Source organism: Leopardus geoffroyi, chromosome D1 (genome assembly GCF_018350155.1).
Source record: "Leopardus geoffroyi isolate Oge1 chromosome D1, O.geoffroyi_Oge1_pat1.0, whole genome shotgun sequence".
Taxonomy (NCBI): Eukaryota; Metazoa; Chordata; class Mammalia; order Carnivora; family Felidae; genus Leopardus; species Leopardus geoffroyi.
This window is the reverse complement of record NC_059329.1, coordinates 1,179,694-1,281,369: the sequence shown is the minus strand read 5'-3', so window position 1 is coordinate 1,281,369 and position 101,676 is coordinate 1,179,694. Positions and strand designations below refer to the sequence as shown.

The 101,676-nt window shown below is 46.6% G+C and overlaps 4 protein-coding genes across 4 annotated transcripts; all 4 read left to right on the top strand.

The window, feature by feature from the left end:
- The first annotated feature begins 14,563 nt into the window (after nt 1-14,563).
- Nucleotides 14,564-22,887, top strand: LOC123602244 (stromelysin-1-like). Its single transcript, XM_045486599.1, has 11 exons — nt 14,564-14,834; nt 15,597-15,841; nt 15,933-16,081; nt 16,206-16,331; nt 17,904-18,068; nt 18,254-18,401; nt 19,334-19,467; nt 19,891-20,050; nt 21,131-21,234; nt 22,492-22,646; nt 22,703-22,887. The coding sequence occupies exons 1-10, from the start codon at nt 14,730-14,732 to the stop codon at nt 22,590-22,592; spliced, it is 1,437 nt and encodes a 478-aa protein (XP_045342555.1). The 5' UTR covers nt 14,564-14,729; the 3' UTR covers nt 22,593-22,646; nt 22,703-22,887.
- An 18,182-nt stretch (nt 22,888-41,069) lies between these two features.
- On the top strand, nt 41,070-48,250 carry LOC123602245 (interstitial collagenase-like). The gene is made up of 10 exons (XM_045486600.1): nt 41,070-41,251; nt 41,681-41,925; nt 42,019-42,167; nt 42,396-42,521; nt 42,681-42,836; nt 42,966-43,083; nt 45,110-45,243; nt 46,746-46,908; nt 47,429-47,532; nt 47,713-48,250. Exons 1-10 carry the CDS (start codon nt 41,141-41,143, stop codon nt 47,820-47,822), a joined length of 1,416 nt encoding a protein of 471 aa, XP_045342556.1. The 5' UTR covers nt 41,070-41,140; the 3' UTR covers nt 47,823-48,250.
- Nucleotides 48,251-57,555: 9,305 nt separating this feature from the next.
- On the top strand, nt 57,556-67,658 carry LOC123602246 (stromelysin-1-like). The gene is made up of 10 exons (XM_045486601.1): nt 57,556-57,793; nt 58,421-58,665; nt 58,757-58,905; nt 59,013-59,138; nt 60,587-60,751; nt 60,937-61,084; nt 62,394-62,527; nt 65,326-65,485; nt 66,213-66,316; nt 67,316-67,658. Exons 1-10 carry the CDS (start codon nt 57,689-57,691, stop codon nt 67,414-67,416), a joined length of 1,437 nt encoding a protein of 478 aa, XP_045342557.1. The 5' UTR covers nt 57,556-57,688; the 3' UTR covers nt 67,417-67,658.
- Nucleotides 67,659-82,144: 14,486 nt separating this feature from the next.
- Nucleotides 82,145-85,371, top strand: LOC123602243 (interstitial collagenase-like). Its single transcript, XM_045486598.1, is given in 7 exon segments — nt 82,145-82,243; nt 82,662-82,906; nt 83,000-83,145; nt 83,585-83,683; nt 83,686-83,709; nt 84,707-84,862; nt 85,241-85,371. Coding segments are annotated over 7 exon segments (891 nt in total). The 3' UTR covers nt 85,363-85,371.
- The last annotated feature ends 16,305 nt before the right edge of the window (nt 85,372-101,676 follow it).

The window sequence follows — 101,676 nt, the reverse complement described above, 5'->3', positions numbered from 1 at the left end:
AACAAGATACATGATGAGCACGTCACGCTGGTCGCTTGTTCCGCCTAATGTCGATTTTGTTCGCTGCCTTGACCCGCACTTTCCCTATTTCTGGATTGCATATACACATGTTAAAGTTCCAGTTCGTATGATACGGGGTTTGTGAAATGCTTGTAGCTTTCCATTTATTTGCACACCATCACTGCTGATGGCAAGATCCAAGCAATAGTGAATCCCATTTAAGCTCAGATGATCCCTTTTGATTAGTGGGAGGAACTGAGGTCAGAAAATATGAGGAGCAGATCGATTTTAGACGGGGATGGAGTTCTCTGTCCTTCGGGGCTTAGATCCATTCTCTAGTAAGTGCTTTTTCAGTATAATAATCCTGGCATTGTCTTTGCAAGGCACAGGGTCAAGCCATTCTGAGAAGGAATGTTATTTCCCCACAGCAAACTACACGCTGGACATCCTTCAAAAGAAGAAACTTCCCCACGGGATTAACATCAAAAGAAAACAGTGGTATCTGGGTTGGATTGTCTTTGGCCTTAGGTAATTCAGGGGCAGCCATTTCCCTTAACAGATGAGTGTGTTGGAGTAAAAGCCAAGAGCGTGCCCTTCTCAGTCTCAGCGGCACTCGTGCCAAATGCCTCCACAGATTTACAGGTGGACGCTTCCTCCCTCTACCTGTTTGTGCTGCATCTTTAAATTTTGTTTAACAAATCCTTAGAATGGGAACCGTGTGCCAGGCACTGTTCTAAGTGATGCATGCGCGCGCACGCACGGGCACACACACACACCCCTCACTGCTTTCATCCCAAGCTCCAGGCAAATGCTGTCTTCCTCTTTTGTTTCAAATGAAAAAACCAAGGCACCGAGAGGTAAACCCAACTCGCCCGAGGCTACACAGTCTTGGAGCTGAAATTCAAAGCCAGTCACTTTGACTCCAGAATCTGTGTTATTAACCACCACAAAACCCTGCCTTTTAAAATCACTGCGTGGAGAAAAACCAAAGTACCCACTCTGTACCACTTTGTACCTCCACTTGACCTGTCAGTTACAAGGTCTTTAATACGTCATAAGGATTCTTTGTCCAGTCCACGGAGTATCATTTTGCTTTGGGAAATGTAGTAGTTTTATCTTGCTAATGACAGAGAGCAAATACCCAAGACTTGGAAATGACGATTATCTTTACGATACAGTGACTCACATTGTCTAGCAGATCCTCTGCAGGACAGCTGATCTTACAAGGGTGAGCACCTCTGACTTGGTACCGACCAGGCTATCCATAAATCTGTAAAGATAGAAATAGTATAAAAATGGCAATAATGCAAATTGTTCCTTTCTGTAGCAATGCAAATAAATGTTACCTCTTAGAAATTTAATTGAGGGGCTCCTGGGTGGTTCAGTCAGTTGAGCTTCTGACTCTTGATTTCAGCTCAGGTCATGATTCTGGGGTTGTTGGATCGAGCCCCATGTCAGGAATTCATTCTCTCTCTTTCTCTCTCTCTCTCTCTCCTTCTGCCCCTTCCCTGCTCGTACTCTCTCTCACTTTCTGAAATAAAAAAATAAAAGAAATATAATTGATTTCTGCCTTGTAGAAGAGATAATCCCAAACATTATATTTCATAGCCCTATAAGATAAATTCATTATAGGGTCGTCTGGGGAGCTTAGTCGGTTAAGTGTCTGACTCTTGACTTCGGCTCAAGTCATCATCTCATTGTTAGTGGGTTTGAGCCCTGTGTCAGATTATGCTGACAGCATGGAGCCTGCTTGGGATTCTCTCTCTCCCTTTCTCTCTCTGCCCCTCCCCTGCTCGCTCGCTCGCTCTCTCTCTCTCTCAAAAGTAAACTTTAAGAAAAGAAAATTCATTTCAGCGTATCTTACTGCATACGTATTTTTCAAATCTTTCTTAAAACCAATTCCCTCGCTAGTTAGTGAGTTGGATAATATCTCCAACGTGTTCATCTTTTATGTACACAAAAGACACTTTTAACTTTTTTGAAAATTACGCTTCGGCGCTAGTTAGCCAACAGGAAGGAGCAGAGGCTGCCCACCATTGGGGCCACCAGGTAGAGAAGCCCCCATGCCACTAAAGCAAATCCTCAACCCAGACAGAACCAGAAGCTAGTCTTCCTGATCCTGTCTCCCTCCTGCCCTCTAATGTAGCGAAGGACGTCACCGCTGCAGAAGAGAAGGGAAAAGCGTGCCACTTCTGGGTGGCAGTCACTTTGCCCGTTCACTTGTGTTGCCTTCGTTCATTCACTGAAGAATATTTATCATCTGCTGGATTCTCGACCCTGTGATGGGTATGAGGAGCCCAGAGAGAACTGGGAGAGTCTCTGCCCCCAAAGGCACAAAAGGTGACAGACATGCTAATGACAGATTGCCATGTTGTCAAGTGGGTGGAGTAACTGAAGTTTAAGCACAAGATGGAAAACTCAGTCAGTCTCTGCCCAGAAATTCAGGGACACAGAATGCCCGCTGTGGAAAACAGGATCGGAGCTGTGCTTTGAAATATGAGAGAACGTTGTCAGGCAGCAGAGTGTTCGGCTGAGGGGACTGAGAGCAGCGGCAGAAGCCTCTTCAGAGGCCCCCGATGCACAAAGAGTAGCTTTTACAAAATTGGAGCGTGAGGGGCGCCTGGGTGGCGCAGTCGGTTAAGCGTCCGACTTCAGCCAGGTCACGATCTCGCGGCCCGTGAGTTCGAGCCCCGCGTCGGGCTCTGGGCTGATGGCTCAGAGCCTGGAGCCTGTTTCCGATTCTGTGTCTCCCTCTCTCTCTGCCCCTCCCCTGTTCATGCTCTGTCTCTCTCTGTCCCAAAATAAATAAACGTTGAAAAAAAAAATTAAAAAAAAAAAATTGGAGCGTGAAATATGAAGGAAGGAATGACAAGAGTTGAGACACCAGACCATGAAGGACCTTTCCTGCCATGAGTTTGACCTTTGTCTCGTAAATGACATGGCCTTGTTGGAGGGGTTTAAAATGAAAATGAGCAAATTGCATACAGAAGATCTTTTTTATACATTTTTTAAATGTTTTTTATTTTTATTTTTGAGACGAAGAGAGACAGAGCATGAGCAGGGGAGGGGCAGAGAGAGAGGGAGACACAGAATCCGAAGCAGGCTCCGGGCTCCGAGCCGTCAGCCCAGAGCCCGACGCGGGGCTCGAACTCACGGACTGTGAGATCATGACTGAGCTGAAGTCGGACGCTTAACCGACTGAGCCACCCACGCGCCCCTAGAAGATCTTTTGTGATGGAAGTTTCAAAAGTAGATCCAAAGGAATTAGGGCTAGATGCAAAGGAGAACAACTTCTCTGCTATCACCACTAGACCATGCGAGAGAAGTGAAGTCATGGGGAGGGTGGAAGTGACGTTCAAGAGGGGATATTAGAACAGCTACAAGAGAGAATTAATAGAGTCTGGTGACTGCTTTGCATGTGGGTTATGGCTGAGAAGGACTAATAGAGGATGACCTTTAAGGATCTGGTTTAAGAAATTATCTTGAATAGGGAACAGACCAGGAAAAGCGGGTCACGGAGAGGGTAGTGATGTGGTTGGTGCAGTGGAGATCATTGGATCTGTTGAGTCTGGGAGCCTCAGGACATTCAGAAGAGGATGTCCGATAGACAATGGTATGGCATCCGGGCCCAGTAAAAGGGTCTGGATGTTACGTGTACATAAATATGACTTCCAAGGAGCATTTTTGTTTCTGGCCATATTGGAGTAATTCTTTTTTTTTTTTTTCTTCTTAAGAATAGTGGTTACTGCGTCTATTAGGAAGCAAGAGGAGTTTTCTTGGGTCTCTTTCTAGGATTTGTGGCTGGGGCTTTTAGATGCAGAATCTCTACCTTGCAAATTGCTCAGGATTTAGTACCCTCAAGGTCCTTCTGACATAAGCATTTGACCGTGGAGAATTTCCCTTTTCCCCCCATTTGTTCTGGCTAGCTGCTCACCCGTGCGTCCATCCTTAATTTAGCTTCAGCTCACTGTGTGCATGCATGTGCGTGTGTGTAGCAGGGCTGGGGGAGCCCTAGAGATTTCCGATATCTCCTTCAAGCCCAAGAAAGCATAGAAAAGTAAGCTTTAATGAGTGTGAGGTTGTCTTACAGTGAAAGGACCCTTTGGAGTACATCATCTGCTAGGTTGCAGGAAGTAAAAGTGTGGCTTTTCTCTTGACCAGTTGCGAAAATCTTGGAAAGTAGAGATGTCAGCAGCGAATTGTTGTATAAAGTCCTTAATATTGATAAGTTAGGAAGTTTGCGCTGTGATTCACTGTCTGATCTGAAACAAAGGTTATTGACCTCTTTGAGTCTCCGGGAAGACCGTAGATGTCTCGTAGGTCTGTTCTGAGGGATACTGTAGGCGAAGTTCCTGACACTCTGTAGTTCCTCACCTGAAGCTTGTTTCCTCCCATCTCAACTCCCCCGACCCAGAATCTCCCAGACTTGCTGCTCCCCTCCCCCATGGGCATGTTCACACCCAAGAACCTCTCTTTCAGGAAAGGCAGGGAGCTCACCGGGCCCCTCTTCCATTTTCTCCATGTTTCCTTCATCCCCAGTTACTAAAGACCATTCAAAGTTAGAAAGAGTCCCCTAATTTTGTTGTTATCACTCTAGATCTCCATTTTTTAATGAATAATAATGTTTATTATATGCCTAGAAGTTTATATGTATCTTCTGTCACCTATCAAGCTCATAGGACAGATTTTTATTGCCATTTCTAGAATGAAAATGAAAAGGCATAGAGAAGACAGCAGTCTGTTTGGTGTCACAGAGCTAGTAGGTGCCAGACTAAGACTGGAACGGAGGGCCGTTCAGCCCCAAACTCATGCTCTTTTTAGCTCGGCACTCTCCTTCTCTTGGCTGATAATCTTTCAACTAACAAGGAGCATGATCTGATATTGTTTGGTCCCATTACTGACGGCAAGATAAAATAGTCAATAAGTTGTCATCCAAACCAAAAATTCTAGTCCTCTTTTGTGCTTTTTTGGAGCAGCCAAGTTAGCAATAAAGTATCTTAAGGGAGATGTGAAAATAAGGTTCGAAGAGAAGTTTTTCCACTTAAGCTCTGAATTCATGACTTAGAACAGCATGTTCCCCTCTCGTCGCTGAATAACATACAATTTTGAAAAGAAACAAGGATTGTGAAATGTGTTTTGGGACACAAAGGTATCACACTGGGTGTTTATGCTCTGAACCTTAGAGTTGGATTTTTTGACAAGCACTCAGGAATTCATGGCCAGCAGGATTTTGCTAACTTTTTCAGGAATTGGAACGTTGACTAACCTTGGTGAATAAGGAGGCTTTGTGGATTTCTGAATCTTAGTGATGCATTTTTACTGCTCACAGATATGTGTCCTAACTGGGTCACATCTGGGCAGCATGAGTGAAGGAAACGAGCAGGAAAGGCTGGACTTGAGAAGGGAAGACAGAAGTCAGGGGTCTAAAATCGATGAGAGCTAGCTGCCCCCCAAACTGAAGCCTGATTATCAGACAGACACCAGGTTAAGAAACACATAGAGGATTCAGTTTTCAAGAATGTGAAAGCTCGAGAGATAACATTTGGGGGACAGTTAAGTCCAGGCTCAGAAGGGTTTACTAACAGACGAGAGGCAGAAATTAGTCTGCAGGCACTGCAAACTCGTGTTCCTCTTTGTTTGGGTTTTGATTCGACGACATTTGCATTATCTCTGCCACTTAGCTTGCTTATGGACTTGAGCAAGTGTTTTAACTTTCCTGAGCGTCAGGGTTTTCACCTGTGAAATGAGGGTACTGATCTTGACCTGCAGTGCAGGTGTAATGCCAAGACATACTCCGTGTAACACATGGGATGCATAGTAGGTGATCGATATGCAGTTTCTTCCTTCCTTAAAGAATGGTTCTGAATAGACATCCGTTTGCATTACACGTGCTGGAAGACCCAGAGACATTTATTACCTAAAACTATATAAAATAATGGAAGTTCAGGGCCCTCGATTCCATCTTTGTCGCGGTATAGTTTTAATGGAGAATAAACTGGAACAGTGCCACCAGTGAGGCTGTGAGTCTGCCGTGCCTTGGTAGCTATCCAACCTTCCTTCTAGCTATGACTACAATACAAAACTTCATTTTGTCATTCTTACATAATGTGACCCCTCCAAAGAAGCGTCAACATTAACAACTCATGACTCAGAAGAAAGTGAGGCGTCTCAGAGCTGTGGCGAAGCAGTGCCTGGGACCGCAGGTCCACAGATTTGTCAGGGCAGTGGGCATTACTGGTTTCAGGTATTTGAGAAAAATGTGAAGAGACCTACTCCCCAGAGTAAAGCACTTATGAATTCTAGGGTTCAAGCAAAGATATGTGGATAGCAAAAGAAGAAGCCATTCAGCCAAGGATGCATTCCCAAGACTTTGATCTCTTACAGAGCCACATAAGCCATAGGTTGGAAACAACTTTTCCAGTGAGAGTCTGAATATAATGTAACATGGACAATGGCCAGATCCTATATAAAAATAGAACTTTGACCCACAATCCACAGCAACCTGCCAAGGAAACCCATTCTCTTATCTACAATAAACAACTCAGAAGCCAGCCCACTCATCAAATTTGCAGGAAGCCCAATTGTTATCTCTAGTAATAATCCCAGAATCTAAACAGTCACTTCTGTGACAATCAGTCCACAATGGCCAGGAATTAACTGACAACTGATAGCTTCTCTAATTCTTTCCCTGTTTCCAAGTCCAGACTAGTCAGAAAAAGCCAAATACGAGCTCCAAACAAACAGCATGGGAGCCCGGCTTCTAGTCAGCTCACCTCCAGCCTCCTCATGCCAACAGCTCTGATCAAGGTGTATGTGAAGCCTTTTCTCTTTCCACAATAACATTTCCTACTCTTCTGTGTGCCGTTTCGTGTCTGCCGAAACACAAGTGATGGTGGCTGACTCCCTTGTTACCGCCAGCTCTGAACAAATAACCATTTCTTATTCTCATTTGGTTGGTCTTCATTTATTTCCACACCAGGCAAAAGTGTGCCAAGTCCCAAAGAGAGAACTCACCCTTAACTGCAGACCAGCTGGATTCCATATTTCTCAATTGACAAGACTCAATGCCATGCCCTGCCTTTTCCCTCCTGCCTGTCCTTTCTCTATGTACCATCCCTTTCCTTTCTCAGTTCTTTTCACTTGTGTCTGTAGTCCTTCAAGTGCTGGGATGATTGTAATGGCCCGTAACCCCATCGACCTCACTTTCCTCACATTCTGATCTACCTCAACCACTGCTACCAGATAAATCTTCTAGAACATAGTTCTGGTGCTGTCACATACCTAGCCAGGAACTCTAACTGGGGAAGTGCTCGGTCTAGGAAGACGAGTGATCTGGATCAAAATCCCAGCAAGTTACTGTATAGACATTAACAATTGCATTCTAAAGTCTATATGGAGAGGAAAAAGACCCAGAATAGCCAGCACAATATTTAAGGAGAAAAACAAAGTTGGAGCTGATACTACCTGATTTCAAGACCTACTTGAAAGTAAGTCAGTGTGGTATAAGAGAAAGAGAAGATACATAGATCAATGGAACAGAACAGAAAGCCCAGAATAGACCCACATAAACATGGTCAACTGATCTCTGGGAAAGGAGGGAAGGCAGTGCAATGGGGCAAAGATAACACTTTGAGCAAGTGGCACTGGAACAATGGAGGTCCACACGCAAAAAAAGTGAATCTAGGCACAGGTCTTACACCCTTCACAAAAATAAATGGATCACAGACCTAAGTGGGAAACAAACATAAAGTATAAAACTCCCGAAAGAAATCACAGGAGGACACCCAGATGACCTTGGGTGTAGAATGACATTTTAGATACAACAATCAGAGGCACAATCCATGAAAGAAAGAATTGTTAGGTTCGATTTCGTTGAAACTAAACATTTCTGCTGAGTGCGAGACAGTGTCAACAGAGCAGGAAGGCAAGCCACGGACCGGGAGAGAATATGTGCAAAAGACACACCCGATGAAAGGACTACTATCCAAAAGATATAAAGAACTCTTCAAACTCAACAATAAGAAAACAATCCCGGGGGCGCCTGGGTGGCTCAGTCGGTTAAGCATCCGACATCAGCTCAGGTCACGATCTCGCGGTCCGTGAGTTCGAGCCCCACGTCGGGCTCTGGGCTGATGGCTCAGAGCCTGGAGCCTGCTTCCGATTCTGTGTCTCCCTCTCTCTCTGCCCCTCCCCCGTTCATGCTCTGTCTCTCTCTGTCTCAAAAATAAATAAACGTTAAAAAATAAAAAAAATAAAAATAAAAAAGAAAACAATCCCAATGTAAAAAGCCTTTAAAAAGCCAAAGGCCTTAACAGACATCTTATCAAAGGGAATACAGAGATGACAAGCATACGAGAAGATGTCCCATGTCACGTGACGTCAGGGAGATGCAGATTAAAAATGACGAGACTCCACCACCCACCTATTGGAATTGGCCAAAATCCAGAACACTGCCAACACCAAATGCTGACAACAATGTGGAGCGATAGCAACTCTCATTCATTGCTGGTGGGAATGCAAAAGGGCATCATTTGGAAAACAGGCAGTTTCTAACAAAACTACACATACTCTTACCATATGATCCAGCAATCATGATCCTCGATCCTTACCCAGAGGTGTTGAAAACTTACGTCCCCGCAAAAACCTGCACGTGGATGTTTCTAGCAGCTTTATTCATAACTTTCAAAACTTGGAGGCAACCCAGATGTCTTTCCATAGGCGATGGAACTGTGGTCCATCCAGACAGTGGGTATTATTCAGCACTAAAAAGGAATGAGCTGTGAAAACGTCACAAGACAGAGACTCGCATGCATATTTCTAAGTGAAAGAAGCCAATCTGAAGGCTATATACTGTATGTTCCCAACCACATGACATTCTGGAAAAGGCAAAACTATGGGAACAGTAAAAGGATCAGTGGTTGCCAAGGGGGTGGAAGTGAGGGGAGGAATGAATACAGCACAGAGGACTTTTAGGGCGGTGGAAATGCTCTCTGTATGATACCATAATGACAGATGCATGTTATACGTTTGTCCAAACAGCAAGAGGAACCACATGTAAACTGTGGACTTCAGGCGACCACGACGTGTCAGGGCAGGTTTATCGGTGATGACCAGTGTACCGCTCTGGTGGGAGATGCTTACAACTGGGGAGACTGTGCATGTTTGGAGGCAGGGAGTATGTGGAGAATGTCTGTACCTTCCCTCAATTTTGCTATGAAACCAAAACTTCTCTGAAATAATAAAGTCCTTTTTAAAAAGTTAGTGTGAGTGGGTCCCTGGGGGCTCAGTCGGTTGAGCGTCCGACTTCTGCTCAGGTCATGATCTTACGGTTCGTGGGTTCGAGCCCTGTGTCGGGCTCTGTGCTGACAGCTCAGAGCCTGGAGCCTGCCTCGGATTCTGTGTCTTCCTCTCCCTCTGCCCCTCCCCTGCTCATTCTCTGTCTCTCTCGGTCTTAAAAATAAATAAAACATTAAAAAAAATTTTTTAATAAAAAAAAAGTTAATGTGAGAAAATGAAGTGCTCCTTCTCCTAAAACCCTAATATTCCATGGATAGGATCTATTGAAGGGAAGCAGCCCATATAGATGTTAATTTACTCTCCAAGATAGAAAGAAATTTGAAACTCACTTGTCTATATTTATATCTACCCTTACAAGAAGCATTTCTTACAAAAAAAAAAAAGTGACCCTGGCTAGGAGTCACTGAAGGAACCCTTCCCAGACTTGCACGCAAAATGAAAAGAAACGAAAGCTGTGACATTGAAAACAAAGTTGCCTCTTTAAATGAATTGTTCAGCTGCTTCTAGAGGCTGTGAAGTTATGTTGGAATAAAGGCCCATCTGTGTCTTTGGAAACCTCGGGAACTCTGGTGATTGGAAGGAACTAGAAAGGTATTGTTTGTTCCTCACATGTGCACTCGGGCACAGGACACGTCTATAGCACTGTCTTCTCACTAGACAACATGAAGCTATGTCTCTACTGCATGAGTGTTGACTTGGAAAGAGAGAAAAAATTGTGTCCCATTTCATAACCATCCCAGGCACCTCCTGTAGGAGAGCTTAATGAAAGAGGCTCTCAGACATGGTGGAATCAGCAAATTTCACTCCTGAACCACCCTTGCAAAAAAAATTACATACAGGCATAAATGGGGCCAGTTGGCTCAAAATGAACATTTCCAGAATGTATAGGTCAGGCTCTAGGAAGTGTAACAGAGCTTTCTTTCCACAGTTAGTTTGGCAAAGCCCGTTTTCTTGTCTTCTTTTGTTTAATGTTTATTTATTTTTGAGAGACAGAGCACCAGCAGGGGAATGTCAGAGAGAGAGGGAGACGCAGAATCCAAAGCAGGCTCCAGGCTCTGAGCTGTCAGCACAGAGCCCGACGTGGGGCTCAAACCCACAAACTGTGACATCATGACCTGAGCCGAATTCGGACGGATGCTTAACCAGCTGAGCCACCCAGGCGCCCCAGCAAGTCTGTTTTCTAACAGAAAGATGGCCGTGCCCCCACCGTGCTGTCGCCCCTGTGACCATCACATCAGAAAACGTGCTTCTCAGGCGTCTTTTCCATCGGTCGGAATATGCTGCCTGTCGGAGTACCACTCAAAACTTCAGTTCATGTTACTCTGTTTGCATAACTGGAATATTTATGCCAAGAACATTACAAAACACTCTCCTTCTTTCCATAATATCAGAGTTGCCCGGAGCCACATAAAGGCCGTTGCCACCACCCAGGAATGTCAGTGATGGATTTCGACATTTTTACCACTCACATTGGATGATCTGAGTCATTATGCTCTCAGAAATGAAGAAAGACTGAGCCATCCACGTGCCCATGTTATCTGTTCCTAATTCCGTTTTCTGTTCTGGCTCATCTTCCAACTAAAACGTTTGGAAGTTTCTGGGGCAAATACTTGAGAAAATTAGCATATGTGGTCAGATTTCAACTATGAAAAACATACATTAAAAAAACCCTGTTAGCAACATGCTTTATCCTATAATTCAAAGGAGGCATGTTGCCTTATAGGTACTCCTTTCTGACTGGTGAGATTCACAATTGTGGAAAAAAATGGATACAATTTTCTAAATTCCCCCTGATCATCGCGATGTAAAAAACTAAAACTTAGAAGGAACTACAGTAAAGCGTTCATTGTGTTTTTCTCTTTGTGGTATGACTATTTATGATTTCTTTTCTACTTTTAACTTTTTCTATATCCTGTGTTTTCCTATAACAAAAATATGAAATTTTATTGAAAGACATAAAACTTTATTTTAAACACTTTGTAGAAACGTGGCTTCCCATCACCAGCAGAATAAACTGACGTCTCAGCTGGAGACTAACGGGTTTCCACGAGTGAGCTCCAACCTGCCTGCCCACAACTTCGTTTTTCACTTTTCATTACTACCCTTCACACACTTTTTATTTCAGTCAAAATTAATTCTGTCTTTTCCCAAACAGACGTTCAAATTTCTTGACTCTGCATAGTTGTTTCTTCTGTTTCCGGACTTTCCTCCGTGTCTGCTTTCTTTCAGTGGGCTTTTCCTGGAGGAAACGTCTTCCCTTATGCATAATTCCCACACACCTCCTCTCTTTATTCCGTGCAGAGCTAATTATGCAGGAATCACCTCAGCTAGATGGCACCCTCCCTGTCTTTCTTTCTTCATTCCTTCATTTCATCTCCCCCTTCTTTGTTTCCTCTTTTTAAATAGATAATTCGGTCACGTTTTCGCTCCATTTCTCTTTTGCTTATTACCTCCAAATGTACACTCTTAGTTTGGGAGTCCTGAAACATTCAAGGCGGAGACTCGGACACATGATAAATGAGTTTGGAGCCGAAGGGATGATTGTATCAGCTGGCCGCAGCAAGCCTCATGTATTATCTTGTCTCATTAGTCATGGAGAAGCGTGGTGAGTGGGAAGACAGAAGGGAGAAGTTATCGGGAGGAATGAGGCTTGCACTGGCTGCCAGCTTTTGAACCCAAATTTGGATCAGGTCGAATTTAAGTTTCCTGCCGGGCCCGATCCCTTCAGGATAGCTTTCCGCAACCTGCCGGCGTGTGGCCCTTGTACGTGTTCAGCCCTGTGATAAATGGTCCTCCGGCGAATGGCCGTTCTCACTGCTGTGCTGGAAAAGCCAGTGTTTTTCTGCTAGTGTTCACAGATTCCCCTCTACCTTTGGGGTATTTATTCTCTGTCTCTTCCTTCTTTCTCCCACCCAGTTGCCTCATAACCTACCTGTCTTCCTCATTAACGCATTGCCTTTTAAAATTTAATCTCCAAAATGCAAATTGACTCTCACCCATTGTCAGAAAATCCCTTGGCACTGCTATCTTGAGTATTTTACAAAGGAACGAGGGATATGAGTACACAAGCCTTCGATTTATTCTTTACTAGAGAGACTCAAGATGATTGCCTGATTCTTTTCCAAAGACAGTGAAGCAAAAGAATTCAGTTAATAGGGTATTCGGTAAATATGACACGTAGGTTCTGGGGAGTTAGAAACATCTGCATGATTTGTGAGGTTTTTTTTTAACTTTTCATTCACCTCTTTGTTTTTTCCTGTGAGCCCTTCATTCATAACGAATACATTAATGAATTCTGTCAGCAGTTCTGGGGTATCTGCTTTTCACCAGACACTACGCTCACCCCTAGGAGCTCAGAGATGAACGAAGAGCCCCGGCGATGGAGGGGAGGCAGACGGGTCAACAGTCCAGCAGGAAAAATCCGCAAGAGACGTGGGTGCAAGGCACCACTAAGAAACCAAAAACGAACTCTTCTGGAGGCTCGAGACTTCCCGAGACCTCTCAGACGCCGTTTTATAAGAGGACAAAGTCTGGACGAGCAGACTCTTGCGTTTATTTCAGGAACAACAGCGCGGCCCGTTGTGCCAATCCTGTTTGAACATCTGGGAAAATAAACATGATGTCTGTAAGGTTTCCCCGTAACCTTGAAATGTGTTTTCTGAGTTATGACACCAGAGAAAATTTAGAAAAAAACCCTTGATCCAGAAGGAATTGAGACCTGTGCTTCACGTCCCCCCCCCCCCCGCCACCTCCCCTGCCCACCCACCCGCTTCCCCAGTCCCAGCCCCCTCAGCTATGCTGACGTCAGTGAGGACCAGCGTTCCCCCTGATTTCGGTCAAGACGAGGTCCAAATTCTCTCCTCTGAAGGAATGAGGTGTCTTTCGACAGAATTGAGTCCGAACGCCAGTGTTCACACTCGATGCCCAGCCCCTGCCCGGTGGCCATCGGTCACCTGGGCACCTCCATCCAGGGTCTTACCACATCTCTGATGCACGTTCGATGAGCTACCCCTGGTGTTTATTCAGAAACAGACAAAAGGTAAAGCCAGTAAGGCATCGAGAGCAGCACTTGCCCTTACTGAATGTTCTGGACACGGACAGCACGTGGGTCATTTCACAGGTTCGCACTGGCCGGCCGTCTGTCGCGTGGCCAGCGGATAGGCAAGCAGACAGAGGAAAACCAAAGTGTGGTGACGGATCAAACGTGCCCTCAGCCAACGTTTAGCAACTGTGAATTTTGCCCTCTAGGGTCTGCACGTCTCTCGCTGTTTTATTTTCCTAAGGGTAAGGGAGGTGGGTGGGTGGGGGAGAGGGGGCCGGAGGATTGTAAGACGTTCAACCAGGTCTCCCCCTGGGGATGTCTCCTGTCTTCCAGACGAGCACCTGTCACACAGCCGGCGTGAGCAGCACTCCGCGGGTCACAGAAGAGGAGTGGGAGGAAGGCAGGGGAGGGGAAGGGAGAGAAAGGGAAGAAGAGAGAAAAAACAGGTGAGCACCCTGGGGAGACCATTCAGGGTGGCTTTTGTTTTTAAAGTTCAAACTATCTACGGATTTGAACGGAAGGTGGAGGGAAAGGGATTGGAAGAGAGTAAGAGATGTGTAGGAGATACTGACAGAGAATTCCAGTCCTGCGCAAAGTCAATCATTCGATGCTGCCACTGTTTTTACAGAGCCCCTGTTCCAGGAAGGCCACCTGTCAATAAGCCGGGCACAGACTCTCACAGACCAGAAGAGAAGGATACACTCCCTTCTTCGCGATCTTTGTTCTCTCCTCCCCTTGAGCTTTCTCTCCTCAAAAACTAAGGAACCCAAGGAGATACCCACAGCACGTATTTCAAATCAAAGACTCAAAAACTGAACTCTCCCTTCCAGCTTTATTCTAGATCTTGCTTCTTCCGTTTTGACAGAAACTAATAAGACTCTAGCTACGGATGCCCAGCTTTTCATTTACTCACATCTCCTTACATTTGATTTTAAGTACGTTTTTCTTAAAATAAGACCGCATCTAGAAGTCCTACTCAATTCTGACTTTTTACCGAGTCAGCCTATTTCTCCTCTCAAACACCGCAAACAGAAATTGTCTAGTAAATTCCAGTCACTTTTTCTTTCCAGAATAAAAAAAAAAAAAAGCCCTAGTTTTCATCTTACGAAGACAGGAAGCATTTCCTGGCGCTTAATCACTGTTTTGATTTGCAAAATTGGAAAGGTTGAGAGAAATTAGTAAAGTAGGTTGTATCATCCTACTTTGGATTTGGAATTTTTGGACGGGGTCCTGCTGCCATTCGGATGAAAGCAGTCATGAGTCAGGCTGTGGGTGACCTAAACCAACACTGTCGCCCTATAAAAGTCAGGGCTCCCTTCGGCGGACCCAGGAGAAGGTAGGCAGAGAGGAAAGCACTAAGACGACAAAGAGCCAAGGAGAGCCAGTGGAAATGCAGAATCTTCCGGCTCTCCTGCTGCTCTGTGTGGCCGTGTGCTCAGCCTATCCAGTGGACAGAGCCCCAGAGGACAAGGACAGCAACATGGACCTCCTTCAGGTAATTGATGGACGCATCTCCCACATGCACTGGCAGGGCTGAGTGGGAACACCACCCCTGCTTTCCATTCATAAACAGACGGGATGCTTTGGGCTCACTGTGGAGGAGAAGTTCAGGGACAGGGGGTTAGGAAGTGTGGGATGTGGAGGGGTCTCCCCAGCCTACTGTGGCTCCTTTCATGCAGGAGCAAACAGAGGCCAGAAACCTTAGGTGTTTGCCTAAGATCCTGACCCCCTGGGAGCAGCAGCACTGGGGCTCGAGGGGCAGGAGTGCAAGGGGAGGGTGTAATTAAATGCATCTTGCGATGGAACTTCTTTAGGTATTTTAATCCAGGGGAAGTTAAGCTAGGTATTTACATGGCTAGTGTCGCGTTCGGACCCAGAGATCTGTCCAACTTTCTCTCGTAAGTCAGGTCCCCGGGGGAAGCACAAAGTAGAAAGTTGAAGGGCTTGAATAAGTGTAACTGAAACACAAATATGCCCAAAGAAGCCTTTTTGCTTTGTGTTTCTGCCTTAAGTTCATTAGATATTGGTCTCAGCTTCCACGCCATTGTCATTGCTTGGGGAGTAGACGAAGCCCCAGACGTTAGTTGGTTACAGAGACAAAACAGACGCAAGGAAGAATCTGTAATTGAAGAATGGAATGGAATATGACACTTTTTCTGATTTTAGCCACTGGAGGAATACCGGAACTAGATGAGGGCTGCAGCTGCAATTTAGCACGAAAGGCTAAAAATCATGACTATACTAACCTCCCCACTAGCAATACCTGGAGAACTACTACGACCTCGCGAAGGATGTGAAACAGTTCGTCAGAAGAAGGCACAGCGGACCTGTCGTTAAAAAAATCCGAGAAATGCAGAAGTTCCTCGGGTTGGAGGTGACGGGGAAGCTGGACGCTGACACTCTGGCGATGATACGCAAGCCCCGGTGCGGCGTTCCCGACGTGGGCCAGTTCACCACCTTCCCTGGCCTGCCGAAGTGGAGGAAAACGCACCTCACCTACAGGTAATGGGTCCAAAGAGGTGTTCACATCACACTGTGATTTTACCAAGTACCATCACAGGACAAAATAATGTCTTCAATTTTTTTCTTAAAGGATTGTGAATTATACACTGGATTTGCCAAGAGAGGCCATCGACTCTGCCTTTGAGAAGGCTCTGAAAGCCTGGGAGGAGGTGACACCACTTACTTTCTCCAAGATTTACGAAGGAGAGGCTGACATAATGATCTTTTTTGCAGTTAGAGGTAAAAACCAAAAACAATATGAAATGCATCCATTTATTTAGTGCTGTTGTGGGGGGTGGGGGTAGGAAGACTCCAAAGGTATTTTAATTACCTGTCTTTCAAATAAAAACACTTTCTCCGTCAGATCACGGAGACTTTATCCCTTTTGATGGACCTGGAAATATTTTGGGTCATGCCTACGCGCCGGGGCCCGGCATTAATGGAGACGCTCACTTTGACGATGATGAGCAGTGGACAAAGGATACATCAGGTGAGTCGCACATCTCTCAGAATGATTTGGGTGGGTTATTTTTGTTGTTGTTTTTTTTTTAGATTTAGAAAATTCTGAGAGGCTACAAATCTTCGAGAAGTGGTGTGTTCTAGATTTCCCAAATGGCTCAAGAAATAGAATGTATTTTTGTTTTGATCGTTATTGAAAACACTTTCAGATGTCCAAAAAGTTTATTCTCTGTCTTGGTAAGCACGCTATGGAGGCATCGTTAAAGTACTTCTTTGAGGACGATGGTTCTAGTATGACCTTAGCACCATCCTTAAGAGTATTTTCTCATTGTGTTGAATTGCAGATGTCCAAGGGACCACGTGTTGCCTTGCCTCTGTGCTAACATGGGCCCTAGATAGCGCTTATATCCAAATTGGGGAAATGTCGTCTATACTCTTCAAAATGGAGATGGGAATTAAATTCCAGAAACTGAGGTCCCCGTTTAGGTTTTTCTGGTAAATCAGCCTTTTACTCTCTCTAGGTTAAGAGGAGTTTTTAGGGACTTGTTCTAAAGGGAGACACTAGCCCCCAAATACAATGCCCAATTTTTTTAGGTAGGACGGTATTTCTCAGTTCATAGCTGTATACTTTGAGGACTGACTTCCAACATTTTCAAACAACTGGCTAAAACAAATAATACTAGCCTCTGAAATTTTCTGGGATTTATAATCAAAATGCAAACAGAATATATATAGGGAGTACAAATGTGAGGTTAGTGCCGGATAAATTTCCTTGGTTTGATCGAATTAACAACTTCTTCCTGCAAAGTCACAAATGAGGACTTTAGTAGGATCACAAGTTACACAGATAATGCTCGCAAAAGTAAACTCCGCATGTCAAACGTAATTACCCAACGATTTCCAGTGTCAGCATCCTGGGTTTTTTTTTTAATAATACGCGGAAAAAGAAAATATGAATGCAGCTAGTGTTCGTGTGGTCAAAGTGTCTTTTGTGACAAATGCTGAGCATGATTAGGCATGCTATGTTTTAGACCAATCTTAACAAGCCCTATGACAATTATCATTACTAATATTTCCAGACCCAATGTGTACTTAATAATGATCCTGGGGTTGAAAAATTATGCAGGCAACAGTCTGCATACAAAAGTATGATTGTTTAGGGTTTCAGATTTGAGTTGAATAAATTGTGATTCCTTTAACTGAGACTATAACTGGCAAACATTAATACGTTGAGACAGTGTTTAGCTTTTCATTGACAAATGAAGAGAAATATTTATGAATGTGCTAAACAAGTGGGTTGGTTCCCTTCCGGAGTACAAGAAACAGGACCTTGTTTTCATGAAGTAAATAGGCTTCTGAGGTGGGAGAGGGCAGTAGGTGGACGCACTGGGTATTTTGTCTCGAAGACTGATTTCCAGAATGAGAAGCATTAAAAAACGCTAGGCTTTCCGTTAAGTGTGTTATCAATCGATCAGTCAACCAAAAAACAAGGCAAAGAAGGCCCTCTGTGCTTCCAGTAAGTAAGCCAATAAAATACAGCTGACTTGTGTGATGTACATGTACTTAAGGGATTAGGAACTACTATTTATGATTTCCTAAATAGGGACCAACTTATTCCTCGTTGCTGCTCATGAACTCGGCCATTCCCTGGGTCTCTATCACTCGGCCGACCCCACAGCTTTGATGTATCCCGTCTACAACCCACGCACAGACCTGACCCGCTTCCGCCTTGCCCAAGATGATGTGAACGGCATCCAGTCCCTGTATGGTGAGTGATGCTGGAAAAAGGAGGCATTGGAGCTTTGCAGCCATGGTCTTCGGGAAAGCTTTAAAATGCTGCATCAAGCATTTGCAATTCGTCTCAACGCACTCAGAGAGTGTTTGGAAAGCATAGAAATCGACGGAAGCATCCCATTTCGCCTCGTGTTCAATCCCCACATCTGTTTCCTTTAGGACCTCCCCCTACGTCATCCCCTGATGGCCCCGCGGGGCCCGCGGAATCTGTGCCTCCAGAACCTGGGACACCAGCCACGTGCGATCCTGCTTTGTCCTTCGATGCCGTCAGCTCTCTGAGGGGAGAAATCCTGTTCTTTAAAGACAGGTCAGACCAGAAGATTCTATTTCCCTATCTATTCTTTTGACGTACATTCTTGTCCTCTCCTTGTTGTTCCTCGAAGTCACGCTTGCTTTTCAAAAGTCCAACTTCAGAATCGCAACTTTATCTTTACCTCCTTTAAAAATGGAGTCAGGAGGGTGTTACATTGAATCAATAATTTCCTGTCTGCCGGATACACATGCACTTCAGAGAACATTCAAGCTGCACAAACAGGCAGAAAGTAGAAAGCACGTCTCCCTCACCACACTAATCTGGGTTCCCTAGGGTATCCCCGTACTCAAGGACCCCTGTACATCCTTCCAGAAGGTTTCCATGCATATACCAAAAAATACTTACAGACACAGATACGCACATGCACACACCGGTCTGTCTTTTCAGAAATGTAGACCATGGGGCGCCTGGATGGCTCAGTTGGTTAAGTGTCTGGCTTTGGTTCAGGTCATGATCTTACGGTTCGTGGGTTCGAGCCCCAAGTCAGGCTTTGTGCTGACAGCTCAGAGCCTGGAGCCTGCTTCGGATTCTGTGTCTCCCTCTCTCTCTGCCCCTCCCCTGCTCGTGCTGTGTGTGTCTCTCTCTCTCTCTCAAAAATACATAAACATTAAAAAAAAAAAAGAAAAAAGAAAATGTAAGCCATGTTGTTGCACACACAGCAGTGTGCGTGAATTGTAGGTATTTAGAGGTTACACTTGGCTAACTAATTTCGCCGCAGGATCACTTTTCTTTGCCAGGAGGTCTGGTGCAGGCTTCCCGGGAGAAAGAAAACATATTTTCCCATTGGAAGTACGCCTAATTTCTGCCTGTCATCCAGCCAGAGGATGAGAGAATGCGGGAAGATGGGTGAGGCAGGTCAATGAGAAAAATGTGCTACAGGCGAAGGTCTGGGTTTCAGTTTTCATTTCTTTTTATTCATATTGCAGACATTTTTGGCGCAAATCCCTCAGGACGCCTGAACCTGGGTTTTATTTGATCTCCTCGTTTTGGCCATCTCTACCTTCGGGCTTGGATGCCGCATACGAAGAGACTAGCAAGGATATCGTTTTCACTTTCAAAGGTAATTATTATACGATAATTTCTCTAACTTGTTGAAATAAACCCTTTCACAGGAAAATTGAATAGGACTTTGATTTTCTCTGCTATCACAAATTGTGTCTACGTTGTTGCTCTCAGGTAATGAAGAAGGGAAGGGATGTTATTTTCTTTATGTTTTACAAATGATAGAAATGAACATAGCAACATACATGGCTCAGACTTGTAAATTCCCTTCTTTGGTTTGTGTTCATTCATTCAATCCACACATTGTTGTTCAATGCCCACTTTGAGCCGGGGATTACATTTTTACTATGAAAACCAAAGGCACCAACAAGTATTTCTAAAACTCAAAGGCTTAACTTTTACAAATTAAATGCGTTTATAAGTAATTAGGTAAATAATGTAGAAATAATGAAATAATTCCGTGAGTTATTTTTCTTAACAGGAAATCAGTTCTGGGCCATCAGAGGAACCGAGGTACAAGCAGGTTATCCGAAAGGCATCCACACCCTGGGTTTTCCTCCGAGCGTAACGAAAATAGATGCCGCTGTTTTTGATAAGGAAAAGGAGAAAACGTACTTCTTTGTAGAGGACAAATACTGGCGGTAAGACGCGGTTGGAATGACTCTGTATGGAGCCTGATTAGGGACGTTAGGTTCTTTCCCTGAGGGACCCCCACCTCACTCTCAGCCCTGCTTCCGTCTCACTGAGGAGGACGGATTCACGCCTACTTTCCAACTCAGCAGCGCCTGGTAATCGGCATTTCTTAAGCGCTCCTGCCTTGAGCCCTTGTGCCACAGGCTGGACCTTCCCTCTGCTGTTGCCCCACCTGCCTGGACGGCCTCTTCTCTCCTTCGCCCCTCTCCCCAGCCCACTCACCCTAAAGTCCTGGCTCGAGTCCCCACCCCCCCCCCCCCCCCACAGACCTTCCCTGCTGGACTCCAAACCCAGATGGGTTTGAAAGAAGCCTCAAGAATCCAGGCCACAGTTTAGCATTCCTTTCCTGTGGACTCACTGCCTCCCTGGGTGTTTGTCTCATCTTCCCAAATTTACTCTATGATTGTGAAGGGCTTCCCTTAAGCTCCGCCCCTCATTAGTGCTGCCTGTTTAAGTTTTATGGATAGAACCCAGGACTCACACAGAGGCTGATTCCTGGGCCAACCGCCCACACAACTGGGCAGACCAACCAAGGTCCAGCCCCTGAGTCCAAAACACATGCGCTGTGATTGCCTTCTCGCCACTCTGCCTTTTCCTAACAGGCTGCTGTAGGAAATCCAGATGTGCAGGGTGGGGAGGACATATAGGAGTCAAGCACGGCAGAGAACTTGAGATGTGTATTTGAGATAAATGAGCCAGTTTGCTTTATGTACCTGTCCATACATACCTTCGTGTCTTTGTGGTTGAAAGACGATTAAGGTTCTTTCTGTCCAGGCTTAAGAAATATGGTGACAAACATCTTCCAGATCGGGCTGTCGACTCCGGTCCTGGTGGAGATCCAGCTCTAAGAACTAAGTTCTTAGAGTTCCATTCAAGTCACATATTTCTGTCGTGCTAAACACGTTTGACATTTATTTGCAGTACTTAGAAAGTTTACTAGAATTCCGCATGAAACCAAACATGACCTAAGAATGTGGGTAACGTGGCCTCCGTGCAATGCTGAGCTGTGTTTCTTTGACCGGATGCAGATTTGATGAGAAGATGCGGTCCATGGAGCCAGACTTTCCCAAGAAAATAGCAGACGACTTTCCAGGGGTTGACTCGAAGGTTGACGCTGCCTTTGAAGCATTTGGTAAGAGGGTACTTGCTCCGTTGGCGACGGGCCACTCGGTGTCAGAGGGAAGAGGGCAGCTGGACGGGTTTCCTTTAACCAATTTCCACCTCCCTCCCCTAGATTTCAATTACCAGTTCTGTACCACTTCTATGACGACTTTATATAGTACGTTGATTTGAATCAGAACAATGATCAACACAAATCCCTATAATTTGTCCATGTGGATAAAACCAAAGTGCTTGAGAGTCCCTTCCTCACCTCTAGAGCTGTTGTCTTTCAGATTCCCATGTGGTTATAAAACCCCTCGGGGGTGTGGCCAGGTTTCTTAACTGGCTGGCTTTCTCCTCCCCTCCATCCTGTTGGGAGATTTTCCTGAGTAGTCATCAGCCGTTGCCCACAGGGCTCACTTGCAAATACAGTAAAACCTTGGATTGTGAGTACCTTGTTCTGCGTGTATTCTGCAAGACAAGCAAACATTTCTAATACATTTTAACCTGATACACGAGTGACGTCTTGCAATACGAGTAGTACGTGATGCCGAATGTCATATGATCGCAACTGAGCCAATGGTCCTTGCGGTTTGGTTTGATGTACGACTGCTTTGGATTACAAGCATGATTCTGGAACAAACTATGCTCACAAACCAAGGCATTACTGTCATTGCTTTGGCGTGTGCACAAAGTTTTTAAAAAGATACATTTTTTTCCCCCTAATCAAAGAGAGATGGCTGGTGACTGGTGATCCTTCTCGAAAGGTAACCCAAGCACCATGATGGAAGAGCCGTAAAGGGTCCTGTGGTGTTTGGAAAGAGTTTCTGTGCTTCTCTGGGGCCACACGTGACCCTCAGGCTATGAAGCGAGGAAAGGGGAGGAGGGCTGCCAGGAAAAACAAAAGTAAAGAGATCGCAGTTTCCACAGAAGCAGAGAGTTTTGTCTGATCAGAGCAGAATAACCTGATGGCCTGAACTTGGCTTTACTGCCAGACTGCGCTGGCATGGAGTGCCGTCTCCAACCCGCCCAGGGGTGACCTTGGGCAAGCAGATTGTGAGCCCTCACCTGCTCATCTATAGAATGGACTTAGACATACTTCCCTCATAGGATTGTTGCAGAAATCGATGAAAAAACAATCATCTAAAACGCTTATCATCGTCCCTGACACATACTGAAACTCCATCAACGCTTTGTAATTGTCATCATCTACTATTCTGAGTTCTGCATGTTGCCAACTTCTGTTTTTGAACAGATATCCCCTTATCTCCCTTGTCCGCATTTCCAGGGTTTTACTATTTCTTCAGTGGATCTTCGCAGTTCGAGTTTGACCCCAACGCAAAGAAAGTGACACACGTGTTGAAGACCAACAGCTGGTTGAACTGTTGAGGTGTCTAGAAGCACCACGTGGGCATTTGAAACGAAGCCGATGATTCTTCACCTGAGTCTTTGTGAATCGAAACGGTTCGCTTCCTGCTGCACGTGCACTGACAGAGCACGAGTATAAGTTGCGTGTCTGGCCGGTCAGCCTCACCTGTGACGGGCCCTTCGAGCAGGCTGCTCGGCGCGCACTTGGGTCACACGGAGCAGCTTCCCCAGGAGAAGGGAGAGCACTCGTGTGCGAGACGACTGACTGTATATAGACTGTTTGCTTGTTATTTAATAAAGACGATCAGCCAGTTGCTTTATTGTTTCGTTTGCTTCCAGAATGAGTCGTCCTCACGATCTTGGGTGGGGTAGGGGCGAAACAGAAGGCAGCCTGAGATCCTTGGCCAGTGGTGTCAGTACTAGGGTCTCCGTGGCGGCAGCCTCACCATGAGCCCATCCCGAAGTGAGGACAATGTGCCCCTTGTCCTCCCCTGGTGTCCGACGAAGAGGTGTCCCTATGTCCACCCCCCAGATGTCGTATGTGTTCCTGCTATACCCCAGGAGAAGGATCTAGGGAAGTGATCTTGCAGGGAAGGCTCTAGAGAAAATTGTGAAGCGGGGTCCTACGGTTAGCACAAGTCACCTCGTTCGTGCACTTTGTTTTTCAGGTGGAGAAAATCCAACACACCCGCTCTTCATCTTTTCCTTTTACGTATCTGTTCCCTCCGTGGAGCCCCTTTGCCTGACCTCGTGGTCTGCTCATGTCCACCCACACATGAAAGTATCCTCTTGTACTCATTTTGTGGCTGTCTGTGCGAGAAGTCCACGGGCAAATGCTTATCCTGAGGTAGATTTATTGCCCCTAAGTGGCACGTCTGGGCAACCACACAGTAAGAGCGTACTCACACTTTCACTTGCTCATTGGGGAATAATTTGTCGATCATATTCCGTGTGCCAGGCACTGTGCTGGGTTGTAGGCATCGGAATCTCAGAAAATGGACACAGCGCTGCCCTCATCAAGATTATAATCCAGCAAGAAAAAATATAGGCAGATAGCCACAAACATGTACATGCAACCATCAATGTAATAAAAGTCATAAAGGAAAACCATCGGTGTCTTTGACAGAACAATAGGGAGATCTACTCTGCTTTGGGCTGCTTTGAACGTTTGAGGGAATGGCACTGGGGAGGTTTTGAGGGAGGTGTGAAACCGGGGGAGGGGATCGTGGCTGGGACTGAAGCGGTCACACTGCAGGGTCAGACAAGAATACGGAAGAGGGCAGGACTTCACGATGGGGCTGAGAAGAGAAGAAATTCCCAGATGGCCTCCTAGAGCCTAAGGACAAATGTCACAGATGGGGGCAGCTTTGCTGAGGTGGGGGACGACTTGGAGACGCACAGCTTTGTGGGGAAAAGGTAAGAATTGGGAAGGTTTGCTTAGGTTTTCCAAGTTTTGAAATGTCTGTGAGATATCCAGGTAGGCCATGACATAAGGAGTCTACATTGGAAAGAGGAGGCACAGTGACTGTGGGAGGTGATGGGTGTGGACCACACCCACGGTGGTGACCATTTTGTAACATGGACATGTGTGGAGTCTTCACCTCGCGCACCTAAAATGAGTACAATGTTGTCTGTCGATTGTATCTCAAATTAAAAATAGATCTGCCCTATGACCCAGCAATAGCACTGCTAGGAATTGACCCAAGGGATACAGGAGTGCTGATGCACAGGGCACTTGTACCCAGTGTTTATAGCAGCACTTTCAGCAACGGCCAAATGATGGAAAGAGCCTAAATGTCGATCAACTAACGAATGGATAAAGAAGATGTGGTTTATATATACAATGGAATACTACATGGCAATGAGAGGGAATGAAATCTGGCCATTTGTAGCAACGTGGATGGAAGTGGAGAGTATTATGCTAAGTGAAATAAGTCATACAGAGAAAGATACCATATGTTTTCACTCTTATGTGGATCCTGAGAAACTTGACGGAAGGCCATGGGGGAGGGGAAGGGGGGAAAAAAAGTTTCAGAGAGGGAAGGAGGCAAACCGTAAGAGACTCATAAAAGCTGAGAATAAACCGAGGGTTGATGGGGGGTGGGGGAGAGGGGAAAGTGGGTGATGGGCACTGAGAAGGGTACCTGTAGGGATGAGCACTGGGTGTCATATGGAAACCAATGTGACAATAAATTTAATGTTAAAAAAAAGGGGGGAGGTATAAGTATACGGATTGTCAGCATTTAGATCCTCCTTAAAACCATGAATACAAAAGAGACTACATGTGAGATTGTATTTTGCTAGGAATTGAGCATTTCTTTATCTCAAAATCACCTGAATTTATTCAGTTTTTTTCTTTTTTCTTTTGTTTTCCTTTTTTTTTTTTTTTTTTTTTTTTTTTTTTTTTTTTTTTTTTGCAGGGTCCTATGTGGTCACAACACAATTCCAAAAGGTAGAAAACTGCAGAGTTAACCTTTCTCACACCCATCACCGACAGCTAGTGCATTTTCTCAGAGGCCACCATGGAGAGCTATTCTGACCCGGCCCCCGCCCTCATCGAGATTATAGTCCAGCAAGAAAGAGCGCATACAAATAACCACAGACACGTACACGCAGCTTTCAGAGCTGTTTTGTAGAGATGCAAACATCAACACTGTCTCTTGAAACTAAAATGGTGGCGTGCAAATTCGCACTGCTGTTTGCTATTTTCACTTAACGCATCTTGGCAACCATTCCACACAAGTACATGCTTCATCCTCTCACTGGCCGCCGTCTATGACATAAGCACGTAATTTGTGTATTCAGTCCCCTCTCGGTGACTAAATCAATACTTCAATAAATGCATACTTCGAAGAAATGAAATTTAAAAATACAATGTCATCAAAAGTAAAGAAAATAAATATAGCTGACATAAATAGAAATATTCTATAAGGAAAATAATTTAATGATATATAAAATATACATTTGAAAAATATATTTGAATATAATTTGAAATCAAAAATAGAAAATGCATCAAATAAAATTATGTGGACTTGTAGATTATTTTTGGCTGGCGACGTATCAGTAGGTTATTTTCAATGTTTTACTGTCCTTCCCATACACGTACTTGTGCATCTGGTGAAAAAGTCAGCCTCCAAATCCTGCGCAGAGAAGGAGGAGCAGGGGGCCTGGTGGGGGGGTTCTCCACCCTGCAGGTCGCTGCACGCCATCTACTCCAGCAGTGCGGGTACAGCGATGAAGCTGCATGCTGGCTGAAAGGGCACAAACATTGGCAGGGTGGGATGCCTTGGGTTACAGGTAGCAGTAACTGCCGACTGGCTTAAAAATAAGACAGTTTATCACTTTTCTTTTCAAAAGAAAAGTGTTGGTGAGGGTGTGAAGAAAGGGAATCCGTTGTGCAGCGTTGGTGGGGGTGCAAACGGGTGCTTCTATTTTGTTTGAGAGAAAGAGAGGGAGCATGTGCACAAGTCGGGGAGAGGGGCAGAGGGAGAGGGAAAGAGGGCGGGCTCAGCATGGAGCCCGACGCGAGGTTCAATCTCACAACCCTGGGATCATGACCTGAGCTGCAATCAGAGTCAAAATGCAAAAGTCAACGAACTGAGTTGCTGCTCAACTGACTGAGCCACCCAGGCACCCCCACAATGGAATATTATTAAGCCCTAAAAAAAAAAAAAAAGGAGATTCTGCCATTTACGACAACACGGATGAAACTCAAGGACATTATGCTAAGTGAAATCCGCCGGACAGAAAAACACAAACACAGCATAATCTTACTTAGATGTGAAATCAGAAAAAAAAAAAAATAATTGTCAACCTCATAAAAGCAGAGAGAAGAATGGTGGTTGCCAGGGACCAAGGGGGTGGAGGAAATAGGGAGATTTTGGTGATGGGATAGAAAATTTCCGTTATGTGAGACGAATAGGTTCCGGAGAGATGAGGTACCACGTGGTGACCACGGCTACTAACTCTGTAGTGTAGACTTGAAATTTGCTGAAGGTAGATCCTCACTGTTGTCACTACACAAACCCACAATAAAAGGGGACTCTGTGAGGTGGTGGATGTGTTCATTAGCTTGACCGTAGTGATCATGTCACGATGGGTACAAATATGCAAACACCGTGCTGTATACATACCTTAAATATACATCGTTTTTATTTGTCAATCGTACCTCACGACAACTCGGGAAAAATGTTAAGAAGTAAAACAATGAAAGTAAAAATAAAAGAGCTTGAGGATTCACGTTACTTAAAAGCACAGCGGTCGTGGAGATGGCAGGTTCGCTGCGATTGTGGCCCCGGCTCCCTCCCCGCACTCTGGTCCCCCTGCTGGCCGGCGGGTGAGCCGCACCTTCACCCTGGTGCTCCTCGGGGTGGGGGGTGACGCCGGTGGTAGCTCCCCGGGCGTCAGACCTCCCGCCATTAAGCAAGCGCCGACCACAAACCACTCTGCTGAGCCGCCCCTGTTTGGATCTTTTGTAACGGTGGGGTCATCCTGTAACGGTCACCGTGGTGAAGAAGAGCCATTTCACCCAGCCACGGTGCTGCAGCAGTGGGGTCGGGGGAGACACTGAGGCAGAAATCTGTGTCCATCTGCCACAAAGAGGCTTGCACAGGTGTGAAAGTGGAAGCAGTACCTTCAGATAACGCTTCGAAGTTGGGCTGGGAGGGAGGGAAACAGTATACATGTTCCTTGTCCCACCAGACCCGATTCACATCCTTCTGCGTGTCTTTGCTGGTTGGGGGAACTGGAACCCAGCAACTGTTCGTTTGCTGAACGCCTGGATTTTCCAGGCACTGCCCAGGGCTTGATGTGAAGCGTCCATTTCGCCTTTGTAAGGACCGTTGGGTCGGGGCCGTGTTTCCATCGTGCAGAAACGCAAGTTGAGAGCGGCTCAGGGACTCTGCCACGGTCACAGAGCCAAGTAGCAGAGTCAGGACCTGATTTCCTTTCTTCCTGGTCCAAAGATCATGTTCCTATTTTGTCCGGAGTAACTGACAATAACCCAGCCCAGACGGCCATATCTTATTGAGTTTAGACTCCGCTCTGAACTAGATGTTGTGCTCTATCCTACCGCACGACCACAGAGGGGAAGCTGATTCTTCCTCAGTCCTACAATTTAAAACCCTCACGGCCCGAAGGCCAAGGTTCTTGCATCTACGTCTGACATCTGGCCTTTCTAAATTCCCCTGTGCTATCCGACATTATAACGGACAATGGGGGACCTCACACCTGCTATTGCCCCCCTCTGTAATTTCCCCAAGCAATCTTGTTCCAGAAGGACTGGAGTGTGCTTGTGTGCCCACAAGCCATTCGCTCGTGTTTTTTAACACCAAGCGGAGGCCAAGCACCGGGGGGCAGACTTGTAGCCCATGTTAAGACAAGCCCAGCCCTAAAGGTGACGTGATGCTGAGTCCCAGGATGATGTTCAAGAACTGGCTTGATTTCTCTTGCCTTGGAAATTCAGAGTACATTTGCATTACAGGAAGTGAGTCTAGTATGGGGGGTGGGAGAAGGAAAGCAGGACCTGGGAACCAGATTGGAACTTGGCGATAAACCCACAGAATGGTGGATTCAACACCAATGAGAAAACAACAAATAAAGAAGGCACAGAATCTCAGCACCTGGTGTACAGATGGTTACTATCCCAGAAGCCCATTGTCAAGGCTAGAGCCACCTCGAGACTGGTCGTGAGCCCAGCCCCCTTGTGAAGAGACTCGGGCGAAAGAGCCCGCTGAATGTTCTCCAGTGCTGCAGGACTCATCTGTGAAAGCAAGAGAGCATTTAGCTTGCCAACCTGGGTTTTGGGTAGAATTAATTCAATTCTTTCCTTTATTATATTAGCAAGAGTTACTTAAATACTTACAAATACTCTGCTTGTTTGATTTTCTTCTGCACAAAAAGATTTGGATTATTAGAAAGAACCAGCAATTTTAAAATCATAATTGTAATTTGAAGTGTTGATGAAAATATTTATGAGTGCAAATAGTATTAAACGTTTAAGGATACTTTAAAATTTTAACCATATGAATCAATATCAAAGGCCCAATGAAAGTGATCATAATTATTTTTATGCACATTTCCTAGATTGATAGAGTAACAAGATTAGAAAGTTAAATTTAAAGTCTTAAGAACCTGGGCGCCTGGGTGGCTCAGTCGGTTAAGCGGCCGACTTCGGCTCAGGTCACGACCTCTCGGTCCGTGAGTTCGAGCCCCATGTCGAGCTCTGTGCTGACAGCTCAGAGCCTGGAGCCTGTTTCAGATTCTGTGTCTCCCTTTCTCTCTGACCCTCCCCTGTTCATGCTCTGTCTCTCCCTGTCTCAAAAATAAATAAGACGTTAAAAAAATTTTAAAAAAAAGTCTTAAGAACCTTAAGATGTAAGTTTTTAATAAACTGAATAGTAATTATAAGACAAGTGAAACTGCAGTAATGGGCATGCAAAAAACGCTGCCCTCAGACATTAAGGAATCCAGCGGAAAGGCTGACATATATTACTTAATCCTATTTTAATGCAGAAAGGACACAAATACCTTACATATATTATCTCATTTAATTCTCATTTACGAGGTAGGTATTGTTAAACCAACTTTACCCATAGAAGGATTGCTGTCACTCACAGAGGTTAAGCCACATCCCCAAGGTCGTGCACATGACAAATGGCATAGCCGGGGGTCGAATCCATCTTGTCTGACCCCAGGCTTACGTTCGATCCTCTCTGCCGCCTCTCTTCTCTGAGCGTTGACGTGAACTGCTTTACCAACGTGATTAACAGCAAGGAGAGAGCGGAGCCGAGACTGACAGAGGTCATAGGGCAAGAGTTGAAAAGGAGAGACAAAGGGGCTGGCACTTTATAGCAGGTCGACCCAACAGGGGGTGGTCGGACTGATCCACGAGTGGGTATATGATGCAGACATTGAAACGTTTCAAAAGTCAAGGGCTCATAACTTGAGAAGTTCCTGTAAATTCTGATAAGTGCTGCTATTTGCTATTTAGATGAGGAATGTTAAGCCATGTAATGGAGTATTTCGTGTGCATCTAAGTAAATAGGAATATGGTCTGTTATTAATAAATAAAGCAACTGTTTCATAATTCCAGAGTGTCTGCTCATTTGTCAGTGGATTAATTCATTAAGAAATCACTGCAAAACCTGACCCACAGGAAGAGATGTGGTGACTCATAAATCCCCCGCGTGGAGGGACCCCACACTCCTGAAACCACGAGTAGATCTCTGAAGCCAGAGACTATTTCACAGACCAGGCACAGGACCTCACATCAACACCCCTGAGTTCTGTGCCTGAAAATGACAAGTTAATTCTTGTATTTTTTTCTCTCCGTTAACTGGTTTTGAATTTCTTTTCCCACAAAGCCCGAATTTGTCACCATTGGACTCTGAAGCAGATGAGCGTTTGTCTCAATGTTCTCAGCCCACATCAGTCCTGTGATGAATCAGGCTCAGGTTACACCCTTGTGCGGATGAATGTCAGACCGGAGCCACCATCACAAGACTGCAGGGTGCGGGCCATCAGGTCAGAATTCTGCCCTGCGAGGCACAGACAGAAATGATCGCTGCCCTTTTGGGGCTCCCGGTGTGGGGACGGTCGGGCCGATGTGGGGACAAACCTAAAGGGTAGCCCCTGACGGGAGCTACTCATTTGTTTCTCTGTTCACACTGCGGGCATTCTGCAAAGACCTCGCGTCCGTCAGGGAACAAAACAGACGAAGACGTTTGGCTTCTTAAGACCGACCCTGCGGGGGAAGGCGGACAAGAACCAGAATGATGGGCTGTAAACACACTGTATCAGACCTTAGGAGAAGTGCGCTCGGGGGGGGGGGGGGGGGGGGAAGAAAAACCACGGAGGGAAGGGAATTGCAAACACAGAGCGCTGCAGGTGGTAGGACTGTGGGACCGGCAACATGACGAGCGTGGACCACGCGAGCTGTTCCCCCCGAAGTAGACAGATGAGACCCGGCTTTCAGGACACAGGGAGTCACCGTAGCCCCCCAGCCGCCGCCCGTGAGCTGTGCGGCCCTGCTCCCCCTCCCTGCCCCCAGCGCGCTGCTCGTGGAAGCTTCTGGGAGCTTTGGGGACGCAGGAAAGCAAACCCTCAGCCGCGAATGCAAACACGAGCCGTCTCTGTGTGGCCAGGAGGTAGCCCAGCCACAGCAGAGACAGCACGTCGGTGCTAAAACTCGCGGAGCTGTCCCAGAAGTGAAGACTGCCCTCACATGCGTTCTCAAGTGGCCTTTGCAGGTTGGAAACCAGGCCCCACTGGGTTCATGAGATGGAGACCGTCACCAGAGGGACTGCCCCTGCCGCCCCCGCTTTGTCGCCGGAACGTTAACCTCATGTTTCTGAGGCGAAACCAGGGAGGGCTGCGGGGGCCAGGATCGCACGAGCTGGGCTGACCACAGCGTGTCGCACGGTGACCCCCTGGCTCCGCTGTTGGTGCCTGTGCCCGAGGAGGAAGCTCATTCACGCACGGTGCGTGTCCAGGCTCGTGTCCTACGTGCGTGTGCACGACCAGCCCACCTGTACGTGCACGGCGAACCCCTCTCCGCGTAGGCCCCTAACCCTGAGCGACAGAGGCCCCCGTGCCCCTGCTCGGACAGTCACATCCGGGGACTCATTCCGCACCGTCTCCTTGTTTGCTGAGAATAAATGGTCCTTTGTGTGACAAGGGCACCTGCTGTTTGAACCCGTGACTCACCCAGGAGAGAACCGAGGACGGAGGACGGTGGGGTTACAGAACCACTTCCAGCCGGGACTGGAGGGGGGACTAGAAGACACGGTCAGAGGTAAGGCCAGGGCTGGAGCACCTCACGAGGGGGCGGGGGGGGTAAAACTGGCTCTAACTCTGAGTGAACCGGCAGGGCATGGGGGGGGGGGGGGAGGGGCGGGTCAGAGGAGTGTCCTCAGGCTGGGCTGGATGTGACTGGAGGGGACCAAGGGCAGGGGACCAGAGCTTGGGGAGGGGGCTCCCGCCTGGGCAGCGTGGGAGTGAAGGCACGTGTTTGGCTTTACGTGAACAGAGAGCCCACAGGATTAGTGACGGGCGGGCTGTGAACCGTGAGAACAAGAGAAGGGTCAGGACGACTAAGCAGTTGGAGGAGAGGCCACCAAGTGGCACCCCCTGGGACGCCGTGGGGGCCGAGGGCAGAGCAGGCTGTGGGGGAACGCCGCGGGCTCACTGTCCGGCATGTGTTACGCTTGTGACGTGTGTGTTCATCCAAGGACAGACCTGAAGCATCACAGTCGTCAATAAAATACAGCAGGTGTATCGTGATCTACAATGACAGGCTGCCTCCTCCTGCTACTTGTGAGAGCCCGGGGTTCCTGTCTGTACATAAGTGTGTCTGACCCGGAGAGGGGCAGTTTGGGGCCGGAGCGTGTAAACTCTGAAGGAGCATCCAACGATGAGCAGGTGATGGGGGAAAGAGTGTCTCAGTGGGTCTAGGAGAAAACTGGGCAAATGTGAGTGAAGAAGGGAATGGATTAAGGTGACAACAGACAGAATTACGTGAGGAAAGGAGGCTGGGTCGGAATTGTAGGAAGTGGGTCAGGAACACAGAGAGAGGTGTCTGCAGAGGACTTTGGTCCAGGGTCCCAGAGCTGAGCCCGGAGACCTGCGGGAGGGTGTGCGTTCCCCACGGACCGGGGGTCAAGAACTCTCTGGCCGGTCTACCCAGGAAGTGAAGCCAGACTTGGCCCTCAGGCCAGAAAAGGGGTACGACCCTGACTTGACTTCTCTCTGTGTCGTTCGTTCAATGATTTATTCGTTCCTCAAGCAGATATTTACTGAATGGCTAAGATGGCCAGGCCCTGGGCGAGGGAGGAATATGCATTCAGACAAGGTTCCTGCTTATCCTCCAGCAGAAGAGACAGAAAAGTGAACGGGCGCTAGAATACCGAGTGGGCGGTGAACACGTCCCAGAGCATGCACGCAGAGCTGGGGAGACACACAGCAACTGACCGTGCCTGGGGAGGTCAGGGAAGACTTTCAGAGGAGGTGCTTCTAAGATGAAGCTCACACGGTAAATACTTCCTGAGCAAAGAGGAAGAGGGTTCCCGTCCAGGTGCAAGGTACATACACCGTGCGCAAAGCTGTAAAGGGGATGCAGCTCGGCTTTCTATCCGCGTCAGCCCCGTAGTATGGCATCCAGGAACTTCAGAACTTCAGGCCTTCTGCCACCTCACCATGTCCCGCCCTCAGCGCTCACCCCAGACAAACCCAACCGCTTGGAGTTATCTATGTGAGCCGGTTCCCTCTGGCTCCTCCAGCCCTCCTGTCCCCACATGGGGCCCAGGGTCTACAAGGTCATCTCGGGGTGAACCAGGATTAGGACCGTGGTAGCTCAAAGTCCTACACAGGCTGATTCACAGGGGAGCATCGTCCTTGGAGCACAGCTGGTCTATGGAAAAAGGAAAAGCAGCAAACATTCAGGCTCAGGCGAAGAACGAGAGGGAGAGACAGAGACAGAGAGGCTGAACCCTCCCATTCCTCAGGAAGGCTGTCGAGATTGTATTCCATGAGAGTCCCCAAGCCTCTTATTGTAGATCGACTCGAATTAACCTCCCAACAAAACGATTCTTGGCTTAGACGTGAGTGGGAGTGGGCACAAACCACGGAGAACGTGTGGAATTGGTGGTGGGGACCCAGCAGGGCAGAGGAAAATGTCTGGTCAAGGTGAAGCCAACAGCCCTTGAGGGGAGAAGGAGCAGCTGGTTCCACTACTGCAACTCCAGCTGTGGGCTCTCTGAGGGCAAAGTTTTAGGGTCTTGGGATGGAAAGTAAAGGTGTCTGAAGTTGTTGGTTCCTTCTTGTCATCTAAAGTCTACCAGGAAAGGCATCTTTTACGACCCATGTGTCCTTACTGGAAATAAGGGAAAAACAGTAAATAACTCTGTTGCCAGAAGCCCTTCCAGCCTGTGATTCACATTCGAACTATGCAAATGTCTAAAGGGAGCAACCGCAGCACGTTGATGCTCTGCCCTCCTGGGTGTCAGCAGGAGGGGGGTGTTCTCAGGACGATAGCAGGACAGGGGACGTGGAGAACTTGAGGGCTGGGAGGGATCTGCCTGCTCAGCCTATCCCTTCACATCTCTTCTCATGGGGCGCCTGGGTGGCGCAGTCGGTTGAGCGTCCGACTTCAGCCAGGTCACGATCTTGCGGTCCGTGAGTTCGAGCCCCGCGTCGGGCTCTGGGCTGATGGCTCAGAGCCTGGAGCCTGTTTCCGATTCTGTGTCTCCCTCTCTCTCTGCCCCTCCCCCGTTCATGCTCTGTCTCTCTCTGTCCCAAAAATAAATAAACGTTGAAAAAAAAAAAGAAAAAATAAATAAAATATAAAACAAACTTCCTCTTAATGAAGTCAGTCATTCTTTCCAATGAAATGGTTCCCCGTGAAAACAAAGATGTCATATTCCCAGCTGACTTGCTCCTGAAGATCCAGCTTGGGGATTGCCTTCTCCGAAACACATTCTTTGACCTGCCCACCTTGCCTTCTGGCTGTGTTCAGTCTTCCTCTTATGTGTCCCCAGTAATCCACAACGTGAAGGAACTATCCTCACACATGTCCTACGTTGGCCTGTCCTCAGTGCCCAGCACCATGCCTGCCTCTTAACAATTGCTTATTAAGCTTTTATTGAATGAATGAATAAATGAGTGAATGGAGTTTGGGAAGGAAGCAATGCTTGATCCTAGACGTTCTTCAGCCGATCGGAGTCTAGCAGGCCAAGCATGGAGGATAAGGGAACGGCATGTGCGGTGGTGTAAAGATATGGGGAATGACATACCTTTATCCATTTTGGGCAATCACAAAGAATTGGTTGGACTGTAGCAAAGAAAAGATTTTTTTCCCTGAGTTATATTGTAAAGGGAAGAGTATTAGGAATTCAACTTGCTATTCCATAGCTGAAAACATTGCATTTCAACTAATAAGGGTGACAACAGAGAAAACACTCCTCAAAACATCTTAATTAACTCTGTCAGTGAATAATTCAGCAGTAAATTCATTTGAGAAGTCATCAGGCTACGAACAATACATTGAATTATTAACTTCAGCAAGCATCACCTCCTGCACACACAGTATATTTCCTAAGCCCTTCTGAAGTAGATTAAAATAGGGGCATAGAATCGGGTGATAAGTACTGGGCCTTCCAGACTCACCAAGAGCTGCTTCAAGAGCCACACCCATCATTCGCTCCATATTGGTCAGTAGAAAAAAAAGCTGCTTTGGGGGAAATCCCGCCCTGGGATACGGTCCTGAAAAGTGTCAGGTCACCGAACAACAGCTGATTCGTAACATAACTGCATTTATTAATAAAAAGTCCTTAGCATGATTAAGAGGAAACTGTTTCACTTTCCCGAGACATAACTAAAGGTGAGTATGTAATGACACATGGCTTCCTGGCCATGATTTGTGCAACTAACGAATTTGCCGCCTTGCCATTTACTATCCGAATCACATCTAGCCGGTGTCAGTGAAGGTGACGATGACATTACACCTTAGAGTATGGCTGCTTCTCGGGCGAGCTTCTAAAATTAGTAAAGGAGGTAACGCACTGCGTTAGTTTATGTGCAGGTAGCCAAAAATTATGTTGACGTTGACTTGCTGTATGTCACTGCATAATAGCAATTCCTTCAAGAATCGTAATTAATTTGCAGCTAGTTTTTTACTATCAATATTTGGCATATTGACATGTTCTCATCAGGACTCATCATTGCAACAGTTTTGCTTCCAAGAATTAAAACAAATAAAAATGTAGGGGCTCGATTTCCTCGTGTCCAATGTAAAATGGCCAACGTAGATGATTTTAGGTGTCTTCTCCCTTTCGGAGCAATGAATGCTCAATGGGCAGCTATTACACAGTAAGCATGATGTATATTTGCATTTGGGGATTCACGTCTCCCTAAAACCGTCATGGAAAATCATAATGTTGTTGTTTGCATTTTATATGCGAGACAATGAGGTATCAGAAAGGTTAATATGCCTAAGGCCTAAAAAGCTACAAAATTGAGTTTTGAATTCAAATCTGCCTTACGTGGAGATTAGATTTCCTTCACATCACAATGCTGCCGCCGGGTCTGTGTTCTGTGTCTGTGTACATCTATTATAAGTCTACGTTTGCGATCAAGCCGCCTGGAATATCAGTCAGTGGGAGTAAATCGAGTTTGTAACGCACGCATACGTTTTGGTTAATATTCTAAAGGCAAATTTATCTTCGTATTTCAAGAAAATACTAACTGCAGACCCAGAAAATGGGTTTTGGGTCTGTGAACCCTGGTTAACTTGTATCACTAGGTAGTACCTGATGGTGCAGATACTCTCAAAGGTCAGGAGGTAATGATAATTACCATATGCAGTCATTCAATTTACAAAGTACCTGCCTGTTCAATCACATCGTAAAAAGAAAAAAAAAAAAAAAAGGGCTAGGCATTATAATTTCTTTTTGCAGATGATAACGTCCAAGATTGCTCAACTGTGATTCAAACCCATGTCGTTTGACTCAAAATGCTGTGCTTTTTCTACCACACCTTTTGGAGGGGACCTGAAAGAAAATTCTCTTATCCATACCCTCCCCAAATACAAGGGGACCATCCACGCTTCCTACAGTAGGAAGCCACTGTCGTGTGAGCAAACGCTGGTGTCGAAATGCACTTTGATCTTGGAAACGGACAGCCACATACTGGTGCCTCGGAGGAGGTGATGTGTGTTTCCATCTCCAAAGTGTGGAAGCATCCAGCCGCCCTGTGGCCACCCACCCCCACCCCAGCAGCTTCTAGGGCGCTGGAAGCCAAGCGTGGGTCTTTACGTCTGGTGGAACTGACCAAACGTTCCCTTTTCCCGTTTAAGGAAACTGCTGTTCTGTCTCATGCTTCCCTCCAAACTGGTTCCTTTCCCCTCTTCGCCAAAGATGCCTGTCATAACCTCCCCCAAATGTTCTCAGGTTTTTCCACAGTTGGAAAGAGATATTGCCTTCGATCAAGTCGCTTTTGATTGCAGTCCTGAAGACACCTGTGAACTAGGGCATACAGAGCTCTTGGCAAGGTCAGGGCAAACTATGAGACAAAAAATGCAATTTTACATCCCAATATATTATCCTATGACATCCATTGTCTATAAAATTGTATGTAGATATTCTTTTGCAGACTGTGCTAAGTATATCTGTGTATATAAAGTTACACAGGTTTGCATATTTATAGATACCGAGTCACGAAGATCAATATATATCTACACATATATATAAAATATGCAAAACACACTGGTCCCCTTTTATACGGAGACTGTGCTAACCCCGCGGTATAAATGACGATGTAGGCTTGCTTTTGCAACCTTGGCAGAGGGCAGAGGACTCCGGGGGATCTGAGGGGCTCTGCGATCTCGGGCTGATCTCCAAGGACAGGGAAGAAAGCACCGCAATGCTCTGTTGCGTAGCTTGTAGGATAGAGGCTTCTAAGGGCTTCTGGCTCTTCTCTTTGGAAACTATTTCTCTAAACACCTTTATGCCCTAGTCGCCATATCTGTACACATTCTCCCCTTTCGAAAGCTGTATGGCCTGGGAACATCCCTAGTTTCCTTTCCCCAAACCATGGAGGGGAACCATAACATCAGCCTCAGCAAAGAGGGATGGTGCCACATCACCGGCTTTTCAACAATAATTTCCTATGAGAACGAAGAAATGCATCCCAGCGTCAAACATGTGAAGAGGTCTGCGGGGATCAATTAAGATTCTCTCAGGCCTGAGGGATTGGGTGGTGGCATGGAGACGTTATCATAGACATGACACAAGTAACGGAACCGGCCTGGTGTCTCACAGCATTTCTCCATTAGGGAGGCCAAGTCTCCATACCCAGAGCGTGTGTGACCTATCCGGCGACAGAGCACCGTGGAGGTTGGTGGACTGGAGTTGCACAGACTCGTGACAGTAAGTGCCTCCAGGTTGATGCGTCTATCATTTCTACCCGGAAGGAAACCATGACGTCTGAAGGAACCAACAGGTACAACGTGTCTGTCAGATGTCTGGCACACACAAAGTGATTGTCCGTGAAGCCACCATGTGGCCACGGGGAGGGAGAAGATACGGATCGGGGCAAAGCTTTCCCTCATGTCACTCCCAAAACAAAAATTATTAAAACATTAAACCTCTGGGGGCGCCTGGGTGGCTCAGTCGGTTAAGCGTCCGACTTCGGCTCAGGTCATGATCTCACGGTCTGTGAGTTCAAGCCCCGCGTCAGGCTCTGTGCTGATGGCTCGAAGCCTGGAGCCTGGTTCAGATTGTGTGTCTCCCTCTCTCTGCCCCTCCCCCTTCATGCTCTGTCTCTCTCTCCCTCTTTCTCTCTCTCTCTGTCAAAAATAAATAAACATTAAAAAATTTAAAAAAAAAACATTAAACCTCTGGCTAAAGGTCACTTCAAGACCTGTAGGAGCAAAAAACTAGAAAAAAAAAAAAAAATGAGACTCAAATTTAATTATAAAATGAAAGAGGCTGAATTTCCAAGCATAAAAAATACGTAGCAAGATGGATATTCCAAGACTCAACTTCATATGCAAAGACACAAACATGCTTGAGTCCTTGCACAGAGCAGCATGAAGTGACCAAGAAAACCTTGGAAATAATCTGCCTATTTGTAAATAGTCGGGAGTCAGCTGATGTGGTCACACTCTCAAAAGCCCTCCTAAATCTGCCATTCCCCCCGGGGGATACACAACGGAGGAATCATTTCCACAAAGCTACATCCGAAAGGGGATTATGGGGGAAAAAGAAGCTCCCAGAGGAAAAAAAAAAAAACATTCAGACATGAAAAGCACTAAAATTCTAACATGTCTTGAGCTTCTTGGAAACTATACAAAGTTTCGGCATTGCTAGGCTTTGGGTAGGATTTAATCCCCAGCTTTCTGGCCCCAATTTGTATGTTTTCCTCTCCACTTTCAAATCTCTCACATGCCGGCACTAGCCAAGGAGCTCATGTGTTCTGCTGTGAATACCTAACTGGAAATTTCAAGATTCAGGACACCATGAGTCTTTGAAGCTGTCTGCTGAACTGAAACTTAATTTAAAACTCGTTGTTGTTTTGGGAAAAGATGTAACAAAAAGCTATTTTAAGTGACCAGTGTCCGATCCACGTCAGCATTCCTGAAGTTGGAGGGAAAAACACGGCTTTTCCATCGGGAGCTCTGCACCCAGACCAGAAGCAGAAGGTTGAGTCCCAGCTCTACGTGCTTCCTCCGACCAGGTCCTCCCCCCACCCCTGTCCCTTCAGAGTCATGACCGCGGGCCTGTGGGCAACCTCCCTGCTGCCCAGGGTCTTGTGGGGAAGACCAGAGTGCTGGGCTAGACCCGTGGTTTTTGAACTTCGTTCCACTGGATCCTCCCTGTGGCACAGACGTCGGGGCTTTGCTAGTGGAGAGGAGACAGGGGACCAGGTGGGAGTGAGGCAGGTGAGGCTCTGTGTCCCTCAGATTTCCCAAAAGGGATTTTGTTTAAAGGATACTGTCATTTACAAAAGTGGGAAAACCTGTAGACCATAGGGTACGTACGCTCTCGCCACCTTGAATATTTCATGAGACTCGTCCTGGGTGATATCTTTGTAATGCCTTGCCCAATCCCAGAAGGTCACATGCTCTCGAGTTAACCTCGTGACCCTTGCTTCTCACTGGCCCGGAGGGTGGGGTGCATCCTCTTTACACCGACCAGATTCCCTAGGAGTCAGGGGGGATGTGCTATCCCTTGAGTTTGTGCACACAACCTCTGACATAAAAGCTTCTTCCAGTATTTTCCTTGCCTGTACTGAAGTCAGTTCAACCGTTGGTGTTCTTTGGTCTCAGCCCCACCCTTCATCTGATGCCCATGAGAAGGAGAGGCTTTGACCTTGGTGAGAACTTCTTCCAATTCCTCTCACGGTCTTGAACTCACATACTAGTCCACTTATGAGGAAGTTGTGGCTAGGTAGTTAGGGAGAAAATGAGCCCTTTCACGTCGGTCCAAAAGATATTGAAGCGATATTTACACACAAGGTGTTGTTCTTAGCGTGGCGAGGGAAACAGAAGTTGGTACCGTGAGAAAAGTCCAGAGAAAGCTGTCTTGCCAGGGTGGGAAAGGCAGGGGCACCATCGGGTGCTGGAGGGGAAAAGAGGACACAGGTGTTTCTCAGCTTCATATCTCATTAAACACTTTGGAGGAAGGAGGCTGGGGTGTGAGCAGAGGAATCCACGGACTTAGATCAGCTTTTCTCACCAAGGGCCAGAAGGATAGCCCCCAAGACACATATTCCCACATGGACACACAAATGAACATTTTCATGACATAGCCATGTATTTATTTCAATATGCATACAAAACTAATAACCATTAAACGATGATTTTTACAGACATGATAGCCTATAATGAGGCAAACTGTAACTTAAGGAAAAATACAAAAGTAATACTCCAGGTGGCACTAAGATTTGGCAAAAACTATGATAGAGATAGGAGGGTTAGTGAACGTTAGGAAATTTAGGGTTGGACCAGCTCTATAGTCTCGTGCATCCTGGCACTTCCTGGTAAATCTAATCTGAGCAGCGTTGTATGGACCTCTGTTAAAGCCACCTTGAGATATCTCATATGATGTCTGTTTACTAATTAACTCCCTCCCGTGGGAACTGGTGCCCAGAAGATGCTGAATACGATCATGTGGATGAATGAATGCAAAGATACATGAACGAATGCATACATGAGAGGATAATTGCAGCCCAGCCCTAACGAGCATGTGCTCGCATCAACGGGAACGAGGATGATTAAAAATAAGACAGCAGAGGGGCCACAGGTGGTTCAGTCCGTTAAGTATCGGACTTCGGCTGAGGGCATGATCTCACGGTTCGTGAGTTCGAGTCTAGCAGGTGATGAGCTTGAGACCCACGCCCCCGACCCATCAGGTGAACCCCACTTCTCTCTCTCTCTCTGCCCCCAGAAGACTCAAAATAAGAGAATAAGACTTGGTCTTTGGCCAGCCCCTGCCTCCTCTGGTACATTGTGACAGGTTTCAGAGAAGGGTCATATTTCTCCCATGATGCCAATGGGCAGTGTCTGCACAGGGTGGGAGTTATCTCACCAGACCTGTGGACGAGGGCTTCTGAGCCAAGGTTCTCAAATCCTGGGCCCACGTAAAGACGGAGACCGTGGGCTATGGAAATAGTATACTAGGCAGTTTGGCAAAGGCAAAAGGTAGCAAAGCCTACCTTTTCACATGATCACGGAATACTTTACGATCTCTGACAAGGCCCTGTTCAAAAAGGACAGACAGGAACTGGAGAAAACCAATGTGTCTCCTTCACACACACGGACTGTTTGATATTAATCATAAGGTTGCGACACCGAGTGGATCCAAATAATCTGTGTGGCGTCACCGTTTCTGATAATTGCCGGAGGTATTCATCACTAATCAAAGAGGATGTTACGCAACGTGAGCCAGCCAGCCTTCAGCTTTCTGGAAACACAGACTATATAAAGAGGGAGCTTTTCCTAGTTGAGGTACTTCAACAGCAGGCAGGTGGAGAGCATCAGAGGCCTTCACCAGAGAAGAAAAGCCAAGGTCAGCATGGCCAGCCTTCCTCTGCTGCTGCTGCTGCTGCCGCTCTGGGACGTGGGGTCCCACGGTTTCCCAGCAGTGACCTCAGACACACAAGAGAAGGATGTGGAGATGGTCCAGGTAAATGCTGAATTTCACATGCCAGAAACGAAGAGCCTTTATCTGCATTTTCCCACGGCTTTGTAGAGAAGCAGTAGTAGCATAAAGGGGCTTAAGAAATGAGCTTTATTTATTAATAAATAAAGGGTGGGTTCCTTATGAAGAGAAACTTGTGGTGGGAAGGGTCCTCTCCCCAGAACAGATTCTTTTCCCTTTTCCAGTGGGAGGGAAGCAAGAGCTAAAGCAGCCAATTGTAATTCTGACTTCATGCTAATGAGAGGTCGGGAGATTCCTACTCTGAGATTAGTTTCCACCAATACCAAGGACCCTGAAATCCAAACACAATCTTTAAAAGTGGCTCTCCACTTCTGTGAAAACTTCATATTGTCAATCTTCAGAGAAGAGAAAGAGTTCTCATCTGGTGGTTTCAATACCTTTATCTTTCATCAGAAATACCTGGAAAACTACTACAATCTGAAGGACGACGGGAAGAAAATGGTAAAGCAGAGAAACCGTAGCCCAGTGGTTGAGAAGCTGAAGCAAATGCAGAAATTCTTTGGGCTGAAGGTGACCGGGCGGCCAGATGCTGAGACCCTGCACGTGATGAAGCAGGCCAGGTGTGGGGTGCCCGACGTGGCTCCCTATGTCCTCACTGAGGGGAACCCTCGATGGGAACACACAGACCTGACCTACAGGTAACCAGAACGGGCACCAGAGCGAGGACTCTATTCCCCATCAGAGCCATGACAGAGGAGGTCTGACATGGCTCTGTTTTATTTCACGTGAAGGATTGAAAATTACACACCAGATCTGCCAAGAGCAGTGGTGGACCGTGCCATTGAGAAAGCCTTTCAACTCTGGAGCGATGTCGCACCCCTGAACTTCACCAAGGTCTCTCAGGGTCAAGCGGACATAATGCTATCCTTTGTGTGGGGAGGTAAGCCCTTCTTGTAGCAGGAAACTCTTCTCACCTTCCCTTTGCCTTGGCCCTAGATCCCTTCAGCTGCTGGAGGACCTTGCTCAAGAGGGGTGTGGCTTTTACAGGCTGAAGGAGGGACCATGCCACACTGGGTGGGAATCTGTTGCCCTCTCTGCAAAGCTGACCCTCCTGGGTTAGCCGGAGTTAGAACCAAGAGGGACACCTGTTGAATTCTGTTTCTGGCAGATCACCGTGACAATTCTCCCTTCGATGGACCTGGAGGGAACCTCGCTCATGCTTTCCAACCAGGCCCAAATCTTGGCGGAGATGTCCATTTCGACGAAGACGAAAGGTGGACCGACGACTTCAGGGGTGAGCCAGCTAATCCTGTCCCTCTTGATCCCCCTACCCCTCCTCAGTTCATGGTAATACTGGTTGGCGTAACTAAAAAGGTGCCTTAGTAGACGTATGTATTTTTCCACTACGAACACCCTTCAAAGAATTGCAAACAGGGTCTATTGGAACTTTTAGATTTCAACTTGTATCGCGTGGCCGCTCATGAGTTGGGTCATTCCCTCGGACTGTCTCACTCGACTGATATTGGGGCTCTGATGTACCCCAACTACATCTACACTGGTGATGTGCAGCTGTCTCAGGACGACATCGATGGCATCCAGGCCATATATGGTGAGTGTACAGAACAACACGGGGGACGAGGGGCCGTTAGAGCAGCCGTCAGTGGGGACCTTTAAGAAGCTGGCTTTGTGGTTCATGCGCTTTCCAGCAGAACTAACTGCAGATCTCTTTCTCCTTTAGGACCCTCCCAGAATCCCATCCCTCCGACAGGCCCCCAAACCCCACATCCGTGTGACAGCAAGCTAACCTTTGATGCAATCACCACGATTCGGGGAGAAGTGATGTTCTTTAAAGACAGGTAGGACATCAGTTCCTCTTTGTGTTTTGTGTCTGTAACCGCAACAACGCTCATGACTAGGCGAACCCATGCGCTATACTCTGCCCCACATGTTATTTGTCTTACGCTTACATGCATAATTAGAATTGTGATTAAGTGCAAGCAATTACATACATTTGCACAATGTGATGAACTTATGACATCTTTTCCCCCCACATGCGTTCTGTTGTTTGGTGCTCAGAAAAAAAAAAAACAAAAAACAAAAAACATTGAACTAGAAAATTCAGGAAATATAGTCCCATTTTGCAGATCAGTAAAGTAAGGCAGAGAGAAGGAATGAGATCCTTTCGGCGCACGGAGTGGTGACAGAGAAGCAACTGAGCTTCTGGCTCGTACTGACGAGCTCTCTTCGTTAATGCCCACTCTCGTGATGAGATTCACGTTAGCACTTTGGTAGGAGAAGCCAGTGGTTTCCACAGCACCATTATGCTGATGGGGGTTTTGTAGCCACCCTTAAATGTCACCCCTCTATCCTAGTAAAGATGCCCCCCAAAGCCTGCGATCCCCAGAGACCTAGGGAAGGACAGGAGCCATTGTGGGGAAAATCCCCAAGAGTTCACGAGAGCCCTCCCTTGAGCACATATGTGGGGTCACGACATGCTTCTCTCCTCACAGCAGGGTCCTGGACCCCCCAGTACGGTGTGTGGCCTCAAAACATCCAGGGCTCCCTCCCAAGGAATAGGCCCGCTCTCTGTGTCATCCTGATTCCTAAAGGACCGTGTAAATTTATAACCTAGTCCTTTTTTGGACGATGCAGTCCACAGAAAGAACAGCCCTGAGGAAGGACCAGGGCTTTGGCACAGAAAGTAGGGGATCTTTGATGGGCTCACTTCTCAGCCGCTCTTGCTAGAGTCGTGCCCGTGCTGTTTGGCTGCTCTGTGGTCACATCCACCCCAGAATGCAGGGTGTTGGTCCCAAATGCTTTCCACCCTCTTCTCCCCTATAGGTAAGGCTGCATGCAAACCATATAGGGTGTGGCTGGAAGCTAAGGAAGCAGCTGGCTTTGAAGGAAAGCTCTGAATAGAGCAGGACACCCCTAGCAAAGCAAGTGTTTGAGGGATTTCTTCAAGGAACAGGAGCAAGTCTAGGATTTGCAGGAACTCCTCTACCTGTGTCCTTTGTCATTTAAGTGGCACCAAAGAGGAAGCTGTGGGAGGCTAGAGATGGCATTGGATTTGCCCAGGGCCTCACCGCCAGGCAGAGGTGGGGCCGGACCACCACTTGGGCTCCTGACTGCCGGGCCCACAGTTCCCCGTGGCCTGCAGTCTGGAACCTTCTTCTGCGGCCGCGTTACAGTCTATGCTTTTCCATCACCCAGTCCCTGTGGACTGTAGGACCGACTGTGTGAGCCACCAGCCTAAGGGGACAACTTGACAACTTGAGTTTAAACTTGACCTTTGCCTTAGACACCTCCCTTCCCCTCCCTGACCCCTGTCTCTCCTCTGTGAGGTGCGAGCAGCACACTCTCGTAGGGTCTTGTGAGGAAAGGCGTGACGGGGGAAAGGGCCTGGGCTGGCAGGGGCACGGATGTGGGCTGTGTTCTGCCACAGGCTCCTCGCGGCTCCGACGCCAGCTGTCAGACGGAATTGGTGCAAGCTGTTGTCAATCACAGCCATTGTTTGAGTAACTTAAATCATATTAATACCAAAGCCACTAAAGATAAGTGACACGGATGGTTGTGTAGTCACTCTACTGCAGTTGACCGTCCAGGTTCCTGAGGTTGTTTGTGCCGGACGTGCGTGGACGGCAGCAATGCTCTGGACTTACCAGTGCGCTCCTGGGAAGCCCCAGGACTCTGCCGTGGTGCTGTCACCGTGCAAGGGAGTGGACACCACGGGCCAGGCTTCCCCACCGCCGCCCGGGCCCCAGCCCGGACGATGGACGTTCCACATTCACCAGGACCCGCTTGGCCAGCAGTAAACTCTCTTAGATGTCAGCCCACGCTTGCTCCCCATTAGCTCAAATTTCTTTACTTTTTAATCATCAGGTTCTACATGCGCATAAGCCACTACTCCCCGGACGTTGAGCAGAATTTCATTTCTATTTTCTGGCCAAACCTGCCAAATGGACTTGAGGCAGCTTACGAAGCTGCAGAGAGAGACGAAATCCGGTTTTTCAAAGGTAATGTTTCCGCGATGGCTCCGTTCCGTGGATTAATGTTTCATCCGCTTTGGGGCTGAGATAGAAGACAGTCGTAGCTACTTTCTCTCCACGCACTTCGGGAAATCTGACGATCTCGCTTCTCACACCAGTGGGAGCTCATCACCGTAACTAAGAACGATACAGGGCAGCTCTGAGTTGTTTTCCATAAAGAGCATGTGACTACAGATATCCGTGTTCTGCCGGTTTATGAACCTGGAATTTTGAAAATGTTTTCTGTGTGGGGCTCTTTACAAATCTCCCCTGGAGGTGCTCAGGAATGAAAAGGAGAGACTGAGGCCAAAGTTAGAGAGAGGATCGCACAGACACATGAAGGGAGGGGGAGGTATCGTGGACATCCCTGGGGAGTCTGTTAAGACCACAGACTCTCGCTTAGCCTGACATCCTCAGGGTCTGTCCACATCCTTCAGCTGCCATGTACATTAAGGGATGAGAAGTCCTGAATCATCATGAATTGAATGTAGCAAGCTTCTTTGATTCTATCAGAATGAAACGTAATCCAATGATGGGCTCCTGGCTTTGAAGACGCTGTGGCCAACATCACTATTTTTGCAAACAATATACGCCAACATTAAAGTACTTGACCCAGTCATACACTCAAGGCAAAGGATCGAATGCAGTTTAGGTGGACAGAAAGCTTGGAAACCGGCTTTCTAGCTCTCAGATCATGAAATTAAATAGGAAATCAATTAATTTAATTTAGTTATTTAATTTTTAGACAGGGTGTGTGTATGTGAGAAGGGGAGAAGGGCAGAGGAAGAGAGATTCTTAAGCAGGCTCCAGGCTCAGCACAGACCCAATGCAGGGCTCGATCTCACAACACTGGGATCATGACTTGAGCCAAAATCCAGAGTCCGATGTTCAACTAACTGAGCCCCCCAGGCACCCCTTAAGTAGGATGTCAGGTGCACAAAGTTTCAAGCTGCTTTTTCGTAAGGGGTAAATGAGCATATCTGTTCAACGAGAATAATCCTGGCTTCAAGGTGGAAGACCAATGTTATGTGACATGGGGCTTTTTAAGTCTAAATATATAGATCTGGACACAGCATAAATGAGTGTTTGGAACTGTATTCTAGCCAGATGCAATGGTTTTTGCTGACAAAGGCTGCAAGTCATTACAGACTGTGAGTCATTACAGCACTCTGGCCTTTGGGAAGCCATTGGTGGGAACTTTCAGAGTCGAGGGGAAACCGCAGAAGCGAGCCTGGTGTCACGGAGGTGGCGCGATGAACGCTTGGGCCATTTCCAAGCTTGCTGCAGATGCAGATATTTAAAAAACATACTGATCTAATAGACCTTGGTTACAAAATTAGCTTAGGCATCTTGAAAAACTTCCCCGGATGGTTCTAATGTACAGGTGAGACACTGCTCTGGCATGTGTGGCTAAGAGCTTAGCTGGAAATCAGCCTACCGTCTTCTGGCGCCCTGGATAAGTATTTTCATCTCTGTTTTTTGATTGGCAGGCGATAAGTACTGGGCTGTCCGGGGGCAGGATCTGCTGTATGGATACCCCAGGAACATCCACAAATCCTTCGGCTTCCCCAGAACTGTGACGAGCATCGATGCTGCCGTGTCTGAGGAAGAAACTGGGAAAACGTACTTCTTTGTCGGTAACAAGTACTGGAGGTAAAGACCGAGGACAGAAAGTGGTAGTGCACCAGCTCTTTCTACACAGAGGGAACATTCTAGATTGAACCGTGCCCACGGGAGTCTCATACTGCCGTGACTAGCTGCCGTTTCTGTGAATGGCTGTAGCAAGTATCCAAGGCTATGCTTAAGAGATCATTGTGCAACACCCATACTGGGAATCCAGGGAACACGCGGGGCTACATTTGAAAAAGGACACCTAAGAAGGAGGGCATTTATCTTCACAGGGCCCTTCCGCCAGTAGAAATGTATCTTTGATTGCAGTTTGCCTTAATGGGATGTCGTGTGGTACTTCCCGGAGAATTAGAATTAGTGGTTGAGTTCAGAGGGACCTTATAAATCTTTTCCATCCAGCATCCCATGTCACCCTCCCCCATGCCACACAACATCTCTGCAGTTAAAAGTTCTTAAAACATTCCTGCTGCCGAATTCCCTGTGATGACTTTGCGAAGTCTACACATTTGATGCATTCTGATGCCTCCAATTATTTTTTGACCAGGTATGATGAATATAAACAATCCATGGATGCAGGTTATCCCAAAATGATAGCAGATGAGTTTCCTGGAATTGGAAGTAAGGTTGATGCTGTTTTCCAGAAAGATGGTAAGCGAATATATGAATATATTTCCTCTATGTTGTTGTGATAGAATAACATCAGTATTGTTATTCGGGGGATGGCAGATGCCAAAAATATTCTCACAAATGATAGGGTTTTTCAAGAATTCAAGTCAAGCCTAGAAACCATTTGTATAACATAGTAAGTCTCTTTTCTTTTCTTTCTAGGATTTTTCTATTTCTTTCATGGAACAAGGCAATACGAATTTGATCCTAAAACTAAGAGAGTTCTGTCTCTCAAGAAAGCTAATAGCTGGTTCAACTGCAGAAATTATTGACCCACTGTTACAGCAGAAAAATATATTTCAGGAGCCTAAGGAAAGTGTCTTCCTGGAGAGCCATTTGTTTAAAAGAAATACAGAGCTGTTAGGTATAATCTTATTTATACCTCATTCTACATGCCTTTTTATGCTTTAGAATGCAATGTATTATGTACTGCTGTAATTTAGCTCCACAACTGAGAACTAAGACAGTCAAGTTCATGGGTTATAGATTCAAATGGGCCATTTCTGCAAAGAGGCTCTTTTCCAAAGTAGAAGACTCTCACCCTGATCTTGGAGTGCAGCTCTTCAAGAACGGAGACCAGAGATACAAGCCTTTGCCAGAGGAAAAGCAGTCCCCTAACATCTAAGCAGCCACTAGAACATCCTTATATGCAAAGAACAACTTTTGTTACAGAAAATAAAGTGTTTTATGTTTGGAATAAGCCATGCGTATCTCTAGTGTTTTATAAACTTTCAGTACATTTAAGTCATTACCTTGTTACCTCCTGGTGATAAAGCCATGCTCACAGAGACTAGTTTTCAAGTTTGAAGTGGGAATAGGCAAACTATTCATGTGGGAAGTGAGGGTGCACAGGAAGGTGGAATATTCTCCTGTTTTCGTGGAAGTTACATCATACGCAAGAGGTTAAAACCGATTTCCCGTGTCCCATGTCAAGATTCCAAAATTGGTTTTAGGCAAAAGCATTGACAGCCTGGTAGAGTTGTTTAAGGGCATGTCCCTCACCCTCTGAGCATGAGGGAAGGCTCTGCTTTCCTAAGGTCCCACTCCTGGTAGCCACGGAGGAGGGACGGGCAGCGCCATCTAACTAGTCCTGGCCAGCAGATTGTGCCCAGAAGGGACCCATGATGATGTGGAGAACAAAGGCAAAAAGAATTGAAGACCAAATTAAATGTCCTTATAACCTGCAGCCCATTGACCAATAGTTGGGTCAGGCAGAGTAAGACACTCCTCCAGGAAGTCCCAACTGTCTTCACGATAAAGCTTGGCTAGAGTAAAAACAACCGTAGCTTGACAATATCTAAGCCTCCAGTATCCTGTGAGTCTTTAGCATGTGAAAGTCCCTTTGGAAACGTCCCCTTGCCTTTACCCCTCTCCCCCAGTATAATCAGTCTCTCCTCACAATCCCAGGGAAGCTCCTCCTGCCCCTGGGCCCTGTCCCCATGCTTTAGTAAAAGCACCCTTTGCACCAAATGTGTCTCAAGATTTTGTTCTTGGCCATCGGTTGTGAACCCCAACATTTTCCACATCAAATATCACCTCCAGATGGAAACACAATGGTAGGTGCACATTTCTCCAGTGGTACCCTCTTGCTGTGGTGATCGTGAAAGCACAGCCAGAGCATCCACGACATGGAAGAAGCCTGAATTCTCACCACTCAAAGCAATCACCCCAAACCTCAGTAGATTTTGCTTAAAAAGCTTTGATTGTTCTAAACTCCGAAGATTCTAGATTTTGTTCAAGCGGCATAATCTAGCTATTCTTTATGTGGTTTATCATGCCTAATTTGGGAGGGTGTTCACATAAGTAGGAGTCCCACAAGTAGTATCCGAGCCCTGCAAGTTTTACGACGAGCTCATGGGTGTTCATGGTATTGGTGGACTTTCTGGTACGTAGAAGAGGCTTGGGAATATTTTGAGGTACTCATGATTCTGGGGCAGGCAGTTCTCAGCTCAAGAATTTGGAAAGAAGTGTAACCTCTCCTCTGGCCAGGTGTCTTTCTTTCTAATGAACATGTTGATATTGAAGTATATATAATGTAAATACAGATAAACGCACAAATCCTAAGTGTTCCTATCCGTGAGTTATCACAAAGTTAGCAATTCCATGTAACTCTCACCCAGATCAAAAAATAGAACATCACCAGGTACACAGCAATCAAGACCCTTTGATCACTGCTCAAGTCTGTGTCAGCTCAGTCCACTTGAATCAGAGCCTGAAACAGGAAGACTGGGAGAGGAGTGTTCTCAGGAGAAGAGTGGACACAACATTTGAGAGCGAGGAAACAGCTACAGAATATGGTCCCAGATTGCTCCAATCTAATGATTCAAAACTTGAATCACAGCTAATCCCATCTCAAGGCAAAGGGACCAGCTTTTGTACCCCTGTGTCCTCAGTCATCAGCCGAGGTCTGGTTTGGGGGGGTGGGGAGGATGCATAGCTCCCAGGCAAGATGGCTTCTCTCTGGCAAAGAAATGGGACAACTGAGAATTGCAAGCCACCAACCCTTGAAGAAGCAGGAGGATGGGCACACTGGTGCTAATGGGGGTCTGGAGACATGACCAACCGTGTGTCCAGTACATTCTCCATTTCCCAGAGGCAACCCTCATGCTGACCTGGAACATCTGAGATTAAATCTGCCTGTTTTTGAACTAAATTAGATCCAGTATATATTCTCCCGTATCTCCCTTGCTGTGTTCAACATCATGTTCCTGCACTTCATCCACTGATGACGGACTTTGATTTGTGACCATTTGGGGGCTCTCATACACTACTGCTCTTATGTAGGCACTTCTGTTGATTTTATACCTAAGAGTGCAATTGCGGAGTCATCCAGATTCCCCGTGCAAACACCCTCTTCAGATTCTCCTTTGGCCTGCTGTCTTGTGTTCCAGCCACAGCAGCAGTGACTGGTTCTGTCCAGGTTTTAAAGCAGCTTCTAAGCCTCTAGCTGTTCTCATCAGGCCTCTGCTTTCTGCTCTGGGGCTCCTGGCCTTTCCTGTTGGTGTTGCATCAAGCACTGCTGTGGAACTCACTCAGAACACAAACAGTCTGTGCGAAGAGCAGTCACTCATGGAACAATCATTGTACCAGTGCGACAGACACAGATGAATAAATGGGTCTCCCTCTTTCCTCAGTGGGATGTTCCTAAGATGGATTCCAAGTGGGTCCTTGGCGCCAGTCTGAGCAAGATATTTCTCATCTCTGCCTGGCTGACAATTCATCTTTGTATTGTCTCTTCCACTTTCCCTGTTTTGCTCTCCCCAACCCTCAATCCAGCCCTCCCTCCACATCACATGCCTTAATAGTCACTTATCTTTAAAATTTTTTTCAAGTTCTGCTTTCTGAAAATACCAGATTAAGTCCACTTGTACTAGAAGTGGGGCAGTGATAACCTTGGTATGTAGTGTCATCACAGTGGTGGAGATTCTCATCTGTGGTTGATTGTGAAGGAATAAAGGTGAATCATGAGTAATGGGTGATCAGTTGGCCATAACACCTGAATGACATGGCAGGAGTGGTGGTTACAGGAAGTGGGGAGCGGGCCGGTTAACCACCCTTGGAATTTGATAAAAAGAAAGTAATTAGTTCGGGGCAGCTAAATGTCAACTGAAGAGCCACTGTGAAAGTCGAAAGACATTAATGACATTTACGAAAATTCTCATCTATTGCAGGCTGTGCTGAAAATCAACCCCAGATCTAATTGCAAATTTGGGCACTTCCTAGCTGGAATAATGGGGGTACCAATCTGAAAATATGGAACACCTAAATTCTCCTGAAAGTTCCACATGGGCAGCAGTCCCTTTGCCAGAGGAAGGCAACGTCCCCTTGCATAGGGAATCAACAAAGCCCTTACCCAAGTCAGTACCTCACAAGATAATGTTCATCCTCCTCTCAAATTCCTTCCCTCACTAGTTCCCAAGCAAATAACTAGGGTCAGGTCTCAGCATAGTTCAAATTCTAGCTATGGCAGGAAATTGCTTACAAACCAAAGGCATTAAAGGATATGGCCCTTGAGTGCCATCAGGAACTAGGGGAACATGCGTGAGAATGGACTTTAAAGGCATTGGACCAGGGTGGGAGGATGTAAGCCTGGACTGAGAAGAATTTATTAACATGGTGCCCTCATTCTGGGCTCAAGAGTCAGTTTTCTGGCAAGGAAACTGGGACATTGTCCAATACTCAGCTGATGTAAAGTCTCTAATCTTGAATGCAATGATGTCCTCCAGTGTATGAGGTAGAGATGCCAGCCCTTTTTGTAGCACGGTGTTAGGGAATGAGCCAGAAGGCACAAGGAGATGGGAATCTTGAATGGATTTATTACATGAGATTGGGGGACCCACCCCCAGATCCTTTCTGGTCCAGATGGCTCTCCATTCATTGAGGCTGTACAGAATGCACTAGTGAGGGGATGTACTGGTGTCTGAGATACACCATGATGGTTGCTCTCTGTGGGCTGGGGTGACAGTATGAGGTGTGGCTTGGAATTGGGCTCTCTAGGGTCATAGGGATGCTGCGATTTCAGGATGTGAAGGGCAGGTGTCCCACCTAACCATCAAAGGCAAGGTAAACCAAAGCAACTCTCATTAACATGGAGACTAGACTAGTACTAGAAGGCCTTCATTTCCACAGATCATGTGTTTCTAGCAGTAAGTAGATGAGTACACGGTAAAGGTGCTGCTGAACTGATATTTTAAAAATTAAAAACTGCCAGTATCAGTTACTGCAACAGAAAAATCCTTCTCAATTTCCAAATCTAAAAAGATTTACAAACTCAAGCTCATTGATTGCAGAGGAGTCTGGGTCTCCTTGAAGAAGGGTCCTTCTTCATACTTATGTATTTGTATGGCTTAAACAACAGAAGTTTACTTTCTCATGATTCTGGAGGCTATGATTTTTTTGTTGGTTGGCTCTATTTATTTTTGAGACAGAGCATGAGTGGGGAAGGGGCAGACAGAGAGGGGGACAGAGGATCTGGAGCGGGCCCTGCGCGTACAACAGAGAGCCCGATGTGGGGCTCAAGCTCACAAACCAAGAGATCATGACCTGAGCCGAAGTCAGATGCTCATGTGACTGAGCCACCCAGGTGTCCTGGAGGCTGTAATTCTGAGATCAAGGTGTTGACAGGGTTAGGTTCTTCTGAGGCTTCTCTCCTTGGCTTTCAGATGACCATCTTCTCCCTGTTTCTTCCTGTGGTCTCTCCTTTGTATGTACTGGTGTCCTAATCTTCTCTTCCAAATACAGACCCCAGTTATATTGGATTAGGGCCACCCTAATGACCCCATTCTAACTCAGTTGGCTCTTTAGAGACCCTATGTCCAAATTCAGTCCCATCCTGAGGCATGGAGGGGCTAGGACTTCAACATATAAATTTTGGAGACAAAATTCAGCCCACAATACGCAGCCTGTGTGCCTGTGTGTGTGTGTGTAGTAAATTATCCCACAAAAGGACTTGTGTCCATTGACCAAGGTAACTGTGCTCTGGGGAAAGAGAAACATCCAGATTTTTCAAAAACTGTGTACTAGGTCTGAACTGACAATGACAAAGAGGTCACAAAACAGCAACTTGATCTTCTAGTTTAGAAAGGAGCCTTATGATACACCTGAAACTAAGAGTACACTGTATGTTAACTAACTGGAATTTAAATTAAAAACTTAAAAAAAACTAAAGAAGCCTTATGAAAGTTTAATGAACAAAGTTCTGACTCAAGCTCATCGTGGGTCCAGTGGGTCCATGGACACATCCTGTGGCCATTTACTTGGTCAAACTTTCCTCTTGGTTTGCTTACTTGTGGAGTTAGAACCTTATGTGGGAAGGATCAAACGAAAGCCTCTGAAACTGCTCCTCCCTAAATTCTCTGGCAAGATGATAACTTAGAAACACCAAAAAACCAGTACCACATCCTGGAGGATTGCATAGACAGATAATAACGTCAAAGACTTCAAAACAACAAGGAGAGTCGTCCCTATTGCAACTCCATTCGATTTCTCCCTCTGGCCCCGGCACAAAGTGGATGGATCATGGTGGGTGATGGCAGACTTCTGTAAACTTAACCAAGCAGGTGGCATGCCCTGTGGCTATTGTATCAGACACAATTGCTTTACTGGAGCAAATCAACAGAGCCACAGAATCTCAGCATGGAGTGATTTAGGAGGAAGGTTTGAAGATTTCCCTTCTTCTATGAGCCCAGATGCACTTTGAAAAATAGAGTATTTGCTTCTTAGTGTTTTGGTTCGGTTTTAGCCCCAAATCTAACTTTTCTAGTTGGAAGCCTTGGGAGAATTTAGAACTTAGAATTTACCATGATAAGGGGAAATAGTAGCTTTTTTTTTCCTAGACCTCTTCTATGCGTGTTGAAGAGGCAGCATTCTGGCCAAGAAATTGCAGCGAAAGCCAGATCTGCTCTGCTCAACTCTCTGTGATGTTAAGCAAATGATCTGGACTTTCTGAATCTTCATTTCCTATCTGTGACAAAAGAAACATAATGCAGGGTTTTCCTGAAGGCGGACAAGTCTACATCACCCAGCAGAGACCTGTCACATAGAAAATATCAAATAAATGAGAACTGCCTGTTCCTTCCCACACCCTCCTAAGCCCAGAGTTTTTCATCACTGTTACTTGCCTCACTAACAAGTTTCTTTCTACCAAAAAAGTGCACGATACTAATGACCCAACCCAACAATGAACCAGAATCCAGATTGAAAATACAGTAACATTATTTTGCGTATCCAACAAGTATTAATAATAGTGCTTATTATAGGCCACCATGTATAATCATGCCTCTGAATATTTACAAGAGGCACTGAAGCCACAATTCTGAAACTTGTCTAACCCCTGCTTTGACATTTTGCCTCCTTAGCTGATAGTCTTTATCAGGTCAGAAACTTGTTATCTAAAGTTCTTACCTAAATACCAGGAAGGAAATACAATGGGTGAAAATTCAGCAATAAACTATGTTCCCACTCTGCAACAAAGTGCTATTTAAAAGCATGGGAAAGGAAGTGGACTTCTCATTGTCCTCACCTTTGACCCAGAATGATAACCCCAATCTGTAAAAACATCAAGACTTTCCAATGAAAGAAGAAATTGCACATTATTGTAGCTGGTGTCATGACACAGCTCATTTAGGGTTAGGGGTGTATCTGCAGTCTTGGAATCAGAGGTTGCTGGATGTTGAAAATTGATAGGTAACCAGTTTTTCCAAGAACTGGACCATCTCTAAGTGGGGAGCGTCCTACATTTCTCAGGCTTGGTTACAGGACAAGATGAATCATAGACAGGTTCTATCTGGATGGCATCCGTACAACCCCCACATAAGGGTGCAGGCCACACTGAGTCCATCTCTCGCCCACCCCCCCCACCCCCCACCAGTGCACAGGTGGCATCCACCTTAGAGAACTACCCTGTGACTGCACCACTGTGCTCCTCGCTTCCTAAGAGCTGGGGATAAGGAACAGAGAATGGGAGAGAGGAGGGAGGGGAGAATAGCTGTGTGGTAGGGCCGCACAGTACCTACCACCTGGGTCATCCACCCAGCTGCCTTGTCAGTAAGTTGCCCTGAATAAAACTCCACGTGAATGGTGTGCAGTGGCTTGCCTTGTTTTTCGGCATTACAGTGACTTCTCAGGCTGGAGGATACATCACTGGCCTCCCTCCGCCTTCCAGCACCAGAAGGTCAGGTGATGGAGCGGGTGGACACAGACCAAAGGAAAAGCCCGGATTCACAGGACGGTCAGAGCGTTGAGAAGACAACACAAGCTACGGAGGTCAGTTGAAGGCCCTTTCCCAGGTGTCGAGAATGAGAAAAACCAACAAAAAGTGTACAAAGGTGAGAGAAAGGCATTGGGGGCAGAGCCAAGATTCAAGCCGAAAGCTCGTTGATGGAAATGTAAGTTGCAGTGGTTAGGATTCTGAGTAATCACTTATCACTTGTTTGCTGGTTTACTTCATTTTTCTGATACTAATCTACACCACGGCATTGTTTTGAGCATGGGAAATAACACACTTTTAGGGCCTGGCATATCCCTAGAAAGTTTTCTCCTTTCTTTAAGGAGCAGTTCTATACTTGCCTGACCATACACACGCTTTAAGAAGCTTGACAAAGCCACGAACGACTTACAGACAAACCTATAGCGCTCTTCCTGCCCCAGGTCATCAATTCCTTCGCAGTGTGGTGGGTGAGTGGAGGACACGGTACACGCCAGCACCGCTCGTGTGAGGCCTGTGCTCTTGTGTTTCGACAGTTGTAATCACAGCACTTACCACGACATTAATTCTCATTGTGTCATGACCACATCGTAAGATCCATCAACAGGACGCTTGACAGCAATAAAATTGTGACTCAGATAAAGATGAGGACTCCCAGGGTGTGCCCCATCCATGCCTGGGACCATTGCCACGGAGCTGTCAGGCCAACAAGCTTTGTCTGGTAAGAGACTTGTTCCAAGCCTAAAACAACCTCCCTGTGAGTCGGGTTACATCCACCCTGTTTCTACAGATGCCAAAACAGTGGTCCACAAAAATGATACTCTTAAGTCCCACTTAGATTGCTCTAAGTCCCACTGACTTTCTCAAGGCCCCACGTCCCTCATTCTCCAGCTGAGGTCCGTTCCATGCCACTGTGGTAGAGCTGACCCTGTGGCTCCATCAGCCACAGGTGGACGGGACTGGCTCAGGGCACCCCCACGCTTCTTCCAGCTCTGTCTGCCTCGGTGGGGCTTAAATGGCAGGTGGGCTGATGGGTGATTCCTGCACACTCATGAACTTAGACTCCTATCATGTAGAGTTAATTTGTCTGTAGCGAGACAAAATCCTAATTCTACTCTACAAGAATTTTAGAGCTGTCTGTATTAATAGGTTAACTGGGTAAAAATAAGGTATTGCAGACATATGATGTGAAAAACACTGCGTTTGGCTGAGAAAAGGAAAGAGACAAAGTGCTGTTTGTGTGCAGAGGTGAGGGGCTGTATGGGGAGGGTCTGACATCATTCCCCGTGACATATCTCAGTCCGTCTTCTTGCCCTGTGTACTTGCAGACGAGGAACTGAGGAGATTTTTCTTAAAGCCAAGAAGGTAGGAGGTATTTCCATTCCAATTTAATGGGTTTTTACGGACTGGTTTCTGTGAGCGTGTCTTTCCTTCTGAAACCCACAGCCTCCATCCAGCACAAGCCGGGCCACAGGGGAATCAGTACGTGCTCCGTCCTCCCCTCTGCGGACCTTCCTTTCCACCACCTGCTTCCTTCCCAAGCAAGCCCCACCCCAGGAACAGCAAATCCATCTGAAAAGCAGTGGTGACTGGGTTTTACGACTCAAGAAATGAAATAGCTCTTCTAATATCTTCTAGATAACAATGCCTACATTTAGACCAAAGCGGTGTCTGTCCTTTATTTCCATTCATCTACTTCTACCTAACCTGCTTATATTTGAGTTTAAAATACAGTCTTTTTTTTTTTAACGTTTATTTATTTTTGAGACAGAGAGAGACAGAGCATGAGCGGGGGAGGGTCGGAGAGAGAGAGGGAGACACAGAATCTGAAACAGGCTCCAGGCTCTGAGCTGTCAGCCCAGAGCCCGACGCGGGGCTCGAACTCACGAACTGCGAGATCATGACCTGAGCCGAAGTCGGACGCTTAACCGACTGAGCCACCCAGGCGCCCCAAAATACAATCTTTTTAAAAGAAAAGGTCACTGCTTCCAAATGTCTCTACATATGATGTGTTACTAGGCTTTTCAGCTACTTCTCAGGAAACACACAGAGGTGAACAGTCCTTTATTTTTCCTCTTTCCAAACACAGAAACCATTTCTTGAAAATTAATCACGATTACATTACCCAAGTTGAAAAGTTGAAGGGAAGGGAAATTCTGATGTAGACCAAATCACCTTTACCATTTCTTGGAAATTAATCACGATTACATTACCCAAGTTGAAAAGTTGAAGGGAAGGGAAATTCTGATGTAGACCAGATTAGCTTTACATTAAATTTTTAAGAATATTCTTGATGTTCAGATAAAAAAAAAAAAAAAAAAAAAAAACACGAGCATGAATCATGCTCTTCGGATATAAGCACCATCACCCTAGAAAGGGACAGCCCCTGGAGGGTAGACACCCAAGCCAATAGGCAAGATATTTTCCTGAGCTATGAAGCATCCTGCAATCTTTGTGCTGTTTTGCCTGCCAGTCTGCTCTGCTTATCCACTGAATGGAGCAGTGAGGGAAAAGTACCCGAGCATGGATCTTGTCCAGGTACATCGTGATGGCAGCCACTGCAGCCGCTGGCCAGTCCCCCAGGGAAAAGGAAGCTGCCTGCTTGGTCTTGCAACACAAACTAGGCTGGTTTGATTGTCAGTCACTGTGTTGGACTAAGGTAGCATCGGGCACCTCGAGTGCTAGAGGCGGGTGTCCCTACGTTTGAGCAGAGAGGGAAGAGAGGTGCAGGAAGGGAATAGGGACTAGAAGTCTGAGCTCCTCGAGGTTGTAGGAACACACTGGCGGCTGCTTTGGCGCTAAGGGGAGGAACAAATGGGAAGTGCTCGAAACTTCTCTGGCTTTAGAATTTCTTTGGTGGAAATAATTAGGGCCGAGGAACAAGCTCATTGTGACTTTCCAATAATTTCAGGTAATACTGTTCATATTGTTACTCATCATGTTTAGGCAAAAGATTTTATCCCCGTTAAGTCTTGAACCAGGAGTGGAGTCACAGTGTATATTTCTGCCCCCTTCCTGCCTTTAACACCGTTCCTTTGCTCTAGGTGGACAGACGTCCTTTACACTCCCTAGATGGGCTGCTGACTAACTCATGACCTGTTCAATAAAGCCAGTTTGATCTTTTAAATTACTCAGTGAAGTTTTTGTTGTTTAACATCCCACTAGCAATACCTGGAGAACTACTACGACCTCGCAAAGGATGTGAAACAGTTCGTCAGAAGAAGGGACAGCGGACCTGTCGTTAAAAAAATCCGAGAAATGCAGAAGTTCCTCGGGTTGGAGGTGACGGGGAAGCTGGACGCTGACACTCTGGCGATGATACGCAAGCCCCGGTGCGGCGTTCCCGACGTGGGCCAGTTCACCACCTTCCCTGGCCTGCCGAAGTGGAGGAAAACGCACCTCACCTACAGGTAACGGGTCCAAAGAGGTGTTCACATCACACTGTGATTTTACCAAGTACCATCACAGGACAAAATAATGTCTTCAATTTTTTTCTTAAAGGATTGTGAATTATACACTGGATTTGCCAAGAGAGGCCGTCGACTCTGCCTTTGAGAAGGCTCTGAAAGCCTGGGAGGAGGTGACACCACTTACTTTCTCCAAGATTTACGAAGGAGAGGCTGACATAATGATCTTTTTTGCAGTTAGAGGTAAAAAAAAAAAAAATTACACGTATCATTTATCTGGCGCTTACTGGAAAAGGGCATAAAGAAATTCTAAACGCTTGTATTACCATTATTTTTTTTCCCTCTGCCAGAACATGGAGACTTTATCCCTTTTGATGGATCAGGAAACGTTTTGGCTCATGCCTATCCACCTGGCCCTGGTTTAGATGGAGATGTTCACTTTGATGATGACGAGCTGTGGAGGGAGGATAAATCAGGTGGGCACCAGGTTCCCTGGCTGGTTTCAGGAACAACGTCTAACACTATCCAAGAATAGTTAGATCGTTCAGCATGAGCAGTAAGTGTAACATCCTAATAACTAAAATTTGTGATGGTTTGGGTGCTAACAACCAGAAGCACTGGTGTTTCAGTCATCATTGATGAACATTTTCTAATGTCTGCGTTTGCTTCTTTGCTCCCAACAAGCACGATATGGGAGGCACCATTCAATCTTATTTCCACAGCTCAGGGTCCCATGGAGCTTTTTTAGGATCAGCATGTTAACAAATGCTTCTCATTTCTTTAACTAGCAATGACAAAGGTAGAAGGAATTGCACTGAATTGGTTCCAACCTAAAATGTGCCCTGGGGTTTCTTCTTTTCTTTCCATTTGCCTCCTTTTCTCTTAAAAGATCAGGAAAATGCCAGAAAATAAAGGAAATTGTTAAGTCATCTCTTTAAGGAAACATATAACTATCTTTAGATTAGGAGCCTTTTCTTTTTCTAAATTAATTCTGAAAGACTTTAGTAAGTTTAAACACAATGACCAAAATTAACTACATTTTTTTTTGAGGGGCTTCTAAAGTTTGGGAACACACGAACAACTGTTATTTTCAAGGTGGGTCGGGATGTTTGGTGCAAATGCAAAGAGCATCTTTGCTGAGGGTACACACGAGCCGCGAGCAACGATCTTGCTTTATTGGAACCACCATTCTTTTCTGCATAATTGCTTGGAGACTTGCTTAAATAATTTCTACTATTAATTTCAATAAAAATTTTTAGAAGGTAAAGAAAAGCTGAAGCCAGCTGTGTTTGTGCTGCAGAAAGCCGTTATTGGACATATTTCTATTCTAAGCTAGAGATTGTACCTATCCATTGGCACTGACTACAGAAGACGTTTGTTAACCACCAAAAATTGTGTGATTATGTTTGAAGAAGAGGAAGGACAAGTCAGATTAAATCCTCACAGGAAATGACTAGTTTTGTTGTGTAAGAGTGGAGGAACATGGCGAATACCCTGTGATTAATTTGAACTTAGGTTACAGCTGGCACATGTTACTAAATTTGAACAATAACTCACTTTGTATGTGTAGAGACAATGAAGAGTTATCTGTATTGACATGTAGTCTTGGTACCTCCAAAAAATTATTTTGGAAACAATGTTTATCACCGTCAGTCCAGGCGAAATGACCAGGTTTTCCTGGCTAAAGAGAAAACTGGGGAGGAGGAATATGGTGAAACCCTCTCTTATTACATTGACTTCAAGTCAACCTTGAAAAATAATTAAATTTCTATGAAGTATGGAATATGCCAATCAACGAATGAATCCACAAATAAGGAGAATAGTACCACGTGGTCCCAAGGATAGTCACTGGCATGTGTTCATACGTATGTGTTCACAGAACAAACAGCTTTTCGATTCTGAACATTTACGGTTTTTCAAATAGGAACCAACTTATTCCTCGTTGCTGCTCATGAATTCGGCCATTCCCTGGGTCTCTATCACTCGGCCGACCCCACAGCTTTGATGTATCCCGTCTACAACCCACTCACAGACCTGACCCGCTTCCGCCTTGCCCAAGATGATGTGAACGGCATCCAGTCCCTGTATGGTGAGTGATGCTGGAAAAAGGAGGCATTGGAGCTTTGCAGCCATGGTCTTCGGGAAAGCTTTAAAATGCTGCATAAAGCATTTGCAATTCGTCTCAACACACTCAGAGAGTGTTTGGAAAGCATAGAAATCGACGGAAGCATCCCATTTCTCCTCATGTTCAATCCCCACATCTGTTTCCTTTAGGACCTCCCCCTACGTCATCCCCTGATGGCCCCGCGGTGCCCACGGAATCTGTGCCTCCAGAACCTGGGACACCAGCCACTTGCGATCCTGCTTTGTCCTTCGATGCCGTCAGCTCTCTGAGGGGAGAAATCCTGTTCTTTAAAGACAGGTCAGACCAGAAGATTCTATTTCCCTATCTATTCTTTTAATGTACAATGCTTCAAAAGGAAAACAGAAACTTGACAGAAATATTTAAATAAGATATTTCCTCTACACTTTACAATCATTCAGATCTGGTTCTTGTTGCGTTTTATCATCTCCTTAAAGTAGCCTGGATCATTTTTTTTACAGACGTACGAAGGATGATTCTGGGTCACTAGAATGTAAGCCAAGTGAAGGCATGGGGTTCTCTCTGTGTGGTTCACTCTTTGATCCTGGGGGCCTATAACGGGCCCAGGACATGCAGTGTGTAAGGCGAACAACTGAATGACTAATTGGTGTATTTAACTATCATAAACCAGGTAACTTCTACTTCTGGAATTCGAGCCGTACCTTGACCTGGGCTAACAAATACTACTATTTAAATTGATTAATTTGAGAAAAAGTGATATATGTTTCTGGCACAATATTAACATAGCACCTAAAGACATAGAAGGAAAAGTGAAATCTCTCTCCCGTCTCTGACCTAGGTAGTCCCTATTCTCCCCGTAGGTTCAACCACTGCTAACAACTTCCTTTGTCTCTTTACAAAGCTATTCTATTCACATACAAACATAAATGGGTATGTTTTTTCTTACTTTTTAAAAAAATACTAATGAGGGCATAATATACATACCATTTTATGGACTTCTAGAATGGTGGAGCTTATCGATTAAATAAAAGTTACTTAAGAGACAGCCTGTGCAGGAAATAAATCTCCAGGGCAAAGGTGCCGTCTCTGTACCAAGCAGTAAAGACACATCTTCATCCCCAGAGATGGGACGTTTAGAGCCAAGAAGGCTGGGTAAACAACCCTTGCTACTTTTTACTACGTGCTCCCCCAGCCCAAAGTCCGTCGAGGATTCCTTACGAATTAAAGATCCCACAGTTCAGTTCTCCTTGCTCTGTCAATGCCTCACATATTTATGGTTTCTTTGTCTCGAAATTACGACAATTCCCTACGTCACTCACTTCTCTGGGTCCCAATTTCATTATTGGGCCTCCACATGCTTGTAATACAACTTCGGGTTTTTTTCTCTGGTTAATCTGCCTCACATAAATTTAATTCTACCCAAAGGTAGAGCAGAATTCTCCTTCCCTTCAATGGGCACTGAGCTAAGTAGTTATATTACCATGGATTTCATCACCTTGGATCATAGGAAAGAAGATGGCCCAGTACAGACTTCTGAGTTGTCATTGATGGAAAGAGAGAGAATATGTTCTTTTATATATACACTGAAAGGAGAAAAACAATTGTAATTAATTTTTATGTTTTCCAGATATTTTTGGCGTAGAACTCGCTGGAACCTTGAACCTGAATTTCATTTGATTTCCACATTTTGGCCCTCTCTCCCATCAGGCTTGGATGCTGCCTATGAAGTTAATAACAAGGATACCGTCTTTGTGTTTAAAGGCAAATAAGATATAAGAATTTTAAGTTGTTGAAAAAGTTCTCTTGCCAAAATTTCACTGACGTGAATTTTCTCCATTATGTTAAATTTTATATGATTTATTACTGCAAAGACCTAGTGCCAATACTTAGACAAGATGTGTATAAGAACATTCTAAGTTTTGCTTTCCATTATTCAATGACACTGGGGCACCTGGCTGAGCGTCCAAATTCTTGATCTCAGGTCAAGTCTTTTTGTTAAAACAATTTTTTTAAATTTTTTTAATGTTTATTTATTTGTGAGAGAGACAGACAGACAGACAGAGTGTGAGTGGGGGAGGGTCAGAGAGAGAGAGGGAGACACAGAATCTGAAGTAGGCTCCAGGCTCCGAGCTGTCAGCACAGAGCCTGACGTGGGGCTCAAACTCACAAACTGTGAGATCATAACCTGAGCCAAAGTCAGATGCTTAACTTTGGCTGAGCCACCCAGGCTCCCCCAAATTTTTTTAATGTGTACTTATTTTTGAGAAAGAGAGACAGAGCACAAGCAGGGGAAGGGCAGAGAGAGGGAGACACAGAATTGGAAGCAGGCTGCAGGCTCTGAAATGTCAGCACAGAGCCCAACACAGGGCTTGAACCCACGAACAGTGAGATCATGACCTGAGCCAAAGTCTGATGCTTAACTGACTGAGCCACCCAGGTGCCCCTCAGCTCAGGTCTTGATCTCAGGGTCATGAGTTCAAGCCCCATGTTGGGCTCTATGCACTGGGCAGGAAGCCTGCTTAAAAAAAATTCAATGATACCTAAATAATAGAAGCTACCCCACGTTCATGAATAAGGAAATAGTAATAATGTAATGTAGGAAACATAGAGACAGTGTAGTAAAAATGTCAACTTATCTATAAATACAAGATATTTTCCATTCAAATGCCAAAATAGTTTTCATGGAACTTGACAAATCGGTTCCCTAACTTGCGTGGGAAAGCAAAGGCCGAGAATAGCCAGGGTACAGCTGGAGGAGAATGAGCCAGGGAGGACAAGCCAAGGAGGACGAGCCGGGGACGATGGCCGCATGCTGGAACTGGAGTGGAGAACACCGTGTCAGCGTGTTGACACTAACAGGCGGCCAGGACTCTCTGGCCCTTTCTCAGATTTTACACCTGCTGGTTCAGTCTCTTCCACTGTGAATATGCTCTTTGAGTTCTTTTACTTCTGCAGTCAGCGTTGCTAACATATCTTTCTAGGAATGTGTCCATTCCGTCCATTTTCAAATCGACTGGGATGAAGCTTTCTGAGTATTATTTTGTTATTTCACTTATCGCTGAAGTTCTGTTCCCTTTCTCCTTCCTGCTCTTGGGTCTTTGTGCCTCTCTCTTCGCCCATCTCATCGGATAACAGGATACTTAACAATTTCATTCGGCATCTCAAAGGACTCTCAGCTTTGTCATCCTCTCTACTGCATTTTGATTTTCTGTCCACATCACTATTGCCCACGTTTTTGCCGTTGTTGAATGTATTCTGTTACTGTTTTTTTATAACTTCAGTTTGGTACTCCCAGCCCTTTCTTCTTTCCTGGTATAGACATTTATGCCTAAAAATATCCCTTTCTTCTCAACTTTTGATCCACTCCTACAAGTTTTGATGTGTAGTAGTTTCATTGTGTTCATTTTTAAGTTTTTAAAAAAAATTTTCCATTTTTAATTTTTCCCCGTGCTTCAGAGTTATTTGGGAGTGTTTGTAAACATCAAACTGTGTGGGGATTTTTAAAAGTCAGGTGTTTCTGACAATCTCACTTTTATGAGGAGGAAATGAAACCACCTGAAGTTGCATTGGCTACTGTAAATGTTCTCTAACTCTGAGGCGTTGCTTTCACCCGGTAATTTATGTGACATTTATCTATCCTTGCGACGTGCCAGGCAGGGTACTCCTTAGTGTAGTTCAGACCCGAAAGAGGGTCCTATTCCGGAGAGGGCAGCAGGGCTGAAATCGAGCGCGTTAGGAAAGATAAGAGCTGGGATTGAGGGGAGCTCGCAGGTGCCGTGGGGGACAGCGCTGGCCCCGCATCCAGGGCTCAGCAAAGACCCTGGGATGGGAGGCTGGTCAGGATGAGTGCTGAGGGAGAACTTTGTTGTGTGGAAAAGGACCGAGTGTGCAGAGTGGAAAGGCCTTCAAGGAGGAGGGACAGTCTACACAAAGGCAAGAGTACATCTGAAGCTGCCCAGACAGGTGCAGGTCATTCGGGTGAGGCAAGACAGACACACGACAGACTGGTGTTTTAGGTCAGTTACCCTGGCAGTAACGTTAGGGAGGGATTCGGGGCATAGCAGGGGGTGTGATGAACTAAAAGCAGAGAGACTGATGAGCATTCAGTGTCCTGATTCACTCACATTTGGGTGGCTTCCTAGGCTACTCATAAGAAGCACAGTCTGGACTAGTGACCACGCGGGACCCAAGAAAAGTATCCAATAAGTACCTGACTTTGTGATGTGCAGTTACAAGAGGGTTCCCAGGTAGAAACTCAGACCAAGGAGTCGCCAGCAATTGTAAGAGATGACCAGGACCAGTCACTGTAGTTACAAACTGCAATCAACTGTATTATTTATAGATAATAAACATAAGACCCAGAAAGGACAGAGACCAGAGTTAACTACTCATTCATTCATTCACTCATTCAGGGAATGTTTGCTAAATACTATCACCTGGGTGTTGGGTTAGTGGCTGGAACTAAAACCAGGATTTCCTGTTTCCCACAACAATGTGCTAATAGCTTCTCTAAAACCACAAGGCTTCGCTAAAATTTCTTGGCTTCCTTTTTTCAAAAGGAAATCACTTCTGGGCCATCAGAGGAACCGAGCTACAAGCAGGTTATCCGAAAGGCATCCACACCCTGGGTTTTCCTCCGAGCATAACGAAAATAGATGCCGCTGTTTCTGATAAGGAAAAGAAGAAAACGTACTTCTTTGTAGAGGACAAATACTGGCGGTAAGACGCGGTTGGAATGACTCTGTATGGAGCCTGGTTAGGGACGTTAGGTTCTTTCTTTACGGATATCCTCCCTCCAGTCCCACCCTCTAACTTGGTCTAACCTCCAACTTCCTGATTATGAAGAAGACGACTGAGAGTTACCCCACTTCTCAGATACAATACAGGGCTCTCAGAATGGCTGTTCCCCGGGTCATATATCCAGACAGCAGAAGACATCATGAGAGGCCACCTGAGGTCCAGACAGCAAGCCACCATAGGAAGCCCAGGTGTATCAGGCTGTAGAGACATGATCTACAGGGCAAGTGTGATAAATAACCAGAGTTTGTTTCTAGCCAAATGATTAATTCACTTCGCATCTTATGTGTATGCAGTCCTCATGCATTTGCGGCAGAAAGGCACTTGGGCTCTGTGTTGAGGCTCAGAAACTTGACCTCAGACATACAAATGGAGCTCCGATGGAATAGCATGATATCCTTGCCTCTGGAGTAAACGCTGGTTTGTGTGCTAAGCTTACGGTCTGGGAAAGTCGCACATTTTTGTAGTCCTGAAAATGCTTACCACTTCTTTACCCTACCTGAGAATTATCTGGGATTCCACACTGGAGCAGTAACATTATTTTCTACTGTCGTATGCAATGGGGCCTCTGCTTGATGTTGATATCATACTGTCATATGTAATAGGGCCTCTGCACAATGTTGGGCTGTATTTCTTTCACTTGGTACAGATTTGATGAAAATAGCCAGTCCATGGAGCAAGGCTTCCCCAGACTAATAGCTGACGACTTTCCAGGAGTTGGGCCGAAGGTTGATGCTGTATTTCAGGAATTTGGTAAGAAGGCACCCACTTCATCGCCAGTGGGGACCCTATGGGGCATTTTATGGAATCAAAATGATGTGGAGAGTCAATCTTAAAATCATTCAGTCTTATACCCTTTATTCTCTAAATTTTTGAAAATTTTAACTTTTAGCTTACATTTATTTTTCCCGGATACTTTCCAAGTCTCTGTTTCATGCCTGCACATAAAATGAAAGGGTGCCTCCTCACACCGTAGTCAGTATTCCTCGGGTCACTATTTGGTATAAAACCACAAGCAAGTATGAGCCAGGTTACTGATGGCAGGCTGTCATTCTCCTCTCTTCCGTCCCATCCCAGGGGGCCTTGTGTGGCCTTGTGTTGAAGTCTGTAGTTGCCTACATTGAGTAATTCATTTGTAAATAAATAGCAGTCTTCCCTTATGCTCAAAATACACAAAATTCAATTCCTGGTCTTGGCTAGGTGGGATGGTGACATGTGTGCTTGTTCTGAAGGCATTTTGGAGGGAGATGCTGGGGCTCGACAGTCATGAGGCGTGTGATCTTATTGCTAAGGTATCTTGACCTTTGTGCATACAGAGTAGGAAATGACCTCCAGTGCTTTGTGTTGTTGGCCTGATTCTCCTGGGTCCAGTTACCTCCCAACCCGCGCTTTAGGACCTAGAGGGGGAAGTGGGGTATTTAAAATACCATAGAATATTGTCACTATGGAGGCAGTACAATCCAATGTTTTAGAGCCCTGGCTTTGAAGTCAGAAGAGATGGAGTTCTCGCTCCACCTTTCATTAGAGATGTTACCTTGCAGAAATTGCAAAATCTCCCTAGTTATCATTACCCCCATTCGTGACGTCTCACACTCTTGCAGTTAAGAGTAAGCATTCAGCACAGTGGCTGGCGCAGAGTAACAACTGAATAAATGCCGTTCGTTATTAGTTCCCTCTCATTCTGAGCTTTGCATGTTACAAAATTGATTTATTTGAAGAATGTCTCATCATTTTCCTCATCTATGCTTACAGGATTTTTCTATTTCTTCAGAGGACCGTTACAGTTTGAGTTTGACCCGAATGCCAGGATGGTGACACGTGTATTGAAGAGTAACAACTGGTTATATTGTTAAGTGAGAAGTGAAAGAGATAGATTCATTTTAAATGAATCTAATAATTATTCACCTATTTTATTTTAAGTCAGAGGGATGAATTTTTCCTGTGTGTGCAGTGGCCAAAGAAGAGGAGCCTTGCAGGCACTTTCATGTGTCATGGAGCATTTATCTGGGCCACTTCACTTGCTATTGGATTACATTGACTAGAAGTTGGATACATCCATGTACACTAGTCAGAGAACGTATTTCCGTGGGTGTTTTATTTGCTACTTAATAAAAATTTTTATTTTTGACCTGTTCCTTCTTTCTAGAATAATTCATTTTTAATATAAGGACCACAGGGTGGACTGAGCACTTAACAGCTGTTCTGCTGGTAGGTGTAATGGAAACACACGTTCCAGGGATGTGGCATATGGCGGTCATGTACCCTCTCCCATTCTCTCCACCAACAGGATCTTTATTTTTACCTCCCAGATATCATAAGCATTCCTTACACATCTAAGGAAGAAAGAGCTTAGTCCATAGTTGTCGAGTAGGACTGGGTCTGAACAATGTTGGAAAATAGAATTCTAGAATATTGGAGCTTAAGAACCTAGCAAATCATCTACTGCATTGTTATCACTCACAGGCATGGAAACAAAACTGGTTTGGAATCCAGCCACCATTTTTTTTTTCGACTTTTCTCTCCTCAGAGAGTCCCCCTTAAAATTTCTTGAGGGCCCATTTAGTGGTCACGAACTCCTTTAAGTTTTGTTTGTCTGAGAAACTTTTTATCTCTCCTTCTATTTTGAATGACAGCCTTACTGGATAAGGAATCATTGGCTGCATATTTTTCTGATTCAGCATATTGAATATATCCTGCCACTCCTTTCTTACCTGCCATGTTTGTGTGGATAGGTCTGCTGTGAACCTGATCTGTCTTCCCTTGTAGGTTAAGGACTTTTTTCCCTTGCTGCTTTCATGATTCTTTCCTTGCCTGAGTATTTGGTGAATTTGACTATGATATGCCTTGTTGATGGTTGGTTTTTGTTGAAGCTAATGGGAGTCCTCTGTGCTTCCTGGATTTTGATGTGTGTGTCTTTTCCCAGGTTAGGAAAGTTTTCTGTTATGATTTGCTCACATAACCCTTCTATGTCTTTTTCTCTCTCTTCATCTTCCGGGACCCCTATGATTCTGATGTTGTTCCTTTTTAATGAGTCACTGATTTCTCTAATTCTTAAATCATGCTCTTTTCCTTAGTCTCCCTCTTTTTTTCTGCTTCAGTATTCTCCATAAGTTCGTCCTCTGTATCACTGATTCATAGTTCTGCCTCATCTGTCCTTGCCACCATGGCATCCATTGGAGATTGCAGCTCAGTTATAGCATTTTCTATTTCATCCTGACTAGCTTTTACTTTTTTTATCTCCACAGAAAGGGATTCTAATTCATTTTCAATGCCAGCTAGTATTCTGATTATTGTAATTCTGATTTCTGGTTTAGACATCTTGCTTGTATCTGTGTTGATTAAGTCCCTGGCTGTCATTTCTTCCTGCTCTTTCTTTTAGGGTGAATTCCTTCATTTTGTCATTTTAAAGGAAGAAAAGGAATTAATAAGGTAAAAAAATTAAAATTAAAAAATTAAAACAACACACACACACACACACACACACACACACACAAACACACACACACACACCAAACAAATGATGCTAGATCCTAGGTGTGTTTTGGTCTAGGTGTTGAAAGGACCTTGATAGATTAGAGAAAAAGAGGGGTAGGGAAGGAAAATGTTTGAAATTTTGAAAAAATGAATACAAGGAAATAGAATAAAATGAAATGATGGAAGTAAAATACAATTTGAAAATTGACAAAAAAGTCAAAAATATAGTAGAAAAAAATTAAAGAAAAATATTTTTAATAAAAATTGGAAATAGGAATAACCTTTTTCTCTTTCTGTATTCAAAAATAAGAAAAGAAGAAAAGGAGAAAAAAGAAAATTGAATAGATGGAGTAGGGAAAACACTGAAATACGATTGGAATTACATCTGTTTCCCCTAGAAGTCAGACTATGAAGTGCTTTATAGTCCGTAAACTAAGCAGGCGGGAGAGACTCATGTTCTTGAAGAGAGAGGTTGGCCCAGTCAGGCGGGGCTTAGTGTAACGGCTCCATTCTCCACTAGATGGCGCTGCTTAGTTTACAGGGGTGGATTGTTGCGATGCCTGTAGGTGCATATGCGCATGTGCAGGAGTGGTGAAAATGGCGTCACCCAGCTACCCAGTCTCTAGGATCGGAACTCTGTTCTCCACGACCAGCAATCGGGCACCCTCCTTTGTCTCCGGCTTCCGTTCACTCCTCGCTTTTACACTGTCCATGACCAAGCCTTCAGGCTGCCAGGCGGCACCTCCCTCCTGAGTTTTATCTCAGATGCAGCTGTGTTTCCCGCCCCCTCGCTTCTGAGGGACTGCGGCTTTGACCAGCTCAGATCCTCTGCCAGAGGGTCTCACTGAGCAGTGGCTGGAGCCAGGCACCCCCAGGAACATTTGCACTATCCTGTTGCAGCAGCGCCTCAGGGATTATGGAAAATCACAACACGCATCTGGCACCAGCCTTCCCCTTCTCACCAGAGCACCGCCAGGTATCAGCTGTGGAGTTGCAGACTCTACGCTCCCCCTGTTTATAGTCTGAATGGAATTTAAACCCTCTCCTTTCTCCTTTCTCCCTTTTTAGTTCAGTCCCTGTGGCTGTTCCCACTTTTCCACTTTCTCTGTGGCTGCTTTTGAGGGGGGGCGGTGATTTTCCCAAACTCTCCCCCCAACCCCATCTCCGTCCTCTCTCCACAAGCAGAAACAGCTTCCAGCCCTCTGTGGCTTCTCTCTCCCCCAGTTCACTTCTCCGCACCATGTACCTGCTGAATTCTGTGGTTCAGGTTGTGCAGATTGTTGTGTTAATCATCAGATCAGTTTTCTGGGTGTGCAGGATAGTTTAGTGTTGGTCTGGCTGTATTTCATGGATGCGAGACACACAAAAAGCTTCCATGCTGTTCCGCCATCTTGGCTCCTCCGGCTCCAGCCACCATTTTTGAACCCAAGTGTTATTTCAGTGGTGCGCCCTGACTGCCCTAGAGACCAAATATCTCATTTCCTTCTCATTCTTTCATTAAAATATTCTCTCATTACCATTTTGTAGCTGGCAGCTCCTGAGCGATAATAGCTCCTGTAGACCTGCCCATTGTATGGTTTTGCTGAAGTGGGTTTATCATCACTCAGTTATATGCGTCACACCTTTCCAGGTACCCTACAGAGACTTGGTCATTCTTTTATTGATTCACCTACATGACAGGCACTTTCTTGAGTACAACATGTAGGACAGTGAGGAAAACACATTTGACCCAACCTCTTTGAGTTCTGCCTGGTGGGAGTAAGAAATCAAAGAACATGAACACAAATTAATATATAATTATAAATAGTAAAAATATTATTAAAGAAATGACAGAATGATAAGGGAGAGTAATGTTAGTGGTGGGAGGGAGCTACCAGCTAAAGCCCAGTTGTTCAAAAATGTCCCTCTGGGACAAGAACGAAGAAAAAAATGCATAAATTCCGTTGGCCAGGCCAGGGGGTGGAAGGAGATCCAGCATTCTAGGAAGAGAAAATGCACAATAATGTCAAGGCTCAGAGGTGAAAGAATCTTGCCACGCTCCTGGAATTGAAAGAAGGTGGGCGCCTGAGTAGTGTGTTGGAAAGTGGCTGTGGAGTAAGAAGGTATCAGGCAGGTAGGAAGGATCCAGTCACGTGTGATGTATTAAAGAGCTGTATTGTATTTTAAGTGCATTACGGATTTGCTGAAGGAGTTTTTAAGCAAAAAACCAACACAAGCCAGTGTGTATGCTGAGTGAGTTCCCTAGCTGGAGAGAATTGGAAGGAAGTCATTTTGCAAGTTGGACAACACATTAACGGAGGTGATGGGGGACTGGGACATGTGATGGGCATGAGCTGTGTCTTAACATCATCTGATTCAGCAACAGGCTATCCCTGAGGGCAAAGCAGGTGTTCACAGCAACCGCTGGGTTCCCAGCATGAGTACTGGAAGTAGCAGTGACTCCAGGGTAGTTGAGGGGCACTGGGAGGGGAGCAGTTTTCTGAAAGATAGTTAAGAGTGAGGAAGAACGATCTCATTTTCCAAAGTTAGAAATTCCTGTGAAATAATCAAGTAAAGGCATCAATGGGCCTTTTGATGAAGGAGTGTGGAGCCCAACACAGAGCAGATGATGCTGCGGGAGATGGGGGTGTCTGTGAAGTCATGGGAACAGGTGGGCATGCTTGGAGAGCTGCAGGGAGGAGAGAGTGGTAAGGGACCAAAGTCCATGGCATGAGTGTCACCCAGGCTAGACCAGGCTATGCTGTGCTCACGAACAACTCCCAACTTTCTGTGGGTTAAAGCTAAAAGCCCACCATAGTGTCCTGTTGGGATTTCTACTCCAAGTTGCCCCCTTCCAGACCCAGCAGATGGAATGGCCACCCCCTCGAGCTTTGTCTGTTGCTGTGCAGAAGGAAAGGTTGTTGCTGTGTCTCGCCGACTCCCAACTCTGTGTGGATATAACCAACATCCTTCTGTCTGCATTTCATTGGCCAAAGGAAGTTCACTTTGCCTTCTTGAATGCCATGGATCCACACATAACATCCTGTCATGCGCCTGAGGGGAGTCGGAAATACTTAGTAATTAACCACAAATCATCACCACAGGGGATTGTTTCGTTCAAAAAAATGTAACATTTACATTTTTTCTTCAAGTATTTCACATTAGACTCTGAACTAGAAGTACAATGGACCAAAGTCCAAAGAAGAAAGCATATTTATTGAGTATAAAGTTTTTCTCCCTCCAGCTTCCCCAGTTGTCTTTCCCAGACGTCAGCACCGCTCCCGTCATCCATGCCTCTGTTCTGTGCCACTTACTCCATGCAGTGTGGCTGCGGTGTCCCAGGATGGTTCGAGTGTAGATGGATTGGCAGGTCTTAGGGCCATCTCCAGTTGTAGTGTAAGAGTTGTGTCCGCTACTGTTTGGGCTCCACGCTCAGAATAACAGCTGTATCCTTCAGGCCGGATTCTCTCGTGGGGCCCAAAAGCCACTGGCTTTATCTTTCCTCCATCCGTTATCTCTGTCCATACCATCTGTGAACTGTGCCTCATGGGCCACGCTACGTCCACCACTGTGGGAAGGAGAGAGGACCCCACACCCAGGACTGGCTCAGACTTGTGAAGGTGGGGGTGCTCAGTCCCAAACTCATCGTGCCGCAGCCAGCGAGCAAATGAGGGCACACTTGATGTAGAGATGACAACGTTGACGTTTTCCACTGAGAATGATATGAAGTGAGAAAGTGGGAAGTGGGCACAATCTCGGGGAGGTTTTGGCAAAGAAAAATCTGCTGAAGCTGTTTTCTCTTATGCTTCCAGGCTAATGGATGCCTTTTTTTGGTTGAGGGGTAAGGAAAAAGTGGACTTTCAATCTACAGGCCCCATATAAGGTGCTTTATTTGTGCAATCCATTCAGGCTTCATAAAAATGATAGTAAACAGTAATGTCTAACTATTGCAGGAATCAGGCTCTGGAGGATAGACTTTCCCGTGATCCACAGCTAGTCAACAGTCTCACCGAAATCCTACTCCAGACGTCTGTGGGTCAAACGTCTTGCTCTTCTTGAGGCTAGATCAGAGACCTCAAGTCAACCCACACTAGTTTAGCTTTGTCTCCATCAAAGCTAAAGTTAACGTTATCTTTACGTAATCAGGGTGTTCCTGATTGTGTAGACCTCAGCAGATCAAAACAGGGGAGGACAGTTAGCCCTGAGACAAAACAAGATTCTGACTCACCCTCAGAACTGGCAGACAAGTGTTGGGCTCATGGCCCTTTGTGCCATGTGTGGAACCCTTTAGATTCTTGGGAGACAGGAGAGACTTGACTCCTATGGTTCTGCTGTTCCCTTAACACATGTGGCCTTCCCAGGCTTGTTCCTTCTTCTGCCTCGCGCTGTTCAGATAACAGCGCAAACTTCTTTTTTTTTTTAACTTTATTTATTTATTTATTTATTTATTTATTGAGAGAGAGAGCATGAGCAAGGGAGGGGCAAGGAGAGAGGGGGGGAGAGAGAATCCCAAGCAGGCTGGCCACTGTCAACGCAGAGCCCGACACGGGGACTGTTCCGGTGAGATCATGACCTGAGCTGAAATCAAGCGTGTCACACTTAACCCACTGAGACACCCAGGTGCCCCACCGCCTTCTTCTTACATATTCATCTTGGAATCTTCTTCTCCGACTCACAGGCCACATTCCCTCAGTTGCCGTGCCGTCTGGATTCTTCATGTGCCATGTGTAGAGAGAGCAAAATAAAGGGCGTCAGCCGGAGAGTGGCAGATGGGATGGGAGGAGGCCACGCGGGAGATGTTGTTCAGCCTTCGTAATTGTCTAACTGCATGCTGTGCTCACGCTGCCCTGATTCTCAACCCTCTCCCCATCTCTACTTGCACAACACTGACCATCCCTCGTGGCCTGGACCGTCTTCCACCTCGTCCATGCTATCCTCCCACGCAATATTAACTTCTGACGGAGATTCGCGCAGTCTTGAAATCAGTTTAAGCATAACCACTCTCTTAGAGTGAGATACAGCTCCTGCAGGTGCCGATGAGGAGATTCAGTCCAGGGCAAAAAACACACATCCCAAAGGGGAATCAAACCGAGGCGGGTCATAACCTAGTCAAGCGCGTGAGGTTTCAAGTTGTGGTGGAGACACCGGCAGCAAGAGGATGGCTGGGCAGCGCAGCTGTAGGCAAGCGGTACCAGGAAAGCCGGGTGGCAATCAATTAGGAACCCCGTCGGCCAGAGTCCAGCACTGATGTTCAGCTGGCAAGGATTCCCAGAGAGAGGCGCATCGGAGGTTACTGACTGACCTCTGGCCAGTTTTGGTCCAGGCAATTGGAAAAAGGATGCCCTCGTCTGCAGGAAAGCTTTGAGGAGACCAAGGAATGTTGGGGTTGTGAACGGGCTGGAACTCGTCAAGACATGGCCATAGGATGGGGCGATGAGATGGCAGAGAAAGGAAGTGAATACAACCTGAGTAAGCTTGGGAGTAGATTCTCCCCCATCTCCAGAAGAGAATGCAATCCAGCCAATGCCTTGGGATTTTATGAACCCCGCTACGCCACGACCACAGAAACTAAAATAACAAACTAAAATAAATAATGTTCTAATCCACCAAGTTTGTGGTAAGTTTAAAAGCAGCAATACATATCTAACACGGCGCATGATTGTAGGTGGGGTTACAGGCACATAGCAATTATCCAGAGAACTCAGACCAAAATCCAGTTCTGCTAAAGAAGGTCTGGAGGCAGAAATGTCTTACCCCCTTTCGGAGCTCACAATACCCTTGACATAGACAGACGTGACTGTGTCTAAGGGGAGCTTCAAGGCAAATTTTTGAAGTAGGGAAAATTGGTCAATGATGCCCTTGTTTGATTTGGGGTATCTTTGTCTTTTTCTTCCTGCATTTTTTACTCACCCCCTGATCAGACATCAGGCAGCACTATCACACTGCATTTTCAGTCATTAAGGAAATTATGAATGATGACGAGTTTGATGCATTTGAGTTATAATGTCCCTGTCTTGCAATTGAGAATTATGAGGGTACATGTGTTAAATACACATGTAGAGAGAAATAGCAGAGTCAGAGTAAAACAGAGAGAGAGGGAGGGAGAGAGATGAGAGACAGTGAAACAGACAAGGGAAGACAGCGAGAGAGAGAAAAGAAAAGGTGACATGGTGGAGATCCAGAACGTGTGAACAGTATTTGAAATGCACAAAGGTGATCCGGTCATGAGCAGACCAAAGAAAAAGAAGTCTGAACTGGTGGAGAGAAGGAGAGGCACCGTGAGTGGAGAAGGAAAGGGTTGGGATGACATCGTGTAGGACCACGTGAGGAAGTTACACTGGGGCCAGGCCACCTACAAAGTAACCTGGGGGTCGGAGAGGGGAGAGCAGCCTGGGGAGCAGTGTCACCCCAGCCCTGAGGGGAGACAGAAAACCTGGCACGAGGTCTTTATGCCTCACGTACCAGGAACAGAGAGAGTGGGGCTGGTCCACCTACGAAGCCGGCCTTGATCGCTCTCCAAGTGGGTGCCACACCAGGGACACAGGGCACAGAGCACTGCAGACAAGGCTCTACGTTGTGGATGGAGAAGCGAGCGGTCTGGCTGATCTGGTACCAAGCACCCCAGCCATGATGGGGGAAACCCATGGAGCTGTGGAATCACCTAGAAGGGGCTCCATCCCAATATCCAATACTGAAGGGTCACTGCAGGTCACCGAGAGGAAGAAACATCCACATGGAAAACCAAAGAGCAAGGATTTAGGAGCCAAGGGGAAGGGTGGTGGCCCAGGTAGGGAGCAAGGAGAGTCTGGGGAGGCGTTAGGACCTCACACTCTGAAGCGGTGCTTCTTACAATACCTGCAGTAAAGGACCAGTTTCTTAAACTTTCAACAAATTACACACCAATGTTTTTGTAAACATGCATTGAAAAGGAATTAGTAGGAAAGTGAAATGCCAAAGATTTGAAGAGGGCTCAGTTTTTAAACTACTTGATTCAATAGACATAACTCACTGTCGAACCGCGAGAACTTCAGACACTCGTTCTCCTTTCCTGTGTTTAACGACAGGAGGGTGACCAACAGTTCACGGGCACAAAGAACATTTGGAGCGGCCCTGACCTACGGTTTGCAAGTGAAGAGATGTATCACGGACAGGGGGACCTCGGACTCTCCTGCCGAAAGCACTTCCCGGGTGTAGCCGGTGTTCAGACTCTTGAAAACCGGGTCTGGAAACTACCCATGCACCTGACTGAATTGTCACAGTTGGATCTTCCAGACCCCTCCTTGCTAACACCAGGGCAAATATTCTGATAGAGAGAGCGGGGCCCTGGCGACTGGAACGGGGAGAGTTGGGGAACGAGCTGGAAGAAGTGATGGGGAACTCACTCTCCCTTTCTACCCCTTCTTCTAAGTGCTTATCACTGGGTGCCGTGCAAGTCTTCTACTGACTGACAATAAACCCTCTTTCGTGCAATGTGACAGACTTGATTAAAAACATAAACAACATAAACTTGATTAAAAACAAAACATAAACAGGGGCGCCTGGGTGGCGCAGTCGGTTAAGCGTCCGACTTCAGCCAGGTCACGATCTCGCGGTCCGTGGGTTCGAGCCCCGCGTCAGGCTCTGGGCTGATGGCTCGGAGCCTGGAGCCTGTTTCCGATTCTGTGTCTCCCTCTCTCTCTGCCCCTCCCCCGTTCATGCTCTGTCTCTCTCTGTCCCAAAAATAAATAAACGTTGAAAAAAAAAATTAAAAAAAAAAAAACATAAACAGAAGCTCAAACACATCACAAAGGCTGTCCCCACGCCTCTCTCCCTTGTTCTCCACGGCTCAGCTCTGTTCTCCCACGTGTGTTACACACATCGTGCCCAGGGGCTCCTAAAATACTTCTCATGTTCCACTGTAACTTCTTGCCTCAAATTTATCCCACATCAGGCTGCAACCTTCTTGAATTATTTACTACTCTAACCTACTCAAGGGCACAAGGATTGGCATGAAGCAGATGGTCAATACCTGATTGTTGAGTGAATGCAGAAATGGGTCCAAAGGAAATAATGCTGCAGCTTACAGTAGAGACGGGGAGTTGTCAGGCTACAGATCTGAGGGGGAGGGGCGTTCCAAGTGCAGGGAACAGCATGAGGAATGGCATAGAGGTGTGAGAGGACTCGGAAGATGTTTGGTTAGAGTCCAGAAAAGAGTAGGCCCTTTTGATGCGCATTGTGGACATAAATGTTTGAAGCATTCAACTTGTCAACTTATAATTAAGAGCCTGAGATTTTATTCAATATATGAAACAATTGAGTTAAAAGTTCCCACAGAGTTCATGTCTGGCTTTACCTTTTGTTTTCTAGGATTCATTTACCACACTCATTCGTTTGTTCATTCAATAATCATTTAATCACAGCATCAAACCCATTTTTTCAAACAAGCGAAACTTAAGCTGAAAAAGAAGGTGCTCAGCTAGGACGCACAGCCTGTTCCATTTCTTCAATCCCCCACACACTATTTTGGTAAGTGTGCAGGGGAAGGACTGGCCTGTCCTCTGAAAGACGTGATCAAGGGAGATCATCTGGTTATTTGTTGTTGTATACAAATAAACACACTCTAGCCTGGGTGGCTCAGTCAGTTGGGCAGCCGACTTCGGCTCAGGTCATGATCTCACAGCTCGAAGGCTCGTGGGTTCGAGCCCCGCGTCGGGCTCTGTGCTGACAGCTCAGAGCCTGGAGCCTGCTTCCAATTCTGTGTCTCCCTCTCTCTCTCTGCCCCTCCCCTGCTCATGCTCTCTCTCTCTCTCTCTCTCTCAAAAATAAATAAACATTAAAAATAATAATAAAAAAATAAACACACTCTAAACCTTAGGAGCTTAAAACGACGATCCCTCATGGTTGTGTGGGTTGACTTGCAGCTCCCTACTCCTTGCTTAGGCTCATACGTGGTTCTACTCAGATGATTACTCGGGCTGGGGTCATTGCACGCGTCTTCCATCGCTTGTCCGGTGCCTGCCTGGAAGGGCGGAAGTTACCAGATCCCACCCCTGCAGCCTCTCTGGCTGGGCTGGGCTCCCTCAGGGCACGTGACCTCAGCAAAGACACATCTTGTACACGGACGCTCAGGGCTCCAAAAGCAAGTGTTCTCAGACAAAAACCAAAGGCTACCAATCTCTTACGGCACTGCACCATTTCTGTGTTATTCTGATGGCCAAAGCCCCCACGGAATTCATCCGGATTCAAGATCAAGGACACAGACCCGATCTCTCAAAGGCTGGGGTGGAGGAGAGCTGGAATGCTAAAAACTGAAGGCCCTTGTTTATCTGCCACACAGATACTTAAGGATTCGTGCAAACTCGATCCCTGAAAAGTCAGTAGAGCACACAGCTGTCTGGGGGAGAGTCTTCCCTGGAGTCTGGACTTGATAAGAGATAGATCAGTTGATACCTGAACCTGATTTGTAAATGATTGTATCAGTAAGCTTTCCTGAAAAGATTCGAGGGGCGGCATTGCGCTGTCATTAGCTAAGCCACAGGCTTGCTTATGTAAGATACGTGACTCAAGGCACAGTTTATCTCTCTTGGAAGCATGTTATTTTGGAAAGTATTCCTAGTATTGCGTTCCACTTGTGGTGATGATGGTGATGATGAAGGAACACGTGACCACACGGCTGTTTCTTGGGCGAGGCTCCCGAAGTCCTAAAGGAGACGATTCAATGCAGAGTCTATAATGTGGATACAGCTGAAAGTATTTTGTCTTTGTTTTGTCTCACTGCAGAAACAATTTGTTTCAGGGTCACACCTCCTTTAAGGGGCTGAAATCCACCTTGGACAATCTCACCCATCCCTTGAATCGCTTCCAGATCTCAGTTTTCCCTTCTGTCATGTAAGGAGGTTTAATTGGGTTGTTTTTTTTACCAGATATCTTTCCATTCTAAAAAAAGAAACCATCAGTACTCACTGAGCAATGTATCTCAGTGTGACAAGAACTGATGCCTACACATCACACACATTAGTGAGCGGGACTCTCCCGAAAACCTTTTAGGGAGATATTATTATTCTTGTCTCTGTTCTCCTGCAAAGGAGGCAGGCTTCACAGGAAAATCCACCAGCCACGTTCTGCATGCCCAGTAGAGAAGACAGTCAGGGTTCACACTCCTCTCTGCCTCTCACCAAAATCTTAATCCTTCCGGTTTATTTTTATTTGAGTACAGTTGTGCACTACTGATGGGAATGCAAACTGGCACAGCCACCGCGGTAAACAGTATGAAGGCTCCTCAAAAAGTTACAACTACAAATACCCTATGATCCAGGAATTACACTACTGGCTATTTACCCCAAAAGTACAAAAGCAGTAAGTAGGGTTACACGCACCCTACTGTTTACAGCAGCACCGTCAACAACAGCCAAACTGTGGAAGCAACCTGCGTGTCCATCGACTGATGAATGGATAAAGAAGATGCGGTGTGTACGCAATGGAATATTACTTGGCCATCTTGCCGTCTGCAGCGATGTGGATGTAGCTAGAGAGGATGATGTTAAGTGAAATCAATCCTTTCCCTGTAAAGGGCTGCCTTCCATCCAACATCCCATGAACCCATGACCACGAAATTATTCAGATTTTCAGTGAAGCTACTTAAGGTCTCAATCACTTAAGGGTTGTGTCAAACTTGTCCTGTGTTTTCACTACTTTAGTTTGTACTCTCTCTTTTGATGTCAGAGAGATGCTTGGTGAGCAACACTTCGCCTTTGTAATTCCTGATGTTAGGGGAAATCTACCAGGGAAATAATAATTATCACAATTTCATCAGTACAACCGAGGGAGGATTCATTAATATAAGTTCGCTTTTAATAACCTGGACGGAGAAGCATTATAATTTCCTTGTTTATAACTGAGCATCATAGACGTTAAGAAGATGGTCCTTGTGCTCGGTTTACAAGGGATGGAGTTGGGATTCAAACCCCAGCCCGCCGACTCTCAGCTGGGCTTCATCAAACGTGCTGCTTGGAAGGAATCCAAGGGCCACCTCCCCCCTCACCCATGCGCGACTGTCTTCAGACCCCAGGTTGTCACTCTAGGGAGCAAACCACGAAAACCAGAAAGAACACTGACTTAGAAATCCATTCATTCTGGTCCTAAATCTCAGGTATGTGTCACCCCGAGGAGGGTCATCTAAGTGCCAATTCCTTGTCACCTGTAGATGTTTGGGGAGGGATTGTCCTCCCTCGTCATTGTACAGATATCGTCTAGGATCTTGGTAAAAAGCCACGCAGCATGAGCTGAAGTAACAGGTGAATCGCTGACATCTCTCTGCAGGACTGCGGCGCCCACGTGAGGGAAACCATGTGCCCTGATTTGGGAGACATTTCAATTTTCGAATATTGTGCTTTATGGTCTGCCTTTGCTCCTGTGGGCTTGTTGACATCACGAGCCTCGATTAGGAGTACACTAGGTGGGTTCCCTCAAAGCGTAGACACTACCTGCCAGCATCGTGCGTTGAGCAAATTCTGGGCCAAACACTCGACTTTAGGCTGATATAATGTGCTCCAAAGAGACTTGACCTTTCAGTCATCTGTGTGGGAGAACAAAAGTAAAACCAGTCAGTTTTCACTAGTCATAGAATACAAAGCATACTTCTAGGTCTGTGTCAATAAAATTAAATAATATAACATCATGGTTTGGTTGGAGGCCCTGTGAATCAATATTTAATAATGACCTATCTATCTATCTACCTAACTATCCATCCAACTATCTTTCTGTCTTCTCTCAGTAACTCATTCAAAAGCCAAGATGTCTGCATCGTTCGCTGATATGTACTTCGAGCTTGGTTGCCTGTTTTGTGTTCAAAAGACCTGGGTTGCAGATCCTCCCCAGCCATGTGGTGGCTTTGCAACCTCAGGCCTGTCCCCTTAATTTTTGTGAGGAGCTAGCTTCCTCATCTATCAGGTGGAACTAATGATATCCACCCTAAGCGCTCTATAGAAGTGTGGCGAAGACGAAGTTAAGCTCACGTTGTAAAAGGCACGAAGCTCCGCGGACGTTACGTGTGGTACTTTTCATCCAGCGCGCATTTGACCAAGAGTTGACTAATTGACGAAAAGCAATAGATCAAACTAGTTGGCCTCATAGTAAATTAGGACAGAGGCATGAGTAACCTAGACAAATAAAACAACAATGCATCATGTGAAAATTCCTCTGTCCAAATTGAGGCAAATTCAGCAAAACGGAACATAATCTGTTTCATAATCAGAACCTGATTCACAGAAAAGGGATCTGAAGGCAGGAAATCAACACACATTAGGGAAGTCATAGTCTGGATTGCAGCATGACTAAGAACCCACAGAGATGCCCCGGGCATCCCCATACATCTCAAACCTCCACGCGGGGGCAGACAGGTGAGGTCCTGGCTCGTCCCCGCCGAGGCTCTTCTTCAGAAGAGCCGCACCTGCTAGAGAAGGTCGGCTCGTGTGAGGGCGGCGCCCTCATCAAGGGTGTGCCGTAACTCGGAACACCTTCCGGATTATTTCATAAGGCACACCCGCGAGGAGACGTTTCTGGCCACACACGAATAAAGCATGGAGACAGCGCGGAAGCGAAGTGACCTTCCCTCGAAACACCCACTCAGCAGCCACTCGCACTCTCACTGGCATCTCTTAAAAAATTATTCCTCCCAAGGAGAGTAAAACACACTGAATCTCATCATCCAGGGAAGTGTTTTTGCAGAAAATTGAACCTGTGATCTTCAGGTCCTTCGCCCAGTCCACACTTGCGGGTCCTCTCCGAAGGGGCCACGGCGGGAGTGACTGCAAACTGTCCTTGCAAAGGAATCAATAAGAGAACTGTGGGGGGGGGGGGGGGGGAGAGTGTGTCTCTGTCGATGTCCTGTTTGATCACAATCACAAGATTGTAAAGACAAAGGAAAGATGAAAGGTTACCCCGCTTGAAGTCACGATTTTTGAAGGTTGAGCCCACCCGTTGCAAATCAAGAGGATGCGGCTCTTCTGGGCAGATGTGAATCAGCTAGCCTTTGTTTTTCTGGGGCTGCAAGGACCCTACAAAAGGGGGAGCCCTAAGGCGAACACCCTGGAGCAGCAGGAGGTGGGGGGCGTCGGAGGTCTTCAGCAGAGAAGGACAACCTAGGTCAGCATGCCCAGCCTTCCCCTGCTGCTGCTGCTCTGGGGCGTGGGGGTTCACGTCTTCACAGCATCTGCTGAAACACGAGAGCGAGATGCCACGATGGTGCAGGTAAATGCTGATTCCCACATACCATCCTAACGTTTCCAAGGTCAAGGTCTAGAAGCTCAAGCAAGTCTGGGATTCATTCTGGGGTAACTACTTTCTCTGAAACAGGTTCCCTCATAACCAAACAAAACATGTCTTTACACATCTGTAGACATTTCTTTGGAAGATAGAGGGAAACAGAGAGAGAGAGAGAGAGAGTCCTGACTACCTTAACACGGACTTCACAGTGTTATTATTTATTGGTAAGCCTCATAAAGGCTATGAAATCATCACAGATGCAGACAGGTTTGTTCCCCCCTCTTTGCCCGAAATCTTCAAGACAAAAGAACTTCTCTATCCCCACAGTGAAATCCTGAAGATTTTCCGGAAGTAAATGAGAAAGGTTTCACGTTTCGTGTTTCGATATTTGCCTCCTTATCAGAAATACCTACAAAAGTACTACAACTTGAAGACTGGAACCAACAAATCTGGAAGGCAGAGAAACAGCGGTTTAGTGGTTGAGAAGCTGAAGCAAATGCAGAAATTCTTTGGGCTGAAGGTGACCGGGCGGCCAGATGCTGAGACCCTGCACGTGATGAAGCAGGCCAGGTGTGGGGTGCCCGACGTGGCTCCCTATGTCCTCACTGAGGGGAACCCTCGATGGGAACACACAGACCTGACCTACAGGTAACCAGAACGGGCACCAGAGCGAGGACTCTATTCCCCATCAGAGCCATGACAGAGGAGGTCTGACATGGCTCTGTTTTATTTCACGTGAAGGATTGAAAATTACACACCAGATCTGCCAAGAGCAGTGGTGGACCGTGCCATTGAGAAAGCCTTTCAACTCTGGAGTAATGCCTCCGTCCTGACCTTCACCAAGTTCTCTGAGGGTCAGGCACACATAATGCTATCCTTTGGGGGAGGTAAGCCTTTTTTATCTCCCAAATCCATTCTGGACTTTACCTCCTGATGCTCGCAGGCCTTCTCCACTGGGGGTGGAGGGGTGTTGATTTCATGGGCCAAAGAAAGGAAGCTTCAAAGATCAAGAATAGCTTTGGGGGGCACCTGGGTGGCTCAGTCGGTTGAGCATCCAACCTCGGCTCAGGTCATGATCTCACTGTCCGTGAGTTCGAGCCCCGCGTCGGGCTCTGTGCTGATAGCTCGGAGCCTGGAGCCTGTTTCGGATTCTGTGTCTCCCTCTCTCTCTGTCCCATCCCCACTCATACTCTGTCTCTCAAATAAATAAACATTATTATTATTATTATTTTTAAGAATAGCTTTGGGCTCTTTGTCACCGCCCTCACCTTTCCCGGGGAAGCCAGACATAACGGGGATCCACCCCTGCTGTCCTGTTCTTCACAGATCATGGTGATAAGTCCGACTCTGGCAGAATCAGAAGCCCACTTGCTCATGTGTTCCCGCCAGGAAGGGGCATGGGAGGAGATGTTCGTTTTGATGAGGAAAAACATGGACCGATGACTTCAGAAGTCAGTCCACACATTCTTCCTATTTCCTGCTTTTGTGGGTCAGTGTCTTCTCTACAAGAATGCCTTTAGTCAAGTGGGCCAGCTTTGTGATCAGCCTTAAATACTTTAGTAAACATAAGCTTTTATCAAAACTATAATTGCTTAGAAAGCCAATGGTAACTCCTTGATCTCATTTATTTTTTTTTAATGTTTTATTTACTTTTAAGACAGAGAGAGACAGAGCATGAGTGGGGATGGGGCAGAGAGAGAAGGAGACACAGAATCTGAAGCAGGTTCCAGGCTCTGAGCCATCAGCACAGAGCCCGATGCGGGGCTCGAACTCATGGACCGTGAGATCGTGACCTGAGCCGAAGTCGGACGCTTAACCAACTGAGCCACCCAGGCACCCCTGGTCTCATTTATTTAAAATAAGGGAATATTATTTCTGCAAGTGATACCATTTTACCCACAAAAGTACGTTACTCTAAAAATGTTGCTAGGATGTTTTAAATCACACTGTCACATATATTATTACATACCCAAATGGTTATTTTTGGTAAAGTGATTTGGGGGAATTTTTCTTGGTGCTTTCCTACATTATCTAAATTTTCAGAAGTAGACATAGAAGATAATATAAGATTTATGAGCAGAAAACAATAATAAATGTCAATAGAATCCTATTATTCCTCTAGAATATAACACTTTCTACCTTATTTTATGATAGTTATTAATCAGTGGGATTTTTCTTTGTCAGTTGAGTTTCTTCCGGGAATTATACTAGTCCAATCTCAGAAATTCAGACTTTCCTCAGCCCACCTAAAATTAAGACACTCTTCTTTCTTTGACGAAATGTACACACGCACGTATACCCCACACAGACATACCACCAGCTACACACCAAATCTGCACAAAGAAAGTCAAAAATAAAGCTTCTGAGGTTTGGATGTTTATATTTCCCTCTTGGGTTCCTCAAAATTGCATTCCAGTAATTGCAAACATGTTCTGTTGGTCTTTTTAGACTACATCTTGTATTATGTGGCGGCACATGAGTTGGGCCATTCCCTTGGACTACTCCATAGTGATGACATCAGCTCTTTGATGTTCCCCAGATACATCCACTATGGTGATGCCCTGCTGTCTCCGAAGGACATCGAAGCCATCCAGGCCATCTATGGTGGGCACAAAGTAAAAATGCTGGACAATTAGGGGTCTAGATGTGGGTTTCAAATAAACAGCTTTCAGCTGCGTCCTTTAAGAAAGAGCCTTCATTCTGTGGGGCAACTGGATGGCTCAGTCAGTTGAGCATCTGACTCTTGATTGTGGCTCAGGTCATGATCTCAGGGTGGTGAGATCAAGCCCTGGGTTGGGCTCTGTGATGAGTGTAGAGCCTGCTTGGGATTCTCTCTCTCTCTCCGCCCCTCCCTGCTTGCGCTTTCGCTCGCTCGCCCTCTGTCTCTCTAAAATAATAAAAATAGAGGCTTCATTCTAAATGTTTTTGTGTTAACATAATATGCCAACTTAACTTACTTCAGAACTTCTATTTATTTTTTAGGACCTTCCACAAATCCCATCCAGCCGAAAGAACCGCCAATCCCACGAGCCTGTGATAGCAAGTTAACATTTGATGCTGTCGCCAAAATTTGTGGAGAATCATTCTTCTTTAAAAACATGTAAAAAAGAAAGAAAAAAAGAGGGGCTCCTGGGTGGCTCAGTCAGTTAAGCATCGGACTTCAGCTCAGGTCATGATCTCACGGCTCATGGGTTTGAGCCCCATGTCGGGCTCTGTGCTGACAGCTCGGAGCCTGGAACCTGCTTCGGATTCTGTGTCTCCCTCTCTCTCTCTCAGCCCCTCTTCCACCCATGCTCGCTCTCTCTCTCTTTCTCTCTCAAAAATAAATAAACATTAAAAAATCTAAAAGAGAGAAAGAAAGAAAGAAAGAAAGAAAGAAAGAAAGAAAGAAAGACTTGAAGAAAGAAAGAAAAAATCACCATTAATACTGATAGGCTTTTAAGTTGTTCTGACATTTTTGTTGAACGGTCTCTGTTTCTTTAGCAATATATTTTAATTGGTCATTTTCATAGTAGTGCATTTGCATGAAGTGATTTATTCTTCAAAAATTTTTATCACAGATAAGGGGCACCTAGCTGGCTCAGCCAGAAGAGCATACGACTCTCGACCTCAGGGTTGTGAGTTCAAGCCCCACGCTGGGTGTAGAAATTACTTAAACAAAAATAGAAAGAAGAAAAACAAATTTTTATCATAGGTAAGTCATTCAATCGCCAGAAAATTCATAAAGTCAAAGGCATTGTAAGGCTTCCACTCCACACTGGCCCACAGGCAAACTTGTGGGTTAGGCAGACAGATCACAGGCTTGTCAGTAATGGAGCTGGAACTCGTCTTCCAACTCCTTTCACCAACCCCTGAGCTGTGAAACTCCTGAGCTCGTTTCTGCTGTCTGGGATGATAAACGTGTTAGTGAGTTGGAACAAATAGGTTCTTCCGAGCAGCACTGCTCAAATCAGATGTCTACACCGCACTGAGGGCAATGTAGTCTAGGGCCCGAAAAGGAAGGTCCAGGGGATGTCAAGAGCTGAGAGGGACTGATGGGGGCCAGTGCCGACACTGCAGGGGGCTTGGTGGTGGGTCCAGGGACTGCGAGCAGTGGCTGGGCCTGCTAGGAGGCTAACAAGGAAGGTTCTTTCCGGGACATGAGCCCTCTGGTCCTTCCCAAGGCTGGTGGCTCTCTGTATGCTTCCATTTGGTGTCTATGGTCTTGAGAACACTCCCGTCAGCCCACATAGGAGCCTGTGCTGAGCTGTCACCCTGGTCCCCAGGACGTGACACAAACGTGGCAAAACTCCCAACTGGAAAACCCTACGATGGAGAAGCTTGGTCGGAGCCTCTCACACCTTCTTTAGCCTCATCGGTCGGCCTGTGTCATCTGCTGGCACGTAGGATCTCTATGAGATGAGACATCCCGCAGGCAGAGGGCCCAGCATGTGGGGGGCAGACTCGTGTCCAGGGAGAAGAGCTGGTCATCAACCCAGGCTGCTGCGCTTACAATCTTTTCCTCGCTTCTGAATCAGGTTCTTCCTACGCACAGGTGTCTTCTACGAAACAGTGGATCCCGATGTCATTTCTGACTTAGGTAACGGAGTAGACGCTGTTTATGAAGTTGCTAGAAGAGATGAAGTTTTCTTTTTTAAAGGTAAAGCTTCGGGGGTTTTTTTGGTTGATGGGTTTATGAGTGACATGTTTCAGCAGGTTTTTGTTGGTTGTTGAAAATTAAGGGGGCCATTTCCATAAGTCAAGAATCTTGAAACAGATCTAACGTGTGTGGAGAAAACTGGAGGGTTTATATACACACGAGGTCTCACACTGCCTTCTTGTGAGGAGGTCGCGTGTTTGTGCTCATACTGCAGCATCATGACGTGCGGTGCGCTGATGTGCTGGAGATGCTAAGCGAGCACGTACCAAGTCCTTTGCCAGGAGCTGAGAGGGGCCTCCCGGGGAGACGCCATGGCCGCAGGACCCCCGTGCATCTGGGGAAGCCAGCCGCCTGCACCCCGGACAGATGCCTGGCTCGGGGACACCACACTTGGGAATAAAACCCTGTATCCACCTCTCGTGAATGAGTGTCTGCGGGAAAGCCTGACTACTGTCCTCAGAGCCCTGGGCACCGTGTTTTCATGCTCGATTTTTCTGTTGACGGGTGGTAAATACTGGGCCATCAAGGGGCACCGGGCACTGTATGGCTATCCCAGGGACATCTACAGCTCCTTTGGCTTCCCCCAAAGGCTGAAGAAAATCGATGCTGCCAATCACGAGGAGGAGACTGGGACGACGTACTTCTTTGTTGCCAGCGAGCATTGGAGGCAAAGACAGGCAGATCACTCAGCGGAAGGAGTTGCCTTTAAAAGTCATTCTCAAACCCTGCAGAACCTCCATCCTCCCTTGGTGAATGGACGCAGCTAGACCAAGAGTCACTCGGAAGCCTCTCTGTTATCGTCACGCCATGTCTGTCCTTGCGAGGCAAGGGACCTATAGGATGGAGTTGAAAAGGATGATAGAAAGCGGGAACAGAAAGGAACCTTCTTTCCCACGGTAGTTCTCCTCGATAGGGCAGACAATGGAGTCCGAGATAAAGTTTGAATCAGATTTTAGGGTTGATGCTGCTCTAGTCTGTTCCAGTCTCCCATAACCCTATTGAACTGGGACCCTTGCCAGTTGAAACCTATTATCTCCATGCTGGCAACGCACCCACTCACAACTGTTTACAGCGGTGGTTTTCTACAAAATGGAAATGAAGGCAGCCCCCACCTCTCAGATTTATTGTGAAGAGTTAAGGAAGCAGTATACTTAAACCACTCAGAACAGTGACTTGATACTTAATGCTGAGTATTACTTATTGTTATTAATCACACATTCTGAAATTTCTAATAATTTTTTTTTTTACCGGGTATGATGAAAACACGCAGTCCATGGATGTGGGTTTTCCCAGAGAGACAACTCAAGACTTCCCTGGAATTGGCAAAAAAGTTGATGCTGTCTTCCAAGATGGAGGTAAAGATGTCTCCCTTTTGTGGCCATAGAAATGACAAATGTACTGTTCCTTAGATATGAAAGCAAATTGCCTGTGTGGAAATGGATATTTTTTTTCAAGAGTTCATGTGTAAAATCACCATCTATTTGTCTCATAGGATTGTTACCTTTCATTTTCTTCCTAGGATTTCTATTTCTTTCGTGGAAAAAGGCAGTACAAATTTGATCCTAAAACCAAGCAAATTTTGACTGTCCTGAAAACCAACAGCTGGTTCCACTGCAGAAGTAAATGATGATTGACTATCACAAAGGAGAAAAGAAAAAATACCCCTGATGAGCCCAGGGGAGGTGTTTCCCTGAGGACCCAGATATTTCGTATTTTATTCTTGTCTCTCGGCAATACTGAGGCACAGGCATATGAGTACAATCTGATTTAACCTCGATCTGGAGATAGTCTGGGTTAACGAGATTGTACTCCTTCACGAACTTCCACACCTTAGCTTGACCTGAGTGCTGAGGGTCTCATGGCTGTAGCTCATCCCTAGGTTTACCTACAGAAAAGCTTTTTGTCAATATTCTATGATATTTTAAGTAATTATGCTTCTCAAGATAACACCTTCTCACATGTTGTGTCTGTAAGGCTGGGCAAGCTCACCATGAAGTTTGTGGGAGGACAGGATGTACAGAGTTTCAAGCACATTTCTTTCTCATGGTGGAGGCATCACCTGAGGGGAAAGGGCTGGTTATTGACCCACCTCTCTCGTTTTGATTACAAACTAAGCCTTAGATCAAATAATGGAAGGGATTGGGAGTGCCTGGCTGGCTCAGTCGGTACAGCATGTGACTCTTGATCTTGGGGTTGTGAGTTCAAGCCCCACATTGGGCATAGAACTTACTTAGAAATATATATATAAAGAAAAGAAAGAATAAAAATGAGCAGCTTTTTTTTTTTTTAATTTTTTTTTCAACATTTATTTTTGGGACAAAGAGAGACAGAGCATGAACGGGGGAGGGGCAGAGAGAGAGGGAGACACAGAATCGGAAACAGGCTCCAGGCTCTGAGCCATCAGCCCAGAGCCCGACGCGGGGCTCGAACTCACGGACCGCGAGATCGTGACCTGGCTGAAGTCGGACGCTTTAACCGACTGCGTCACCCGGGCGCCCCGAGCAGCTTTTTAATAAATAATCACAGTGGAAGGGATTTACTGAGCTTTGGCTGGGGGTCCCGGAGGGAGCCCTGGATTCGGTAGGTTTATGTATATTCCCTCAGCCCTATTGAGGCGACTTCTCTCCAATTTTTCAGTGACAAAGTCCAGAGCCTGAAGCCAGCCCATAGCCTCAAATTTACTGCAGAAACATGAGTGGGCTGCTTAGACTTCTCCGCTATCATCCTAGCTATCTTCATCAGGTTAGGAGCTGGTCCCCGAACAGTAGCCCGAGGGCTCTTGTCCTCCAGGGAGTGTTCCGTGCAGAGCACTCTGGGTGGGTCACATTATGCAGATACACTTTGCAGAGGCTAGTGATTGCTGCTGAAAAACAAATCGAGACCGTGCAAATCCTCGCTTCTGCTCATACAACGGATTTCTCTTAGGTTTCCTGATGCTGCTCTGTGCTCAAGGTGCCTCGATTTTATAGTGAACTATTTGTATAATGTTTGTGGTTGAGTATTTTCTTTTTCTGTTTACCAAGATAATAAATGCATGCTCCGTAATTCCGGGCAAGATGGCAAGCCGCCTGCGGGCTCCTTCCTGTGAATCAAAGGCGCAGGAGTAAGGGGAGGCCGGTGAATCCTAGAATAGACGCAAGCGGGGAGAAAGCCTGAGTGGCATGGGAAGAGGAAACAGCACCCCAATGGGTGAGGGACAGCTGCCTCCATGCGGGGGCGGGATTGCGGAAGCGGGTTCTACTGCTGCCCCTTCTCTCACACGTTGCTGTGGACCCCGCATCGGCACGGCAGGCCTGGACGGGGCAGGATGAGCGAGAGACGAGGGGGGAGGTCAGGGCAGTGACCCTATTTCACGCTCAGCGAAGGCTCAGGCCCCTACAAGGCCCTCCAAGCCTGCTCTCTCTGCACCTCGTTGTCTAGCGTTCTCCCTCTTGGTTGCTGCATTCCAGCTGCACTGGCTTCTTTGCTATTTGTGGAGCGTGTGACATGTATTTGGACCTCAGTGCCTTTTCACCACGATGCCCCCAAATACTTGCATGGTTGAGTCCTTCACGTCTCCTGCATCTCTGCTCAAATGTCCTTCTCAGGGGGACCATCGCTGGCTGCCTCTGTCAGTAGTCCAGTGTGCCCCACCCCTCCACAGAGACGCGGAGTCCTGACTGTCCTACACCACTCTGCAGTGGTCACCTTCTAGCATATTCTGTAATTCAGTCTCTCCTTACATCTGCTGTTTACTGCCTGTCTGCCCTCTACAAAGCAGGCTCGTGAGGACAGGGGCCATTGTTAGTTTCTGTTTGATGTTTGTCATTGTTATAATTCGGGAGCCAAGGAGGTACACGCAAAAAATTAACAAATTAATACAGAATTGAGGCGGGATGCCAGCGGAGCTGGGACACCAGTAACAAGGTGTGGGGTCAGCTTGACCAGCTCCTGAAGGACCCGGCTCCCCGTCCCCCCAGCTCGGACACGGCAACGGCTCCCAGAAATGCTCGGAGCCGGACACAGAACTTCTGAGCGGTTCCTGGTGGGGCGGGACCCACTGATGAGGATGAGAAAAATGAGAACAGTGGAGTGCAGACTGTCTTACCAAACATCTGCCCCAAGCTGCTTCCATTCTATCTTGGTCCAGCTCGCAGAGAACACGCCAGGACCCAGGCCTTAAAACCATCCACAGGGTCCAGGGAGACTGACAGTTCCGTGGAAATACGAGATCACGGGGGAGATGCACATTTCTAATACCTGCATCTGACCAAGGACTCGGACCCAGTAGAGATAAAAAAATTCCTACAAAGCAATAATAAAATGACAACCCAAGTAAAAATACACAGAAGTCTTTTTTTTTTTAATTTACATCATTATTGCCTATGGTGCAATAATGATTTCAGGAATCGAATCCAGTGATTCATCCCCTACATATGACACTGAGTGCTCATCCCGACAAGTGTCCTCCTTAATGCCCTTTGCCCATTTAGCCCATCCCCCACCCACAACCCCTCCAGCAACCCTCAGTTTGTTCTCTGTATTTAAGAGTCTCTTATGTTTTGTCCCCCTCGTTGTTTTTATATTATTTTTGCTCCCTTCCCTTATGTTCATGTGTTTTGTATCTTAAATTCCTCATATGAATGAAGTCCTATGATATTTGTCTTTCTCTGACTGATTTCGCTTAGCATAATCCCCTCTAGTTCCATCCACGTTGTTGCAAAAGGCAAGATTTCATTCTTTTTGATTGCCGAGTAATACTCCATTGTATATATAGACCACATCTTCTTTATCCGTTCATCAGTCGATGGACATTTGGGCTCTTTCCATACTTTAGCTATTGTCAATAGTGATGCTATAAACATTGGGGTGCATGTGCCCCTTCAAATCAGCACACGTTTATCCTTTGGATAAATACCTAGTGGTGCAATTGCTGGGTCATAGGGTAGTTCTATTTTTAGTTTTTTGAGGAACTTCCATACTGTCTTCCAGAGTGGTTGCACCAGTTTGCATTCCCACCAGCAGTGCAAAAAAGATCCTTTCTCTGCATCCTCGCCAACATCTGTTGTTGCCTGAGTTGTTAATGTTAGCCACTCTGACAGGTGCGAGGTGGTTTCGATTCGTACTTCCCTGATGATGAGTGAGGTTGAGCATCTTTTCATGTGTCTGTTTGCCATCTGGATGTCTTCTTTGGAAAAGTGTCTATTCATGTCTTTTGCCCATTTCTTCATTGGATTATTTGTTTTTGGGTGTTGAGTTTGATAAGTTCTTTATAGATTTTGGATACTAACCCTTTATCTGATATGTCATTTACAAATACCTTCTCTCATTCCGTCGGTTGCCTTTTAGTTTTGCTGAGTGCTTCCTTCACCATGCAGAAGCTTTTTATCTTGATGAGGTCCCAAGAGTTCATTTTTGCTTTTGTTTCCCTTGCCTCCAGAGACAGGTCGTGTAAGAAGTTGCTGCGGCCAAGGTCAAAGAGGTTTGTGTCTGCTTTCTCCTCTAGGATTTTTTTTTTTTAATTTTTTTTTTCAACGTTTATTTATTTTTGGGACAGAGAGAGACGGAGCATGAACGGGGGAGGGGCAGAGAGAGAGAGAGGGAGACACAGAATCGGAAACAGGCTCCAGGCTCTGAGCCATCAGCCCAGAGCCTGACGCGGGGCTCGAACTCCCGGACCGCGAGATCGTGACCTGGCTGAAGTCGGACGCTTAACCGACTGCGCCACCCAGGCGCCCCTCTCCTCTAGGATTTTAATGGCTTCCTGTCTTACCTTTAGTTCTTTCATCCATTTTGAGTTTGTTTTTGAAAAATACACAGAAGTCTTAATCAAATCAAACTCTTCATAAAGGAAGACATATAAATGGCTAATAAATACATTAAAAAAGTACTTAACGTCATTAGTTATCAAGAAAATAAAATTCTTATAAGGCATTACTGCAAAACCACTAAACTTATTAATATGAATGACTGAATACACTCAATGAGGAGCTAGAATATCTATACCTTTCCTATGATATGGAAGTCACTCACAAAGTTAAATATTTACCTACCTTATGACCTCTTCAATATATTTTCCTGGGATAAATGAAAACACAAACCTACAAGAAGCTTGCTTGGGAAGGCTCGTAGACGCTTATGCATGTAGCCCAAATCTGGAAAGAGTATATTCACGTGGTACAATACCATAGAAAAAGGAGTATAAATGATACGAGTATACACCACCACACAGATGAAGCTAAAAACTATTATTCCAGGCAAAGACTACATATGCTTGGTTCCATTTGGATGACCTTATTGATTAGGAAAAGTAATCTGTAGGGAAAGAAATAAGAACAGTGGTTGAGTCTGGGGAAGGATTCAGATCAGGTGAGAAAGGCCATAGAGATCTTTCTAGGGCGATGGAAATGTTCTAGTTCTTCATGGGGGGGTGGGTTACATGGGCAGGTACACTTGTAAAATTCACTGAATTATGCACTTAAGACTTGTATCCTTCCCTGTATGTCAGTATCTCAAAAATATTTAAACCAAAAAGAAACTAACAGAAAAAAGAAGTCTTAATCATTAGATAACCACTAAAATAATTAGAAATAGTGATTTACAAATCTTCCCCCAAACACTGGCCCAGATAGTTCTATGGATTTTTTTGTGCAAAAATTCATTTCAAGGAACAGATGGCTCCAATATTACATGAACTCTTTCAGAGAAAACAGTGTGTATTCTACTATCACACACAGCAAATTCGGATACACTTCACTCATTGTCCTATTAAATAAATGCAAATAAGACAAAACGGCCTACATCATTGATGCTTAGTCCACACAGTCTCGGATACCTGGCTGACAATTAGGACAAGAAAAAAAAAACACGAAAAAAAATAACATGAGTTATAAGGATCAAAAGGGAAGAGTCCAAATTACCATTATTAGCAGGTCATTTGATCACTTCCATAGAAAAGCCCAAAAGAATCAAAACTCCTCAGACAGGACAGACCTTTCAGTGTTCCCAAATATAACATCAACACATCAAAATCACTTATGCTCCTACACATTCACAATAAACAAGTAGATAACATATGGAAAATAAAATACTGATAGCTACAGGAAAATCTATAAATCTATCTAGGAAGTAATCTAGCAAAAACAGAGTAAGACCTCAATAAATAAAATTTTCAGACCCTATTAAAGATAAAACAAGAAAAGCTAAAAAGAGAGAGAGAGAGAGAGAGAGAAAAGAAAAAAAAAGAAAAGCTGATGACCTACTACTCCAAAGATGACCAATTTTCCCCAACTTAATTTATAAGTGTAATGAAACGTCAATTAAATCCCAATGGGATTCTTTAGGAAACTTGAAAAACTGATTTTGAAGTGTTTACAAAGGAATGAAAGCAAAGACAGAGAGAGTCCCCCCCGCCAGACATGTTACAAAACCACTGCGTCGCCAGGCGCAGAATGGATACAGAAGCAGAGATAGAAGGAAGCTAACAGAACCAAACATGAGTCCAGAAACACGTCCTTGGTGTGACAGAGGTAGCGTCACCAACTCGAAGGAAAACAACGGATTATTATACGATGCCTTGTAGAAGACTGCATGGAATCCAGGAAAAAACCCAGATGTGTTAGATCTCTCCTCAGGTGTTTATGATTTATACATTTCACCACGTGTTTCCGGGTCCTCTCCTGCTGGACACAGGGAAGGGTTACCCGTTCCAGCCCATTTGCAGTGTTTTGGGGTCAGATCACTCGTTCTGGACAGTGAATTGGCAGTGTCCACCAACGGCGGACATGTGGCGTAGGCCAGAGATGAACCTCTGTTGCTTCGAGAGACCTTAAAGAATTCAGGGCTTCTAATCCTAGAATAAGTTAGCCTATCCTCTCTGATATAAACCACGTACAAAATTAAACTTCGAATGGATTTAAAATCTCAACGTGAAAGACAAAACTCTAAAAATAATTGTAAAAAGGATAGGCAATTTTTGCCACCTTAACGTGGGGAAGAAGGTCTCCAACAATACCAAAAACGCTGAAGCTCTATGGGGTGGGGCTGATAGGTTCGACCACATCAAAATTTCAACCGTATACCCGGGTAGCCAAGAGCAGGTAAAGGCATATCCAACTGTGCAATCAGAAAAATAGGAAATGTAGACAGGTTGTAGATTTCTACCCATCGAAATGGCAGAAATTGGAAGTTCTGGTAATCCTAAGGGCTCGTACAAACATGGGGGGGAAAAGACGTTCATTCTAGCTGGTGGCACGGCTCTGCCCGGACCCCAGTGATTCCACTGCTGGGTGTTCATTCCGATCATGGTCCGCAGGAGAATTGTCGGAGGGTGACCGTTAGAGCAGGGTCGGTGACAACAGGGAGCTAGCCGCGGCCTGGGGGTCTTTGCTGGGAGCTGACCAGGGGGATGGGACACATCCCCGCACGCGATCGAAATATCAGAATACCACGCAGCGGTGGGGGGCCGCACACCAAACGGCACCAGACCAGCAGGGACTGACTCGAAGGCCAAGTGTGAGAATGAAGAGCCAAGGCCAGTGCCATTTATAAAAATAGAGAGTTTACACACAAAACGGGGCCATGTGCTTTTCAAGAGATACGTGCAAATTTACATGAACCTTTGGAAGGAAACTGGGAGGATATATATTAAATACATTAGGTATTTGGTTTTTGTTCGGTGGCAAATCCTTTTTTAAAAAAGTTTGTATTTAAATTCCAGTTAGTTAACACAGTGTAATACTGGTTTCGGGTGCACAGAACGCGACTCAACGCTCTGCACGTCACCCGGTGCCCGTCACAGCAAGCGCCCCCCTTAATCCCCATCACCTGTTCCCCCATCCCCCTCCACCTCCCCTCTGGTGACCATAAGTCTGTTCTCTACAGTTAAGAGTCTGGGTCTCAGCTGGCTCTCTGTTTCTTTTCTTTCCTTCCATTTGCTTGCCTGTTTTGTTTCTTAAATTCTGCGTACGAGTGAAATCACGTGGTATCTGTCTTTCTCCCACTGACTGGCTTCACTTAGAATAATCCTCTCTAGCTCCACCCACGTTGCTGCAAATGACATTTCATTCTTCTTTTTTTTCCTTTTTTTTTTTTTTAGGTAGGCTTTACTCCCAGCGGAGCCCGACATGGGGCCCGTCCCGGGGCTGGAACCCACAACCCTAAGATGAAGACCTGAGGTGAGACCAAGAGTCGGGTGCTCAACTGTCTGAGCCACCCAGATGCCCTAACTTCATTCTTCTTTATATCTGAGTAATATTCCATGGGGGGTGGGGGGGTGTTTTAGGTGTGGTGTGGGTAAAGAAGAAAACTGATAAAAATAATAAAAGGAGTAACATATAGACTAGTGAGGATAGTACGGCCTGAGGGGGAGGAAAAAAAACAGAAAACAAGAAAATGGAAAACAATGGAAAAGAGAGGGGAAGAGGACAAAGAAAAATGGAAAGAAAACTTAAAAAACCCTAAACATGCCAAAAATAAAGCATTTATAACGTTACCACCCAGTGTTAAGCACCGTGAATATTTTGGCTCATAAACTTGTACTATTTTGATGCTTACGTTTCTCTTTATGAATATGAAAACACATTGCACCCAGGTTTCTATCGCCTGGATTTTCCTCCTCGCAAATGTCATGATATCAAGTAGACTCTACATCGTATTAAGTGAAACAAGTCCTTACTGACCACCTACTATGTGGATGCGGCTTTATGCGCTTCGGCGGCATCGGCAACATAGTGAGAGCTGTCTTCGTGGGGTTCACACTTCTGCTCAGGGAAGACAGACACAGAGTCAACGTAATTTAAAAAGAAAGCCTGTAGGAGGATGATACACCGCACGGGGGGGACACGCAGGACGAGCGAAGGAAGAGTGTTGGGCACGGGGGTCTGCCGATCCCCGTAGCGTCGCAAGCAATAGGGTCGGCACTCACAGACCAGGTGTCCCTTGGGGGGAGACTCGGAGCACAGGAACGGGGCACTGATCGCCTGGGGGAGCTTGCTTGGCACAGGTCACCAGCCAGGGGGGACGCCCCAGGACGGGACAGGCACCCCGGTGCACGTGAGAGCCACGTGGCAGCATGGCCCCGGCTGAGCGAGGAAGCCAGGCGTGGGAACTGAGGCGGCAGACGGGCCGAGCGGACAGGTCCCCGTGGGCCGGTGTGAGGACTTTGACTTGGAACCCGGATGCCAGGAGCCAGGAGCACGCTGACCAAAGCAGCGCACGCTCACTGCTGCTGGAACCCACGCCGCAGGGCACCAAGAATACAAGCAGGAAGCCTGTTGTCCGGGCACGAGATGACGGCGGTTCAGACCACGGTGGCAGCAGGGGACACACATGACAGAAGGCACTTGTAGGTGTCCTGTTCTCCTCACAGACATCTCTTTTCTCGCAGGTTCTACCGGGCCCTGTCCTATTGGTGGTAGGTAGTTACTAAGCCTTCAACTGTTATTTGACGGACAAAATGTTTTCCTTTTACCATTTCCAAAGCAAATTGTGACTCACTGGGCCTCTGGGGACCTGCATAGGAGGTCCACCTGTGACCCAGCATCCCCTGAATTCGCCGAGCAGCTGCTCTTGGTGAGAAAGCTGCGTGGCCCGGCAGCTGGGGGGACGGCCTGTGTGAAGCACGTTCAGGCGCTGAGTGCTGGCCACTGCGTGACCACGTGCGGCCTCTCAGTGACCTTGTACAACTGCTACCCACAGCGTGACATCAAGGAGGTGCTCTTCAGTCCCTGAGGGACAAAACTGCTTCGGGACTCCGTGGCCGCTCCGTGAATCCCCTGCCCTGTGTTCTCACCCGCAGCAAACTGCGTTTGAACGAGCTTTGGCTGAGTCCCTAGTGCCCAGTTGTCCAGCGACCCTGCCTTGTTCAGAGCCTGGCCCGTCCTCCCCAAATGAGATGGTGGCGGTCCGTGCTTCCGGTCCCATTCAGGGGCTGCCCGAGTGGACTCTGGGCGCCCTCTCCTGGCCTCGCACGGGCGTGACCAGCTCCAGCCACACCAGGGGGGACACGTGTCCGGCATCCTGGTTTCCGTGGCTTCCACGAGCCCAGCTCCGGGGTGTCTGGCATTTTACACTGGATACACCAGGGTCCCGGAAGCTTCTCCCGTAACTCATGGCAAGCTCCCGTACGTGCCACGAACACACAGAAAACTCCCTGTGTGGAGAGAACGACGCGTTGACAGCCGTCGCCTCTGGCGGAGGCTTAGGAGGGTCACGTTGACCTGTCGTGCTTAGGAGCGTTTCAAATTGCTTTTCACAGAAACGTGTGCAGTCCTGTATTACTAGAATATTTCCAACAATGTTTTGTGAGTCCTGTGAACTTCGGTTTATGACCTGCTTTCCATCCGCCGCCTCTAGGACGCACGGCTGTCCTGGGAGATCGTCTCTTACACGACTGACGGAAAACGGTCACTCTCGCTCTGGGTGCCGGGCGGTGGGCTGAGCGCCTCCCGTCACACCTGCACCTGCCTGGAGTCGTTACAGCGTTCCGGCCACGGGGGCACCACTGAGGAGACCCAGGCTTCGGGATGGGACCCCGCGGCAATAAGTGGCTCATCAGGGATGTGAAACCGAGGCACAGAGACTGAGGAACCTGTCCAAGGTCAGGTGAATGGAGGTGGGGGGTGGTGAAAGGTCAAGCCCAGGCCTCCGGACCTCGGCCCCACCTGCAAAAGAGAGACTGGCCGCCTGTGAGGACACCAGGCTCTTCAGTTCGGGCTCCACCCCCTCGCCCTGGGCAATCACACTCGCAGAACTGGGGAGAAGGAGGAGCCAGAATGTCCCCATGGTGACCTCGGTACAACATTTAACCGATCCTGAGATGACAGGTCAACTCTGGTCCGTGACTTCGCTGAGCTCCAACGGAAATAGCTTCGGAGGTGGGGTTATAAAAGCAAACCCGGGCCCCCAACTCCATTTACCTGTTAGCTGGGTGACCTTGAATCACTCACTCAACCTGTTTACATGAAGTGACTTTGCAAAGGCTCTGAGGACAACACCTGGCCGATAGCGTTTGTCCAGTAGACATTTACGTGACGTCTTCCTATCCAAAGTCAAACTGAGGACCAGGGTGGACGCAGGTGGTCCTGGGATTTTAGGACATGATCTTCTCAAACCCCATGCCAACCCACAGATCCTCAGGCGCAATCACTCCACACGGTTACTAACCACCTCCCGCTGAAAATGTTCCCGTTGAAAATGACGGCCTGCGGGAGGCGGACAAGGGCCCCCAAACGCCCGGATTCCGGGATGCCTAATCCCTGAAACCTGTGAACACGTTTGCTTACGTGGCTGAGCAGCCTTTACAGGTGTGAATAAGGTTGAGGACCTTGACACGGGGGAACGGCCTGGGTTTTCCAGGTGGCCTCAATCCAATCGCGCAAATCCTTAAAGTGGAGAAACCCTTGCTGGTCGGGGCAGGAGGTGAGGCAGGGAGAAGGGGTGGGGAGAAGCGGGCTGGCTGGCTTTGCAGCCGCAGCGAGGGGCCACGGCCAAGGTGTGCAGGCCGCCCTGGAAGCTGGGAACAGCTCCTCTGGAGCCTCCAGAAGGGACCGGAGCCTTGCTCACAGTTGGGGTGTAGCCTGGAGAGACCCCCAGCAGATCTGTGACCACAGAACGGTGAGACGATCCATCGTCTTGTTTCAAGGGCACCGAGCTCGTGGGTAACTTGTTAAAGCAGCCAGAGGAGGCTGGGGCACTGCCCGGGACACACCAGTCGTCAGGGGGTAGGCTGTGTTTTTCTGGTATTTTAGGCCGAAAAAATTAGTTGAGATTCATTGACCCCGACGAGAACAGAGTCTAGTGGGGACTTTGCAGGTGGGAGGCAGAGCTGGTCCAGAGGGGTTCCCCTCGACCCAGGCGGGGATGGGCTGGGCGGGTGGGGGGCAGGGGGTGAGGAGCAGGGGCGCCGTGTGAGGGTGCACGGAAGGGGGCGCACGGAGCAGGGGCGCGGTGTGAGGGCGCACCGAGCAGGGGGCGCTCAGAGCAGGCCCCAGCCCCCAACCCAAGGAAGGCTGACCGCGAGGACGGGAGCTCGGGGGGGGGGGGGGGGGGGGTTAGTTTTCCGCCCCAGGGGACACCCGCTGCTGGCAGACAGGGACAGGCCGTGTGGCAGGGTGCGTGCTGCTGCAGAAACGCGGGCACGTCCGCGGACACCGCGGGGCGGTTCCCAGGGGCCTGGGGTGATGGACGCCACAGGTGACGTCATCTCGCGGGATAGCTGGGCGGGAGGCTGGACACCGGATGGGAGAAGCTTCAGGAAAGACTCCGCTCCGGAAAAAGGAAATCAGAAACCGCAGCCACGGGCCAGGCCGGCTGACGGGAGGAGAGAGACTTTGGGGAGATCCCCTCAGCGGCTTCCTGCCTCCAGCAGAGCCGCCTAGAGAAGTGGCATCGTGCCCTGGTGGGGACAGGTACTGACCATCCGTGCGGTCTCACCCTCCCCGCGCTCCGCCTGGGAGGAAGCACGGGCTGGAAGACGGGGCAGGGGTGGGGGTGGGGGGCTCCCGCTGCCGCCTGCAGCCATCCTGCACGCGCATGGCCGCCACAGCTGCTCCTGTGCCCCACCTGCCACCCGCGGGACCACCCCCTCACTCATCGGGGCCCTGGATGTTAGCGGTGTGGACGCCCCAGGGCACGTGTGTGACGCGATGGTACCTCCGGCCTCCTCCACGTCCTTCCTCCCCATCCAGCCTGCCCCCCAGAGCTGTGTCTCCTCGTCCCGGAGGAAGACCCAGGTCACCATGCCCCTCACCCAAACTCCATCCCCCGGGGTCTGTCCTGGAGGCTGTGGCCAAGGTTACCTGCACTGACTCGCTCAGGAACCGACGGCGGCCGCTTCTCAGCGGCCTGTTGATGCTCAGTCCTGTCCCTCCACCGCTGGGTTCCAGCCACCACTGCAACTTGCTTATCTTAATAAGCTGGACACACATTCACCAGGAACCGTGTTAACCCCCTGGTACAACCCAACCTTCCTCCTCTCTCCGCCCTAACCCACCGCAACCCATCCACCCCAGCCTCCATCCCAAAATCCAACCCACGTTCAGAATTCACCTCCTGGGCTTTGCTGAGCTCCCCAGTAGGATGTGACTCTTCATTCTTTTCAGCCCTGGAGGTGTGATGGTCCCCTCTCTTGTCATATGTTCTCAATCGTCTTTGCAGCAAAGATTTTTTCTTTTTTAAGTTTTTTTTTTTTTTTTTTTTTTTGAGAGAGAGAGGGAGAGAAAGCACATGTGGGGGAGGGGGCAGAGAGAGTAAATCCCAAGCCAGCTTGCTGTCAGCACAGAGCTTGACCCTGGGCTCCCGCTCCCTGAGAGCATGACCTGAGCCCAAGTTGAGAGTCGGACGCTCAACCGACCCAGCCACCCAGGCTCCCCACCGCAAAGGTCCTGAACTCCTTTTCCGAGTCGCCCGGGATGCTCTCTAAAATGGCACACGCCTGGGAACCGCCCCAGAGACTCGGGTGCAGCAGCTGGAGTGGGGTGCGCCTGTGTTTAATGCACATCCTGAGGGTCAGCCAAGAGGGAGGACAGTTACCTCGCTTTGAGTTTTTCCTCCCTGGGAGCAAAGGGGAGAGATGCTTGGAAGGATCCACAGAAAGGCCCATGTGGTGGCGTCTCTGAACCTCCTTGTCCTTAACTTGAAGATGAGGATGCCAAGCCCTACTTGCACGGGTGGTTATGAAGCTTACGGGAGGTGAGAGAGACTGAACACCCGAGACTGAGTCCAGACGCCCCACGCACACCTTTACCTCCGCCAACGGCAAAGACCGCTGGCTCGGCACAGGGGGTCATTCGTCATGACT

Coding starts and splice junctions, on each gene's coding strand:
- LOC123602244 (XM_045486599.1), top strand. CDS start 14,730: ATGCAGAATCTTCCGGCTCTCCTGCTGCTCTGTGTGGCCGTGTGCTCA. Junction 19,468..19,890: donor TATCGTTTTCACTTTCAAAG/GTAATTATTATA, acceptor TTTTCTTAACAG/GAAATCAGTTCTGGGCCATC. Junction 21,235..22,491: donor CGCTGCCTTTGAAGCATTTG/GTAAGAGGGTAC, acceptor CCGCATTTCCAG/GGTTTTACTATTTCTTCAGT.
- LOC123602245 (XM_045486600.1), top strand. CDS start 41,141: ATGGCCAGCCTTCCTCTGCTGCTGCTGCTGCTGCCGCTCTGGGACGTG. Junction 41,252..41,680: donor AGGATGTGGAGATGGTCCAG/GTAAATGCTGAA, acceptor ATCTTTCATCAG/AAATACCTGGAAAACTACTA. Junction 41,926..42,018: donor CACACAGACCTGACCTACAG/GTAACCAGAACG, acceptor TTTCACGTGAAG/GATTGAAAATTACACACCAG.
- LOC123602246 (XM_045486601.1), top strand. CDS start 57,689: ATGAAGCATCCTGCAATCTTTGTGCTGTTTTGCCTGCCAGTCTGCTCT. Junction 59,139..60,586: donor GTGGAGGGAGGATAAATCAG/GTGGGCACCAGG, acceptor TTTTTCAAATAG/GAACCAACTTATTCCTCGTT. Junction 60,752..60,936: donor CGGCATCCAGTCCCTGTATG/GTGAGTGATGCT, acceptor TGTTTCCTTTAG/GACCTCCCCCTACGTCATCC.